Below are 144,179 nucleotides of genomic sequence, written 5' to 3' on the forward strand. Positions count from 1 at the left end.
ACCTTCATCGTAATCGACGATTCGAGCAATCCTTTCGACTTGTCTAGCAAGACGCTCGAATCTCGATTCATGATCAGCCATCATAGGATTCAAAATTGTAGTCATTTGCTGAGTCAATAAGTTGACCAAGTCATGATGACTTTCCTCCACTTGTTGTCGATATACTGTCGTCGAATTTGCAATATTCAAAGTGGAGCCCACATGATAATTACGAGAATACTCGGAGTGTTGTGGGTTTAGCACATTATTCGTTCCATTTATATTCCCAAAACGGACAAGCGGCATGAAACCACCCACCGGTGGGGTATAACCAGGGGGAAGACCATAAAGGGGCCAACCAGCAGTTAATGGAGGTTGATATGGTGGCACCGGACCACGTGGACGAGTATTACGTCCAACATTTCCAGTTTGAATAGTCGTAACAACTATACTTTCAGTCCCAATTGTAGCTTCCGAACGTGAAGATACGTCGGCTTGTTGTATGGACATTGGTATGCTATTATTGGTGGATGAACCACCATTCACATTCGATAATTCATCAGCCATGTGAATGATTTTCCCACTTCGTAATCACATACACTTAAAATTACTAGAAAAATATTTATTTGACACACTTTGATTTAAAACTGTCCCACTGGGCGTGCCAATTTGTTTTGTCGATTTTTAGCAAATCGATGGTGGTTCGATATCTAGTGATCTGGGAGCGAAACCTACTCCTCTGTGCGAGTACCAGTTTTCTAGAAGTGCATTAAAGCGTCTTCGATTAGACCAAATTTGAAAATTAAAATAAAGTAAATCTGTAAATTAATAAAAAGGACTTAGAAATTAAAGTTTTGAAAACTAAATAAATAATAAATGGAAAGATTTGCAATGAAATTAAAAGAAGACAATAAAATGCCTTTGATTGGATCAAAGGACTTCAACATGAAAGATTCAAATGCAGAAGGATAAATTGAACAAATGAAGGTAAAGAACACTTGGTAAATAAAATTAATTGAAATGTTACAAAAAAATAAATTGAAGGAAAGAAGAAAATGGAAGGAACCCTACAGAAAATGTAACTCGATCGCAAACTCAGGAATTCGCTGGGATGTGAGAATGCTAGAGTATTTTTCTGAGTAAAAGTTCTAACCCCTCTTCACTAAGATTTCTTAATATTTATAGGCTAATTTTACATAACTGACGATTAATTAGTAATTAATTAAAATTAAATATAACATTTCAAATTTGAAGTGCAGTCTCTCTTGATAACTGTTCCCGCCGTATGATTGTAGATATTCCCCATGATCTCCTCGTGCAATAAAAGCTATTAACTTTCCACTTTCACAACTATTCGACCGACTCTTTCAAAGGCCTTACTCAATTTTTCGAATTGAGTCTTCTCCTTGATTTGGCTCACTCGATCAACAAAACAATCGAAAACCAAATCAGCACCGACTACCTCCAACTTTATACTTACGCGCGTGTCTTCTCGAAAAACCATACTTGACTCGTTTCAATTCCATTTACTTTTATCAAAAATATTTTTTGATCAACAGTATGTGTATATAAATATATGTAAATAAAGTGTGAGAATATATATTATATTATAAGCAAAGAATAGTAAAAAAATGTAAGTTCTAGAAATTTAGAGTTTATAATATTTGAATTCTTGATTGATTGGCTTTGTTCATTGTTTGATAGTGAATTTTAATTCTGTTATTGGCTTGTTTTTAGTTGATTAACTATGTTATTGACTTACTTGATGATTAATTGATACTCTCATTCTTGTTTATTCTTAGTTGATTAACTATTTTTGAAAGTGAAATTATGGAAATGATTACAGAAATTGTGTTTTTGTTGAAATTTTTGATAAAAAATGACTTTACTATGTTATTGCTCTTTTTGTATTTCTAGCTCTATTATTTTTAAATTTTTGTTGATGATTTATTGATTTTATGGTTTTTGTTGATTATTTATTGTTGTTTTTGAATTTTTGTTGATAATTTATTTGATATTTGGTTTTATTGTGCTATTGATATTTTTTATTATGTTGATGAGAGTTGTTGTTTTTACTGTGATGTTGATTTATTGATTTTAGTTATGGATAATTATTTGTTAAATGATTATTTGATTTTTAGCTCCATTGTAGTGCAGCTGCTTTAATTTAATAATAAAATATTTTGTTATATATGCTTTTCGCTCTAGTTTCAGTTGGCATACCTATTTGACAATGAAAAAGTTCAGCTTTATCATCCCTAATTAGGGTCAGTTTGGCTAAATTTTTTAAATAAGTTTTTTTTGAAGAAAGAGCTTAAAATATAAGAACTTTTATTAATAACAAATTTTAAATAAGTTATTTTGTGTTTGAAAAGTTATTATAAAAGTCCTTGTTTTAGAGTTGTGTATTAAGGGTCCGTTTGGATAGTTTCATAAATGACTTTTTTTAACTTTTAACTTATGAAAATGTGTAGTATTAATGTCTGGTACAATTTTCAAAATAAAATTGCAACCTTCTAAAAAGTTATTTTAGTGCTTAAGGGAAGTTAAAAAAAATAACTTCTCTCATAATAAAAAGTTTTTTTTATCATTTTTCTCTTAAAATAAGTACTTTTAGAACTAAAAAACCAAACACAAAATAACTTATTTATAAGCTACTTTTAATATAAGCATTTATTGTTTAAGCTATGATGGTTTTAGTGGCTAAGAGAAGGGGGGTTGAATCTTAGCCCCTTTTTCACTTGACAACACTTGCTGGTCTTTGAAACAACTTCTGGAAACTTTTTGTCTTTTTGTCTCGTAACCAGCCACGAGACTTATTTTTTGTCTCGTCCCCAGCCACGAGACTTTTCTTTTTGTCTCGTCGATCAGCACGAGATATTTTTTCAGTTTTATCTCCTGTGCAGCAGAAACAGAAATAGAGTAGAAGAGAGAGAAAATTACACCCAGATATATCCTGGTTCAGCTGCTAAGTGCAGTGCAGCCTACATCTAGTCTATAACACAATAATGATGAAATTTCACTATAATCATCTTTGATTACAAACACCAATTCTCCCTAGGAACTACCTTTTCTATCCGGGACAAGTCCAGAATCTAAACCCAATCCTGAACTTGACTTGGTTTCTGCCAAGCTTTCACTACAAAGTGTTAACCCAACTTGCAAGGGGATTTCCACAGAATCATGAAACACAACACAGATGTACAAAGGAACTCTAAGGACATCTATGGCTTTTTCTTTTAATTTTGTACTCTCTGCCTTTTTCTGCTCTATGGCTTTTTCTTTACAAACCTCACTGTTTGCCTTCTTCCATGAGACTCAAGATAGACAAAATTAAACAGAAAAATTACAAAATGAAGAACATTGAAGGAGAAGAAATTCTGTTAGCTTAGGTAGCTCTGAGAATCATGTACTTTGCACTTTCACTCCTTGAATTAAACCCTGACTGTTCACCCTTACTTATAGGGAGAAGCCTCCAAGGTTGAAATTAAACAAACCAAGCCAATCTTCTTCTTCTTCAACTTGAACCGGTTCGGCCAGAGAGAGAGAAGAGATAACCCATGTAAAACCCAACATGCAATTACCTCTAGTCCTTCCTTGGTCATCAATCTTCATCAATCCGAGCCCTCCATCCTTGCCTTGTTCTTCAAGATGAACTCCTGGCCCTTGATGCTTCATGATAATGATAGCTTAATCTGCTCTAATCTCTGCCTCTTCCATCACGTAGCCACTGTAGCTACCTCCTGTGGTGGTTGAACAGAATCAGAGACAAGCCATCCCTCCAAGGATCTTCTTCTTTGACCGAAATCTTCTTCAACCATTTTTGGTATAGAGAAGTCAAGATCTCTTCACCAAATCTTACCACAAGTGATGAGAATCTTAGCCACAGCATACTCTTAGTTTTCTTTTTCTTGCCATCATTGTGATGGTCTTGTAGCGTGCATCTCCTTCTCTTCGGTAACTAGCTTTAGCTTCCATGGTTTGCTGCGTAATGACTGAAAAGAGAAGAGAGTTAAGAGAGAAGATAGAGTTTGAAAGAAAAGCAATTAAATGAAATAGAACAAATTAATTAAAATGAGTTGCTTTTTTTACTTCCCTCTATGCTGAGTAGCGTGTAGCATTAATGCAATCAATCATGTCAATCACACTTTCTCTCTCATGGTTCCCAATGTAAGTTAAATTCAAATTAATTGAATTTGAGATCCATCACTTAATGAAAGGTGGGATCCGTTGGAAGCAAAACACTTTGCTTTCTTTCTCAATTAGATTCGGACCAAGCATAGGATCACTTAGTAAGGATTATAATTGGGCTTGTAGCAACAAAATTCAATCTGGCCCAATTTCCTTTTGATTTCGGACCAACTTCAATGGTCTAGTAACAAGTATTTAAATTGGGCTTGTATCACAAATTTTGACCCAAATATCACAACAAACATTCAGCCATAGAATCAATTTAATTTTTGTATCAATGCTGAATGTGTTTTCAATATAATTGGGCTTGCAACATTTTTTTTATTTTCGGCCCAAACATAACTGCATAGCAAAAATTAATTAATCAACTTATATGAATTAATATTTTTGTAATTAATCAAATTAATAATGTTTAGTCATCACAAATATTAGCTTAGAGTTTTTCAAACTCATCAATCTCCCCCTTGATGACAAACATTATTGAAAAATTGAAATGGAAAGAAATCAAAAATTAAAATACTCCCTTTGAAGATTAGACTTCCTTCCTTTCTACTTGTTACATAGCTCCCCCTAAATATGTGCCATTTTTATCAAGGAAACTCTTACGTGTAACAATTTTTATCAAGCCTAAGGCAACAATGTTATTCAACATATTCATTATGTGATGTTGAATGGCTTGATTTATGAGCAAAACTGAATGATAATCAAAACTCTTTTGTTATCAATAATTTGATTTTCTGCTCAATCTCATACACAATCAATTGAATTCATATCAACAGAATTGTTGTTCAAATGATTTTCAAATATTTTTCTGTCAAGATATTAGAGCAAGATAATTATGGTAAGGAAAATATTTGTGAATCATACATAATTATTTCAAAACATGGCAACTATTAGAATATATTTACAGCTTTAAAGGAACTGCCAAAAATAAAATATTCCAAATCCAAGATATAGCAAACATATTCACCAAGGTAAATCAAGTGCTTCCTTAGGATAAAATCAAATGCCTATTTTTAATTCAAAACACAGCAAGCATATCACAGCAGGCATAACACCACATGTATCATCAAGAAAATCACAAATCATCACAACAAGTGATTGAAACAAGGGAGATCATGAATTCTCAAAAGAATTTCATCCCTGTTTTGTTAATTTTAATCTTTTCTGCACCATTTCTCCCCCTTTTGGCATCAAGGAGCACCTGCAAAAAATGAGCTAGAACACAAAATATGCAAAATATACTCAAAATGTTAAAAGTGTATCACCAAGTCATAGGTCCAACAGTATCCAAACAGACAAAATAGAGTATCAAATTGAGCCTAATCATGCCAATATCAAATACTAAAAAATAGATTAATCATCAGATAATTGAAGATCAGATTCCTCAGCCCCTTCTTTACTAGCAGCTCCCAACTCCTCCTCAAGGCTCTCCAGCATCAGACTTACCCTATCCTTGCACTTCATCCAAGCCTTCTCATTTTCATAGGCTAGCTTGCGTGCCGCCTTATGGAATTGTACCATGAGCTCTGACATGTTTAAAAATTCAGTGAGAATTTCTTTGATAGATTCGGTTGCCTTAGAGGACTCAGGCCGACTTTCATAGTCACTATCCGAAGCCACGGATTTCTTCCCCTTGGTTCCCTTAACAGCTCCTCCTCCTTTGATCATAGACACCTTATTTTCTACAGCCTCATTTAGGAGATCAATTTTAAAATATTCAAAAATACTTATTAAAAACATACCATAAGGCAGATTCACCTTTTTGGTGCTTTTAATTGATTCCCACATGTGTCTGATCATAAGGTAGCCAAATGATATAGGAGTAGATATAACAAGAGCAAACATGATGAGAGAGTTAGAGAATGTTACTCTATTATGGGAGCCGCTTTGAGGGGTCAGGATGTGGGTGATGATCCTGTGAAGCAAAGAGTTGGTGGGACCGAGGGCTTTGTGGGTAGGAGTAGTTCCATCTAAGCCAGATAGGTTTTCACAGATATGTTGGAGGACAATCTTATAGGTGACTCCGACTTGGGAGTCCCATTTCTCGGCCATATATGCTCTCGGCCCCTCCTCTTTGTAGCCTAGAGCCGTCCCAATAGTTCCAGTGTCAAGAGATATGTGAACCCTCTTCACATAAGAGTGGACGGTGCCATCAATCAGTCGCATGTTGGCATAGAACTCACGTACCAAACTGGGGTAAACCGGTTTCTGGATGTGGAGCAGTGGTGTCCATTGGAGAAGTTCAAAAAGAGAAGAAACATTTATCCCTTTATTGGTGAGTGAGTCGAGATTAACGAGATAGGTGGCACAGAGATGGCGTTTTTCCAGAACCTCCTTGTGGAATTCATATGAAGCACATGAGTTGAACCTGGCAGGATCATAGTGAGAGTGTGGTTTGCTAAATTTGTTCTTGAAATCCAAGGACTCCAGGTTTGCTGCTTCCTTGGTGTTGTGCAGCGCGAACCCTTTTGTTTTCTGGGTACTCCTTCCAGGTGTGGCCTTCTTTGGTGGTGAGTGCGGCGGTGATGGAATGGGAGAGGTGTGTGATTCTTCTTCTTCTGCCACAGGAACCTTCTCTTTCTTCTTCCTTGAAGAGGTTTTCGTGGCTATGACTTTCCTTCTCATGGTGTCTGTTTGTTTCGAGGGTGGTGAGGGAGAAGATGAAGATGTAGAATGAATATGGATGTGAGTGTGAGTTTGAGGTGTGGACGGTTTTTGAGAGAAGAGAATCCTTTCACTTTTTCTAGGGGTGGTTTTCTTTTTCATGATAATGAAAATGGAGAAGTGGGATATGGAGGGTTGAATAGAAACCGAATTGAGTGAGGGAGGAAGGAGGTTAGGGACACATTAAATGTGGAGTGGAGAGAGACTTGGAGGGAGTTTAATGACCATTAAGGAGCGGTTATTACCCAAAGGAGTTTCTCTTTTATTTGAAATAAACTGAAAAGTAGTTTCCTAGAATCAAGGGATTAGACGAAGAGAAAGATTTGATTTGACAATATCCTCTTCCAACAAGATTTGATGAGGCAACAAAAGAAGATTGTGATTTTCATCGAGAGAAACTAACAAAACGGTCAAAGTGGGGTCAAAGAGATTTGGTGGGACCCATAAGAATTAATTTCGGTGCAGTCTCCCCCTTGATCACAGCCCTTCCAACACACCCTAATTTTTATCTCCTGCTTTTCTATGAGACAAAACTGAGCAGAATCAAAAATTTCACAAGTTATCAATAGAACTTAAATCAATCATTCCCAAGCTTTTTCTCAAAGTGCAGAATCTGTCTTCACAGAGGGGTTTTGTAAAAATGTCATCAAGTTGGTCTTCAGATTTTACAAATTGAATATCAATAGTACCCTTTTGCACATGTTCTCTAATAAAATGATATTTAATTTCAATGTGCTTGGTTCTTGAGTGCAGAACAGGATTTTTTAAAATGTTTATAGCACTCATATTATCACAAAATAAGGGTATACTATTGATCTTTAATTTGTAATCTTCCAACTGCATTTTAAACCAAATTAATTGTGAACAGCATGCAGATGCAGAAATATATTCAGCTTCAGCTGTGGATAGAGCCACTATGGCTTGCTTTTTGCTTGACCACATGTTAAGTGAGCTTCCAAGAAAACAACACATGCCGGAGGTGCTCCTTCTATCCACCCTATCTCCCGCATAATCTGCATCACAAAACTCTACTGCACAAAAGTCATCAAATTTAGGATACCACAAGCCATAATTACTAGTTCCCTTAATGTATCTAATGATGCGCTTAACGGCTGAAAGATGGGATTCTTTTGGGTGAGATTGAAATCTTGAGCATACACCCACACTTTGAACAATATTCGGTCTAGAGGAGGTAAGGTACATGAGTGATCCTATCATTCCTCTATACCTTGTTTCATCCACATCTTTGTCATCATCATCCTTTTCAAGTTTTGTGTTAGGATGCATTGGAGTTCCCATTAGTTTGGAACTTTCTAGGCCAAAATTTTTGATAAGTTCTTTTGCATACTTTCCTTGGTGAATAAAGGTACCACTAGGAGTTTGTTTAATTTGGAGGCCAAGAAAGAAAGTTAAATCTCCCATTAAATTCATCTCAAACTCACTAGTCATGAGTTTTCCAAACTCTTCACACAAGGACACATTGGCCGATCCAAACACAATGTCATCAACATAAACTTGAACCAGGAGGATATCATCATTAGATGCTTTAATAAATAAAGTAGTGTCGGTGGTACCCCTTTGAAATTGATTTTCCAACAAGAAGGAACTAAGCCTTTCATACCAAGCCCTTGGAGCTTGTCTAAGACCATAAAGAGCCTTAGATAGTTTGAAAACATGGTTTGGAAATTCTTTATCTTCAAAACCCGGGGGTTGTGCCACATACGCTTCTATCAATAAAGCCATTAAGGAAAGCACATTTAACATCCATTTGAAACATTTTGAAACTCTTATGGGCAGCATAGGCAAGAAGCAACCTAATTGCTTCCATTCTAGCTACTGGAGCAAAAGACTCATCAAAATCTATACCCTCTTCTTGATCGTAACCTTGAGCCACTAATCTAGCCTTGTTATGAACAACTTTTCCATCCTCACCTAATTTATTTTTAAACACCCACTTAGTACCCGTAACTTTCTTACCATCCGGATGAGGTACTAGTGTCCAAACCTCATTCTTGTCGAATTGAGCAAGCTCTTCTTGCATGGCTTTGACCCATGATGGATCTTCAAGAGCTTGTTTTACATTGTTGGGCTCCAATTGTGACAAGAGGGCAAAGTTGCTTGGTTCGGATTGCCTTTTGGTTGAGGATCTTGTTGTTACACCTTGAGAGGGATCACCAATGATAAAGTCATGAGGATAACCCGTCATAGATTTCCATTCTCTGGGCTTCCAGAGTGGTGTTGAGCTTTGATGAGCTTCTGGGGGTCTCACTGTTTTAGTTTCTCGTGCTGGCTCAGGAGACAAAATGAAAATGTCTCCTCCAATCTGACGAGACAAAACTGGACTGGCAGATTCTTCATTTTGAGCAGATTTGGAATTTTCTTCACTGGTTCCTTTATTGACAACATCTTCACAATCTGTATCATCTTCTATCACAGCACTGGGAATTGAATTAGAATCACAAAAAGAGACATATATGGATTCCTCTATGGTTCTACGTTCTTTGAGATAAATCCTATAGGCCTTGCTAGTGGTGGAGTATCCAACAAACATCCCTCCATAGGATTTTGGATCGAATTTGCCAAGGTTTTCTTTATTGTTAAGTACAAAGCATTTTCATCCAAAAACATGAAAATACTTAAGATTTGGAGGGGTTCCTTTCCATAGCTCATAGGGAGTTTTCTTCAACCCTTTTCTAATAATTGTCCTATTCAAAATGTAACAAGTTGTATTTACAGCTTCAGCCTATAGAAATTTAGGAATCTCATTCTCACAAAGCATAGCTCTAGTCATCTCTTGAAGGCTTCTATTCCTTCTCTCAACCACCCCATTTTGTTGAGGGGTTCTAGGGCATGAGAAGTTATGAGCAATTCCAAAGTCATCACAGAATTTTTCAAAATCTTGGTTTTCAAATTCTCTTCCATGATCACTTCTCAAATGGGCAATTTTTAAATCTTTTTCATTTTGAATTTTCTTGCAAAGCGTTGAAAAAGCATGAAAAGCATAATTTTTATGAGTAAGAAAAAGTACCCAACCAAATCTAGAGTAATCATCTACCACCACAAGGCCATAGTGTTTACCTCCTAAACTTTGAGTTCTTATTAGACCAAAAAGATCAATGTGTAACATCTCTAATGGCCTTTTGGTTGAGATTCCATCTTTTGGTTTAAAAGAAGATTTTACTTGTTTGCCCAATTGGCAAGCATCACAAGTAAGATCCTTATCAAATTTGATATTTGGAATTCCTCTAACCAGATTTTTCTTAACTAGCTTAGAAATTTGGTACATGCTAGCATGACCCAACTTTCTGTGCCATAGCTATTTTTCAGATTCAATGGAAGTAAAAACATGTTACATTTTGTTCTTTCAAGTCCTCAAGATTCAATCCATACACATTATTGCACCTTTTAGCCTCAAATAAAATATCCCTAGATTTTTCACAAACAACCAAACACACAAACTTTTTTAAAAATAACTTCAAAACCTAGATCACACAATTGGCTTACACTAAGTAAATTATGTTTCAAACTATTTACAAGAAGAACATCATTTATACAAGATGAAAAGCTTTTACCAACTTTCCCAACAGCCACTATCTTTCTTTTAGCATCATCACCAAAAGTGACAAATCCTCCATCATATTCATCAAGTTTTATGAAGAAGGTTGTCTTTCCAGTCATATGCCTAGAGCATCCGCTGTCCATATACCACATATTCTCCTTCTGTTTGGATGCTAGGCATACCTACAAAACAAGTTCAAGTGACCTTAGGTATCCAAATTTTCTTGGATCCTTTCACGTTAAACCATCTTTTATGTCCTAAGTCATTATAATCAAAAACAACTTTGTAAACTTTATCACCTATCAACCTCTCACCAAAAAAGCATTGAATGGAAAATTGTCCATTTCGGTTACATAGTCTACAAAACCTTGGAGTTGCTGTTTTGTTAAAGCTTGTTGGGTTTTGAAATCTTGTATCATTAGAAGATGAGGCAATGTTTTCAAAACAAGGTTTCTCAACAGATTTATAGAATCCCAAGCCAGCTTTATCATAAAGAGGTTTTTGACTAGCCAAGATTTGATTTAGATTTTCAAAACTTTGAGTGAACTTGGCTAAGTCATCTTTAAGTCTTTTGACCTCTTTAAGCAACTCTTCATTTTCTTTAAAGCAGTTTACATATGCAACAACTGAATGGTTACTTTCACAACTCCTAAGTTGGCCTTTTAACTGCTTATTTTCTTCAACAAGATCACAAGCAGTTTCGGCCTCCCTTAGTTTTTCTTTGAGAAAACTATTTTCCGCTTTAAGAATGGTGATTTGTTGTTCAAGTTCTTGATTATCCAGCAAAAAGCATATTATTTTTTCAGAAAGATGATCTATCATAAGATGAAGAGATTCAGTGTTAGGTTTAGGAATAATTACCTGTTCAACATGGTCAGCCATGAGACATGGTTGAGACATTGTTTCAGATTCTTCATCTTCTTCTGAGTCATTTTCCAGATCTTCCCATGATGCCATCAATCCCTTTTTCTTTTCTTTCTTCGACTTTTCTTCCTTCTTCAACTTAGGGCAGTCGGATTTGAAGTGTCCCGTTTCCTTACAGTTGTAGCATGTCACCTTGCTGAGATCTTTCTTTTGTTTTCTTGAACTGCCTCCTTTGCCTCTCTCTTTGAGCTTCACCATTTTCCTGAATTTTTTGGCAAACAACACAAATTCATTTTCAGAATCACTGGATTCATCATCCAGGGGATTAGTCATAGATGTAAAAGCAATTCCTTTCTTTTTTGAATCTTTTTTCAAATAAGTGTTTTCAAAAGCAAGAAGGTTTCCTCTCAAGTCATCATATGTCATAGAATCAAGACCACTACTCTCAGAAATTATTAATGCTTTTGTTTCCCACTCCTTGTGAGACATCTCAACACTCCTCTCACAAGCACAGATTCAGGATACTTGATTCTCATAGCATCCAAGCCGACAATGATGATGTTGAAGCGTTCAAACAATTCATCAATAGATTCTCCTTCCTTCATTGAAAACATTTCATACTCTTTGTTTAACATATCTATCCTGGTCTTCTTTACAATGGTGGTTCCTTCATGAGTCACTAGGAGTTTGTCCCAGATTTCCTTTGCCATTGTACATCGTGATACCCGTCGGTATTCCTCGAAGTTGATAGCACAGTTGAGTAAGTTGATGGCCTTGGCGTTGAGCTCAACCTTCTTTCTGTCTTCTTTGGTCCAGCTAGCTTCTGGTTTAGGAGAGACAACTCCTTCGGCACTTGTGACGGTTGGATATTGAGGACCTTCCAGGATAATCTTCCAAAGTCTGTAGTCTACTGCTTGCACAAAGATCTTCATTCTCTCCTTCCAATAGGTATAGTTTTTCCCATTGAAAAGAGGAGGTCTGTTGCTTGATTATCCTTCAGTCAGGTTGTAGGACACCATATTTGAGCCACTGTTTTCTGCCATCAGGATCTTTTCTCCAAGCTGCAAAGCTTGATCTCTTTGAGACCAAGCTCTGATACCAATTGATGGTTTTAGTGGCTAAGAGAAGGGGGGGTTGAATCTTAGCCCCTTTTTCACTTGACAACACTTGCTGGTCTTTGAAACAACTTCTGAAAACTTTTTGTCTTTTTGTCTCGTAACCAGCCATGAGACTTTTTCTTTTGTCTCGTCCCCAGCCACGAGACTTTTCTTTTTGTCTCGTCGATCAGCACGAGATATTTTTTCAGTTTTATCTCCTGTGCAGCAGAAACAAAAATAGAGTAGAAGAGAGAGAAAATTACACCCAGATATATCCTGGTTCAGCTGCTAAGTGCAGTGCAGCCTACATCCAGTCTCCATCACAATAATGATGGAATTTCACTATAATCATCTTTTATTACAAACACCAATTCTCCCTAGGAACTACCCTTCCTATCCGGGACAAGTCCATAATCTAAACCCAATCCTGAACTTGACTTGGTTACTACCAAGCTTTCACTGCAAAGTGCTAACCCAACTTGCAAGGGGATTCCCACAGAATCATGAAACACAACACAGATGTACAAAGGAACTCTAAGGACATCTATGGCTTTTTCTTTTAATTTTGCACTCTCTGCCTTTTTTCGCTCTATGGCTTTTTCTTTACAAACCTCGCTGTTTGCTTTCTTCCATGAGACTCAAGACAGACAAAATTAAATAGAAAAATTACAAAATGAAGAACATTGAAGGAGAAAAAATTCTATTAGTTTAGGTAGCTCTGAGAATCCTGTGCTTTGCACTCTCACTCCTTGAATTAAACCCTGACTGTTCACCCTTACTTATAGGGAGAAGCCTCCAAGGTTAAAATCAAACAAACCAAGTCAATCTTCTTCTTCTTCAACTTGAACCGGTTTGGCCAGAGAGAGAGAAGAGATAACCCATGTAAAACCCAACATGCAATTACCTCTTATCCTTCCTTGGTCATCAATCTTCATCGATCCGAGCCCTCCATCCTTGCCTTGTTCTTCAAGATGAACTCCTGGCCCTTGATGCTTCATGATGATGATAGCTTAATCTGCTCTAATTTCTGCCTCTTCCATCACGTAGCCACTGTAGCTACCTCCTGTGGTGGTTGAGCAGAATCAGAGACAAGCCATCCCTCCAAGGATCTTCTTCTCTGACCGAAATCTTCTTCAACCATTTTTGGTATGGAGAAGCCAAGATCTCTTCACCAAATCTTACCACAAGTTATGAGAATCTTAGCCACAGCATACTTTTAGTTTTCTTTTTCTTGCCACCATTGTGATGGTCTCGTGCATCTCCTTCTCTTCAGTGACTAGCTTTAGCTTCCATGGTTTGCTGTGTAATGACCGAAAAGAGAAGAGAGTTGAGAAAGAAGATAGAGTTTGAAAGAAAAAAAATTAAATGAAATAGAACAAATTAATTAAAATGAGTTGCTTTTTTTACTTCCCTTTATGCTGAGTATCGTGTAGCATTAATGCAATCAATCATGTCAATCACACTTTCTCTCTCATGGTTCCCAATGTAAGTTAAATTCAAATTAATTGAATTTGAGATCCATCATTTAATGAAAGGTGGGATCCGTTGGAAGTAAAACACTTTGCTTTCTTTCTCAATTAGATTCGGACCAAGCATAGGATCACTTAGCAAGGATTATAATTGGACTTGTAGCAACAAAATTCAATCTGGCCCAATTTTCTTTTGATTTCGGACCAACTTCAATGGTCTAGTAACAAGTATTTAAATTGGGCCTGTATCACAAATTCTGACCCAAATACCACAACAAACATTCAGCCATAGAATCAATTTAATTTTTATATCAATGCTGAATATGTTTTCAATATAATTGGGCTTGCAACATTTTTCTTTTATTGTCGGCCCAAACATACCTGCATAGCAAAAATTAATCAATCAACTTATATAAATTAATATTTTTGCAATTAATCAAATTAATAATGTTTAGCCATCACAAATATTAGCTTAGAGTTTTCCAAACTCATCAAGCTATTTCTTCAAAAGTAACTTGATTAAGTTATTTACCTAAACTGGACCTAAATAGGAGTAATAAAATAGCTTTTGAAAATAGGAGAAGTCACATTTTTTAACTTCTTCAAAAAAGCTCTTAAATAATTTTTTAAAAATTTAAAAATTTATTTAAAAAATTGTACCAAACACTATTAATGTAATTTTTTATAAGTCAAAAATTAAAAAAGAAATAACTTTTAGAGTTTCAAACGGACCCTTATATCAATGTATTCAATACACTTGTAACTTGAGTTCTTTAATAAAAGATCTATAGACAAATAAAAAAAAAATTACTGCCATAATAAAAAGAAACAAAGATGATAGAAAAATTGCATAAATGTTCATGTTTGTATGCATATATTAGAGGATATGAAACTGTATTTATGAGTTTTTTTAGCCTATGATATATTTTTTAGTATTAAAGTCAACGATCTTCTGGAATACACTTGGTGTAAAATTTGATAACAAATTTGTAAATTATTAATTTGAAAGATAATATTTTATGTAGTATTTTAAATTTAAAAAATATTTTAAAATTTATATTAGACTATAATTATATTTTAAAATGTTTATTTATAATTTATTTATTATTTTATTTTAAAATAATTTATCCGATTAAGCTACAGTTGAATTTATTGGACCAATAAACTAATAACTAAAGCAGTTTGATGATCAATTTGATTCTCAGAACCTTAATTCATAATGAAAGAAATGAAACTTTACAAAAATTTTGTCATTACATGAGATTAACCTAGATGCAAAATATTGATTGCTCAAATAAATAAATAAATAAAAAGCTTGTGAATTTTATAGGCCTTGAAAAATAAGAAATTTAAATTAAGACACTTTTAATTTTGAAACATATTTCTGAGCACATAAAAATTTTTTCGTTTTGTCTTTTACAATAGCACAAACTTAAAGATGAAAACAAAAAAAAGGAGAGAACATAATATCGCCATATATTTTGATTTAACCTAAAAAAATATAAAAAAGTTTACGTTCAGTTTTTACTACAATTATGATAAAATTTTACTACATCAATCGTCAAGATTAAAACGCAAACACCAATTCAAAGACCAAAATAAAAATAAATAAATCAAGTCAGTTTTACCTCAAGACAAATAAAATTACAATTTCAAATTTCACAAAATAAGATAAACTAAAATGTCAAGACCAAATAAAAATCAATAACAAAGACTCGAGCTTAAACTTAAATTATTTTGGTTCTTCTTCCTAAGTCATGCTTATTCTTTAATAGATTTTTTTAAAATAATCTCTCAAAAAAAATATAAATATTTTTTTTAACCAAAACTCCAAAATCTAAACTAAATATATTGAGACCCAATACAAAAGAATGATAACACTCAAAATGTATGTTGTATTTCTGAATTTTCTTCTTAATTCTTCTTGATACTAGACACTTCTTATAAAAATTGTAGCTTATTATCCTAGCTGAAGCAGTCAATCATTTCTCATTATTGCCATAATTTTGTTTTTTATTATAAAAAATACTCTCTTTCAAATTCTTCTCAAATATTACTTTTATGGTTGATTTTTTTTAAATATAGTTGAATCATCACTTAAATTATATTATTTACTAATCTTAATTGCACAATCAATCAGCATAACACATATTTAGATCAACTTTAGTTAACCCAACTAAATATTTGCCATTACAATTAAAGATAAAGTTTAGCTAACTAAATAATTTTCAAATATTTGTTTAAAATATCATTAGTAAAAGGTTTTAAATTTTTTTTATTTAATAGATATAAACAAATGTATTGGATACTTAAAATTTTTGTATATTCAATAAAAATTTTATCAATTTATAATCTTAATTTATCTGTTTATTTTTTTAGATATGAATAAAATTATGGTGTAATACTCAATTATTGAATTTTATGATATTTTTTAAAATTATGGAAGTGAAACAATACAAGAGAGACGTATTATCAATACGAGAGAAACGTATTGTCCTGCCCATAATTTTAAAAAATACTACACAATCCAATAATTGAGTGTTACACCAAAAATTTTTTAATATTAAAAAAATTAGCCTAACTTATGCTCTTAGGAACATAATAGATAAACCTTTAAAAATAAGATTTTTTAAACTCATCAAAATTTATTACCAATTGAGATTTATTTATTATACATCCAATTGTTACCATCTCAATCACTTTTAGTTTTATACATGAATTATATTATTATCAAGGAAATTTTAAGTGACTAATTGATAAAAAAAAAACTAATGATAAATAAAAAGAAAATGATTGAAATAAAAAAATAAATTAGAATTAAAAATAAAAAAAAATATATGTTAAAATTGAATAAAAAAAAAGAAGAATTACTATATATTTTTTTTAATTTTTTGATACAACAAAAAGAAAATTTATTCAACTTAATTTAGTTTATCTAATTTATTATCCAATTTTTCGATGCAATAAGAGAGATTTACTCAATCTTTTTTGTCCTTATGATTTTATTACGAAATCAAAAAGATTTTTCGCACTTCTAAAATTACTCTACAACAGTTACAATAGGAGGTATTTATTATAATCTTTTATTAAATTAAAATAAAATAATCATAAACCCACTAATACAAATGTTAATCTAGTAACTAAATAAATAAAATTAAAACAAATAAAATTAAATTAAACATTTTAATACTTAAAAATATAAATTAATAACTATTAAATAATATTTGAACTCTTCATATCATTAATATTTAAAGTTTGTATCATTTAAAAAAAAATCATCTTCAAATTTTATAATTAAAAAATAATATATAAAAAGAACAAATATAAGAATAAATGGTCAATTAATCTTTGAAATATCATTTATTCTTCAAATTGATTCTCAAAAAATTTTTTTAATCAAATTCGTCTTTTAAAAATTATAAATTAGTAATGTTAGTCATTTCATTACTTTTTTTATAAATAGTGTCAAAATTTTGTTAATATGGCACGTTAAATCATAAGTGACACCACAACATATCTTCAGAAATTTTAATTGACTATTAACATAATAATTTATAAAATTAAATCAAAACTTAATAAAAAAAATTGAGATATTAAAATTTTTTAATTTAAAGTTTATTTAATGTAATTTCATAAATTAATATTTTTTTATCGAGAGCTGAGCTATAATCTGATGATACAAGATGACGAGTTATCAAAAGACCATAAAAATACTTTATACATACAAAAATACAGTGGAGAAACGATAAAAATTAATTAATAGTAAATTAATGTGGATTTTAAGCTTTTGTTGGTGGATTATATATAAATTTTAATTTTTTAAAATATTTACTATACAAAAATACGATTGCTTTCTATTATAGTAATAGAAAAATGATCAAAATAATATTTAAAAATTTATTTTATTAATAAAAATAATTTTAAAAAAATATGAATAACAAAAAACTCGATGAAACATTTAAAAATGTGGAAAAAAACTATATATTTAATATACATTTTTTAAAAATGATAATTTAATAAAAATATAAAAGAGACTTGACCATTTATTTTTTTATTTTTTTATGATTTTTACGATTGTGCTACATGTTTATCATATAAAGCTCCACTTATTGATCATGCAAACTTTCACTTGTCGATCAACTAAAAAATCTTATATATCCAATATTACAATATTCTATTTCTAGGTAACATTTGAATTTATTTTGAGATACTATACTATTAATATCAAATTGTTTCATGTTATTAATTTAAAAGTATAGGATTTAGTAATTAACGTAAAGTGTTGTTTAAGAATATATATATATTCAAATTAGTTAAATAGATATTAAAATCAATCATTGGGTGAGTTGTTAATTATTGGAGATGCACAGAAAATAATATCATGTATGAATTCTTCCATACGAAGATGAATTGGGATATACATTTAGGAGTGGATCTGATTCCTATCATATGATTAAGACCATTGCATTTGCAGCAGAGAAATTTAATTTACTGAATTTTATTTATGAGAAGTCACATGATTTAATGAATGATTCAATTATTGGTTTGTTTCACTGTTTTGGATTCTTCCAAGATAATAAAATATTATGTATATAGAATGTTGTGTTTCTAATTGAAGAAGTATTACCCTAAGAAAAGAATGTTATGTAAAAGGAGGTGGGTGATCGATGGCTTCACTTGAGATATCTTAAAAGGTAATGAACTAATGATTGCTAAAAGCAAAAGAGGAAGAAATTGGCGTCGCCCGGACTCGAACCGGAGACCTTCAGTGTGTTAGACTGACGTGATAACCAACTACACCACGACACCATTTGATGGTCTTCATAAATACATATGTAATACAAAGAAGTATTATAATGCATCCATGAATATTGAATATACCAATGTGGCTCTGTCCTTTGGAACCCCGAAAAGTGAAAACGGAAAACCCCTAAAATCTTAAAACATCTCATTCTGCCGTCGCACATTGCAGTTGCGGCAACACCCCACGCCACTGCCTCACACAATTAAGCGCTCTCTCTCTCTCTCTCAGTTGGGCTTTAGTGTATCTATAATTTTTGAAGCCATGATTTCTAAGCATATTTTATAGAGTATTTAGTGGGATTGACTATTTGGAAATCATGCTTTTGTAATTTGCTCATTACGAACATGTTTATATTGTCATCGTAATAAACATATTAACCTTTTTTAATAATTTTAAGAGTAATTACCCAAATCAGTCCCCGAAGATTTTAAAATCGGACATTTTAGTCCCTAAGGAAAATTAATACACGGATCAGTCTTCAAGATTTTATTCCGGCAGACAAATTAGTCCCCAATTCATTTTCCGGCAGAGTAATTACCCAGAGGTAATATATATCCTTTATACTTAAACTAAATATTAATTAATCTGTATTGACCACGAATCTCAATGATCAAGCAAGAATTGGAAATTAACATGATAAAGAACTCAAGAATATCTAGTAGTATTAGAAAATCTCTAATTCAATTCCAATTTGAAAATCAAATAAGTCGTATCTTACTCAGACTGATAAAAAGAGCTGAGGTTATGCTAAAAGCCGCTAGTAGAAAACCGAAATAACTAGTTATAGTGGGCATAAATAAACTAAATGAAATAAGTTCTTTTTATACGTATGTTTACAAAGCACTTCCCTAAGTTTCTAAGGAAATACAATCAAATAGGAGAAGAAGAAAAAGATACCATTTGAGAAATACAATTGAGATTTGTGGATTTATCAATCATTATAGACGAACAAAAATAGAGTGACATCGGTAAGAAATCAATTCATCACCTATGACAACTATCCATCCTATGGTTCAAAATCAACAGATTTTTTGAGCAACTCGTAAGTTGAGTAAAATAATCCAAAAAGAATTTCAAATTATTTTTTTATTTCTAGTTTCTAGAATATTTATATTTCTTCTTTCTATTCTAAAATAGAATATTTATTCAGTTCTATTTCGAAATATTTAATAATTTAAAATAAAGAATTAAAAAAAGATATTAATAAAATAATTCAAATTTTAATAATAAAAAAGAACTTTGTTGTTTAACTTAATTCTTGAATTTCTATAGAAAAAAATCGGAAAAATCGGGCCCCCTCTTTTTTATTGTATGTAATTTGTTCGATTTTTTTTATTTAAAACAAAAAACGAGTTACCTTAGAATGCCCTTTCACTTTTTTATCATTAGATTTAGTCGTGGATTCCATTCCTTTACTATACTATAACAGAAGAAAAAGGATATGAGATCCCATCCCTCAAACTCGGGTTCCGCAGTTTTTTTGTCTTTCCATATCTTATTTAAAAATAAAACTCTATCAACCACGAAAGAGTCTTTTTTTTCTGTCATCAAATAGAAAGTATCTATTACTGCTATTTTTTTTACTTGTTACTTTACTGGATAACTAACCAATTCAAATCGATCTTTCTTTTAGTTGTTGAATCTCTCTTTGATTGGTCAATGTGTGATATTCCGAATCCTCATTCCTAATGGAATCCCTGGATTGATCAGAAGATCCTTTCAATTGGCTAGAATCCGTTACTTGAATGAAACTAGATCTCGTGGAATCATATTGAATATTTGATGATACATTCCGTACCTTGCTAAAAAACCGATCCTTGTTTACCAACCACACATTGTCTAACCAAATCCAATTCTCTCTCGATATGCTCCTCAAAAAATCCGATTCGTGCGGATTCTTCCCCCAGGCTTTTTACTAGTTAGTCCAGGTAAAGTCCCCAGACGGCGTATTTTTTTGAAACGAGGCCCTCTGTAGCGTGACATAAAGACTCCTTTTTAATTAAAAAATGAAAAATCGAAATTAAAACTAAACTAAATGACAAATATGATATGAGAAATGAAGCGAAATTCACAAAAGCATTGTAGTACAAAGAAGAATTGTATGAATTCTATCAATATCTGAACCTTATTCTATTTATAGAGAAAAAAGGAGGTTTGTTTCTTGAGTTGTTCTACAGAGATCAAACTTCACCAATTTTGGATTCCTAAAAAAAAGACATTATCCATTTTTTTTAAATAAAACAACAACAAAAAGAGAAAAGCCGGCTATCGGAATCGAACCGATGACCATCGCATTACAAATGCGATGCTCTAACCTCTGAGCTAAGCAGGCTCATATAAAAGAAAATGCGCATGACCTTTTAATTAAAAAAATGAGAGGAAAAAAGAATTTATCTGTAATGTTTTCCGACTCTACTAGAAATCTGATCAAAACTTGTTTGATGTTCTAATAGAATTTATTGAATAGTTTCGTGTTAATATAACAGTTTTAGTGCAGAATCGAATCCCCCTTTGACTCTGTACCAGCGATTTAAATAAATATATATAGTTATTATAGTTTCTAGTATTCTCAGTGATTAGATTAATACCAAAAAAAAACAACAAGAATTAGTGAACAATAGTAAAATAATTCCTTCATAGTGATATTTTTTATAGAGATAGGAGAAAAAATTCACATGGATATAGTAAATCTTGCTTGGGCTGCTTTTATCCAGAGAGGCATTTAGGGAATCGCTCCGATTCTATCTCTGTTCGTTCCGTTTGAAGAAAGGAAGGATCCGAACAAAGAATCGATCTTTCTTTTAGTTGTTGAATCTCTCTTTGATTGGTCAATGTGTGATATTCCGAATCCTCATTCCTAATGGAATCCCTGGATTGATCAGAAGATCCTTTCAATTGGCTAGAATCCGTTACTTGAATGAAACTAGATCTCGTGGAATCATATTGAATATTTGATGATACATTCCGTACCTTGCTAAAAAACCGATCCTTGTTTACCAACCACACATTGTCTAACCAAATCCAATTCTCTCTCGATATGCTCCTCAAAAAATCCGATTCGTCCCAAAAGATTTTAGAAACGGACACTTTAGTCCCTAAGAAAAACTAATGTACAAATCAATCCCCAACTTTTCTCTCTGTTAGACATAATAGTCCCCCGTCTAAAAATAAAATAAAATAAAATAATTATTATTATTAATTACACAATAATATTGTACTATATTTTTTGTATTTTTTAGACAAAAATAATAATAAATTTATTCATTAAATTCTTATAATATATATATATATATAGTCACTCAATAATAATAATAATAATAATAATAATAATAATAATAATAATAATAAAATTATATATGTTTATATTAAAAAATATGTATTTAAACAAAATATTTTAATTTGAATTTATATTAAATACATATTTTTTTAATACAAACATATTTTTTAAAATAGTACATCTTTTGATTATATTAAATACAAAAATATCAAATGATTTTAACCTTGATTTTTTTGTAAAATAATCTCTAATATTTTTATTTATTATTATTATTATTAATTACATAATAATATTATACCATGATTTTTTGTATTTTCTAAGTAAAAATAATGATAAATTTATTCATTAGATTCTTTTATATATATATATATATATATATATATATATATATATATATAGTCACTCAATAATAATAATAATAATAATAATAATAATAATAATAATAATAATAATAATAATCAATGAAATTATTAGAGATTATTTTATAAGAAATTTAAGGTTAAAACCATTTGATATTTTTGTATTTAATATAATCAAAAGATGTACTATTTTAAAAAATATGTTTGTATTAAAAAAATATGTATTTAATATAAATTCAAATTAAAATATTTTATTTTAATACATATTTTTTAATATAAACATATATAATTTTTTTTACATAGGACATCTTTTGATTATATTAAATACAAAAATATCAAATAATTTTAAGGGCCCTAATTTTAACTTTGAATTTCTTGTAAAATAATATCTAATAATTTTATTATTATTATTATTATTATTATTGAGTGACTATATATATATATATTATAAAAGAATTTAATGAATAAATTTATTATTATTTTTGTCTAAAAAATACAAAAAATATAGTATAATATTATTGTGTAATTAATAATAATAATTATTTTATTTTATTTTATTTTTGGACGGGGGACTATTATGTCTAACAGAGAGAAATATTGGGGATTGATTTGTACATTAATTTTTCTTGGGGACTAAAATGTCCGTTTTTAAAATCTTTGGGGACTGATCTGGGTAATTACTCTGCCGGAAAATGAACTGGGGATTGATTTGTCTGCCGGAGTAAAACCTTGGAACTAATCTGTGTATTAATTTTTCTTGGAGACTAAAATGTCCAATTCTAAAATCCTCGGGGACCGATTTAGGTAATTACTCTAATTTTAATTTATGAAAAAAAAAATAAGCAGACAAAAAATACAATAGAAATTACCAGGGTTCTGAAACCGGACCGAACCGGTCCAACCGGAAACCTGAAGGCTTTGCGGTTCGGTCCAGCAAGAGAAGCCGCTAGTTTAAAAATTGCTTAAAATCGTTGAACCGGTCGATCGGATCGAACCGGAACCCGGCCGGTTCTATGAAACGGCATCGTTTTTGCATTTTGTTTAAAAAAAGAGCCAGGTTCTCGTCCTCACTCCTCAGTCACCTGAAGCCCTTGCCTCCCTCTAGAGCCCCATTCCTGATTCCTCAGTGTCGTACATAATCTCATTATTTCTGTCCAAAACACAACCCTAGTCTCATCGCGCCGCCGTTGGTCTCACCGTCGCCGCCTGGTTCGTCGTGGTCGTTCGCCAATCCTCCTGTTTCGTCGTGCTCGAAGGCCCTTCCATTCCGCCAACGCCAGCGTCTCCAGGTCCTGCTCCGCCGTCGTCCCTCTGTCGTGTTCGTCGCTAGCTCCCCGTCGTTCGTCGCCAGCTCGCCAGTGTTCGTCGCCAGCTTCCCGTCGTCTGTGGCTCTCCCTCAAATCTCTGGTCACTGCCTTCGCCGAAGGTAATGCCTCGGATGCTCCGTCAGTGCTCGGTGCTTTTCCTTGGTTGATTGGCCTTGCTCACTGCTTGATAATAAATTTTAACTCTGTTACTGGCTTGTTCTTGTTTGTTCTGGGTTGATTAACTGTTACTGGCTTGTTCTTGTTTGTTCTGGATTGATTTACTGGCTTGTTCTTGTTTGTTCGGGATTGATTATTACTGATTGATGATAAATTGATTCCGATAAATTGTTACTGGTTTTTTCGTGCTTTTATTTTTTTCTGTTGTTAAATTTTGTTAAAGTTTCTTGATGATAAATTTTGTGCTCATTGCCTAAAGGAATACTTGTAATTTAAGTTGGTGCTTAATACTCTTATTGTATCACATAGCTCACTACTAGTGCCTGCTGTTCGTGTTTGTTTTTTAGTTCAGAAATTATCAAATTATATTGATTATTGAATGGCTCTGTTCACTACTGCTATGCTGTGTTGTACTGTGGTTTGTGTCTTCTTCGCTCCTGTGCTGTGTTTTTTGGCTCTCTGCTGTTCACTGCTGAGCTTTTTTGTGTTTACTTAAGTCAATTAAAATTATGCTTTGGGCCTAATTGTGCTTAGATTGTTAAGTTAGTTAATTCAGCATATGTTCTGCTGTGCTGTTGTTGTGCTGATGTTTTGTGTTTTGTGATTTCTCTGCGTAGTGATGTGCTGCTGAAAACTGAATTGCTGCTGTTTTGTGTGTGTTTGTGTTTGTTTTACTGTTTTGTGATTTAATTATGCTTAGATGGTGACTGTCTTCATGATTATTTATTTCAGTTATGTAGGATTTTGTGATTTGTTTGCATAGTGATGTGCTGCTGGAGATTGAATTGCTGCTGTTTTGTGTTTGTGTTTTACTGTTTTGCGACTTAATTATGCCTAGATGGTGACTGTCTTCATGATTTATTGATTTCAGTTATGTAGGATTTTGTGTTTTTTTGCATAGTGATGTGCTGCTGGAAATTGAATTGCTGCTGTTTTGTTTGTGTTTCAATTTTGAGTTTGTACTTAAATAAGTTCATAAGACTTTGGTTGATGACATTTGTGTAGTGTTTAGAAGACATCTTAAGATTTATATTAGACTAGAATTATGTTTTAGGATATTTATTTATAATTTATTATTATTTTATTATAACGGTTTTTTCAGTTAGAGCACAAATAAACCGGTTGGACCAGTAAATCAGTGACTAGAGCGGTTCGATGACCGGTTCAGTTTTCAGAACCTTGAAAATTACCGTTTGCCTCTGTGTTTGATGGAAACAGAATCAAATTCATGATATTCCCCGCAAAACACTCAGATTTGATGTGATATCTTGTGGAACTCATTATCTATTGTACATTGATTTCATAGGAAATTATTGTATTTAAAGGTATTATGTTGCTGCTGTATCAAATTTCCAAAGTGTGCTTCTTGAGTTAGGGTAGTCTTTGAGGGAAAGAAAGGATCTGAAGATAAAATAGACTTTACCAAATGTGTGCATTATTAATTATTTCACCTTTCAATCATATAATTACAATCTTCTTTTTGGATTATCATTCACATGGTAGGTGTAAAAAATAGTTGTTTTTTATTGACGTGACGAGATATAATTAAATGCAAGTGTGAATCTGTTTTATATTTCATTAAAATCAAATTCTTATTTTTAATTGTTGAAGAGGAGGGGAAAAAAACTGAAGTAAATGGTTTCGTTGTGTTTAGAGTAAGGAATGGGGGACAAGAAGAAGAAGGCTCAAATGTTTGTAAAACTAGTGTCTGCTGCTGGGACTGGATTTTTCTATGTGAAGAGGAAGCCAAGGCAGTTCACAGAGAAGCTCGAGTTTCGCAAGTACGATCCAAGGGTTAACCGCCATGTTCTCTTTACAGAGGCTAAGATGAAGTGATACACCACCTTTCAGTTTCATTTCCATGATCAGGGCTCCATTCTTGTAGCTGGAACAATTTAGTACTGTTTTCTTTGAAACAGTGAGTTTGAATCATGCCAATCTGTGTGTTTTACTTCTCTGCCTTGTGTACATTTTCCTTAACTTTTTGAAGGTCTAGATTTGGTATTATCTTCTAGTTTGATGTTTGAATCTTGTTCAATGGTGATGGATTTATTCTCCCATTTTCTTTAAGACAAACATGTAAAATCAGAGAATCTAGTTCTTGTGGATTTTGAACACAAATAGCACTGAGTATACTGTGCAAAGAAAATGAATGATTTGCTTACCGGAATAGTTAAATTTTCTTACTGAATCCGTTAATAACTGTAACGGTGTACTTAATAGTTAACACTTACCTATCAGTATATTCAAGTTGACTATGTCTGCTTTACATTTGTTTTAGTGGTACTTTGTGCCAAAATTGTTTCTTTGTCCTTGATAGTCCAATATTGTGATTGCAAATTTCAATTTAGTGTTGACGCTAATCACTATTGTGTTAAAAAGTGATGTCGTTCCGAAGTATCTAAACATGATTAAAATGTGTAATTTTCATTTAAAAAAAACTAGTAGGGGTGCCTAGTATTGAATTGAGTTAGAGTAATAGAATGGAATTTTTAGTCAAATTTGTGTTTCACAAATTTTAATTATCAAATTACTTCTATTTTTTATTTGTTAGACAAATTAATTTTTACGTCAAGTTTTTTTTTTATTACATGTTCATACATTTAATCAAATTCTCCTCTAAACAAGTAAGTTGTCAACTTGTAACAGAAGACTTAGAACAAGAAAATTGATTTGTTTAATAAAATAAATAGTGATGCCTTATTTGGTAATTAAAATTTATAGAAAATTAAAATGTCCAAACAAAAATTCATTAAAGAGTGATTTGGCGTATTACTCGAGTTTATTTATCTAAGTACTAGATTAATAAGATGAGTGTTAATTGGTAAACAATAAATAAAGTGCAATGTTGTGCATAAACAGACAAAATATAACACATTAATAATCGTTACCTTTGGCATGATAAATAATTGACTTGGTGTATCCATTCTTCATCTTATCTGTCAGTATCCAATATTTTCTTTTTATTTTCCCCACAAATAATACGATCACAAGAAACGAATACATAACCTTTTAAAAACATGTACAATTGTACATACATGATAGATGGTTGAGGACGGAAGAAAAATAAACTAAAAAACAATTGAATAGATATTTATAAAAAACAAATCGAGAAACCAATAACAAAAGGTCAGGATGGCCGAGTGGTCTAAGGCGCCAGACTCAAGTTCTGGTCTTCGAAAGAGGGCGTGGGTTCAAATCCCACTTCTGACATATTTTAACAACACGTCAAATTTTTTTCCTTTCGGGTTTTTTCGTTTTTTGGACATCCCTTTTGGGTCGTTAACACCTCCTCAATTTTAACTGTATGGTCTACGGATATATTGGGCTTACACTTATCTTTTTTTTTAATTTAATATTACTCTACGATCTGTTGAATTGGACTTAATTTTAGCCCAGATTTTAACAGTATGCTCGCATCATTCTCATTTTCCGTTCTTGTTGACATTATGCTATCAATCTGTAACCAGCAGGAGAAGAAGAGTTGTAGAAAGTCAATATTGTTTGAAGTAGGGGGAAAAAATATTAGCAACAAAATATGCAACAATCTTTTTTCTCCTAGCATAAAACAGCCATCGAATGAGACTATAAGTATAATTTTGGACAATCAATCATAATGAGACTATAATTTTGTATTTTTTCTTGAATGTCAAAATGGATTTCTTATCTTGGGACATTTTACTTCCATGATACGTGTATGATTAATAAGAATTAATATTTTAAATTTTGGCATTTATTTTAAAAAACACGAGTTTGTCTCTAAATGTATATATATCTTTAAAAAAAATATTTGCACTTAACCTCTATAATAAAATAGAACAATTATATTAATCATTACGTTAATATAAAATATAATATTTGACTATTTTTAAATTTAATTTAAATACAAACATTTTCAAATATAGATTGATGTATTTCATTGCAACTCTTTTTAAAAAAATTCTGAGTCTCGCGCTCAAACACTATGAAAGAGACAACATCAGTCTCATCAACAACTTAAGGTGTATTTTGCACCTATATAAATGTATATATAGGTTAAAGAAATTCAATAATGTCCAAATCAGGAAATACATCTTGAAATGATACTTGATGGATGTGGTGCATTGTAAACAATTATGGCAAAAAATAATCGCATTGTAATAAAATTAGACAAAAAAAAAAATTTGAGTAACAATAAACATCAAATTATTAAAAGAAAGAAAAGTATATGGAACCAAGAGGTTACCAGCTAAAAATTAAACAAAACCACATTTATTTATATTAATAATTAATTAATTTTAAATTTTTTAAATTCAAAATTTAAAAAATTTAAAATTGGTAATCCTAATTAAAACCTATAAAAACCTTTCTCTTCTCTCTCACATTAACCTACCCACCTCCAACAATTACATACACAGACTCCTCTCTCTCACCGTCAGGCTCTCTCCGCCTCCCCATCAGATTCGCCACGAGTGGTGTTGTCTTTGAGCTCAGAACGCCAAGGATCTATTTCCTAATCTTCCTCCGCAATCCTCCACTTCAGTTCTTCATGGTGGAAGGAGTTGCTCGTCGCTTTTCCTACCTAACAACTTTCCTAATGCCTCTGTTTCGTGCCACTCCTCTCTAGTCATTGCACCAATTTGTTCTCCATATTTTTTATTTTTTTGTCTCTGCGCAAGAACCTGATTATTATTTCTATTAGCTTAGTGCGCCTTATACTCACCGCCACTCTTCAAAAACTCCCATCCTCAATTCTGAGTATTTTGAGTCGCAGTTCATCACGATGTTGTTCTCTGCGTTTTGAGATATTAGGTGCTGTTTTGATGATTAAAGAGACTGCAAACTACACACTTGATCTTAGTCAAAAAGATTCTTTGAACAATTACAGAAATATAAAAAAAAACATTCATTTAATATGAAAAAAACATCCTAATACTTAACAAAAGAAATATCCAGTTATATTTTAGCAAAAATAATTAAATATCTATAAAATTTTAAAAAATTATGAAATTCTGAAAGAAATAGAGACATTCACATTTGTAATACAAAAAAATTCGAAAAATACATAAAAGAACATCTATTTAATATGAAAAAGAAACATTCTAATACTTAGCAGAAGAAACATCCATATATATTAACTCGTAGAAATTTTGGATTCACCTAAAGATATTTGACTGGTTTTTGGCTAATACCCTTTTGGTTCCCTAGCATTACTCAAGAATAATCATGGAATAACTACATAAAAAAATTATACAAAATTATAACTTGTACCTTAAAAGATCAACTTCGATAAAAAACAAAAAATACATTCTTATTCTATGAAATAGCCAAAAAAAAATAATGAATTAAAAAAAAAAAACGCTTTAGCTTTAGTTCTGAAATTTAGACTCATGAACCACACAAAAGAAACACTATATATAACCATTAGTGGCATAAAATTAATTATTGAATTATTAATTTCAATATCAATTTACTACTATTAACATTAGTATTATATTTATAGAAATTAGAATTACAAATTTATGTTTAATCTTTCATTATTGATATCAATATCAATTTCCCACTATTAACATTAGTATTGTATATATTTATGGCAATTAGAATTATTATTGAGATATCAATATCAATTTATTATTATTAACGAATATATTATATTTATGACAATTAGACTATAAATTTATGTCTAATTTTTTATATATATATCGATATCAATTTGCCACTAATTATATTTGATTTAAAATTATATTGTAATAATTGAAAATTAGAATTAGTAATAATTAATATAATTAGAATGATTAAAAATATTAATAGTTGAAATTAATATAATTATGCATTAAATGTTAATTTTTATATAATTATAAAAAAAATATTTTTTCAAATTAAATTGAGAAGAGAGAGATATTAGATTAGAATGCGCCACGTCAATATTTTTGGTGACAGAATGCTATCTGTTGTAAAATATTATAACGATGATAATAATTATGAAACAAAATGGACCAGTCTAATAGTTAGTTCACTAATACACTTAAAAAAGTGTTGCGAGTTTAAATTTTGTCTTATGTATACAACAATCTATTGACCAGTGACAAATCCTTAGATAGAACTTCGATCCGCAATAAATTAATCCTTGACCTATCAAGTTGAGAGATGCCATAGAAAAAAAGTTATCATAAATTATATATATATAATCATACATACAATATCTAAAAAAATACATTATTAGAATAAATGATAAAGATAATAACATTTTTAAGTTTTAAATACAATAATAATATATTGAAAAAAAAAAATTTTTTACAATAATGCTATATGACTAAGCTATTTTAGTAACAAAATTTAATTAAATTAGTCTAATAATTTATTAGGATAATAAAACTAAGATGAAGAAGGACTGAAGGAGGAGATACAGAAAAAAGAAAAAAAAAAGACCAAGTTAAATTTAGTTACAAAAATAATTTTTTCACCCAATATTTTTATTTTTCTTAATTAATATCTTTAAGGTCCTTGTGGTTGGAAAAAGGAAAATAAATATAAGTGATGGTAAACCACCGACGATTTTTGAAGATGATATAAAAGGATCTTTCACTTTGATAATGATAGAAATTTTTTTAAAATATTAAAAAATATGATAAAAATAAGAAAAAATATTAATTTTTTTAATTGGGTTACACATCCATATAATTTTTCATCTAAGTCTATCCAAGCTAGTCCAACACCAAAAAAATCCAATCCCATTAAATGAACATGTATTTATGCATCCAAATTCTGGAAACGTTTAACATTCATTCATGCTTTTATTATGAAATAACGTTCTTTTTTCAACCTCGAAATCGCCACTAGAAAAGTTCAAATCTCTCTCAAAATCTCTCAAACCTCCATTGTGTTTTCTGCAGAAACTGCTCCTACTCCAGAATTGTGTCAAACTTTCAAAAGAAAGAAGAAAAAACAAACAAAAACAAGAAAAGAGACTCCGCAAGGTATGAGAAAAATTGTTGTTATTATGTTCATTTAATTTCTCTCAAAACTCGCGTTTCTCCTAGTTCGATTTAAGGTTTAGTAGATTGAGTTGCTTCATTTAGTAGATCGGCTTATTCTGAATCCATTTTTATTGTGTAACTAGGACATACGAATAGAAAATGTGCTATTATTTTCTTTCTGTGATATATTGATCGGGTCATTGGTGTTGGTCATTTTGATTCACTTGATTGTTAGTCTGTTCAGTTGAGTCCTTGTACCTGCAGAAATATTTTTCTTGATGATTAAATATTTATCACGTTTTATTCAGCACATGAATATTTTTCGATTCAGTGGAGTTGCTTATTTTGATTCACTTGATTGTTAGTTTGTTCATTTGAATCATTGTGCATGCAGAAATATTTTTCTTGATGATTGAATGTTTATCACGTTTTATTCAGCACATGAATGTTGTTCGGTTCAGTGGAGTTGCTCATTTTGATTCACTTGATTGTTAGTGTGTTCAATTGAGTCCTTGTGCATGCAGTAATATTTTTCTTGATGATTAAATGTTTATCACGTTTTATTCAGCACATGAATGTTGTTCGATTCAGTGGAGTTACTAATTTTGATTCACTTGATTAAAAAGTGTATGCTTGTGCTTGTCAGTGTATTAAGTGAATTATTGACCAAATTTTTTTTGTCCTTACAGCAAAAATGAAGAAGACAATGGTGACAAAGAAGGAGAAGCCGCGCTATAACGTATGCATATGTATAGAATGAGAGACCAAGTGATTCGGGCATTTGAAGCAATAAGACTCCCGAAGCCATTTGCTGTTCTCCAGCCCTTAGTGTAAATTCACATTTGGAGATTTAAATAGTAAATAGGATATACTTTGTTTGATTGGTTGTAATTAACACTATTTTGTTTAACTTGTTTAAAAAATAAACACTGCTTCTTTGAATGTATATATGTGAATATTAATGTAAATGTTATTGAAAATCTAATGTTAATGTATATATTTGATTTAAGATGGATTAATTCTTGTCCTGTCAGTCTGAGATACTAATGTATATATCTGTTAGAATTGTCTGGCTGTTGTTTTGTTCCAAGTTCACAGTGAATAGAATCAGGATATTTATCAAACATGAATAGCCCTAAAAACTTAAATGAACTGAAATTAATACATTGGATGGACCGAAAAAGTGCATATATCACTATTACAAAAATATTTCTATCAGTATTCAGTTTCAAAATAGCTTTCTACGTAATAAACCGAACACGTTATTAAGATGAATCAATTGTGTAATACTAAATAAACGGAACATTATTTATTATATAAAATCAAATTTAAAACAGCTTTATGTATAACAATCCAAAATTTTAAAAATTAAATAATTAACTATTTATGAGTTAAAATATTATATTAAGATATAATTTTTAAAAAAACTATTTTTAATAAAAAATAATTAAATAAAATTTTATAATTATTAATGTTTAATTTAATTATTATTTATTCTGTTAAATTATTATTATTATTATTATTATTATTATTATTATTATTATTATTATTATTATTATTATTAACCTTCTTTTTACTCTTAGAAACCGAACCTTTGAAGAAAAGAAAAGAATACAAGTAACCGAGAGTGTGAGTGACGAAAAATCATGGAACCTTAACTCTTTCGATCTCGATTTTTTAAAATCTGTAACTCCAATAAAAAAATCTAATCCGATAAAAATATTGGTATTTTTTTTCTTTATATATTGGTATCATTTTTGTTTGGTGAAAGCTGACGGTAACATAGTTTCCCTTCTCTTTGAGTTCGGTCAATTGGAGGTCTAGGAGGTACAAGTGATTTCTGACGTTTTCTTTTTCAGCAACTCGGTCAAAAAAAATTTTCGAAATTTTCGTTGTTGTGATTTTTGTATGGAGGTAGGATTTGGTAACTTTATAATAATTAAATATGAATTTGATAAGTGAATGTTGATTTGGTTGATTATTATTTGAGTTTGAATAAGTTTATGTTGAATTATTGTTGTTGCTTGTGATTTGTTGGTTTGGCTATGAGGAACAGCTCAGCTGTGGTTGTTTTAATAGTTTTGCGACTGTTTAATGTGGCATTTTGAGAAAATTGATTAGATTTAGTAGTTGATTAAATTAACAGTTGAAAAAAATCGGTAACCGAAAGACTCAAAAAGGATTAAAATACAAGTAATATTTTTTTAAGGAAAGGGCTAAGGGTTTCGATTTTGGGTATAAGAGGAAGATTAATATTAAAACTTTATTTTTAAAGGATAATATTGTATTTGTATATAAAAATCGAGGTACAATTTGTAATTATATAAGTTTTTAGGTATTTTGGATATTTTATAAAAATTTAGGGTTATTTTTATAAGTATAAAAATAAGTGAGGGTTCAAATATAATTGTATAAAATATTAAGATTAAAAATAAAATATAAAAAAATTCGTAATTTAAAAAGTAATTAATAAAAGTTTAAAAATAAGATTTTATGAATGGAGTTTTAAAAAAAAGATATATATATATATTATTTATTTACTATTTAAAATATTTTATTTAAATTATTGTTATTATTTTTTTATTAAAAATATTATCTAGTAAAGATATTATTAATATTATTATAAGTTAGAGAAGAGCAAATAGAGTGATTTTAAAAGTTTTAGATAACGCAGACTCATTTAAATTACTTTATAATTCTTTTTCATAAGGCACTTAGGGAGAGGCGAGGGAATAATGCGAAGATAAATTTTATTATGAAATTATAGGAAAGAAAAGAAGAAGAAAGAAAAGAAAAGAAAAGAAAAATATTAAAGAACCTCTGCCACAGAAGAGTAGAGAGCAAATATTAAAAGAATCTAAAGAACCTCTGCTACAGAAGAGTAGAGAGCAAATATTAAAAGAATCTAACAAATCTCTGCTACAGGAGAGCAGAGAATATAAGAGAAAGGAATGTATTAATAATTAAAGGAATATTGCCACAGGAGAGCAGAGAACAAAGATTAAAAGAACCTAACAAATTTGGGCCACAGGAGAGCAGAGCACAGAAAAAAAAAAAAGAATGTATTAACTAAAGGGATATCTACCACAGGAGAGTAGAGGGCAAAGATAAAGCTTTAAAAGACTATCTGCCACAGGAGAGCAGATGCAACCTTGTTTGGGCCTTAGAGCCAAATGTATAGTGGGAACGCCCACACACTGATAAATGTTTTCCAAATGTAAGCACATTGAAAGTCACATTGTATGCGGCTTAGCCGTAAGACTTATAAGCACACAGTATACATCTGGAAAAGCCATATCTGGGACTGGTGCCCGGGTACGTAATGTCGGGAGCGGGTAGGCAACCGACACATGAGCTCATGGCCTGCGATAGAACTAGACATGCATCATCCTTGTTTGCGTATATTTGTTTGTAATTGTGTTTTCTATGATTGTGTGTGCTTATGATTGGACTCTATGTTCTGTAATTGCTGAGTTGGATTGTACTTTGTTGACTGTTGTTATTTGCTAAAAACATAATAAAACAAACTTAACTAACTACCGTAACCCTACTAAGAACTCCCTAATTTTTACCCCCTATCTCTACCCCCTTTCAGCTACTGGTGCAAAGGTTTAGTATGAAGTTATAGGAGTATAGAAGATTATTTTCACAAGTTGAGTTGTTAGAATTTATTTTCCCTTTGTCATTTATTATTTTGATTTTTAGAGGGGTAGGACTTGTAATTGAGGCTCTTTGAAATATGTCTATGTATATAAAGTTATGTGGATATATATACTTCTGTGATTAAGTGGTTTAAAATAAAATCTCCTTTCGTTTTCCTAGTAAGAGTTCTATTCGTATTCACGAAAACTCAATATTAAATAACTATAGTATGAAATTGAAGGTTTAGAGGTAAGTGACGCCTGGGATTTTAGTACGATCATGAGGTGCTAAAAGTTAAGGTGTTACATTATACATAATGAACCGAACACCTTATTAAGGTGAATCAACTGTATAGTACTAAATGAACAGAACATTATCTATTATATAAAATCAAATTCAAAATAGCTTTCTGCATAATGAACCGAAGACATTATTAAGTTGAATCAACTGTATAGTACTAAATAAACGTAACATTATCCATTATATAAAATCAAATTCAAAACACCTGTGTCTACAATTTAGAGATTATCAATTCAATTCAATTCAGAACACCTGCGTACATTCAATTCAATTCAATTTAGCAATTGTATTCCATTCAATTTGATTCAAAAAATAATCCAAACCTCTTCCGCTTGATTCGTTTCAGAAAAATAACCCAAATCGCTCTCCTTCAACTGATTTGAAGTTGAATCGTTCATTATTTTGATAGAATATTGAAATCTGAAAACGAAAAAGATTAATCCACAAATCGAAGAAGAAAACGAAGAAGAATAGGAAGAAGAAGGACGAGCAACAGAGAAGAACAACGAGCAAAAGAAAAGAAAAAAGAAGAAGGACGAACAACCGAGATTGCAGATCCGAAAATTACAATGCAAATCGTTAATGTTAAAGAATGTTTACGTTGAAGAAGAAGTTTACGTTAATAGGAGGGAGAGGAGGGCGGGTAACTTGGGGGAGGAGAGAGGCACGTTAACAAAAAAGTGTTTGGATGACTTGGTTAAGTTTTTTATATAGATGTGGAGTATTATTGTAATTTTTGAGTGGCAATGACTTTATATCTAATAAATTACTTCTGTACTTTATCCAAAATTTTGTAGAAATATTTGAATAATAATTATTTAAATATACATAATAAAAAATAAAAAATTTGAACTTTTTTTTTAATTTTTTTTTTGCCATTAACGAAAAAAATGAAAAAAAAATGTAAAATCACTAAAGTTTACAGATGAAAATATCTTTTTTTTTTAATTATGTTTGTAAAAAATCACATAAAAATTCAATATCTAAAATTTTTTGAAAATATATGTTTAATATTAAATATTTTTGTCATATTTTAAAATATTTTAAAAATATTTTCGTTTTTATTAAAAATAAAAAATATTTTTGTTAGTATATTTAAAATTGGAGACGATTTTAGTAGTTTATCCTGGATAAGCGAAAGAATAAAAAATTAAACCATATATATCATTAAAGACTGACTTCATCTTCTTTTATTTTCCATCAATATAATTTTTATTCTATTCCTCCTCTTTCAATATTTTATTTTAAAAAGCAACACACAAACCATATATATAAAATGTTCATAAATTATTATTCTGGTATAGTAACTATGCTAGGAGGAGGTCCCTTGCAAATTGCAATAACAAGCATAGCAGAATTTCCTTTCGCAACATATTTTGCAATCTATTGGCCTGGAGCCCCCAGCAGCTTAACTCGTCCTATTCCACCAGAACCTTCTACTTCATTACCATTTGATTTGGATATTTTTTCTGTAAATTAATTAAATAGAAATGAACTTTTTAGTTCTTAAAAATTATTAAGGTACTAATATTTAGCAAGTAAACAATATACATAATAACCACCCCTAGAAGAAAATATTTTTAGTGACAATTTATTTTATTTTTAGAAACAATAATAATAATAATAATAATGGGTTTTTTATTTAAATAAAAAATAATTATTTACCAATTTAAATATAGATACAAAAATATACCATTTTGTATATTTAGTTATATTTTGCAGTCAAGAAAAACGAAAATATATAGAAGACTGTATTTTTGTACCCAAATTACGAAAACGAGATAAAATTATCAATTATTTTTGTTCACCTAAGCTGCAAAAATAAAAAAGTTTTTTTTTTTTTTTTTTTATGTATTTTAGGACTCTATGCCTACGAAAAACAAGTTGCTTTTAGATTTTGGCATTTCATTATGTCTTCTCATCATTAATATGTATAAACTATAGAATAATAACATCTTTTTCACTCAAAGCATCTCATCAAGGTGACTCTCCCAATTTTTTTTTTGTAATTTATTTGTTTATATCATAACTATAAGAAAAGAGAGCCATTTTAACATTTTGTTTTTTAACACCATAATTAAATATCAAAATTAATATATATTTTTAACAAATATCATAAATGTCAACTTTTTTATATTTTCTTGATGAATAATTTGACCGTAGAAAATTACTTCTCAATTTTGACACTCATTTATTTTCAATTTACTCCATTATTTCTCTTCTTCACTGGGTTCTGTTAATTTTGATATCACACTGCTCGCAGTTTGAGATCATACTACTCATTCTTTATCTTCAAAATCTCAATTTATTCTTCAGTTTCAATATTTATATTATATCATAACCAATAGTGAATGAATGTGATTTTTATGATTAGAACAACCATTAATTTAATATAATAATTCAAAGTGTGTAAGCATATATATACTAATAATATTGAAAGCAAAGGTAACACTAATCACCTGCTTTAAGAGTTAGAAGAAATTTCAGGATAATTTCTACAAGCAGCTACTTTTGAAGGATTGAGAACAACCATAGCTAATAATAAGAGTCCTAAAATGTGTATTGTATTTTTGGCCATTTTTCTTGAGTAAGGAACTAAGATCAGATTCAAAAGTTATCAAGTGAATTGAATTTGATATATATTTTGTACATATATAAAGAGAGACAGAGAAAAAAAATACACGTACCATATATATACATTGAGAGATCGATAATATTACAGAGATAATATTTAAATTTATTTTATATAATATAATATCTATAATTTTATATGCGTAACATTTATAATTATATATTTATTATATTTAAATTAATTTTTTTCTCAAACATTATTGATGAGAGATAATATACGTAACATTTATAATGTTACATATTTATTACATTTAAATTATTTTTTTTTCTCAAACATTATTTACGAGAGATATATAATATGAACACATCAGATTGACTACAACATTTATTGTAAGATAATAAACTGATGAAGCATGGTTATTGCTATTCAGCCATGCTATTTAATAATTGTATGAGTGTGAATTAACGCGGCATATCCAGCAAAAATTTGGTATGTAGCATCATATCAACTTAAAATTATAAGAAAACTACAAAATATTTACTAACAAAAAAAATTAAACAAAAAATATATATAATAATTATTACTATAAATATTTTATAAAATTATAAATAAAATTAAATTTAAAAATTTTTTAATATTAAAAATAATTAATATTTGTCTTAACTAATTTAAATTAGATTAACAGTTATTTTATCCGTACGCTTAATAAACAAGTATTAGAGATTTAAATCATGCCTTGTGTATGTAATAATTTATTGACTAACGATAGATTCTTAATAAATAGAACATCAATACGTGCTGAATTAGTTTTTGACCTGTCTAGTTAAAAAGCGGTAGATCCTTAATAAATAGAACATTTACGTGATGGATTAGTTCTCGGCCTATCCAGTTAAGAAATATTTTTAAAGTAGAACAATTTTTCGTTGATAACAATATTTATAGAGATTTGTTTTTGTTAAAATTTACTTGGGACAGTTTTATTTATTGGTATCATATTCATTCTTGAAGTCAAAACACTATGATTAATATTGTTTTTGGTTAAAACTTTATATTTTATGACATGATTTTCAAGTTTTTAAACTTATAAATTTATGCCATTACAAATTAAAAGCTATTAGATTGGCTAATAATATCTTTAACATTACTAAAATACTATTGTTGAGTTTAGTTTGTAGGAAAAGAAACCAATATAACAACTTTTGTTATTCAATATATAATATATTCAATTAGAAAATGTACTGGAAGTCTCCGGTACGGGTTGAGAGGTGGATCGGAAACTTGCGGATCGAGGCAGATGCTGGATCACCTGACTGGAGCAATGGGGGGAGGTACCTGCAAAGACACTCCGACGCTCAAGTCAGAATGGATCTAAGAGGTAGAAAGTGTGAGGAATGAATGAATACCTGGGAGGACTTGGGTCCTTTATTTATAGACGGTGGTGGTTATCTTATCTTATCTTGTTTGGGTAAGATAAGGGGGACGTTCGAATTCGAAAGTCGGTTGGGAGTTTCTAGAGGGCCGATTTCGGGCCTTCCAGAAGAGTGAGGTGGGTTTGGACCTGGGAAACCGGGACTGGGTTTGATCCTGGGTTCGGGATCCGTGGGTAGGATCCGTAATAGTTGCCCCCCGCAGCGGGAGGGCAAGTAAGATCGGCCTGTCGCTGGGAGGTGTGGTTTCGACCGTGGGTTAGGTCGGTTTGTCGTTAGAGGATGTGGTTTCGACCGTGGGTTAGGTCGGTTTGTCGCTAGAGGATGTAGCCTCGGCCGCGAGTTAGGTCGGTTTGTCGCTAGAGGATGTAGCCTCGGCCGCGAGTTTAGGTCGGCTTGTCGTGTCGGCCTGATCTTTTTTGGGGTCGTGGCGAGGTTTTGCTTGGCCGTTTTACGCGACTCTTCTGTACCCAACGTGCCCGTTGCGTTTTTCGAGGCGTACTTTATTGGTTTCTTTTTCCAAGGGGCATTTATTACGAGGGGACGTTTTTTGGGCGTTTTTCCTCTATTGCCCCTGTGTGCTATTTTATTGTTCAGGGTTATTTGCGTCTTTTCTGCCCCCTTTTCGAAACCGTTTTTTGGCTTTCCGCTTCTCTTCCCTCTATTACTTCACTTCCCTTTATTACTTCATTTTCTTTTGTTTTCTCTCTTGGAAAAATTCTTCTTCCTTCTGTGGATTCCTCTTGGTGATGCTACTGTTTCTTCTTCTCAAGCTCTTTCCAGGCTCACTTTCTGCATTATCAGGTTGGCCCTTTTCGCTTTTTCTTGCTATTTTGTTTTATGGTGTATCTGTTTGTTCCATTTCTGCCATGCATTGTTCTGCCTGTTCCCCTTTTTTGTTTTTGGACTGTGTTTTGTGTTTTGGGAGGTGGTTTTCGACTTTTGAAGGGGCTGAGCACCGCCGTGTGGGTTGGTAGTGGTGGTAGGTTCTGTCTTGCTTTTGTATAGGGTTAGTAGGCTGATGGTGGTGCTCCTCCCTGTTTTAGGTATGCACCGGCGGAGAAATGAGGGTGTGGGTGCCCCGATAGCCCCTTCCAGGGGCGTCCCCGCTCGCTACACTTGGGTGACTAGCGATGTGTGGGGCGTTCCGTCATGGATGATGGAGGACGATCTTCAACGGCTCTGTGATCAGGGGGCGATTTGTGGTGGTGGTGATGAGGAGGGGCGGTACGAGCTCGTCCTCCCGGATGCCGACGAGCGCGTCTGTTACCTGAACCTTCATTCGCCCACTGTTCCGGACTGGATGTGGGTTTACGAGTCGATGTTCACTCGGCTCGGCGTGCGGTTTCCTTTCTCGCCATTTGTTCAGGATCTGCTGAGTCGGTGTTCCGTAGCGCCGTCTCAGCTTCACCCGAACAGTTGGGCTGCCGTGCGGTCTTTCGAGTTGGTGTGCCGGTATCTCGATCTTCCGGCTTCTGTTCCTATTTTCCTTTTTCTTTTCTTATGCACTCTTCCAACTAAGGAAGGGAAGCATAAGAAAGGATATATGTCATTTCGTGCTCAGCCTCATCGCCGAATTTTTGGGTTGTTTGAGAATTCCTTTTACGGTTTCAAGAGGGAGTATTTTAAGGTGCACCACATCCAGGGGCATCATCCGTTTTGGCTGACGCCAGAGGGTGAGCGCCGGTTTCCGACGTATTGGAACTTCCGTGCCGGCCCGTCGGTTTTGACTAAGGTCACCTATGACGGTTTATCTTAGGAGGATAAGGACGTTGCCAGCGTTTTGTGGCATTTGTTTGGCGAGCGTCCGTTAAATCCTCAAGATGTCATGGGGGATCCCGAGGCTTGTCGGACGTATATCGGTGTGTGCCTTGTCCCTTTCTTGGTTTTTTATGTTTTGTTTTCCCGACTTTGTAACTTGATTTTTCTTTGGTTTCTTTCAGTTGAGATGGCTGGTGGTCTGACTTCTTTGGTAAGGTTGAAGGCAGCGATGGGTCGGGAGGAAGGGTCTTCGTCTCCCTCTACCCTTGTCTCCAATCCTGCCGTGGATTCTCAGCCGGTTTCTCAGGAGGTGGTCTCTTCGGGGGTGCAGGCTAGTGTTTAGGCTTCGCCTGGTCCCGCGAACTCACTTGAAGTCGTCGTGGTCACGGCTGCCGAGGCTTCTCGGAAGAGGAAGAGGCCCGAGGAGCCTAGCAGTGAGACTTTTGAGGAGGAGGGTGTTGTGCCCAGTGTAATGGATCGGCGTTTTGATGCTTCTGGGTTTATTGATCAGCACTTGATGCCTAGGACGGAGCCGTTTTTCGATGATTGTGATGTTTCGTTCCAGGCTAAGTCGGTGTATTGTGCCCTCCTCCGATCTGCTGTTGTTGTTCGGAAGGCCGAACCCGTGATGGCTCAGGTTGGTCTGTTGGACAAAAAACTTCGTCATTCGCACGCTGAGGTGGCTAAATTGAAGGAGCAGCTCGAGGCTGCCGAGGTCGCGAGGGAGAAAGCAGTGAAGTCTTCCGAGGAGGCTGGGGCGGAGATCCTCCGTCTTTCCGAGGTAGAGTCTTCACTTCTTTCCCAACTGAGTGCGGAGCGGCAACGGGCTTCCGACGCGGATTCTCAAGCTGCCGTGTTTCTTAGCGAGCTGGAGGTTTTGAAGGCTGAAGTTGCAGCTCTGAAGAGGGAGAAGTCGGAGTTGTTGGCTGATGCTAAGGATGCGATTGCCGCTACTGAGGAGACGATGAAAGCTCAGGCCTTGGTGTTGGCCCCGGGTGTGGATGTGTCCGTGATGGGGGCTTTCAAGACCGTTCGTGATGGCCGAATTGTTGACTTAGAATAGTTTTATATGCTGTAATTTTGAATTTGCTTCGAACTTTGGTCTTTGGATATTTGGTTGGCCGTGGGCCGGGTAACCGTGAACTTTCGTAACTTTGAACTTCGTTTAATGATTTTTGGGCCGTCCGGGCCTTTGTATATTCCATTTTAAGATGTTCCTATTTTTTGTTTTTATTTATTCCCGTTGTTTGGGATAAGCTGACCGACGCGAGGTCGGTTTTTGTGGATATCCGTATTTCGGGCCTGGGGGGTGATCGGTCCCCCAGTGGCGGCCGTGTTTTTTGTTCAGTACTTGGGACATTTAGGGAGGAGAGATGTAGCTTAATGGGATATTTATTGATGGTTGGGCCTCGTTAAAACCCTCCGTCTTTGGCGGGAAAGAGTACCCGAGATTAACACTTAAGCAAAAATTTGAAATGTAAAATTTGTAAGATGCAAAATGCGAAATTGTGAAAAGGGAAAATAAGTAAAGAGAAGGCACAAAAGTACAAAGGGGCGACCTAGGGAGGTTGGTCTAAGTGTAGTATCGCCATAAGTTGGTGGTGTTCCATGTTCTCGGGATTTCGTCGCCGTTAAGTCGTTCGAGCTTGTATGCTCCCTTTCCAATTGCAGCCTTGATTCTGTATGGTCCCTCCCAGTTGGGGGTGAGTTTCCCCTCTCCTGGGGTTGGGGGACCGATGTCATTTCGTCGTAGGACAAGGTCGGCAGTCGCGAATTCTCGCCGAATGACTCCGTGGTTGTATCTTAGGCTGATTCTCTGTTTTAGGGCTAGCTCTTTGAGATGGGCTATGTTTCTTACTTCGTCGGTGAGGTCTCGTTCTGCTTCTTCGTCGTTACCCCCGATCGTTCTCCGTGGATTTGGGTCTCCGATCTCTACTGGGATAACAGCCTCCGTGCCGTATGTTAATCGGAAGGGGGTTTCCTCGGTAGCTGTTTGGGGGGTCGTGCGGTACGACCATAAGACCGATCCAAGCTCGTCCGCCCATAGCCCTTTGGCTTCGTCGAGTCGTTTCTTAAGACCTTTGACTATTATTATGTTTGCTGATTCCACCTGTCCGTTTGTTTGGGGGTGTTCTACAGAGCTAAAACAGTGGGATATGCATAGTCCATTTAGGAATTCTCTTAACTTTTTGTCCATGAATTGGGTTTCGTTGTCCGAGATAACGATCTCAGGGATCCCGAATCGGGTGATGATCTGCCGCCAGAGGAATTTTCGACATTGGGTTGCGTGATAGAGGCCAGGGGCTCGGCCTCAATCCACTTAGTATAATAGTCTATGGCGACGATGAGATATCGGAGTTGGCCGGGTGCCGTGGGAAAAGGTCCGACAAGGTCGATCCCCCAGGTGCCGAATGGCCGTTCTGCCGATATAATGCTGAGCTGGTGTGGGGCAGCTTGGCGGATGTTGGCGTGCCTTTGGCATTTGTCGCAGTTTTTTACTAGTTACATGGAATCCCGGATAACCGAGGGCCAGAAGTAACTGGCGCGGATGACTTTTTGGGCAAGGGTTTTGCCTCCGACGTGGTGGCCGCAACAACCTTCATGGATTTCGCGGAGTATGTACTCTGTGTCCCCGTGCTCGACGCATTTGAGCAGGGGTTGCGAGAAGCCGCGTTTGTATTGTTGTCCTGCGACGACCGTATAGTTGGCGGCTTCCCTCTTTGTTCGTTTTTCCTCTTTGGGGTCTTCGGGCAGTGTTCCGTTGAGGAGATATTGTAGGATGGGGTAGGTCCATGATCCACGGTGGGAGAGTGTCAGATAGGCGTTAGCCATTGTGGATATGGATGGTGATTTGATGACTTCCTGAATTAGCGATTTGTTGCCGTGTCCTGGTTTAGTGCTGGCTAGTTTAGAGAGGAGGTCGGCCCTGGTATTTCGTTCCCTGGGGACGTGCCGTATGGTTACCTGGTGGAATTCTTCCTTTAGTTTGTTGACTTTGGCAAGGTATTGTTGTAGCAGGGGATCTCGCGTTTGGTAGTCTCCGTTAATTTGAGAACTAACTACTTGCGAATCCATATTTATTTCCAGGACCTTTGCTCTGACTTCTTTGGCTAGGGCTAAACCTGCCAGGAGGGCCTCATATTCTGCTTGGTTATTTGAGAATGGGAATTCGTATTGTACCGACTGTTCGATCACGACTCCGTTTTGACTTTCGAGAATGACTCCGGCACCTCCGGAAGTGACGTTCGAGGAGCCGTCAACGTGTAGTTTCCACGACTCGAGGGTGGAGTTTCCCGGCGTCATCTCGGCGATGAAGTCGGCCATGGCTTGTGCTTTGATTGCGTATCGGGGTTCGAACTTGATGTCGAATTGGGACAGTTCGATGGACCATGCTAGCATTCTACCCGCTAGGTCAGATTTTTGTAGTACTTGTTTAACTGCTTGGTTGGTTCGAATTGTCACGGGGTGGGCCTGAAAATATTGCCGCAAACATCGGGAAGCAGTGAGGAGGGCGAAGGCTAGTTTTTCTAGGCGCGAGTAGTGGGTTTCCGTGTCTTGTAGGACTTTGCTTATGAAATATATGGGTTTTTTCTCTTTCTTCTCGTTTTCTCGGATGAGTGCCACCGCGAGTGCTTCTTCCGTTATGGAGAGGTATAAGTAGAGGGTCTCCCCTGTTTGGGGTTTGGCGAGGACTGGTGGTTCCGCTAGGACTTTCTTGAAATGTTGGAACGCTTCTTCGCATTTTGCCTCCCATTTGAAGGGGGCTCCTTTCTTCATCAGTCTGAAGAAGGGGATTGCTTTTTGAGCCGATGCTCCGAGAAAGCGAGATAGTGCAGTTAGTTGGCCGGTGAGCTTCTGGATGTCGTTTATATTTTTTGGGCTTGTCATCTCAAGGACGGCGCGGCATTTCTCTGGGTTGGCTTCAACTCCGCGTTGTGTGATCATGAAGTCGAGGAACTTCCCTGCCTCCATTCCGAAAGCGCATTTTGTCGGGTTGAGTCGCATTTGGTGCTTTCGTAGGGTGCTCATTATGACCTTGAGGTCGCTGATAAGTTGTTTGCCGGAGTCGGTTTTGGCGAGCATGTCGTCTATGTAGACTTCTAGTTTTATTTCGGATAGGTTCTGGAATATTTTGTTGACGAGCCATTGGTAGGCGGCTCCGGCGTTCTTCAAGCCGAAAGGCATGACGGTGTAGCAGTACGTTCCGTCGGGGGTGATGAACACCCTTTTTTCCTCGTTGGGTCGATGCATGGGTATTTGATTATAGCCGGAGTATGCGTCCATGAAGCTGAGGTATCTGTGTCCGGATGCGGCGTCCACCAATCCGTCGATGTTTGGGAGGGGAAAAGCGTCTTTTGGATAGGCTTTTGTTGAGGTCCGTGTAGTCGATGCACATTCGCCACTTCCCGTTGGACTTTTTTACCAGTACGACATTTGCTAACCATGTCGTGTAGGGTAGTTCTCGGATGAAGTTTGCCTCGAGTAGGGCTTGTACTTGTCTCCTGGCCTCGGACGCTCGGTCTGATGACATTTTTCGTCTCCTTTGTGCCACAGGTTTAGCCCTGGGGTCTACGGCTAGCCGATGGGACATTAAGTCGGGGTCTATTCCTGGCATGTCAGCTGGCGTAAAGGCGAACAAGTCTTTGTTTTGTTTCAAAAATTGGGAAAGGTCTTCTTTAAGGTCATATGGGAGGTTCCTGTTGATGAAGGTGTATTCGTCCTTGGTTTGCCCTACTTGTAGTTTTTCCATGTCGCCTTCGGGTTCTGGCCTAGGTTGGCCGTCTTGTCGGGCGTCCAGGTCAGCTAGGAATATCCCAGCCGCGTCGCGGGATTTTTTCCGTAAAGCCAGGCTGGTGTTGTCGCATTCTGTAGCGATTTCCCGGTCTCCGTGGATGGTCCCGACGGAGCCGTCCTCCATTATGAATTTCATAAGGAGATATTTGGTGAAGATAATGGCCGAGAAGTCGTTGATTGTTTTTCTCCCGAGGATGACGTTGTAGGCTGTGGAGTCTTTAAGGACTACGAATTCGGATATGATTGTCATCCTTTGGTTACCTGTTCCTATGGTGAGGGGGAGGGTGATGGAACCTTCTGGTTTGAGAAAGTTGTCCCCGAGTCCCATGACGCCGTTGCGGTGTATTTGGAGATTTTCATTACGGAGTCTGAGCTTGTCGTAGGCTCCTCGGAAAAAGGATATTGGAGTCTGCGCCGGTGTCTACTAGTATTCTCCGGACTAGTCCCGTTCTGATTCTTGCTGAGATGACGAAAGGGGCGTCTTCAGCCGAGGTGCCGTGCTGGCAGTCCTCGGGTAGGAAGGTTATCGTTTTGAGGGTAGCGGTGGTAGGAACTTGATCCCTGATGGCCAGGATTTTGAGGTCCTTTTTTAGTGTTGTTTTTTATTTTCCTGATATGTCCTTGCCCGTGATGACGTTTACTATTATGGTCGGGTCATCCTCTGGGCTTTCCCTGGGGGTCTGTTTTTGTGTTCTCGGGTTGCGCCCTTTTATTTCTGGCGATCTATCTCTTTCCGCACATTTTGGTTCTTTGATGATTTTGGCGAACTCTGGGAGTTTGCCGTCTCTAATGGCTTGCTCGAGGGCGTCCTTAAGGTCGAAACAGTCTTGTGTCCTGTGCCCGTATCCTCGGTGGTAGTCGCAATAAAAGGTTTTGCTGTTGCCCGTTCTTTCTTTCAGTTGCCGAGCTTTTGGAATGATACCCCTGTCCGCTATTTGGTGGTATATCTCGGTGATTGGGGCTATCAAGGGTGTGTAATTAGGAAACTTGCCGATTCTGGGCGGTCGGTTGGCGTTTGTTGGCTTGGGGTGGTCCCTCTAATTTTCTCTGGGTGGTGGGTTATGTCGAGGCGCCGAGCTGCCGTGCTGGGTGTTGCCGTGTTGCCGTCTATTGGCGGCGACGACCTGGCTGACTTCCTCGTCATTGATGTAATCTCTGGCGACATTCTGGATATCGTGCATGGTCCATACTGGTTTGGTGGTGAGGTGTTTGCGGAAATCTTCATTCATGAGCCCATTGGTTAGGCAGAGGCTTGCGACGGAATCCGTGAGTCCGTCGACCGTTAGGCATTCGTCGTTGAAGCGGTCGAGGTACTTCCTTGTGGATTCGTCTTGTTTCTGGGTGACCCCTAGTAGGCTGATGTGATGTTTGGCTTTGGTGATTCTAGTTGTGAATTGGGCCATGAATTTCTGCGAGATGTCGTGGAAGCTGGTTATGGATCCGTTTGGGAGGGCGTTGAACCACTTGATTTCTGGCCCCGCTAAGGTTACTGGGAAGGCCCTACATCGGACCGCGTCAACCGCTCCTTCTAGGTTCATCCTGACCTCGAAGGCCGTTAGATGTTCTTGGGGATCCTTGGTTCCGTCGTACTTCATGTCGGTGGATTTGTCGAAACCTTTAGGGGGTTTTGCTCTTAAGATCCTTTATGTGAAAGGAGTAGCTCCCATTATTGTGTGGTCGTTTCTGGTGCGTTTAGTATCTCGGTGGCGCCGATCTTCGTCTGAGTCGTGCTGACGACTCGGGTCTCGGAAAGTGCTGCGGTTTTGTCTTTTGCTGTATCGCCGTTCTGGTGATTTTTCTCTCCCGTGGGTGCGCGAGGTGCTGCGACCGTCTCTTCTATCGTGTCGCCGAGTCAGCGATCTGTCGTGGCGAGACTTTGACCTGGAAGTTGCGTAGCTTCCGTGTTCATTGTTGTGTCTTTCCTTGGTGGCCAATTTGCCTTCGAGTTCCTGGACCCGAAGGCAGAGATCTTGGATGATTTGTGCCGCTTTATCCCCCGTTTTCTCGGGGCGTCGCGGTTCTGTGATGATATGATCGTTTGTATGGTGGACAATACTTGCTATCCTTCCCTGGTTTGTGACCTCTTGGTGCTCTGGGGTCGAATTCTTTGGTTGGGAGTCCTCTCGGCTTGAGGAGGCTTCTTCCAGTACGTCCCCCATTCCGGCTTAGTCGACGCAAGTTTCCCACAGACGGCACCAATGTACTGGAAGTCTCCGGTACGGGTTGAGAGATAGATCGAAAACTTGCGGGTCGAGGTAGATGCTGGATCACCTGACTGGAGCAATGGGGGGAGGTACCTGCAAAGACACTCCGACGCTCAAGTCAGAATGGATCTAAGAGGTAGAAAGTGTGAGGAATGAATGAATACCTGGGAGGACTTGGGTCCTTTATTTATAGGCGGTGGTGGTTATCTTATTTTATCTTGTTTGGGTAAGATAAGGGGGACGTTCGAATTCGAAAGTCGGTTGGGAGTTTCTAGAGGGCCGGTTTCGGGCCTTCCAGAAGAGTGAGGCGGGTTTGGACCCAGGAAACCGGGACTGGGTTTGATCCTGGGTTCGGGATCCGTGGGTCGGATCCGTAACAGAAAATAATATATCATTCATTGGATTGATAAATATATTTTTTTAATATCTTATACCATTTAGTTTGGCAATATTTATCATTAAAGAATAATAAATGGCCATATTATCTTACACAATATAATGTACAAAGTATTTTTTATTTTGAAATTAATTCTAGTTAATGAGATAAATTTAAAATATTTTTTTATTTTTTATTCAAATTTAAATTTAAATTTAAAATTGATTAAAAATTCATGATTTTTTTTAATTTTAATAACAAAAATAAAATTAGTTAGGCACAATGTAACACCCTACCACACTAAGCTTTACGCTTAAGTCGTAAAACAGAGGTGGTGTGGTATTACGACCTCTAAAATAAAATGAGTACATATAATAGTAGAAGAATTATAATATGCTAGGAGCCTTGAAGAATAGAGGAAATAAAAATCGCGGAATAAAAGCGCAACGCTCAAGGAACGAGTTAACTTGCGTGCTAAGAAAACCATAACTACTAAACATAAGATGACAGAAGTAGGAATAGAGTGCCAAAGATACAAAATAACAAGCTCCTAACTCAGCCTGCGAAGTCAAGACTGGCCGGAGAATATTTACACATATATACATACATATCCAAAACCCAAAAGTACATATACACAATCCTGCCTCTCCATAAACCTCTAAGAGGATAAAAAAGAATAAGTCATGCGGAGAGAAAGCTAAGTACATATATATACATCATAGTATAACAAAATATCCCAGTAACCACTCCGCTTCAAGAGTCCAGACGCCTAACGAGATGCCTCTCGACCTGCATCTGAAAAATAACAACATAGTATGGAATGAGAACCAGAGGTTCTCAGTATGGTAAAGGTGCCACACACATAATATATAAGGTCCTGGGAATGCCAGAGGCAATCCTAGAACGCCGACACTCAGATTATAGAGCTTAAAGTATTAAACAGAAGCCATAAAAGGTGGTTTCCTAAAAATATTTAATCCTAACTTAACTTAACCTTAAATCTAAGTCCTATACTGCCATTCCTCCATACCTCCAACTCCATCATGCATTTTCACAGACAAATAGACAGATAAAGGCAAACACAAGAAGGTTACAACTACTGCAGGTAACAAATACACATTTAGCATGGCAAATACAGATAGGCACTCCCAATTAGAGCACAAGCAAGTAATTCAAGTAATATGCATATGATGCATGCCTGTCCTATGGCTGATGAGGCTCATCTGTCGGTTATCCAGCCAACCCGACAAGTCTGAATTGTACTTAGACTGTCCCCCGACGTGCATCCCCAAGAGTCTATGCATAGTTTTTTCTCAAATAATCAATAATACTCAATGGGGGTAACATTCCCGGGAATTTATATAGTGCCCGGTCACACACTTACGTCATAGGGTCAACAGAGTATCGAGTTTTCAACCTGGTACACGTGGTGGCAAGCCACGGCACTTAATCCAGGGAATCTCGTATCTCAGATTATTCAAATTCATAAGCCATATAAATAATTCAATTGTAATTCATCAACATCAACATCATTCTCAATCGCATTTCATTCATCATCATACATCAATCATATTCAATCCTTATCCTTCATTATCACACCTCCCATTCCGTCCATCAATAGTTCCAATTCAAAACATAACTCATTCTTTTCTAAATGAATCAAACTTAAAACATGCTCATTTTCTTAATAACTCTAAATCAAACCATATAACCTTTGAATCTAAATCTTTTTAAATAATCATATAAACAAAATCTCTAATCTCTAATTTTTTATAAAATTTCGGCAGCATCTCCTCTAAAACTCAGACTTTGCCACCCTGTTCGGGTCCAAACCTGCATTCTTTTCAATTCAACATTCCCTTCCTCATTATCATAACAATCTACACAAAAAATCTACCTCAGATCAACAATTAAACTCATACAATATTCAAATCCAACAACCAAAATTCAACTAAGAGTCATAGTTCACAAATCCTAGGCTTTTAACACAAAATACCTCAAATCAATAATTCACCGAATCATTAATTAATCAACAAGCACCAAACCAACCATGTTCATCAACAATAACATTCAACTATAATTCTCTCCAAATTAACATAACAACATTCACCATCCAAAATTAATAACTAATTATCCAATAAACTTCAACCAATTATATTCATCGACAAATTACTAAATATTAAACATACACCTGCATTCCAACTTATCCTATGGTCATCTAGCCTAAGTTTTCACAGAACATTATATATTAAATGCAAGAAACCTAAACCATACCTTAGCCGATTCCCAAGTATTATTCCAAGAAAATTTTCCTAAAAGAACACAGCCCTCAAAACCTCAACTAATCCGCTTCCTCCAAGTTCCAGTATTCACAATTTCAAGATCCAATTATTTATTTTCAACCTAATACACATTCATAACACATATATACCCAATTTAATACTCAAAGCTCAAATTTAATGAAATTTAAATAAAATTATGTATCCTCACCTTACCCAAGCTTTACATAAGCAAGAGTGAACGTTTTTCTCAAGCTAATTGGATCCTAAAACATCAAAAATCAAAGAAACTCAACCTTCCAATTCAAAAATCCGAAAATTGGGGGAAAAGAGGGCTGAGAGTGATTAAACAAGTTACCAGTGAAATTGTTCCAGTAGAAATGTAGAGCTCGACGCGGTGGACGCGTGGCCGCAAACGGTGCGGCAATCGGAGCTCGGACGGAGAAGTTACGGGGGTTGGAAGGTTACCGTAAGGGTTCGGGAGTATTTTCTTCTCCCTGTGGCTTTTCACGCTGCAGCTGGTGAAATGAAGAAGAAGGGGCTTTTGGGCTCATTTAAAGTGTGGGTCCGGTTGGACCGACAGCCCGGTTCGGGCCCGGTTCAACCGGTTCGGCCCGTTCGGTCCAATTTTGAACCGTTTTCTTCGAAATTGGTGTCAAAATTCTCGTTTCGATGAGCTCTATCCTAATTTAATATAATATTCACATTTCTAATCCTCCTTATTAAAAACTAATTTATTAACTAATTATCTACTAATTTAACCGGGGTTTACATCCTACCCACCTAATAAAGAATTTTGCCCTCAAAATTCAAATTTAGTTACCTGAAAAGTGATGTGGATAGTTCTTTCGCATATCTGATTTGAGTTTCCAAGTGTGTTCCTCGATACCAGCTCGACTCCAAGCTACTTTTACCAATGGTGCTTCCTTTTCGCGTAACAGTTTAACACTGGTGTCATCAATCCTCACCGGAATTACTGGGAGTGTTAGATCTTCTCTCACTTGGATTGGTTCTGGTTCTAGAACATGACTTGCATCAGGGGTATACTTTCGAAGCTGTGATACATGAAATACATCGTGCAAATTCGAAAGGTACAGCGGTAAGGCAATTCTATAAGCCACTGGTCCAATTCTCTTCAGAATCTCAAACGATCCAATATAACGGGGATTCAGTTTCTTGGTCTTAATAGCTCTTCCCACGCCAGTGGTTGGTGTAACTTTTAGAAAGACATGTTCTCCTTCTTCGAACTCCCAAGGCTTTCGCCTCTGATCAGCATAGCTCTTTTGGCAGCTTTGGGCTATAAGCATTTGACTACGAATCTTCTTTATCTATTCAGTGGTTCCGGCTATCATCTCAGGTCCTAACAAACTTCTTTCTCCAGTTTCATACCAACATAGTAGAGATTGACATTTTCTGCCATACAAAGCTTCATATGGAGCCATTCCGATGCTCGCATGGTAGCTATTATTATAAGAAAATTCCACTAATGGCATATACCGGTCTCAACTCGCCGGCTGGTCCAAAACACAATCCCTTAGCATATCCTCTAAGGTCTGAATAGTTCTCTCTGACTGACCAGCTGTCTAAGGGTGATACGCAGTATTCAAACTTAACTGAGTCCCAAATGCACGCTGAAAAGCTCCCCAGAACCTTGATGTAAAACGAGAATCGCTGTCAGATATAATGGTAGAAGGCACGCCATGTAACCTGACAATCTCTTTAATATACATTCGAGCTAATTCTTCCATTGTACAACTTATTTGGATAGGAAGAAAGTGAGCTGATTTTGTCAGTCGATCCACAACTACCCAAATAGCGTCACAACCAGATCGGGTTCTAGGCAAACCTATCACAAAATCCATTACGATACTCTCCCATTTCCATTGTGGAATCTCCAAAGACTGAAGGGACCCTGATGGTCTCTAATGTTCAATCTTAACTTTCTGACACGTTAAACATTTAGATATGTGTAATGCCACATCATTCTTCATCCCTAGCCACTAGAATATTGCCTTCAGATCCTGGTACATTTTAGTGCTCCCTGGATGAAGTGAAAACTCGCTCTTATGAGCTTCCTTCAAAATACTCTGTCGCATGTCTCCGATAGCTGGCACAATAATCCGGTTCTTGAACCTCCATAAACCATCCTGACCTTCTGACACTCTTCACTGTTTTCCTTGTTCAACTGCTGGTAATATCTTATGTAATGCTTCACTATCTCGATGAGCCTTCAGAAGTTCTGATTTAAAATCACTTGAAATCTGCAACTGACTCAAACACAGGATTCCAGATTCTTCTCTAATTCCCAAATTCAAACCTTGAAATGCTTTTAGTAATTCTTCTTCCCGTAGCATCATCCAAGCTGCATATAAAGATTTTCGACTCAAGGCGTCCGCCACAACGTTCGCTTTTCCTGGATGGTAATTCAATTCAAAATCATAATCTTTCAGAAGCTCCATCCATCTCCTCTGACGCATATTCAATTCTTTCTGCTCAAAAAGATACTTCAAACTCTTATGGTCTGAGAAAACATGAAACTTAACACCATAGAGATAGTGCCTCCAAATCTTTAAAGCAAACACAACAGCAGCAAGTTCCAAATCAGGTGTCGGATAGTTCATTTCATGCGGCCTTAATTGCCGTGAGGCATATGCTACAACATTCTGGTGCTGCATCAGAACGCACCCCAAACCTTTCAGAGATGCATCACAATACACTTCAAACGGTTCACTTGGTTCAGGTAATACCAATACAGGTGCAGTAGTCAACTTGTGCTTCAATGCCTGGAAACTCTCTTCACATTCCGGAGTCCAGATAAAAGGCATATCCTTCCTAGTCAATTTAGTTAAAGGTAAGGCGAGCTGTGAAAATCCCTTAATGAATCTGCGATAATACCCCGCCAAACCTAAGAAACTCCTGATCTCTGTCACTGAAGTTGGTCGCTCCCAATTCATCACTGCTTCCACCTTAGCAGGATCCACAGCTATTCCCTGCTTACTCATCACGTGGCCGAGAAACTTCACTTCACTCTTCCAGAACTCACATTTAGATAACTTAACATATAACTTCCTGTCTCTCAGAATTTGAAGCACAGTTCGCAAGTGATCAGCATGCTCCTCTTCAGTCTTAGAATAAACAAGAATGTCATCAATGAAGACAATAATAAACTTGTCCAGTTACGGTCGGAAAATCATGTTCATATAATCCATAAATACTGCCGGGGCATTAGTTAACCCAAAAGATATTACTGTATACTCATAATGATCATAACGCGTCCTGAAAGTAGTTTTCAGAATATCCTCGTCTCTAACCCTTATCTGATGATACCCGGATCGCAGATCAATCTTAAAAAACACATCGGCACCCTTTAACTGATCTATTAGATCGTCGATTCTAGGTAACTGACATTTATTCTTCACAGTGATCTTGTTCAACTGCCGATAGTGGACACACAACCGCATACTCCCATCCTTCTTCTTTACCAATAACACTGGCGCTCCCCACGGAAAAATACTTTGTTGGATAAAATGCTTACACAACAGATCCTCCAGCTGAGCTTTCAATTCAGCCATTTCTAAAGGTGACATCCTGTAAGGAGTAATCGAAATTGGACCGGCTCCAGGCACCAACTCAATTACAAATTCAACTTTCCGGTTAGGTGGAAATTCATTAATATCATCCGGAAACATATCTGGAAATTCACATACAATCATAATCTTCTCTAAACTCTGATCATCACCTAATACTTCCGCAATTAATAACATAATACCCTGACATTCAGTTCCAGAACAGTTTACTATCATAGAGTTCAAATAGTAACTATTCACCACAACTGGTGCTTCTGACCCTTCTGGCATAAACTGTACTAACTTTTTAGATCAATCAAGCAAAACATGATTCTTAGATAATCAACCTCCCGGTTATCCCAGCATCATCTATCTGCAAGATATGTCGTATTCCCTACTACCAATGCTGAGCCTCGCTTTGCAGCTGATAAGTTCCAAACTCAACCCAATGCTCCTCAGGAACCTGCGACGCCATTTCCATAGCCTGGATCCAATTATCTGCATCAGTGGAATTTGAGGTTCCCCTAAAAGTCGGAGGGCGAACTTTCAAAAACGTAGTAAGTGTCATAGGACCATCCTCATCATTATTATTCCCATGATTACCCTGATTTATCTGGTTACCCAGCACCTCAGCTGTTGCCTGCATAGCTGCAGCCATATTTCCCAGGGCAGCCATAAAGTCTACTGGATCATTCTCTACCGAGCTAGGAGTAACGGTGCCTATCCTACCTCTATCTCACCTGCGACCGCATCCGCGAGTCGACATCTGGTTCTTATACACACTAAACAAATGATATTAAGTTGATCAGTCTCAATATCGCAGGTCTAATGCTTTAAGTTCCAAATGCATGCTCACAAATGTTTATGCCATATATATCAATCAGATATCCTAATAGCACATAAACACATATACAGAGAATGCACAGAAGCACAATCAGTCCGTCTTTCAGGCTCTATAAGAACGAACTGCTCTGATACCATAATGTAACACCCTACCACACTAAGCTTTACGCTTAAGTCGTAAAACAGAGGTGGTGTGGTATTACGACCTCTAAAATAAAATGAGTACATATAATAGTAGAAGAATTATAATATGCTAGGAGCCTTGAAGAATAGAGGAAATAAAAATCGCGGAATAAAAGCGCAATGCTCAAGGAACGAGTTAACTTGCGTGCTAAGAAAACCATAACTACTAAACATAAGATGACAGAAGTAGGAATAGAGTGCCAAAGATACAAAATAACAAGCTCCTAACTCAGCCTGCGAAGTCAAGACTGGTCGGAGAATATTTACACATATATACATACATATCCAAAATCCAAAAGTACATATACACAATCCTGCCTCTCCATAAACCTCTAAGAGGATCAAAAAGAATAAGTCATGCGGAGAGAAAGCTAAGTACATATATATACATCATAGTATAACAAAATATCTCAGTAACCACTCCGCTTCAAGAGTCCAGACGCCTAACGAGATGCCTCTCGACCTGCATCTGAAAAATAACAACATAGTATGGAATGAGAACCGGAGGTTCTCAGTATGGTAAAGGTGCCACACACATAATATATAAGGTCCTGGGAATGCCAGAGGCAATCCTAGAACGCCGACACTCAGATTATAGAGCTTAAAGTATTAAACAGAAGCCATAAAAGGTGGTTTCCTAAAAATATTTAATCCTAACTTAACTTAACCTTAAATCTAAGTCCTATATTGCCATTCCTCCATACCTCCAACTCCATCATGCATTTTCACAGACAAATAGACAGATAAAGGCAAACACAAGAAGGTTACAACTACTGCAGGTAACAAATACACATTTAGCATGGCAAATACAGATAGGCACTCCCAATTAGAGCACAAGCAAGTAATTCAAGTAATATGCATATGATGCATGCCTGTCCTATGGCTGATGAGGCTCATCTGTCGGTTATCCAGCCAACCCGACAAGTCTGAATTGTACTTAGACTGTCCCCCGACGTGCATTCCCAAGAGTCTATGCATAGTTTTTTCTCAAATAATCAATAATACTCAATGGGGGTAACATTCCCGGGAATTTATATAGTGCCCGGTCACACACTTACGTCGTAGGGTCAACAGAGTATCGAGTTTTCAACCTGGTACACGTGGTGGCAAGCCACGACACTTAATCCAGGGAATCTCGTATCTCAGATTATTCAAATTCATAAGCCATATAAATAATTCAATTGTAATTCATCAACATCAACATCATTCTCAATCGCATTTCATTCATCATCATACATCAATCATATTCAATCCTTATCCTTCATTATCACACCGCCCATTTCGTCCATCAATAGTTCCAATTCAAAACATAACTCATTCTTTTCTAAATGAATCAAACTTAAAACATGCTCATTTTCTTAATAACTCTAAATCAAACCATATAACCTTTGAATCTAAATCTTTTTAAATAATCATATAAACAAAATCTCTAATCTCTAATTTTTTATAAAATTTCAGCAGCATCTCCTCTAAAACTCAGACTTTGCCACCCTGTTCGGGTCCAAACCTGCATTCTTTTCAATTCAACATTCCCTTCCTCATTATCATAACAATCTCCACAAAAAATCTACCTCAGATCAACAATTAAACTCATACAATATTCAAATCCAACAACCAAAATTCAACTAAGAGTCATAGTTCACAAATCCTAGGCTTTTAACACAAAATACCTCAAATCAATAATTCACCGAATCATTAATTAATCAACAAGCACCAAACCAACCATGTTCATCAACAATAACATTCAACTATAATTCTCTCCAAATTAACATAACAACATTCACCATCCAAAATTAATAACTAATTATCCAATAAACTTCAACTAATTATATTCATCGACAAATTACTAAATATTAAACATACACCTGCATTCCAACTTATCCTATGGTAATCTAGCCTAAGTTTTCACAGAACATTATATATTAAATGCAAGAAACCTAAACCATACCTTAGCCGATTCCCAAGTATTATTCCAAGAAAATTTTTCTAAAAGAACACAGCCCTCAAAACCTCAACTAATCCGCTTCCTCCAAGTTCCAGTATTCACAATTTCAAGATCCAATTATTTATTTTCAACCTAATACACATTCATAACACATATATACCCAATTTAATACTCAAAGCTCAAATTTAATGAAATTTAAATAAAATTATGTATCCTCACCTTACCCAAGCTTTACATAAGCAAGAGTGAACGTTTTTCTCAAGCTAATTGGATCCTAAAACATCAAAAATTAAAGAAACTCAACCTTCCAATTCAAAAATCCGAAAATTGGGGGAAAAGAGGGCTGAGAGTGATTAAACAAGTTACCAGTGAAATTGTTCCGGTAGAAATGTAGAGCTCGACGCGGTGGACGCGTGGCCGCAAACGGTGCGGCAATCGGAACTCGGACGGAGAAGTTACGGGGGTTGGAAGGTTACCGTAAGGGTTCGGGAGTATTTTCTTCTCCCTGTGGCTTTTCACGCTGCAGCTGGTGAAATGAAGAAGAAGGGGCTTTTGGGCTCATTTAAAGTGTGGGTCCGGTTGGACCGACAGCCCGGTTCGGGCCCGGTTCAACCGGTTCGGCCCGTTCGGTCTAATTTTGGACCGTTTTCTTCGAAATTGGTGTCAAAATTCTCGTTTCGATGAGCTCTATCCTAATTTAATATAATATTCACATTTCTAATCCTCCTTATTAAAAACTAATTTATTAACTAATTATTTACTAATTTAACCGGGGTTTACACACAAAATATTCAATATTTAATAATTTTAATTATTTAAATTTTAATTATAAAAAAATAGATTAAAAATTAATTATAACTTAATAATTAATAATATATATTAGTACATAAATAATAATATCTAATTATAATTGTTAATTTTTTTAAAGAACTAATGCTAATTTATTGACGGTTGATTTATTATCTCATTTTTTATTATTATTTAAAAAATTATTTATAATTTTTTAATATGTAATTAACTTAATTAATCATTATTATATTATTATTTTTTACTAAAAAAATATTAGTATATACTATTTATATATATTTTTTAATACTAATAAGTAAGTAGGTATTTATACTATTATATTTATGGTTTAACTATTCTATTGGTCCTTATAGTTTTACCAAATTTTTAATTAGGTCCCTATATTTTTTTTCCTTTCAATTAAGTCCCTACACTGCTTTAATTTTGTAATTAAGAATTTCCTAGTGTAAAAAATATTGGACTTAACTGAATATTTTTTTGCAAATTGAAGGTATTTATAATTAAAAACTTAATTAAATCTTTGATCGCATGTATTTTGGTAAAAATATTATGTTAATTTTAACATTTTTAACATAAAAATGACCTAATTACAAAATTAAAAGCAGTGTAAGAACCTAATTAAAAGAAAAAAAAAGTATAGGGACTTAATTAAAAATTTGGTGAAACTATAGGAATCAATAAAATAATTAAACCTATATTTATTATCCTACATGATGACTTAAGTTACTTATTTTATATGTTAAACAATATAAATGTCTTGTATCTTAAATTCATTATATATCTTGGGCCCAGTAAGACTTTAAAGTAAGCAAGATTAATCTAGGCCGTCTCAAATCCAACTTAGGTTTATTACTTTAAAGTTCAACAAAGATAAAGTCCATGTATCTCCTCTCAAATCGGCTCAAATTAAATTTTTGTTGTTAGTTAAGTATGGTAATGGATACTTGAGAAAACGTGATGGGCCCTTTTTCCGTCCCTTACTTCCATTTACAAAAAATGTCCATCTTTGTAATTCCTATTTAATAATTATCTCAGAAAACCTAGATCTTCTAGGATATGTTAGGTACCAGACAAATGACACAGCAAAATATAAAGATGAAAAATTAGAAATTTGTATAAAATATGGAAACAATTGAATAACTTTTTTTGAGAATTACAACTTCTCTCTATCACAAGGAAACTACAAAACACTCTCTCTTGACAAAAGGAGAACATACTTCTCTCTATATATATATAGGAGAAAACTACTCAAAGAAATATTATGTTATTCTATCTGGATGACTTGATTGAAATGAATTAAAGAAAAACTCAATTTATAGGTGAGTCTCTTCAATATGAACCATCCGTCAATTAGAGGTATATAATTCTTCTCTTTTTCAACCACTAAAATTCTAAGGTTATAAACTAAGATTGTTTATTACCTCTCATTTTATTTAGTTATTATTTATTTATATATTTTCTAAAATTATCTTTACTAATTTTCACAATCTCCCACTTAAAGCTAATTTTGATAAATTTTCAAAATTCATGTTGCTCATGTATTCCATAGGCCGTATGAGGATCTACACCATTCAAACTTTTCTGTGTTGATTGGTTTTGTCATGGCATCTGCTAGGTTATCTTTAGTGTGAATCTTCTGCATATCAACACTTCCTTCTTCTACTACTTCCCGAACAAAGTGATATTGTACTCCAATGTGTTTTGTTCTTGAATGAAAGGCAGGATTCCTTGCAATGTGCAAGGCACTCTGACTATCACAATACACAGAAATCTTCTGTTGTTTGTGCCCGAGTTCTTCTATCAACCTTTGGATCCAAATAGCTTCCTTGCATGCTTGTGTAGCTGCCATATATTCAGCTTCTGTAGTAGATAAAGCTACAACAGTCTGTAATTTAGATAGCCAGCTCACAGCTCCTCCTGCAAGTGTAAACACATAGCCTGTAGTAGATTTTCGTTTATCAAGATCACCTGCAAAGTCTGAGTCGATATATCCATTGACAATGAATTCTGATCCTCCAAAACATAATGCAACATTTGAGGTTCTTTTAATGTATCTCAAGATCCTCTTAACAACATTCCAATGCTCTTTACCTGGATCTGCCATAAATCGACTTACCACCGCAACTGCTTGAGCAATATCTGGCCTTGTACAGATCATGGCATACATAAGGCTTCCCACCGCTGATGCATACGGTACTCGAGACATTTCCATCCTCTCTGCTTCACTACTAGGGCACATACTTGAGGATAATTTGAAATTCATAGGAAGTGGGGTTGAAATTGGCTTACATTCTTGCATATTGAAGCGTTGCAATATTTTCTTCAAATAATTCTTTTGCGATAGCCAAATCTTCCTATCTTTTTTGTCTCGGTGAATTTGCATCCCTAAAATCTTGTTTGCTGGTCCCAAGTCTTTCATATCAAACTCCCTAGCCAACTGTGCCTTCAATTCTTGGATTTGATCTTTGTTGGGACCTACCACCAACATGTCATCTACATACAACAGTAGAATGATGAAATCATTATCACCAGACCTCTTGTAATAAGTACAATGATATGAACTAAGTCTGTTGTATCCAAGGCTAATAATGAAAGAATCAAATCTCTTGTACCAACACCTTGGCGCCTGCTTTAGACCGTACAGAGATTTAGTTAACCTGCAAACCAAGTTTTCTTTTCCTTGTTCTTCAAAACCTTCTGGTTGGAGCATATATATCTCTTCTTCAAGTTCTCCATGAAGAAAAGTAGTCTTTACATCTAATTGCTCTAGATGTAAATCAAATGCAGCACACATAGCCAAAACTACTCTAATAGTAGTTAGTCTCACCACCGGAGAAAATATTTCATTGAAGTAAATACCTTCTTTCTGAGCATATCCCTTGACAACCAATCTTGCACGATATCGTTCCACCTTATCATTACTATCTCGTTTGATCTTGTAAACCCATTTGTTACCAATAGCTTTCCGACCTGCTGGAAGTTCAACAAGTTTCCAGGTATGGTTCCTATGTAATGCCTCAATTTCTTCTTGTATTGCTATCATCCACATAGAAGCGCCTGGATTGCGCATAGCCTCCATAAAAGTTGTTGGCTCTCCATCTTCTGTCAAAAGACAATATGCATCATGGTTTGTCAAAACATAATTTGAGTGCCATGATGGTGTTCTTCTTTGTCGAGTGGATCGACGAACTTCTATGTCATTAGCCTCTGCTTCTTGTTCTTCGTGCTGTGGTTCTGCTTCAGAAAGATCACCTTCTCTGCATTTTTCATCTATTTGAACAGTGGTTATCTCTTTAATAGTGCTGTCATTTTCTTGTTCTTTTTGCAATTCATCTTCTGCAAATATCACATCTCTACTGACAACTACCTTGTGGGCAGTGGGATCCCACAGGCGATACCCCTTAACACCGTCAGCATAACTCAAGAATATACATTTTCTAGACTTTGGGTCTAGCTTTGTTCTTTCTTGGGAATTATACATCATGTACACAGGACAACCAAATATATGTAAAGAAGAATAATTAGGTGGCTTACCTTGCCACATCTCCATTGGTGTCTTTAACCCAATTGCAGTTGATGGTGACCGATTTATCACATAACAGGCGGTTTTAACAACTTCTGCCCAAAAAGACTTGGCTAAACCTGCAGTTTGCAACATAGCTCGTGCTCTTTCTAGGAGAGTCCTATTCATTCGCTCTACTACACCATTTTGCTGAGGCGTATATGCAACTGTGAATTGTCGTTGAATACCTGCTTGCTTGCAAAATGTTAGAAAATCACCATCAACATATTCTCCTCCATTATCTGTCCTTAAACACTTGATCTTCTTTCCAGATTCAAGTTCTAACTTTGCTTTGAACTCTTTGAACATCGCAAACACGTCTGACTTCTTCTTGATCGGGTACACCCATAGCCTCCTAGAGTAATCATCAATAAATGATACAAGATATTTTGCTCCTCCTAGGGACATCTCCGGCGATTCCCACACATCAGAATGAATCAACTCCAATATGTGCTTGCTCCGAGCAGTTGATCTACCAAACGTCAATCTATGTTGTTTGCTTGTAACGCAGTGCTTACAAAATGGTAAGTTTACCGATTTGAGCCCGGGAATGAGATTACGTTCTACAAGAATCTTCAAGCCTCGTTCTGACATGTGGCCTAATTTGCAATGCCATATCATCGTCATTTCTTCTTGGCTTGTTGAAGCAACTGATGCCTCTGCCTCTTGCAAAGTATCTCCCATAAGCATGTATAGATTTGCTGCAATCTTTTCTGCTTTTATTACCACAAGAGCTCCTTTAACAACTTTTAAGATCCCACCTTCAATATGGGTCTTACAACCAAGTTTATCTAATTGCCCAATCGACAACAAATTCTTCTTCAAGTCTTTCATGTGTCTTACCCCTTGAAGTGAACGAATAGAACCATCAAACATTTTTATTTTGACAGTACCCATTCCAACAATTTCTAAGGCATGATCGTTTCCCATAAATACAGATCCTTCCAAGACAGGTTCATATGTACAAAACCAATCACGATGAGGAGTCATGTGCCATGTTGCTCCTGAATCAACAATCCAAACATCAGTGAGCTGTTTACTGCCTTTAGAACCAATTGTTGCTTCGCCATACAGGATTTCTCCATCATCAGAGGTACTTGCAACACATCCTTGAGAACTTGATCCTTCTGGAACCTTCTCTATACTCTTCTTATTCCAACAATCTTTCTTGAAGTGCCCTCTCTTACCACAATTGTAGCATTTGACCTGCTTCTTACTTTGTGACTTTGGTCTACTTTGACTCCCACTGAAACCACGCTCTATTGATCTCCCTCTTGTCATCAACAAAGCCTCTGCTTGTTTTGAGCTTTCTAATCTATCTTCCTTATTCTTGCGTCTAGATTCTTCTTTAAGAACCGCAGCAGCCATGTCATCAAAAGAAAGATAATCAGTCAAAACATTATTAGTTAAGTTAATGATAAGTTGATCATATGAATCTGGTAGACTTTGAAGTAAGAGCTCTGCATGTTTGTTTTCTGCTATGGTATATTCCAACGATGAGAGTTGGGAAAATAGCGTATTTAGATTGTTGATGTGATCCGTTGCCGATGTGGATTCACTCATTCGAAGAGTATAAAGTCTTCTCTTCAAGAATATCTTGTTGTGAAGTGACTTGACTTCATATAATTTGGTGAGAGCATCCCAAATTTCCTTTGCTGTCTTTTTCTCTGCTACACTTGATAAAACTGAATCAGCTAGTGCCAAGTGTAAGTTTGCAACAGCATTGTTGTCCATCTCCTTCCATTTTTCATCTGTAATTCCAGTGGGTCTACCTTTAATTGCTGTCACGCAATTGTCTTTTCTCATAATGGCTTTTATCTTCAATTTCCATATGAAAAAATTACTCCCACTGAATTTCGGAATTTCATACTTTGCTGCCATTTTTTTTAGACGGTAACTCGCAGCGGAAAAAAATATATTAATCAGCAACCTTTGGCTCTGATACCACTGTTAGGTACCAGACAAATGACACAGCAAAATATAGAGATGAAAAATTAGAAATTTGTATAAAATATGGAAACAATTGAATAACTTTCTTTGAGAATTACAACTTCTCTCTATCACAAGGAGACTACAAAACATTCTCTCTTGACAAAAGGAGAACACACTTCTCTCTATATATATAGGAGAAAACTACTCAAAGAAATATTATGTTATTCTATATGGATGACTTGATTAAAATGAATTAAAGAAAAACTCAATTTATAGGTGAGTCTCTTCAATATGAACTATCCGTCAATTAGAGGTATATAATTCTTCTCTTTTTCAACCACTAAAATTCTAAGGTTATAAACTAAGATTGTTTATTACCTCTCATTTTATTTAGTTATTATTTATTTATATATTTTCTAAAATTAGCTTTACTAATTTTCACAGGATATCTATGAATATTCTTAAAAAAATTTTTGAAAAAAAAATAACAAAAAAAGACAATATAATAATCATAAAATAATCAATTCAATATAATTCAATATAATGTATAACATTTATTATGAAAAATAACATTTCAAAAAAATTATAAAAATATATTCCAGTATAATAACATAACATAACATATTTTTTTGGGTGAAATTGAGCGACGTAGTGACCGACTTGAGAGGTAGAAAAAGTGAGTTAGAAAGGGAGAGAGAGAGAGACAGACACACATACAAAATCGAGACTGAAAATGGGTTTGAAAGAAAAAAGAAGGATTTGAATTGGAGACAGGAATTAAAATTACTAAATTTAATAAATAAAGTTATGTATATATAAATTAGGACAAATCAGTAATTTTATTATATTCACGTGGATTTAACAAGTTTCATAAAGCGGTTACTTATGTCTCAGTCTTCGTACATTTTCACGTGGGTATGTCATTGAAATTTCACGAGTTCCCTCTAATCCCAAATCGTGAGTAATCCTCATGAATATCTGTTTTGGCTGGTTTTTTTATTATTTCTATTACTAGTATTCATTAGTTTGTGACATGGAGCTATCCCAACCACTCAATAAATTCTCAAATAACCAAAGTTTAGACTATATTATTCTCATAAAGTCACATGTATCATTGTTATAATAATATTAATTGAAAATAAATGGTTAAATACTAATTAAATGAGTCACATTTTTTATATATATAACAATAACAAATATCGTATATTATAACTTGTGAAATCATAATATTTTGAGAAGTGATATATAGACAATTTAAATGTTGATAAGTCTAAAAAATAAAAAATAAAACTAAAAAAATTATATTTTATCCATAAGATTTTATTTTTAAAAATTTATGTATAGCCTATGATTAATAACTTTAGAATTACATATATATTATTTATCTTTTATATATATATATATATATATTATTTTATTTTATTGAGACTTATAATTTTTTTTAATCGACGACGATATTAGTGACTATAGAAAGACTTTAATTTTACCTTTAAATAAAATTACAAAAAAAATTAAAAGCAAAATTGGTAGATATTTTTTTTATAATTGATTCAGCTTTTAATTTAACTTAAAATTAAATTATATATTTAATTTATTTTTTTATTTATCTTAATAATTATATGTAATAGATAATATATTTAAGCATGCTTTGAAAAAACTATTTAATTTTATACAATTATAAGATAATTATAAGATTGAGATTAAAATGAAGTAAAATATAATAAATATATGAGGTGTAAAAGTAAAATAAACAACTAAAAATAAGATAAAAAAATAATTAAAAGAAGTAAAAAAATAGAAAAAATAATGTGTATAATCGATAAAAAATACACTGTAAGAAAAATTTAGTATAATCAATGAATATAAAAAATAAAAAATAAAATCAAGATATGTTTTTATTAAAAAAATTTTAAGAAAAACATTATAAAAAAAATCTGTTAAATAAAAAAGTTTTACGAAAATATTATAGAAAATTTAAAGTATTAGTAAATAAAATAATAATTCCATTAAGAATTATTAATCAAAATACATAAAAGTCACTCTATAATATATATATATATATATATATATATATATATAATAAAAGAATAATTTTTAAATTAAATTTATTCATTTAATTTTTTATAAATTAAATAATTAATATAATTGATTAGTCATAATTAATATTGTTCATCCTAGTAGAATAACTGAAACATATTGAAACGTCAATAATAATAAAGGTGGTGGTAAAAGGTAATTTTATCCGTAAAAAGTGAAAAGGACGATTTTAATATAAAATAAAACGTTTGAGACGATTTTAAATATAAAATAACATTGGAGATGAATTTAATTTTTATTTTAAACTTTAAGGACTAAAACAACACTTATCCCATACATAATAATAAAATTAAAACTAAATATTACGAATAAAATTAAAATAAAATAGTATTTGTTATCTTATAAATTTTTTTAAACAAAAATCATATTTATATACTTTTATAATGCATCCGTTTAGTAATAAAAGACCTAAAATGAGTATTGCATTCTTGGCCATTTTTCTTTTCAGTAGGAAACTAAGATCAGGTTCGAAAGAGATATCAAGTGAGATGTGAATTTGATACATATTTTATAAAAATACTATTCTTATACTAAAATTAACTATCGATATTTTATATATATATATATATATATATATTTGTATATAAATATAAATACATATATTTATAAATATATATAATTTAATTTATTTTTAATATATATTTATATTTTAATATATATTTTATATTAGTAATTAATTTTAATATTTAATTTTAATGTATACGTAATATATATAGTCAATAATTTATATATAAAAAAACAAAAAAAAAATACATGTATCATAGACACGTTAAGAGATCAATAACACTAAAAAGATAATATTTAAATTTATTTTATATAACATAATATTTATAATTTTATATATAAAATATCTATAATTATATATTTATTATATTTAAATTATAATAATTAATAAATATTAAATAAGATAATTTTATACTATTTAAATTAATTTTTTTTTCTCAAACATTATTGATGAGAGATAATAGAATACAGATTGACTACAACATTTATTGTAAGATAATAAACTGATGAAGCATGATTATTGCCATTCAACCATGCTATTTAATAATTGTATGAGCATGAATTGGCTCCGGCATATCCGGCAAAAATTTGGTATATAGCACCAAAGTCATCAACTTAAAATTAAAAAAAAAAAAATTCTTCTCTCTTGTGAACTTTTTTTTCTCTATTTTTAAAATATATTTTTTCTATAATAATTAAATACCATAAATTTTAATTTATTTGACTGAAATATTCTTTAATAATTATTATAATTATATATATTAGTAATAATAATATAACATATATATTTATTATAAATATAATTAATTTAATTTAATTTTAATATTTTAACTTGTTACAAAATATTTAATTTATATTTTTATATATTTTTTCATTAATGACAAAATATTAAAAATATAAAACTTATTACATTAAAAATAAATTTATTATTATTATTATTAGACTAAAGTAATAATTAGATCTTAAGAATTTTGTCTTCATACTAATTAATCATTGAAGAAAAAAATATCAATTAAGTCCTCCCGGATTTTGTCTTCATACTAATTAATCATTGAAGAAAAAAATATCAATTAAGTCCTCCCGGATAATAAATAATAGACATGTATGTTCTTCCGAGGATTTTTGAATTAAATATTTTTGTAATAAGTTAAAATATTAAAAATACACTACAAGAAACATCGTTAAAATCGACGGCAAAATCAACGGCAGAAATTGTCAGTTTTTAATGTATCGATTTTTCAAAATTCTAATAAAATCGATGGCTTGCTGGACCATCGATAAGTTTTCAATAAAATTAACACCATTTTCACCTATAATATGAGTTTAAGATTTTTACCTATTCAGTAAAATCGACAAAGTTGACGTCGATAATATTATATAAAATTAACAGCACGTCTGTCGATATTTGATACATTAAAATTGACAAAGTGACCGTCGATTTAATTATTTAGACATTGACAAGCATGTCGTCGATTTTTTTATTTTCTTTTGACTATTTTAAATTTAAAAAGCGACAAGAGTGTCGTCGATTTTAATAGTCATATTTTTTTATTTTTTTATTTGAAAAATAGTAGACATTTAATGCAAATAAACTTTTATATATAGAACCGCCATGGGTTTGTCTACGCTCTGCTAGGGTTTCACTACACCGCCTCCATGGTTACACCTTTCTTTGTCTTTTCTTCGTCAAAGTCTTTTCCAGCTTCTTCTACTTTCTTCTCTTAATTTCTTTTTTGTTTCTAATTCACCCTACTTGGTTCCCTAATTTTCGTTTCCTCTCCCAATTCATTCCTACGTTGGATTTCTCTTTTAATTTACTTTGTTTTTCTAACTCACTCATTCCATATATCATCAAATACTAATTTTGATTTTCTCTGCACTATGAGCAACAAATCAAAGACTCAAAATTTCCATATAATTGACAGTGATCAGGAGCATGATTTGATCGTTTTAGCTTATGAAAATATTTTTGAAGGAATTCAAGCCTGTACACAGAGCCTATCTGAAAGGTTTTTCTCAGATCGAATCTTTTCTATAGGTACCATGGAAAGAGCTCTCTATGCAATATGGAATAAACCAGAAGGATTCAGAGTAGTCAAAAAATTCAGGAACTAGTTTCAATTTTTCGTTGAGAATGACTCTGATGTGACTCGAATTGGGAGGAGTCCGCCTTGGTTATTCAAGAGTTTTGTTCTTCACGTTATGGAAGCAGTCAATAAACATGGAGGATAATCACATCTCTTCTTTTCTTGTATGGGCACAATTTTGGGGATTGCCTGAACAATACAAAACGCTTGAGGTTGGCCAAAAATTAGGTGGAAAACTTGGTCAAATTGAAGATGTTGCTCTGTTTGAAGTTAGAGGCAAAGATACACACATAATGAAGGCTAAAGTGGAACTGAACGGTGATAAAAGAGTGAGAGATATATTGAAATTTCTTGATCCTAATCAGAAAATGCTGAAAATTGGAGTACGCTATGAACGCATAGGTGTGTTCTGTACTTATTGTGCAAAATTGGGGCATGAATCTAAGAATTGCCAATTTTTTTTATTGATGATTCTGCCCAAAACAATATCAAGGAATACAGAGTTGGTGAATGGTTTAAGGCAGATTAAGTCGGTAGGCGTTTAACTGAAAAGAGAGCTTCCTTCAATCCTAATCAACCTCGAGATGGTTCTATTCCAGCTCAACTAAAGAAAAAATATCCACCTGCTTAGATTTTTGATAGTTTCTCAAAATTGAATGTGCAAGATGATCAGAAAAAATAGAATAATGAAAAAATTGCTGCCAATTCAGGTTCTAGAGCAGAAAATGATGGTGAATCAAAAAACACTGGTACGGCTACTGATACTAATTCTTCTTCTAATGCTTTATTGGAGAAATCCTATCCCACGAATAATGTCTAACGCAATAACAACGTCATGTCCAAGCTTAAAAAGGAGAACAAAAAGTCAAACCTAAAACAACTTGCCAGAAAATATGTGATAGGTTTCAAACGGAGGAGTGGAGGTAACGTTACTGAAGATATTTCAAAGAAAATTTGTCTCAATGATATTGTCTTTGATGCTATGACGGTGGAGGGTGCCAGCCTTAAAGTGGTACCCAAAGAAGTATGAAACTGCTCTCGTGGAATTGTCGGGGTTTGGGGAGACCCCTGACAATCCACAATCTTAAAGAGATTTGAAAATCCTACTCCCCCGAGGTTGGTTTTATCTGTGAAATAAAAAATCAATCTCGAAAAGTTGAAGAAAAACTAAGATCTTGTGGTTTCAAGAAATGTTTTATTGTAGATCCAGATGGATTATCAGGGGGTTTGGCAATGGCATGGAGGGATGGTTGCACTGTTCAAATTTTACAGCATGGTAGATTCTTCATTGCGGCATCAGTTCTGACAGCTGGTTTTAATGATCCCTATGGTATTCTAGGTGTTTATCTCAGTTCAAATGATCAACATAGAATGGCTCAGTTTGCTGAATTAACTTTAGTCACTCAACAATTCGATGGTTAGGTTGTGTTAATGGGTGATTTTAATGCTATTTCTAATCAATTGGAGAAAGCAGGTAGGGGTGTTAAATCTCCTTCTTCTATTGAAAATTTTAACAGTTATATTGATGATAATTCTCTGATTGATATTGGTATGGTCGAATAGGCAGAGCAGTGATGAGTTGATACAGGAAAGACTGGACCGATTCCTGGTAGGAGTTGATTGGTAGCAACTCTATCCCAATGCAATAATTCTTAGAATGTCAGAATCAGGGTTGAATCACTACCCTCTTCTCTTAGACTCTAATCTGAGAACTGAGAGATCTAAACGACGATTCAAATTCCAAGAAAGATGGTGTTCCAATGATGAAATAAGGTAAATTGTTAGAGAGGTTTGGTACAAACAGATTGATGGTTTAGCCATGTATATTTTAGCTCAAAAAATAAAGCGTTGTCGGCATAAGATTGTCAGATGGCAGCAAGAACACAGATCTAATTCGATGGTGGAGATTGATTTACTACATTCTGAATTAGAGGAACTTCGTTTATCAGGAATTCATGGAGGCGACATCATTTCAGAAATAGAGGAAAAACTTGAAAAAGCATTGCAAAATGAGGAATCTTATTGGAAAGATAAGTCTAGGGTCAAATGGCTCAAATCTGGTGATTAGAATACAGCTTTCTTCCATTAGAAATTTAGAAATCGAACCTGAAGAAATAAAATTTGGCAACTAACTGGCAGTGATGGTGAAGTGGCTACTTCAAATGCTGGTATTGCTTTTGTGACTGAATCTTATTTCAAGGACATCTTCTCCTCCACTTGTCATGAGAACCTTGAACCTTTGTTTACTTATTTTGAACCTAAGGTTACAGCTCACATAAACCGTAGGCTTCAAAGACCAGTGACTATGGAAGAAGTGAAACGTGCAACATTTAGCATTCATCCTCAAAGTTCTCCAGGAGATGATGGTATGACAGCAAAATTTTTTCAAAGCTTCTGGAACATACTTAGTGGTGATGTGTTTTGAGCAGTTAAGAGCTTCTTTTCAGGGGGCAGAATTTTGAAGGGTTTTAACCACACTCAGATCTGTCTTATTCCCAAGATTTCTGATACTAAAGATATGACTCAGGTAAGACCAATAAGCATATCCACAGTCTTTTACAAGATTATCTCTAAAGTACTTGTACATAGACTTCAGGGTATGATGAATAGACTAATTAGCCCTACGCAGATACTTTTATTAAAGGCAGATTAATTTCTGATAATATCCTAATTGCTCATGAGTGTATACATTACTTGAAGAATAAAAAAAGAGGACTCGAAAATGAAATGACGATAAAATTAGATATAAGTAAGGCATATAATAGGGTGGAATGACACTTTCTTTGGTTTATATTGGAGAAGTTTGGTTTTGACTCCCGGTGGATCATGTAGATTTGAGAATTAGTGACAACTGTTTCTTATTCTGCCATTGTAGAAGGACAACCCTATGATTTCTTCAAACCAAATAGAGGTATTCGACAAGGAGATCCTCTATCTTCCTATCTTTTTCTTTTCTGTGCAGAAGGTTTCTTCTTCTTGCTACACAAGGCAGAACAAAACAGAATAATTCAAGGTCTTCAGATACATAAGCGATGTCCCAAGGTCAACCACCTCCTCTTTGCTAATGATTCCATCTTATTATATAAGGCTAATACTGAAGCATGTTCAAACATCCTGCATTTATTGAATTCTTATAAAAGCATCAGTGGCCAGAGGGTAAATCTTAATAAATCTGCTGTATTCTTTAGCCACAATACTCCCTCCACTACTCGTACACTACTGATGGCTAACTTTATGAATATTAATTATATTAGGGCTCAGGATAGATACCTTGGTTTGCCTTCTACAGTCTCTAAATCGAAAAAGGCTTCTTTTAGTATGATCAAAGAGAAGGTTCGAAAAAGAATCCAACGGTGGAAGTAAAATCTTCTATCGTCAGGTGGTAGACAGGTGCACAAAATTGTGATCACACTTTTCACAACTCCACACAACTAACCAGCAAGGGCACTGGGTCGTCCAAGTAATACCTTACGTGAGTAAGGGTCGATCCCACGGAGATTATCGGCTTGAAGCAAGCTATGGTCATCCTGTAAATCTTAGTCAGGCGGATTCAATTGGTTATGAGTTTTGATAAATAAAAGATAAATAAAACATAAAATAAAATAAAGATACTTATGTAATTCATTAGTGGGAATTTCAGATAAGCGTTTGGAAATGTTTTGTTGCTTCTGAACCTCTGCTTTCCTATTGTCTTCTTCCAATCATGCATGCTCCCTTCCATGGCAAGCTGTATGATCCTCTCGGATGAAAAATACCATGTACGGTTTCTGCACGGCTAATCAACTGTCGGATTTCTCGTCTTGGATGAAAAATATCAGGTACAGCTACCGCACGACTAATCATCTGTCGGTTCTCACTAGCATTGGAATAGGATCTCTCTATCCTTTTGCACACTGTCACTGCGCCCAACATTCGTGAGTTTGAAGCTCGTCACAGTCATCCCTTCCCAGATCCTACTCGGAATACCACAGACAAGGTTTAGACTTTTTAGATCTCAAGAATGCTGCCAATTGGTTCTAGCCTATACCACGAAGGTTCTAATCTCATGGATTCGGATGCTCTGTTGTCAGGAGAGGCGATGCAAATCATGGATTAGAGACCCAAGAGAATATACTATGGCTATTGTCCAATGACTACGTTGAACATCATGTCGACCGCTTGTGGTTGTCAGGCACGCGGATCTTGGCTAAGCGAGTAACGAAGATAGTGGGTGATTGTCACGGGTCACCCCTTCATTCTGACTTAACTGAATTAAGTATGAGAGTATATCTTGGAGAAGAAGTAGGGATGAATTGAAAGAGAAACAATAGTACTTGCATTAATTCATGGGAACAGCAGAGCTCCGCACCTTAATCTATGAGGTGTAGAAACTCCACCATAAAAAATACATAAGAGAAAATAACCTAGGCATGGCCAAATGGCCAGCCTCCAAGTCCAAAGATAGTATATCAGATCCGAAATACAATAGTGAAAAGTGCTATTTATACTAAACTAGTTACTAGGGATTACAGAAAATAAGTAACTAAGTGCAGATAGTGCAGAAATCCACTTCTGGGGCCCACTTGGTGTGTGCTTGGGCTGAGCATTGAGCTTTATATGTGCATAGGCCATTTTTAGAGTTAAACACCAGCTTGGATGCCAGTTTAGGCGTTTAACTCCAGTTCTGGTGCCAGTTCTGGCGTTTTACGCCAGAAAAGGGTCTTTAGTGGGCGTTTGAATGCCAATTTGAGCCATCAAATCTCGAGCAAAGTATGGACTATTATATATTGCTAGAAAGCCCAAGATGTCTACTTTCTAACGCAATTAAGAGCGTGCCAATTGGGCTTCTGTAGCTCCGGAAAATCCACTTCGAGTTCAGGAGGGTCAGAATCCAACAGTATCTGTAGTCCTTTCTCAGCCTCTGAATCAGACTTTTGCTCAGATCCCTCAATTTTAGCCAGAAAATATCTGAAATCACAGAAAAACACACAAACTCATAGTAAAGTCCAAAAATGTGATTTTTGAATAAAAAATAATAAAAATATAATAAAAAGTAACTAAAACATACTAAACTATGTAAAAACAATGCCAAAAAGGGTATAAATTATCCGCTCATCACAACACTAAACTTAAATTGTTGCTTGTCCCCAAGCAACTAAAAGTAAAATAGGATAAAAAGAAGAGAAAATATAATAAATTCCAAAATTATCAATGAAGATTAGTTTTAATTAGATGAGCGGGGCTAGTAGCTTTTTGCTTCTGAACAGTTTTGGCATCTCACTTTATCCTTTGAAGTTCAGAATGATTGGCATCCATAGGAACTCAGAATTTAGATAGTGTTATTGATTCTCCTAGTTCAGTATGTTGATTCTTGAACACATCTACTTTATGAGTCTTGGCCGTGACCCTAAGCATTTTGTTTTCCAATATTACCACCGGATACATAAATGCCACAGACACATAATTGGGTGAACCTTTTCAGATTGTGACTCAGCTTTGCTAGAGTCTCCAGTTAGAGGTGTCCAGAGCTCTTAAGCACACTCTTTTTGCCTTGGACCACGACTTTAATCGCTTAGTCTCAAATTTTTCACTTGACAGCTTCACGCCACAAGCACATGGCTAGGGACATCTTGATTTAGCCGCTTAGGCCAGGATTTTATTCCTTTGGGCCCTCCTATCTATTAATGCTCAAAGCCTTGGATCCTTTTTATCCTTGCCTTATAGTTTAAAGGGTTACTGGCTTTTTCTGCTTGCTTTTTCTTTTTCTTTCTTTTTTTTCTTTATATTTTTCTTCGCCATTTTTTTTCTTCGCAAGCTTTGTGTTTTTCACTGTTTTTTCTTGCTTCAAGAATCAATTTTATGATTTTTTAGATTATCAATAACATTTCTCCTTTTTCATTATTCTTTCAAGAGATAACAATTTTAACATTCAAAAACTTCACTATAAAAAATATGCACTGTTCAAGCATTCATTCAGAAAAACAAAAAGTATTGCCACCACATCAAAATAATTAAACTAATTCAAAGATAGAATTCGAAATTCATGTACTTCTTTTTCTTTTTCAGAAAATATTTTTCATTTAAGAAAGGTGAAAGATTCATGGAATCATTCATAGCTTTAAGACATAGACTCTAAACACTAATGATCATGTAATAAAGACATAAACATAGACAAAACATAGAGCATAGAAATCGAAAAACAGAAAAATAAGAACAAGGAAATTAAAGAACGTGTCTACCTTAGTGACAGCGGCTAGTTCTTCCTCTTGAAGATCCTATGGAGTGCTTTAGCTCCTCTATGTCTCTTCCTTGCCTTTGTTGCTCCTCTCTCATGGCCTTTTGGTCCTCTCTGATTTCATTGAGGATAATGGAGTGCTCTTGGTGCTCCATCCTTAGTTGCTCCATGTTAGAACTCAAATCTCCTAAAGAGGTATTGAGTTTCTCCCAATAGTTTTGTGGAGAAAAGTGTATCCCTTGAGGCATCTCAGGGATTTCTTGATGAGGAATTTCCTCATGCTCTTGTTGAGGTCCATGAGCAGGCTCTCTTGTTTGCTCCATCCTCTTCTTAGTGATGGGCTTGTCCCCTTCAATGAGGATGTCTTCCTCTATGACAATTCCTGCTGAATTGCATAGGTTACAGATGAGATGAGGAAAGGCTAACCTTGCTAAAGTGGAGGGCTTGTCAGCCACCTTGTATAGTTCTAGAGGTATGATCTCATGAACTTCTACTTCCTCTCCCTTCATGATACTATGGATCATGATAGCCCGATCCATAGTTACTTCGGACCAGTTGCTAGTAGGAATGATAGAGCGTTGGATGAACTCCAACCATCCCCTAGCCACGGATTTGAGGTCAGGCCTTCTCAATTGAACTAGCTTGCCTTTTGAGTCTCTCTTCCTTTATGCTCCTTCCACACAAATGTCCGTGAGGATTTGGTCCAACCTTTGATCAAAGTTGACTCTTCTAGTGAAAGGATGAGAATCTCCTATCATTATTGGTAATTTGAATGCCAACCTCACAATTTCCAGACTGAAATCCAAGTATTTTCCCCGAACCATTGTGAGCCAATTCTTTGGGTTCGGGTTCACACTTTGATCATGGTTCTTAGTGATCCATGCATTAGCATAGAACTCTTGAACCATTAAGATTCTGACTTGTTGGATGGGGTTGGTGAGAGCTTCCCAATCTCTTCTTCGAGCCTCATGTCAGATCTCTGGATATTCACTCTTTTTGAGCATGAAGGGGACCACGGGGATCACCCTTTCTTGGCCACAACTTCATAGAAGTGGTCTTGATGGACCTTTGAGATGAATCTCTCCATCTCCCATGACTCCTGACGTGTCAAGGAATTCTGATCCCTGCACCTTTCTGGCATTTAAACGCCCTCTGTGTGCCATTTCTGGCGTTTAACGCCATCTCTGCTACCTTTTCTGGCGTTAAACGCCAGGCTGATGCCTTTTTCTGGTGTTTAACGCCAACCAGACACCCTTTTTTGGCGTTAAACGCCAGTTTGTCTGCCAATTTTGGCTTTAACGCCAGCCAGACAGTCAGACACCCTTTTCTGGCGTTTAACGCCCAGACTGCTGCCAGACTGGGCGTTAAATGCCAATTCTGCTATCCTTACTGGCGTTTAAACGCCAGTAAGCCTGTCCTCCAGGGTGTGCTATTTTTGATGCTGTTTTTTATTTCGCTTTAATTCTGCAGCTATTTTTATGATTCCACATGATCATCAACCTAAAGAAAACATAACATGGCAATGGAAAACAAATGTCTATAATAAATATAATTAAATAATATTAGGTTGCCTCCTAATAAGCGCTTCTTTAATGTCAATAGCTTGACAGTTAGCTCTTAGAGAGCTTCACAGAGTCTCAGAGCTTAATGGTGGCCTCCCAAAGCCAAACTTAGAAGTTGAGTGTGGGGGCTCTGTTTGACTCTGTATTGAGAGAAGCTTTGCATGCTTTCTCTCCATGGTTACAAAAGAAGATCCTTGAGCCTTAAATACAAGGTAGTCCTCATTCAATTGAAGGACTAGCTCTCCTCTGCCCACATCAATCACAGCTCTTGCTGTGGGTAGGAAGGGTCTTCCAAGGATAATAGATTCATCCTTATCCTTCCCAGTGTCTAGGATTATGAAATCAGCAGGGATATACAGGACTTCAACCTTCACTAGGACATCCTCTACAAGTCTATAAGCCTGTTTCATTGATTTGTCTGCCATCTCTAGTGAGATTCTTGCAGCTTGTACCTCAAAGATCCCTAGTTTCTCCATTCTTGGCTTGACTAACAAGAAACAACTAAATTTTAAAATTTTTTGACTAAGTCAACCCAAAATTTCGAAATTTATGAGTAAAATAAGGGAAAGATATTATTTTTTATTTTTTTGAATTAATGAAGAAAGAGAAAAACAACAAAAAGTCACAAGACATAAGAATTTAAGATCAAAACAAATAATGCATGCAAGAATACTTTGAATGTCAAGATGAACACCAAGAACACTTTGAAGATCAAGATGAACATCAAGAACATGTTTTTGAAAATTTTTTAGAAAAGAAGGGCATGCAAGACACCAAACTTAGAAATTTTTAATGTTCAGACACTATGAATTCGAAAATGCATATGAAAAACAAGAAAAGACACAAAACAAGAAAAATTAAAGATCAAACAAGGAAAATCATCAAAAACAACTTGAAGATTAAGGAAGAACACAATGCATGGATTTTCAAAAATTTTAAGAAAATTAAAAAAATGCAATTGACACCAAACTTAAAATTTAATACTAGATTCAAACAAGAAACACAAAATTTTTTTGGTTTTTATGATTTTATTAATTTTTTTGTATATTTTTCGAAATTATTTTGGAAAAAGAAAATAAAGAGATACAAAATTTTTAATAAGAACTCCAGGATTCATGCAATGTTAGTCTAAAGTTTCGGTCCAAAAGAATTAGACATTGCCAAATGGCCAGCCAAGCTTTAGCATAACAAATACAAACATGTCCTTTCTACAATAGAAAGTGGAAACCTCGGTCCAAAGGATTAAACATGGCTTAACAGCCAGCCAGGTTTCAACATATCTCATGAAACTCTAGAATTCATTCTTAAAAATTCTGAAGAACAATTTTTTTTTTGTTTTTTTTTCAAAAATAAAAATAATAAAAACTTAAACATAAAATAAAATTACCCAATCTAAGCAACAAGATGAATCGTCAGTTGTCCAAACTCGAACAATCCCCGACAACGGCGCCAAAAACTTGGTGCACGAAATTGTGATCACACTTTTCACAACTCCGCACAACTAACCAGCAAGTGCACTGGGTCGTCCAAGTAATACCTTACGTGAGTAAGGGTCGATCCCACGGCGATTGTCGGCTTGAAGCAAGCTATGGTCATCCTGTAAATCTTAGTCAGACGGATTCAATTGGTTATGAGTTTTGATAAATAAAAGATAAATAAAACATAAAATAAAATAAAGATACTTATGTAATTCATTGGTGAGAATTTCAGATAAGCGTTTGGAGATGCTTTGTTGCTTCTGAACCTCTGCTTTCCTAGTGGCTTATTCTAATCATGCGTGCTCCCTTCCATGGCAAGCTGTATGATCCTCTCGGATGAAAAATACCAGGTACGGTTTCTGCACGGCTAATCAACTGTCGGATTTCTCGTCTCGGATGAAAAATACCAGGAACAGCTACCGCACGGCTAATCATTTGTCAGTTCTCACTAGCGTCGGAATAGGATCTCTCTATCCTTTTGCACACTGTCACTGCGCCCAACATTCGCGAGTTTGAAGCTCGTCACAGTCATCCCTTTCTCAGCCTTTGAATCAGACTTTTGCTCAGATCCCTCAATTTCAGCCAGAAAATACCTGAAATCACAAAAAAACACACAAACTCATAGTAAAGTCCAGAAATATGATTTTTGAATAAAAACTAATAAAAATATAATAAAAAGTAACTAAAACATACTAAAAACTATGTAAAAACAATGCCAAAAAGGGTATAAATTATCTACTCATCATAGACAGATATTGCTTAAGGTAGTGGGAGATGCTATTTCTATTTATACATTGTCTTGCTTCAAGTTGCCTGATGGTTTAATTTCAGAAATTCATTTTATACTTTCTCAGTTCTAGTGGGGACAAAAAGGTTCTGAAAGGCGGATGTCTTGGATTAGCTGAGACACTATGACTCGCCCACGAAGAGAAGGAGGCATTGGATTTAAAGATCTCAGAATCCGAAATCTGGCGCTTTTAGGCAAACAGTTTTGGCGACTCGTAACACAGCCTATTCCTTATTATCCAAAATCCTAAGAGGTAAATACTTTAGCAATGGTAATGCTATAACGCCAGAAATTGGAGTCTTACCTTCTTGGGGATGGAGGAGCATACTGGAAGGCTAAAAGATTGTTGAAAAGGGTCTTAACTGGGCTCTAAGTACTGGAGAGAATATCCAGGATCCTTAGCTGCCTCCTCCATATCCTTTAATGATTTCTGACATGCCAAACAGACAGGCTATTTCTGAGTTGGTTTTAAGAGTTAAAGATCTAATTACTGAAGATAGGAATTAGAATCAGAATCTCGTTTAAGAATTATTTCCCCAAGACGTTGTAGACAGGATTTTTTCAGTTAAAATTTAGCAGAGTAGGGATAAATTGCAATAAAATTTGAACAAATCCAAGTAATATGATACAACTTCAGGTTACAGAATTGGCTATTTATTTCACCATCTGCCTCTGGAGATTTGCCTTAATTATATACAGCAAAAAAAGCCGTGGATTGATCTATGAAAGTTGAACTTGCTTCACAAAATTAAGCTATTTATCTGGAAAGCTCTCCATGGCCGGCTTTCGGTGCTTGCTCAGATTCATCATCGCATCCATCTATATCGCTAATATGCCTTTGCTGTCATGAAGCAACAGAAACAGTCACTCATTGTTTGATCGATTGCTCTAGAATTAAAGAAGTATGGTCTCAGAGTTATCTTCGTAACTGTCTTCCCCTCAAAGTCCTAACGACTTTTGGACATGGTGGGTTGCATCAACAGAGATGCTTAACCCTTTGAAGAATGCTGACCGTAATCCTCAATTGCTTGCCATCATTTGCTGGAACTACTTGAAAGCTCGCAACCAGTTAATTTTTGAAAGTTTTACTTTAATGTCGTCTGCTTCTAGCAAGTTCTGTCAAGTTGTTCCGTGAAATCCAAAGAACTCCCAGTTTAAAATATCATCTCTATGAGGCAAACTCTTAGTTTCATTCAATTTGATTTATCATTCTTTCTTCTTTAAGATTTTTCTTCGTTTTTCGACCATACACCGTTGGATGAATACATTCAGTGTATTATTTTGGGATATCCCCACTTTTTTATTATACTGTCCTGTTTTTAGACATATTTATATTTTATTTTTCAATAATTAATAAAATATAACCTACTATTTTTTGAAAAAAAAACTTTTAAATATAGAAATAAAGTTTATACTAAATATTAGATAATGAAATAACTAAACTTTTAAATATAAAAATAAAATTTATACTAAATATTAGATAATGAATCTGCAAACTTATCAAAATAATAAATAATTTTTTAAAATAAGAATTTAAGACAATATAAATAACTAAATTCAAACTTATATTCTTCTAAATTGCAATTCATTAATAATACAAAATATTTAAAATAAAGTAAATAACCCTACTCATACAGTGGTACTCGTTTAAATAGTTTTTATTTGAATCATCAAAATACTCAAAATTATCCTCAATCTAAGAACCCCATAGCTATCCGGTAGCTGCAAGGTAGGTGAGAGATATGTGTGATGATTGATCATTCGCTATACACAGATATGCATGTACCGTTGAACCAAATTAATATAGCATAAAAATGAGTTTTTATGGTATTTCCTTTCTAAAATTTTATGGAGTTTCAAATCTCCAAACAACAAGAGATAATTGTAACCACCACAGTTGTAATTTACTAATGATAAACACAATTTTAATTTTGAATTCCTGAATCCACTTCCCTCCCACGTTCCATGACTTAGTTTCATGATCCATTTATTATGTTATGCTTTATATTAAATTAAATTAAACTTCTTTATTTGAAAACTCACCAGCGTTTTCTTCATTGACATTTGACAATCACATCCTCACACAACACAAAACGCAATATCTGCCCTCAAATCGCCATCGATCTCCGCCGATGGCGCCGCCCATCGCAGCCTACCTCGCGGTCTTTTTTGCTTTGACCACCGCCGTCTACGCTGCAGCATCATCCAGCGGATACCACAACCACACGGTGGGCGGCGCATCCGGGTGGTTGTTCAACTCCACTACGAGCACAGCCGCCACCAACTACTCCTCTTGGGCTTCAACTCAAACATTCAACCTCGGCGATTTTCTCAGTAAGCTCAATCACACTCTCCCTTTTCTTTTCTCTCTCTTTTAACGTTGCTATGTATGAATACTGCTTCGTTTTTGAAAAAAACAAAAGGGAAAAAGAAAATTAAATTGATTGTTGAAAGTTAAAACTCGATGAAGTAATTATAATTAGTTAATTGCACATTTCTATCTGATTTGTCTTAAGTTCCAACCAAACGCAACAATAAATCTGATTCAATTCTTATTTTCCAATTTTATCAGTTTTCAAAACGAACACGAATCAAACGGTGGTTCAGACCTACAATGAGACCTCTTACCTGAGCTGCAACGCCGACGACTTCGACAACGGCACCTTCGTATACGATAGCGGAAGCAGTAATTTCAGCCAGGCGTTGACCATTTCCGTTCCGTTGACCGTCGTCGGACGCAACTACTTCTTCTCCGACGCCGCCGACGGCCTCCAGTGCCGTCGCGGCCTCGCCTTCGAGATCAATGTCAACCGCGGCCAAGGCCTGCCACCCAGCCTCAACCAGCCGCCGCCGCCGCCCTACATTGAGCCGCCGGGTCCTGACGCCGCCGAACAGTCTCCACCGTCCACGGTGACGCTGGCCCCTACTGGAGGCGCGTCACCTCTGCGCGTTAATGCGCTCGTGGCGGTTTGTGGCTTCGCAGCGGAGATCTTGATACTGTTACGGTGAGGAGTAGTTGGATTACGGTGGGTGCGCAGCATTTTATCACTTTTCTTTTCTTTTATTTAGTTTCTAAGTTTTACACTGTTACTACTTACTAGTTACTATACGGACATTCTGGATTTTCATTCACTACCTTATTTAAAGGTTTAGATTGCAACGGTGAACAACCACTCAACTTCATTGCAAGCTCTACACCAAATTATCAACCATTACCGCTAAATAATGTAATTACATTCTGCCATTTCTATCGTAGATTCAAACTATCTATGGTGGTTGAAGCTTGTGTTTAGTTTTCCGCGGGAACCAAACAAAACCGAATTTGAAGCATTGATACATTGGATTTGTATTACAATCCATTTAGGAAACCAATTTTCGTTGTTTTTCTTTTTAGATTGTCTTTTTATCTTTTATTATTTTTGTCCAATACTTATAGTTATTAATCTAATTTCTTTAATTTAATAATTTAATAACATATTTTTAGTTTACATTTTAAACATTATTGATTAACTAATAAAAAATAATAAATTTTACTAATCTTCTAACATTTCTCTTATCCCCTTATACATCTTTTTATTTGTTATAAATAGAGATTGAAAAAAATGTGTTTGTGAATTCTTAAATATTATACAAGTATACATATATACACTCATAATATAATTACAACTATTTTAATCACTCAGCAACTCTACTAATCTCCACTAATCATTTACTTATTGCGCTAACCTTCACCTAATCCACTAATCATATATTAGTCTAGCATTGCTTCTCATATATTTTTATTTATTTATTTCTTCAAATTCCAAACCTTAAACTTTTATTATATATATTGTTAATCTAAGTAAAAAAAAAACAATAATACTACAAAATCAATAAATTTTATCATTTTGAATCATCAGTCGTCAACGTTAGTAATTTTGCATATAAATTTAAACAAAGTCTAAATGCAACATAATCTTAAAAACTAAATACAGACTAAATATTGGTTAGAATTTGTTGAAATCTACCGCATTGAGACCTTCCCAAAAAAATATACTTGTTTGGTAATTATTTATGTATGGTAAATATAATTGATAAGAGATTGGCAGATGATGAAGATTATCCATGGAAGTACTCGTCATGTTTTGTGGCGCAATGATGGAGCATTTAAGTTCTGAAGCAGGCGATAAGAAAATGAGGAAGGTGAAAATCATGGACTTTGGCTGGTTGAGATATGTGCTTAACTGGGCTGTCAACCAAGATATGATGGTGGCCTTAGTATCATCATATATTCGAGGCAAAAAGTCATTGATTATCGACACACAAAAAAAAAATCTCGATTACGGTTGAATTCATTGCGCGGTGTTTCGATCTACTGAATCATGGTAAGTAAGCCTCCTAAGAAAATAGAAAATAGAAAAAGAAGAAAAAAAAAGAAAATTTAATTTTTTTAGTTACTCATTTTTCTGTTTGGCAAGGGCAAGTTTCTAGAAACCAAAAACACTAGACGAGCACCAAATTTTTTATAGCTTGAAGGGAGAGACACATGGCCAATTGAAAAAGGACGTTACTAAAGTGAAAATATGAGAGAGAAATAGGGTGAGTGATCACACTTTATCTTCTAAAGTGAAAATTCAAAATTTAGAGAATCCAAATTCCATTTTTTAAGAGTGTTAATAACTATGAAATATATGTTTACGTGATCACCTCTTTTATGCTCCAATGAAATAGGGCTTAAATATTGTTCACTACAGAGTCTTCTAGAATTCATGGGGATGAAGACTGCTCTATCAAAAAAGCACAATTGTGTATCCAAGAAAAGATGTATTAGGAGGAAATAAAGGTGTAAGCAAAAGACATATAAAAGGCATGTTAATGGTATTCTAGCATTAATACCAATCACGATAGCTAATATTCTTCTTTTTGATTCGCCATTATTGGTTTGCTAATAAATTGATTCTAATTTTTCATATTTGTGTTCAAAATCAGCTTCTTGTATTTATGATTTTTGTAATTTGGATATTATGTGTATTTAACAAAGAATGTTATATGTATGACCTTATAGATGTTAAACTCATAAAACTGCCAGTGTTATTTTTTCTCTTTTACTTTATTCTGCACTAAAATAATTTGGAAAAACTTTTGAATTCAAACTGTAAATAGATTTAAGAGTACTAACTTTACTTGATCAGGTTAGATTTGTGTTAGTTCCTTTATTTTTATCTCTCGCTTATACTCACCCTCAAATTTATTTAAATAGAAAGTGCATTTGTGTATCAAGGAAGGGATGCGTGGGAAGGAATTCCAACTATAAGAAGAAGACTTGTAAGAGAATGCCCATGAAGGATGAGTTTATGCTTCACACACAGCTGGAAAGGTAGCAGATGATAAATTTGATGAATGTCCTTCATATAAAAGACAAGTTAATTGTATTCTAGCACTAATACGAATTAAAATAGATAATATTCTTCTTTTTGATTCACCATTATTGCTTTGATAATGAATTGATATTGATTTTTGATATTTTTGTTCAGAATCAGAGTTTTGTATTTATGACTTTTAATTCGGATGATATATATATGACTTTATGGATGTTAAACTCATGAAACTGCAAGTGTTATTCTTCTTCTTTTACTTTATTCTGCACTAAAATAGTTTGAGAAAACTTTCGAATTCAAACCCTAAATAGATTTGAGAGTACTAGCTTTACTTGATCACGTTAGATTTGTGTTAGTTCCTTTATTTTTATCTCCTTCTTTTACTCAACCTCAAATTTATTTAAATAGAAAGTGTAGTTGCATATCAAGGAAGGGATGCGTTAGGAGGAATCCCAGTTGTAAGAAGAAGACTTGTAAGAGAATGCCTGACACAACGGCTGGAAAGGTAGTAGATGGTAAATTTGATGAATGTCCTTTAGAGAAAAGGCAAGTTAATTTCATTTAGCTTTAATACAAATCCAATAACTAATATTCTTGCTCTTGATTTGCCTTTAAGTAAAATGATTTGATAATGAATTGATACGAAACATTGATAGTTATAGTCAAAATCAGTATTTGTTACTTCTGATTTTTTTTAATTCGGATGTTATGTATATTTTACATAGGATGTTATTCGTATAACATTATGGATATTAAACGTATGAAAATATTGGTATTGCTCTTCCATTTTTACTTTAGTCTACACTAAAAACACTTTGACAAAGACATTCTTGCCTAATAAAGGTTTAATTACTTTGTTGGTCCCTATAGTTTTGCAAAATTTTCAATTAGGTCCCTGCACCAATTTTTTTTTAGTTGGGTCCTTATAAAATTAAGCCGATTACTACTAAGAGGGACCTAATTGAAAAAAAATTGGTGTAGGGACCCAATTAAAAAGAAAAAAATATAGGGACCTAATTGAAAATTTTGCGAAACTATAGGGACCAATAGAGTAATTAAACCCCTAATAAATAAAGTATAAAAGACTTGTGTGAGAATTTGCAATAGGAACTAACTTAAATTGACTTAAGTGCTAATTTACGTGCATGGATTTGGGAGAACTTGACACTGTATTGAATGTTACGCCAAAAGATCTAATTTTGGTAGACTTTTCAATCCCATCATTCTCACTTGGCATCACTCAGATGCACCTACCAGACTCACCATCCAAATCTTTGGTAATAAACCGGCCAAATGTGATGCCGGAACCCAGAACACCAAAAAATATAAGGAAATCGAAAGATGTGGCGAAAACACCAATGCCATCAGGGAGTGTTGCAAGGTCTACAGGTAATGACATAAACAATATATACAAGTGGGTGACAGATCGCAGGACAACACAACATACTATTCGGAATGGTGATGATGTTGAGTTACAGCGAGTGGACTTGAAAACATTAGGCTGGCAGAGAAGAGTAAGCGATACGGTACGACGACACAAAATGGCATCAAAATTTGATGAATATGTATTGTTTTATAGAGCTATAAAATGCATTATTCTATTATATTCAGGTGGTTGATTACTGTTGTGCCATATTCAATGCTTTGAGCATCGCAAGGTTTTGCAAGAATTTTTACCGTCTTTTGCCGAGATTGATGGTTAGTGTAAAGTGTCCTTAACCAACTAAATCTTTAATTATGACTTTTAGGTATGATAAGGATGTTATTTAGATATCTTGATGATATTTGATTGTTACTTACTAATTTGATTGTTACTTACTAAGTGGTAAATTGTAATTAGTTAGATAACATAATAACTCTAACCAAGTGTTCAAATAATAAAAAAGTGGGTTTGCAGGGGTTAATATTGACTGATGAAAATATTGAATGATGTGTGAGCGCGAAAAAGGGATTCATTCCTGTTCTTAGTCGGATCACAGGTTGTAGACAGCACTGGTTTGATGAGGAAAATGCAAAAGAAATGGACTATATAATTACTTGCTTAACAACTATATACAAAATCTTCTTTTCTTTATAAGCATTTGATAATAAAAAAACTATATGTTAACATGCTTTTTCAACCATAAAGCAGTTTGTTCCAGTATGTCAAAATGATCGTTGGTGGCTATATGTGCTCCACCGGCATACCGATAACCTATGGGTGTTAGACTCCATACACAATGAACCAGACTTCGAGCGGCGGAAGAGAATAGATAAATATGTTGTAAGTGAAATAGAAATGATGTTGATTATACCATAAGTGATACTTGATACTTTTACTGTTTGTTTTTTTATTTTATTTTCTTTCCTTCTTTTCTATTTGGCTTGTCATAGGAAATTCTTCTCCAGGAATTGGCTGTGGCTATAGACGAGAGTGTAGTATTCATAAGGGAGGGTTTCGAGTCTTGCTATGAAACAGTGATCCCAAACACAACCAGATGGGTAAGTGGACTACAGAGAAAAATATATTAAAAAAAACAGAAGCAAAATTTTAATATATTGACACAGCTCTCTGTTGTTTGTGTTGGATAGGTGAGACTATGGCATATATATTATAAAATAGATGGAAATGTGGGATCCAAAAACCATGGCAGATGAGGAATCAAATATGCCTATTTGGATGATGGTTAGTATAATTCAAAACATATGTTGATACTTATTTGCTTATTTATTATCTAATTCTTTTTGGATGTATTTTATTTATAATGGCTGAATTTATATTTATTTTGAAATGTATTTTATACCACACAAATATACGTTTATTTATTATCACAGGTCCAACTGCAACAAATTCAAAAGGAACTGATAATCGACATACTATTTTGCAAGGACAACGTCTCTAGGAGCGTGGTAGAGGATGTATTTAATGTGTCGCATTGCCATGTGGATGATAGGGGCAGGAAAAAGAAGATTGAAGACCCTTGGAAGAATCCGAGGACGAAATCGCTGATTCGAGGGGCGGAAAGGGAATAAAAAACTAAACAGAACTATAAACAATAACTTAGAATATGTGTTGGTGTGTGGATTTACTGTTAATTTGATTTCAGAATTTTATGGATGTTATTAAAGAATACTTATGGGTGTTTAACGGATAAAAAAAAAGAGTACACATTTTTTATAAGTTAGCTATACTTAACCCTTAAACATTCTTGCTATTTTTATAATTATAATTTCTATAATGTGTATATATATATTTATATATGAGAGTAAGAAATTCCTAAGAGTATATGCATATGCGAGTAAGAAATTTCTAAGAGTATCATATGCTACAATTTAACTCTTTTTTTAAGTCGCAAACTCTACAAACCATTTTAAGACCTTTTGTTTTGAAAGAGTCTGATGCATGTAAAAGGTAAAAATATGGGGTTAATAATCAAATTAGTCCTTGAAAGATAAGACATTCTTCAAATTCATCCCTCAAAGATTTTTTCTATTAAATTGGTCCTTCAAAAATTTCGAACTAATCATATTTGTCCTTCAATTACTCCATTCACAATTTTCATCAATTTATTGATGATGTAAAATGTTAACTGATAGTACACATGACACATAACATGTTCAATTAGATGTTGACTAAATATGTTTACGAAAATCTATCAATTTAGTCACTAGGTTATATTAGGAATAGAATTTTTGTAATTGGAGAAATGACTAAATTAATAAATTTTCATAAACATATTTAGTCCATATCCAATTAGACATATCAAGTATTATATATGTTATCAATTAACGTTTTACAACATCAATCTTTGAAAAAAAATTGTTAATAGAGTGATTGTAGGACAAATATGATTAATTTGCAATCTTTGAAGGATCAATTTGATTGAAAAAATTTTTCAGGAATGAATTTAAAGAATGTTTTATCTTTCAAGGACTAATTTGACTATTAATCCGTAAAAATATGATATTAGTTTTAAAAGTTTGAATCAATAGTAGATATTTTTTTTATTACAGATGTTATGTTGCTAAGATTATGCACGTTATAAATATATAAAAGTGAACATTATATATAATAAATTATAGATTTTTTTGTGTACGAGCCAATTTTTTACTTCAACTTTAAACTTTAGTTAATGCACTAATTTATCGTCATGACCAAATATCAATTGAACATTTTCTATTCAATGTTAACTATATTCTGATTTATTTTTAATAACAATGATTAACAAACACTTTAACAAGTAAAACAAAAAAAATAAAGGTACAAAAGAATAAAATAAATAAAAAAGTTTTATTTTATTCGACCAAATCTTTTATTATGTTTTATTTAATAATGTTACATAAAATTATAATAAGGGAGTATATAAAATATATAAAACTAACTCACTAAACTACCAATACTATAGAGATATTAAAATCGAATGTCATACTCTATGAGCTAAGTATGACAACTCACATAAATACGAAAATGACCAAATTATAAAGTAATAAGTTACTAAAATCTAAAACTTATTTATGTAGTGCTATTAATCTTTAAGTCTACCAAAGATGCTTCCTGTAAATAAAGAAGGTCACTAATGTGTGTAAGAAAAAAAAAATAAACAGACATGACATTAACGCTATAAAAAATAACAAATACCAAGAGAAAATCATACACGATTATTTAGCGTTACAAAATGAATTCAATAGTGATGTGAAAGAACTAAAGTACACAACTAAATTGTTCGTAATTCATGAACAAGGTGACTGTGTATCTTTGATGGAAGATGCCACATTGATAGAAAATGGTTGTTCAGTACCATTAGGTACTTGAGCACATAAATTAAAGTGAAAATGAAATCCTAAATTATCATCTAGTCAACACATTAAAAAAGACAAATCACACGAAAAGGGTATAGTTCATAAATTTATCTCGTTGTGATGGTGAGTGTTCTTACATTTGTGAGCCCTCTTTTCAATAGATTTATCCAGAGCTGTCCTATGTTTGATGGTCACCGGACGACCTTGAGTAGAAGCACAACTACTACAAGAAATTCACTGAATACCGTTGGATTTAGCGGTTGAATAAATTCAATAGTATAAATCTCGCCGGTAACTATTTACTGGCAGATTTTTTCGTCTGCCGCTAATTACTGGCAGATATAAACTTTTAATTTGCGAAATTCTGAAACTTGTTACTGTCAAATTTTTTCCCAATAAATCTAAAGGTAATATATTATTTATTAAATTAATAGTTACCGAAAGATTTAACCAACGGTAAATTCGTCGCTAAACTTAAATCTTAAATATTTAAATTTAATAATTTTAAACTAACAAAATTCAAATTTTTGTAATTTCTTATAATAATTTATCTATAATTTTTAGTTAAATATTCACAAACAAGTTCAAATATCAAAGCTTATTATTAAAACTAAAAAAAATAAGATAATTCAATTAAGCAGGAAAAATCATATTTGAAATACGCCAAACCTTCAATTACAAAAATTAAACAAAATTAAATAAAAAATCAAAAGAGCAATACTGATGAGCATTAGAGATAGGCTATACTATTGCTACTACATTAAATAAAGAATCAACCATACCAAACTATTTATGATACTTACAAGTTGCAAGACTACCCAGAAATTAAATTCTCAAGAATCACTAGCACAACATTTCAGCATTGAGAATTGACAAAACAAAAATGCACTCACTATAGCCATATAACGTCTACCATCTCCTCTGAATTTTATTGTAATAGTATCATCTGATTCCAAATCAATGAAGCTGCCAAAATGTAAATTTACAATAAACCAAGAGCAAACGATTTACTTAACATTTAAAAACACATATTTATGTAGCCAATCTAAGATTTGAATCCATGACTCTCCAGTTCATGTCACAATGCTGCATACCAGTGCATCAAATAAATTTCATCGAGCAGATTTTGTGCCAGTAAAATTAAAATAAATTTTAAAGCAAACAAAATTTAAAACTTCCAACAAAACAATCCGCTACATAATTTAAAACTTCCAACAAAATAATCCACCACATAATAAAAAATTAAAAATCACAAGAAACATTATCAGTTCTAAATTATTTAATAAAAATAAGAAAAACATAATCCTCCATCATAATACAAAAACAATCTATAATAATATAAAATTAATACCAGAATACCAAATTAACTCCAATATTTTTTATAATTAAATACTCCAAGAATATCCAAACAATAAGATGTTTAAACACTTACATGAAAAAACAACAAACACGACATACAACAGATTAATCAGAACAAAAACAATAACAAATGTATCCTCATCCTATTCAATTCATTAAGCAAAGGAGGCAAAGAATATCTAACAATTAAACAAAAAATTGAACAAACCCTAAAACCCGAACAAAAAATTAAGCAATAATTGCACAAATAATTGAACAAATAGATATACAAAATAAGACGATTAACAATTTTAAAAAAGTTTCAAACAATTGAACAAACCCTAAAATCCTAAATGTTGAAAAAAAAATTCAAAAGAAACTAGTCAAAGAAAGAGGCTTAGTACATAAGGTGGTGACAAATGAGAGGTGGCGACGACAGAAGGAAGGAATGACGAGGCGGCATGACGAAGCTGCAGGAGGCAGCGACAATGAGTGGCAAAGATGCTGTTGGAGAAATGAAGGGGAAGGGTTTAAAAATTCGAATTTAGGTCAATTTTACCAATGGATTTATTGTCGGAAAAATCCGCCAGTAACTCACAGCCTGTGACCAAAATGACACGTTTCATTTAGTTATCTTACCGTCGGTAATGATCGCGCAAATATTTCTTTTTTCTCTTCAATTATTACCATCACAAAACTGAATCCGACGATAATTTTTTTACTCGATGAATTTATTGTCAAATCCGCCGCTAACCTCCGACACTAAATTCGATGGTAAATTCGACAGTATTCAACATCTTTCTTGTAGTGGACGTGACCCTAGTAGCTTATCTATGCCAATAGGGCACTCATCATGCCTGTGCAAGTTAATTACACTTGTTATAGGTGCAGCTTAACGCTTGGATTCTTTGTATTCTTTGAGCTTGTACCAGGCACTGTCAATGACATCACGCAATATAATAGCATCCCCTGCAGAAGTCACGAAATCCTGAACGACATTGTAAAAATGAGAACACAATTTCCTAAAAATGATAATGCTGTCGTCAAAACGGTCCATGTCGTGGCTACTCCTGATGTGTGTGTGTTTGCAACTGACATTCTTATTCCATTGGAATAGAATGTACTATGAGGACACCGTTATTACATGAAAATGCAAAAGAACAAGAAGAATGTGGCAACATAGAATACTATCCAATTGGAACAAGTAGCAATCACATTGAACTTCTGATGAGTGCGAGCTATAGACAACTTGGTATCAACTATCCATTGACATGTTAGACACCATCTTTTGTTGATCAACTTCACACACTGTACTTGTGCCATGATGGTTGATTAAGGAGAGAATGTAATCCGCCTTCTTTTTAAATTGATCATGAACGTTCTAAAACATAGAGTTAGTGTATTCTCTCTGAAATTGCTTCTCTATTGGGAGTTGGAAGCACAAGGGATAATCGCTCTTAAATTAGCAGCGTCACACTCAAACTCCTTTTGCTCATTGTCTATAAGATAGTTTTAGTATTGCGAACAAACTACAATAGGGAGCTCTTACTGTTTAAATATTTATCAAAAATCACATTCATGCTCTCATTACGTTGTGTGCTCCTCATGTCATCCCAAAATTCATCCTTGAAAAATATTGGCACCCCCATGTGTCAGTCGACAAACATATCTGCTAATGAATAAAGAAAACAAAAATGCAATAGTGCATGTTAACTCTTAAGTGCAACATCCATGTCTACTAGAAAGTAACATCCATAACCATGTTAGACACACGCTGCTATATAGCCACATAGAATTGTGGAGGTTATACTCTTGAATAAAATTCTACCAATCTCTCTCAAATGAATCTTTAGATCTGGATTCCCACAAATCCTCTTCATGCACGTGCTGAGCTCATCGAAACGATGAAAACCTAACAACTCATGTGATATCTTCTTTAAAATATGGCATATGCACCATCTATAGCATGTGTTTGGCAAGGTGACCTCTAATGAAGAACGCATCTAAAGGCACTGGTTTGTTATGACACAAGCGGGAGACTTTCCCATGCACTTTATCAAAGTCTGAAAAAGCCATTGAAATGTACTAGTCTCTTCATTCCGCAATAATCCACATTCAAGAAGCGTAGACAAAAACATGTAAGTGTTAAATCCAATGTCTTACTTGAAAAACCTAATTAAATCGAAAAAAAAACTTGGTACCTATTAGTCTTGTAAATAGTGTCAAACGTTACGACATCACTAAAATATTTCCATGCAGCTCTATACCGAGCATCGACCCAAAGCACATTTCTAAGTTTGTGGTTTTCGTTTACATCTATCTCAAAGAAAAAGTTTGGGTTTAGCTCCTTCATTCGTGAGAAGTATTTAAGCAACTCCTTTGAATCCGTCTCATCCCCAACGATGTGTAAGTTACGACTGATGTAATTTTTAACATCCTTCTCTGTAAAAGTAAGGTTGGCAAGGTGACTCGCGGCATTGGCTAGTGCCAGGTATTTCTTGCTCGGTCTACGTCCAGCTTAGTTGTTTTGTTGTATCAGGTCCTTCACATGCATACTTAGCTGTCGGTTTACTGGGAACATGCTTAGATAGCTTTGGATGAAGCGGATGTGTGTGGGATAATTCTAAACGAGAGATCCTCTATTGCTCAATCATCTTGTCTAATGCTACAAAACATGAACTTTGCAGTTTGTAGAGGATAATGTTTTTCTTCTCTTAGATGCTTTTACATGGGATGTGCAGTAGCCATATTTGTTATAATGCAAAGCTTGATTAACAAACACTTTTTGACCATTTTTTGTCTATCAGCTAGTTGTTCCTTTTTTAACAACAAAACCAATCCTTGCTGCATATCGGTATAATATATGCGCACATCTTCTAATGTGCCGAAGCACATCCCCTCCTCAAGCTCTATCTCCTCGATACCAATGATTTGATTTGTGACCTGAAAAAAAAAACTAAACAATCACAATCGAAACTCAACCTGATAGTTACTTATACAGTAAGGGTAATTTTAATGTCGAATATAATAACTAAAATACCTTACTGTAATTCTAGATACTAGTTTCATGTAATTATGGATGTTATGTATCTTTAACTTTGGATGTAATGTGTAAGAAATTATGGATGACATAAGCATGAACTTACGAATGTTATGCATATAAATAAATGTTATAATTCTATGGAAACTTAAAAACTTTGCCCATGCCACTTGTATCGTTCAATAACATATTCTTGAAAATAAAAAATTGCGAAAAAATTTATAGTACATTTGTTTTTACAATATAATTGTAACTACATATAAACACATAAAAAGATAAATCATTTTAATACCAATATACAATAACTCATCATAGTTAGTGTAATTTTTCATACTTTTAGAAATTAGTTGACTATAAACAATCTCATAGGGTGAATCTATTTGTTGTTCAAATCCTTCAACTCCTTTCGACATATACATTGTGTTAAGGTCGAATTCAAATATTATACTACCAGAAAAAAGAACTACAATTGGTCGTAAATTTCTTTGACCTATCGCACCCGAAATTAGACTCATAAAGCTTCAATTACGGAGACCAAGTAGGATGTCTACATTTGTCCGACAAATGTAACACCCTCCAATCCAAAATTCATTTCTCTGCCTCTCCAAGAAGTGATGCATCAAGCTTCTTGATTGTGCTTCCAATTGCTTTAGCCGCAATAGTAACTCCGTCTTCTCCAAGTAAATCTCTTATTCTCAATGATACCCTTTCAAATCCAACACAATTACCCAAATATGAATTGAGAACTTGAAAATCCAACTTTATTATGCCACCAGTGATGAACTCAAAATTGTGATTTTTTTTTATTGAGCTCGGCACCCTTTGCAATTACTTTAACTCCCTCCAATGTTATTGCGGTGAATCAGTGAATTAGTGGTTAAAAAAATAAATTAAAATTAATGTCAATTAAAGCATATTATTATTATTAGTCTTTTTTTCAATAGTATATATGAAAATCAAATTATAAAAAATAGGGTTAAGTACGATTTTGGTCTCTAATGTAGAGGCTGAAAATTTATTTCGTTCTCGGCCTTTTTTTCGCTATAAAATGGTTCCAAAGGTTTAACTTATTTTTAAAATCGTCCTTCGGATGAAAATACCCTTCCCCCTTCTTCTCCAAAATTCACCGGAAGCAGAACCACCACCACCACCACCACCCTTACTCCCATCAAATCCCAATAATCAGATTCAAGATTATTCAAATACAGAAATTAACAACATCAAATTCAACATCAAATTCAACAACAAAATTAACACACAACAACAATGAAATCAGAAAAATAACAAATCAAAATCAGAATAAAAAACAAAATCAGAAGTTGAAGCAAAACAGAAACAAAGTAGAAGCAAAAACAGATGCAGAAGCAGAAGAAGAAGCAGATGCAGATATAGAAGAAGAAGCAGATCTAGATCCAGATGTAGAAGCAAAAGCAGAAGCCGAAGCTGAAGCTGAAGCAGAAATGGCGAAACGGGGAGCGGAGCAGTGGCAGATCACAGGCAGCAGGGCGGCGTTGTGGCGGTGCGGCTTCCCTCCCCCCTTCTTCCCTCACCTCTCCCCTGTTTCTCATGCCCCCCTTTCTTTCTCCCCCCGATTCTCTTTCTGCGAAACGGCGAGCGGAGCAATGGCAGATCACAGGCGGCAGGATGGTGGTGCGACGGTGCGGCTCCCCCCCGGTTTCTCACACCCCCGGATTCTCTTTCTTCCCTCTCATGGCGTTTCTATCTTTTTATTTTATTTTATTTTATAATTTTTTTAATGAGGAGTAATTTGGTAATAAAAAAATAAAATTAGTAAAAAGGACGACTTTAAAATAAATTAAAACCTTTAGAATCATTTTATAGCGAAAAAAAGGCCGCAAACGAAATAAATTTTTATCCTTTATGTTAGGGACCAAAATTGTACTTAACCTTAAAAAATATCATTAGTATGTTATATAGTTGCATCCTAATAATTAATAATATTATTATGATTAATATATGAGGGTTGTATAATTTGTGATATGTTGTGTGATAAGTAAATTTGATAAAATTCAATAAAATAGATTATATAAATGAAGTCAAATATAGAAATTTTTGACTTATAATGGCTGAATTATTTGGATTCTCAAATACTTTCTGAAAGGAAGATGGTGGCAGCACAAGACCAAGGTGAAGTGTGGGATTGGTCAATCATAGCCATGGTTCCGTATGTGCTAGCCTACTTGGTTGCACTTTTTTTTTTTTTTATATTGATTGATGATGGTGTTTTTTTTTAATTATAGATTATTAGGGTGTTATTCTTAAATGTGGCATTAATTAATTTGAGATGTTAAGATTTTTTTTATTCTTTTTACTATAAATTTTTTATCTTTCAAAATTATAAATTCTAAATAATTTATAAGTGTATATTTCTTAGTCTTTGAACTAAGGCTATTTTTTTTAGGTGTGGAAGTAAAAGTAGTGATACATTCAAACATTATAATTTTTAGTGTTTTTTAAAATTGTGAAAGATATACAAATCGAAAAGTTTGATTTCTGTACATCAAATCTTTAAATTTTTTTAACACAAATTGGACAATCTATTTCTGTACTGTGTATAAATCGGACGGTCTGATTTATTTACCTCTACAAATCGGACAATTTGATTTCTGTACATCTAATAAATCGGACGGTCCGATTTCTACATCTCTAATTAAACGGTTCTACATTTAAAAATAACAACCAAACAACCCACATTTTAAAAAAAGCACTATTGTACATAGTTATAAAAACCGGACCGGATCGGTCGGTTCGACCGGAAAACCAATGAACCGGACCCTATACCGGTCCGGTACAGTGTTTGAACCGCACAAGGAATTGAATCGGTCAAATTCGGTGTGAACCGGTGCAAACCGGTGAGGTGGTCTGACCGAACCGCTTGAAAAAAAATATTTCCAAAATGCTTGAGGTAGGATTCAAACCCCTATCCTCAAGGAAACCAGAAAGTTTCACAACCACCAAACCACTGTGTTTTCTATTAAAATTTATGCAAATTATAATACATATAGATATCTTTTATCAAATAGTTTATTTTTATTTAATTTATTTTAATTTTAATTATAAACTCACTCATTCTTAAATTAATTATATTTTTATTTAACAATAATGATAAACTCACTTATTTTTTTATAATTATATAATATCTATTAATATTATTTTTTAATAAATACTTGTAGTATATAATAGTATAAAAGATATAAACTAATTAATAAATTATTAAAATTTAAAAATAATAGTTATTTTAATATAAAAACAAAATAAAAATATTTATGATAGAGTAAAAATAATAAAATATTTATTGTTCATGTTCCATATTATTTTAAAATAACTTGATATTTTAAAATATTAGTAAAAATATGTATTTTAAATTTTAATTTTAAACTTTTGACTATTTTTTATTTTTTATTTACATAGGACCGAGTCAACCGGTTCAACCAGTAACTCAGCGGTTGAACCAATAATCCAGTGACCCAGTGACCTGACCGGTTCGATTACCGGTTCGGTTCTGACAACTATGCTATTGTAACTCCAATATAAAAAGTAAAAAAATTCTTGAACTAACTTTTAAAATTGAGTTAGATTTATTTAATTTTAATATCTTTTCGTTTAAATTTAATATTCCCCCCTTTTTTTTTTGACAATTTAATATTCCCTTACCAGAAAAGAAAGAAATGATGTTTTTACTAGTATTGGAAAAAGCATGAACTAATGTGTGCAGAATCAATTCTCTCAAAAAGTTAGAAATGATTTTTCCAAACAAAAGGTGTATACAGCCAAACATTTGCATATTTCGACAACCACCACGCATGCGTTTTTCCTTCCAAAGACAATTCTTTTTGAGTTTTCTTCCAGGCAGCATATTTTTGCCAAATGTGCATTATATTGTGTGCCCTTTGAAAATTGTTAACTATTTTCAGGATCTAATTTTCATACACGATTTAAAAAAAAGCCACTTTAGACAAACTTAATTATATATTGTTGTATTAATAAAAGTAATTATTTTTTAAATTTATAATAAAAAATATCATTTAAATATATGAATCTAATTAAAAATTATTATATCAAAATTAAACTCTTATTTTAATTCACAAAACTCAAAAATAGGAAATAGAACATATATGATTTTTTTTTGGTGATTTAGAACATATATAATTGTAAGTCAATGAATATATTGATGTACATTTAGTTCGATATTTTCTATTGGTAAAAGAATATTTTTAATTATATCGTGTTAGTATATTTGAATAGCTCTTTTTGGCAGAAGTAGAATCACCGAAAAAAAAAAAGAAATATAATTATGAAGTCATAATTATATTTTTATCATATTTACAAAAATTTAAAATTTATTTAAACCTATTGAAAAAATCAAAATATTTCCAGCCAAAAATATCATCAAAAAGTTCTGTTTATGAATTCATAGCTAATGTAATAAGAATAGACCATCACATTAAATTTACAATAATACCATATTATCAATAAATATTATTAATTTTTTATCAGCATTTAATTAACAATAATTTATATTCATATTTATAAATATTTTATACAAAAAATATATAATTTATACTTATATTTACTAATTTTGTGTATATATAAATTAATACAGTTTACATTCACGTTTTTTAAAATTTATACATATAAATTAATAAAATTTATTAGTTAAAAATAATTTAATATTTATACGAGCCAAATAATAACTAAAAATATTAAAAATTATTGGTCCAAATAGTTTCTCTTATATTTATACTAATGTACATCAAACGTATAATTTTTAGGATAAATTACACTCATGTTTTTAAAATTCGATGAAATTGTATACTAATAACCAATAAAAACATAGGAAAATAAGTAATTTTCCGTAGCGGACAATTATTTAGCTTGATTTAATACGTTATTGTATTTTCTATTCTAAGAGGTTGCAGGTTCGAGTCTTAATATCTTTGGTTAAAAAAAAAAAAAATTATAACACACAGAAATTAAATTTTTAGCAAGGAAGAAGAAAATAAAAAGTACATATATAATAAGAAAATGGATTCCCACAAGAGGGAAGAGAGAGAAAGAGAGGGTCCCATAACTTGTAACAGAAAATCATAGCTTGTTTCGTTTCAGTTGCACTCTTGCACGGTTAGCTTCGTCCATTCCTAAATCATAATAATATCATCACTCCAATTTGAAGGTTACATCTTCGCACGTTCAATTCAACCCTTTCTGATCCCTCTTCTCACATTTAACGGTAAGTTTCCAATTCTTTTGATCATTGTGTTTGTAGTGATTTGCACGTTCATTTCGTTGAATATATGTTTTCTTTATTAAATTATTATTTCTATTTTTGATTTTTATATTTTTCGTTGATTTAATTTTATTCTTTTATGTTGAAGAAGGATTTGGTGTTATTTGGAATCTGGGAAAATGGGTTTGATTTCTGGGATGTTTCTTGGGATGGTATTTGGCATAGCATTGATGGCAGGGTGGCATCGCATGATGAGATACCGAAGCGCCAAAAGGACTGCAAAGGTGTCATGATTTCGTTATTTTAATCTTTTCTTCTTTCTTTTTGGATTTAATAATCTTTAGAAACCAATAATGTTCTTGTGCTGTTTATATTAAAAATTGTTGTTGATCAGTGTTTTAGAGATGGTGTTGAAGCTAGGAAAGTTGATGAATTTGAGATATGTTCAGCTAGTGAGTTTTGAATATGTAAAACACAGAAAAGACTTGGAGATCATTCATAATAAAGGATGTTATATATAATAATGTAGACTATATGTTATGACTTTTGAATTATTGCTTCTGGAAAAATGGAAAATTATATGCAGAAATAATATATGTTATCATTTTTACAGCTCATAGGAAATTGGTTAATATAAAGTTCTTCTTCTTGTTATTAAGCAATCGGAATGGTAATGAAGTGTAAGGAGATACTTCACTAATTGATAGATATGGATTCGATTAACCAACCTGGATTGTTCGAGTGGTCAGCTTGCTCGTCACTTAAATAAGTGTTGGGTGTACGAATATCACTTGTATATTAGGTAACTCATTGGCGAAGGGCATATTCTTGTATAGAGCTCCAATTCACGACGAATTGGTCATTAACCTGCCTAGTTGGGAGCTATTGTGAGAACCAAAAAAACAAAGATATGGATTTGATTTCCTCTGATAAATTAAAGGCAGAAAGCTGACAGATTTCAAGCTTAGCAGTTCATTTATCTGATTGTCATAAGACTCTTATTGTAATTTTACAGCTTTTTTAAGAACTTCAACTTTGCTCGGGGTAGTGGAGTATGTCTTGATTTAACTGCAGAATGAAAAAGGGGAGGCTTGGGGACTGAGAATGGTGTGTTTTAATCTGTTGATATCACTTATCTTGATATCATTTATGTTACTGCAGGCAGTTGATGTTAAACTCCTTGGATCCCTAAACAGAGATGATGTGAAGAGACTTTGTGGTGATAACTTTCCTGAATGGATATCTTTTCCTGTATATGAGCAGGTTGGATTCTCATCACTTGTTGAAACTGTGATTACTACATTTATGTTTCTTGTTGCATATGCATTGCTGTGTATGATGCTTCCCTTCATTGACTCTTACAGGTGAAATGGCTAAACAAGCAGTTGTCTAAACTTTGGCCATTTGTGGCAGATGTGAGTATGCTTGCATGCACTTTATTTGTTTTCATCATGATCTGCAATAGTTTCTGTACTTTATTTGTTCATTTTACAGAATACATTTTAATTTTTTAGTTTATAATCAAATATTAAGGTTAATTTATGATATAACATTATATAGCTTCTCACTTGTTTGTTGAGTTTAAATGAGAAAAAGAGCATATTGAATGAATCTTGTCTAGATAGACCAAGACATGGCTTTGGTTTGTCAGTAATCTTGATTTAACTCTTAAAATCTTTTGATATTACGATTCTGAATGAAGCAATTGATTGTACCAAATTTCTACTAGGTCAGACAATTTTATGATTTAGATTTTATTACGATTTCATAATTTATTCGTTCAATTTATATAAATCTTGATTTTCTCTCCCTTGCTGATAGTTGTGCTTGATTTGAATTATATTTTCGTTTAGGCAGCATCAATGGTCATAAGAGAATCTGTTGAACCAATATTGGAACAGTATAGACCGCCGGGTATTAGTTCATTGAAGTTCAGTAAATTGTCCCTTGGAAGTGTCGCTCCAAAGATTGAAGGTATCTACTAACAAAATTTTGAAACCTTTTGAAGCAGGTTATGTAAGATTTTTTTTTTTTTTTATGTCTCTTTATGTTATTTAATGAGATTTCATTTCTTTATTATCCGTTATCCAACCAATTTGATCTGCCATCACTTGGCAACATCCATTAAAATCTAAAACCATGCAAAAATTAGGAGATTCAATTTATATGCGATCCTTGTGTTATCTACCTTTGTTAATTTCCCTATTGGGTCAATTTTGTATATCAAGAATTAATGCATGAATAGTTTCTTGACCCATGCAGGTATTCGTGTTCAGCGTCTCAAGAAAGGCCAAATAACAATGGACATTGATTTCCGTTGGGGTGGTGATCCCAATATTGTTTTGGCTGTTGATGCAACAATTGCATCCATCCCAATTCAGGTTAAACTTAGCAGTATTTTATATTGAATTTCTTGTTGATTTATGAAATGCTCAAAATACTGAGTTTTATTTCTTCAGTTGAAGGATCTCCAAGTTTTCACCGTTATCCGTGTCATATTCCAACTTTGTGAAGACATGCCATGCATTTCTGCTGTTGTTGTTGCTCTACTTGCTGAGGTAAAAAGCCGAACAAATCTTGATAATTGATCACCTAGTGGGAAAAAAACCTAGATGTTTGTGGTTTAGTAGTTTGACTAATTTATCATAGTGCGATCAACGTAATCAAACTTGAAAATTCAGTTAAATTTCAGAAGTTACTTGGATTGTAAAACTTAAGTCATAGGGGTCTGATGCCTTTTTCTTTTTCAAGTTACTGACTCAATATATAACACAGATCCGATGAATTCTATATAACCACTTCTAAGACATAGCTAAGATTCGAATCGACGCACTCTTCAGCAAGGCATACATAGATACCACTAGTCCACTATACCAGTAGAATAAGCCTAGCAGTGCACTACAGCTGCGTTTGGTTTGTGTATCTCGAGCTTAGACACTAAAACAGAGACAAAATAGGATAGAAGTTTTAATTTGTTTGGTAACTAAACACATCCACACACTCCTCACACACTTACCACACGTGACCAATCCTCTGTTGACAATCTCCTGGTTCCAATGTTTCTTGGACCAATTGTTCCACTGCTGCCTCCCAGTCCACTGGTTTCCGAATTTGAGCCAGAATTTGGGCTTGTGATGGATCGGGTCCCTTGGGTGTTGGTTCCTCCTCCGGGTCGGGTTCACCCTCCTTGGAATATCCCTGCCTGGCGCCAGGCGTCGTTGCGGTGCTCTATGGCCACCGCGCGATCCATCAGTTCTAGGAGGCTCTCAAAGTCAGAAACAGCCATCTCGGCCCGAATCTCCTTCTTCAGCCCACTCAAGAAGATACACATTAGCGTCTCATGCCCAAGATTCTTCTGCGTCCACACCTCTAGTTCGAACTCGCGCCGATACTCCGCCACCGTGTTTGTGTGTTTCAATTCCAGAAGCGGTCCCATTGGATTCGCTGCCGCGCCGGGATGAAACCTCTTCAGTAGGTCTTGCTTGAACCTATCCCAGGACAAGAGTGGAGTCTGCTCCTCCCACCACTCTAACCATGTGAGGGCCTCGCCACCGAAACCCAGGGTTGCGTAGTTCAGTTTTTCTTCGGATGCGATCTGTTTCAATCGGAAGTAGCTTTCGATTCTCACCAACCATCCACGTACGTCTTCTCCATCAAAATGCGGAAGCTCCACTCTGCGGTTCACCTCTACCCGTGCCGCCGGCGTCTCCGCCGCTCCAGCGTTAGAGTGGTGCCTCTCTCTGCCACTTAGCTCCTCCAGCATCTTCATGATCAACTCCATGTTTCTAGTCTGTTCTTCCATCTGTCGCTCCAATCTATCCATTCTCGCTTCCATGGTGGCAATAACAGAAACAGAAAAAGGAAATAACAATGAATCGAGTCTAATTCCTCACACTCAATTCACACCTATAATATTCTCTCTCCAAATCATGTGAGATCACACCTCTGCACCCCTAGGCTCACGCCCCTCACCCTCTGTGCCAGGTGGACAGTTAGTTTGTTACGTGAATATTCCTATTGTTGCTTTTTTTCCCTTTTTACCCTCATCTCTAATATTTCTGCTATAGTGAAAGAGCAGTGGGGAAATTAGAATTAGAAGCTTCTATGATCTTAGGGTCAGGGTGTGTTACAGTCTTACAGATGCTACTATTGATTTTAGCCTTGCAATTTCTGACTTTTCCATTAATGTTTATTCAGCCGAAGCCTAGAATTGATTACATTCTGAAGGCTGTTGGTGGAAGTTTGACAGCACTGCCTGGAGTTTCAGATATGATTGATGTTAGTTCTATCCATTTCATGAAAGTTTCCCTTTTTCCCTTTTGAGTTATATATAATACATTAACCTTTTTACTGAACATTTCACAGGATACTGTGAACTCAATTGTTACTGATATGCTACAATGGCCTCATAGGATTGTTGTTCCACTTGGCGGTGTACCTGTTGATACAAGGTAATATGAACATCATAGAACTTTTTATTTTGTTTGTTGTATTTCTTTCTGGATTCAAGAACTATGGTGTTCTTTTTGGGAAATGTGAATCCTCAAGTATGTTATTATCACACTATTGGAGCATCTTTGTTGTTTGCAGTGAACTGGAGCTTAAACCCTGTGGAAGGGTTACAGTAACGGTGGTTCAAGCAAATGATTTAAAGAACATGGAAATGATTGGGAAATCTGATCCTTATGTAGCTCTGCATATTCGACCAATATTTAAGGTTAAAACCAAGGTTGTTGATAACAACCTGAATCCTGTTTGGGATGAGAAATTTGACCTGATTGCAGAAGACCTGGAGACTCAGTCCATTATTTTTGAGGTTTTACGCCATTATACTTTGCCTTCATTTGTGTTAGATGCTTTCTTTCTTGGTCTATTCAAGTGCTTTGATTTGACTAGCAGTCTACTTTTCAAACTCACCATTCATAATATTATCACTTAATTGTGATGAATAGGATTTAGTTTATGCAATGTTTTTTGTTAAAGAGCAGACAATTTTTCCCACAAGTATTGTACAACTATGAATAACCATCAAATATTGAGGACCTAATTGTATATTTTTTGAAATTAGTCAGTGTGTAAAGTAAGCAAATTAGTGGTTAAAATCTCCCTTGGATCATTAAGTAGGGTCCACCAAAAAAAAAAGGATCTTAATTCGAGTGTGGTTAAACTTGCTTTCTTACTCTGTCACTTTACACATTATCTAACATTAGAGTATCAAAATCCTCAACTATAATTGTGGTGTGTGGACAACCATAATTTGAATTGTGATTATTTCACAATAAATTATGCAAACTTTGTTCAACATTTAGTTTGTAATAATTATTTATTTTAAGAATTAGTTAAGTGCTCCCCCAAGATAAAAAATATTGAACAAATGCAAGCTGATCTAAATATCTATTGACGGTATTACTTCAAGATTATATGAATGCTATATTTCTCCTACTTATAAAATTTGTTGCTCCAACATTGACACTAGTGTTATTTCTACACTCTGGTACATATGAGAATATTTTCTTGCTGAAATAGGCACATAACAGCTTTCTTATCCAATGAAGTCTTAAAATAACAGAGCATTCATTTGTATTTACCCAGCTAGACATTTTAATAATTCAATCTTCCATCTTTCTCCCTCTTTGCAAATAGGTTTTCGATGAAGACATTGGGCAAGATAAGCGATTAGGAGTAGCCAAATTTCCACTTAGTGAATTGGAGGAAGAAACTGAAAAGGAGCAGGAGTTGAGGTTGCTAGCGTCACTTGATACAAAGGTTAAAGACAAGAAGGATCGAGGAACCTTGACAGTAAAGGTATAAATTAACCGTATCTTGTTTCTTTTTTGGCATTGTAATCATTGCAAAATCACAAGTGCTATTTGGAAAACTATTAAAAGTTTCTTAAACTGAACAAATTTTAGTTGGTAACTGGTACAAATAATTTGTAATTTCTTGAAAGTAGGAAGAAAAATAAATTTGAGAGAGAGAATGAGTAGGAATCAAACTTTAATTCTTCTCAAAAACAATTTGTTGGACTACTTTTGTTGGTCTAATTGTACACAATTTTGGGGTTGGTCCCTTTCTTTTTGTTACATGTTGTTATTTGATCATGTTCACTTCACCTAATGGAATAAAGCTTTGTTGCTGTTATTATTTGGTCATGCTATCTTTGACATATTATAGCTCCTTTCTCTATTTTGTTCTCTTTACGTGTGGTTAAGTTACAATGACATTGAAATTTTCAGGTCTTTTATCATCATTTTAACAAGGAAGAGCAATTGGCTGCATTAGAAGAAGAGAAAAAGGCAATAGAAGAAATGCAGAAACGTAGAGATGAGGGAGTTGTAGGGACTACAAAGCAGACACTAGATAGAGCAGCATCAGTAGCTGGAACCGGTGTTGGAATGGTTGGTAGTGGTGTCGCCACTGGCGTTGGAGTTGTCGGCAGTGGCGTCAGTGCTGGAGCAGGGCTTGTCGGCATTGGAGGTGGCAGTGGATCCGGACAAGGCAGCGGTGCTAGTCCCGGCAGCAGCGGCTCTGGCATTGCTGGTGGTTTCATTGGCAATGTTGGTAGTGGACTAAGCAAGGCAGGAAAGTTTGTAGGCAGAACATTTGCAGGGCCAAGTGGAAGAAAAAGTGGTTCAACTACGCCTATCAGCAATTATGAGGAGAGTGGGGGTGGTGCAAAGCCTAGGCCTGTGTGATTCTTGCATGGACACTTCATGAGTAATGAAATTCATCTTGGAACTCTAGTAGAGCTTTGACAATAGTTCATATATACATATAAAATCTGAATGGAAATACATATATATATATATATATATATATATAGTTTGGTAACAGATAGCAAAAATGTTCATTTAGTCTTAGTTGTATGATCTTCTCTGTATTTTTTGTTTAGCATGAATGTGTAATAAAATTTAACAATTTGTAAAAAAAAAATTCCACTTATTTACTGAAATCAAAGTTATTCCAAACGAATCAATGATACAAATTTTTTGTTGTAGAATTTGACATTTTGTTGTCTAATAGAATATTATGGTTATTCAACGTTGTATTGTTGCATATGATCTTTTTAATAACATTACTAATAATTTTGGAAAGAAAAATAATGGATAGCATTATCTTTTTAACTATTTTTTGAAAAAAAATTAATCTTTTATATAAATTTTAATTTTTATTTTAGAGGATAAAGCATGATCTTTTACTCTTGAATAGTTTCTCTCTCATATCTTCTCTTAGTCTTACCTATAAAATAAATGGTGAAAGTTCACACTTTATCCTCTAGAGTAAAATTTAAAATTTAGAGTATCCAAATATGGCTATGTGGATCAAACTTTGCACAATTTTTTATAATAAATTTCTTCATTAGTAACTTTAGCTAAACTCTTTGGAAAATTATGTTTCACACTCCAGACAATAACTGAGAACACGTCTGAAAGCAATTTATTAGAGACTCGTCTTTATATAATAAAGGCACGTTTTACATGAAAAGTTATAGTGGATATAAAGGTTCTTCCCACTAATTGTAATAATGAAGCTCCTTTTCATATAAAGCCAAGACACTGCTCAATGGTCAATAGTCAACACTTATTAATTGCAATTTGCAATAATGAAACTCCCTTTTCATATCAATAGTCAATAATAATTGGAAGTTTGGAACACTATGCACAGCAATTCATCTCAAGTCTCTGAACACTGAAGTGATTTCTCATTATCGTCACAGTCACCGCACTTCGCTGTTGAGTCCTGACGCCGCCGCTTCTGCTTCCGGTGTCTTGCTTGATCTCTAATCTGAGTAAGATTTCTCTCTGTTTTTTCAGCTCAGAAGAAAGTTCTTTTTTCTTCTTTCGTCTTATTTTTACTTTATTCTTAATGATTTCTATATGTGGTTGCAACTTGCAAGAGGTTTTACTCTTTTACTGATTCTGTCCTTTCGTTTTGAATTTCAAAATGTGACGTTCTGTTTGTCCTGCAAAGAAACAAAGAAAGGATTTCAAAGGAAAAAAAGAGTACCTAGGGTATACTATGTAGTGTTTGAAAAAGTATAGTAACTAAAAAGCAGTGAACATTGGTCAATTTTGTTTTCTTTATTGTAAAGTTATTTTTATTAACTTTTATTTTTGGAGAATTTAAGATATAGAATTTAAGATTTGGGGTTTAGAGTTCAAAATTTAGGATTTAGAATTTAGAATAAAAAAATTGGTTAATGTTCATAATGTTTATGGTATATGTTGAGTTACCAAGAAAATTTAAGTTTAATGTTTGTTTGGATTAACTTATTTAAAAAATGTAAAAGTTGTTTTCCATTTGAATGTAATTTTTTTTAATTTAAATTTGAATGAATTAAAAGATTTTATTTTACTTTTGAATATCTTTTCTATTTTATAAAGTGATCCTTTCTAGAATGAAAATTCTAACTTTTTTAACAGTGATTTTTTTTCTACTTTTACTACAAATATTTTCCATATATATATATATAGAGTTATGCTACGTGTACACCAAAATTAGCTACCAAAGTCAACCACCAGTATAAAATACATGCTAGAATACAAATATACATTGAAAATAAATTAAACCACACATGTATTTATACACAAATACATTAGTGGCTGATTTTAGTGTACAAATAATATTTTTGATATATATATATATATATCAGAAAATCTAAAGAGATATTTTTAACAAAATAATTGCATCCACACAAATTCTAAGTAAATGTTTTATCAGACGGACTAACTAGATTAATAGATTTACAGTACAACTTTAAATACCAACTTGATTAGTTTTAAAACTTAGGGACCAGTTGATTATCAAGTGAAAACAAAACCATTTGTTGTACTTGTTTACATATTAAAAGTGATGGAAATATAAAAGTTTAAAACTTACATAAATATTAGTTATTACATTATAGTTTTATTCATATTTATTTTTTTCCAATTTTTATATGTACCAAAATATACAATAAAGATTTTGAAATAAATAAAAATTATAAAAAAACACACAAATTTTAAAGAACAAAATATTTGTTATGTTTACAAAATTTGATACAAATTATCTTCACAATAGGTGATTCTAATTCAATAGTTGGATTGATAAAATTAACTTTTAGACGGCTTAACTTTGCCGAAGATGATATATGTGTGGTGTTATTTGATCCTAACTCAAGAATATATTGTGAAATGTTTATTTGCTTTTTGATTGGGTTAAAAATAATGTATGATTCAGTACTTAATCAGCCTGAAGCACTATGGGAGACTCCTAACAGACAATATATATGCTTATATGCTTCAAAGTCAAGTAAGGTTACTGTTTTTCTGAGATCTGAATATCATATCATGGGATGAAAAGGAAGTGAGGAAACACAGGATTGCCTTTGCACCGACGGTCGAGGTTGAATATCATGATACTACAACTTCTGTGGTTTTTGGAGTCTGCTCAGTCAATTAAAATATCTCAGTGTTCTAGTATTACAATTCTCAAGGCACTGCATTTCTACCGGGCACCATGATATCTTCATAGAAAGGCTTAACAATGATTGCAGGTACTTTTAGTAGTTGTGCCTGCGTGGTTTGTTATGTCAGCTCCAAAAGGATAAGTTGCTTTATTGGCATTGCATAATTAATAAATTGTGTGATCAACTAACTTTAGTATGTTCTTTTTAACTACCTTTTGAACATTTCTGTTGGTTTGGTGCTTATTATTTTTCTATTCCTTGTCAAGTTATTCTGTTCATGCTTATATTCTACTTAATTTTCTTTGTTTTTGCCCCTTCAAACTTAGGGAAAGGTTATAATCAAAATTAAGAGGAAGTATGGAGTTTGTAGCTCTTGCTGTTGATAAAACTTTGGGTTTTGTGGCCCAACCAGTTTTTCGGCAGCTGGGTTACATTTTCTTTTACAACTCTAATGTCAAGAATCTAGTTCAAGGAGTTGAGGAACTTGAAGCTGAAAGGATAGCAGTGCAACATCAAGTTGATGAAGCTTTAAGGAAGGGGGATGAAATTGAACAGAGAGTTGAAAATTGGTTAAAACAAGCAAGTGATATCATCTCTAAAACAGAGGAGTTTCAACAAGATGGAGGACATAAAGGGACGCGCTCTTGGTTGTTTCCAAATAGCATGCGGTTAAGGTATCGACTGGGCAAACAGGCAAAGAAGATGAAAATCGATGTTGATGGACTACTACCAAAAGCTGATTTCAATGGAGCTTCTTATAGGCTGGGACCAAGGTCCATGGATGCTGCTTTATCCAATATTGGTTATGAAAGTTTCAAATCAAGGGATGAAACCATGAAAAGTGTAAAGGCAGCACTTGAAGATCCAACTGTCAGAATGATTGGAATCTATGGACCGGGAGGTGTTGGTAAGACTACTTTAGTCAAAGAAGTTGCTAAGCAGGCTATGGATGAAAATTTGTTCTATCCGGTGATTCTCACAAGTGTAACAAGGAATCCAGACCCCAAGAAAATTCAGGGAGAAATTGCTGATATGTTGGGGTTGAGACTGGAAGAAGAGAGCGAGATTGGGAGAGCAGACCGTATACGGCAGAGGTTGAAGAGAGAGAAGAAGAACACCCTTGTAATACTAGATGATCTTTGGGAAGGAGTCGACTTGAATAAGTTAGGAATTCCATTTGATGATGATGGTTTCAGCCAGATGACTATCAAAGACATACCAGACTTTGACAATAGCATGATGAAGAACGAAAAGGCTACTGGTGAATACAAAGGGTGCAAAATTTTGCTAACTTCCAGAAGCAAAGAAGTATTGTCTACTCAAATGCATGTGAAGAAAACTACAATTTTCTCTGTGGGTATTTTGGACAAAATGGAAGCCGAGAAGTTGTTTAAGAAGGTAGCTGGAGTACAAGGAAAAAATCCCAAGTCTGAACGTTTAACTACTGAAATTGTAAGGAAGTGCGGAGGGTTACCCATGGCAATTGTTGCTGTTGCAAGAGCGCTGACAAGCATGGGCTACTTGGACTGGAACAATAAAATGGACCAACTGAAAAGGCAAGAATTTATGAGACTGCAGAATCCTATGGAATTTTCCGTGAAGTTAAGTTATGATCATTTGGGAAGTGAGAACCTTAAGTCTGTTTTCTTGCTTTGTGCTCAAATGGGTGATCGTGCATTAATTATGGACTTGATGAAGTACTGCATTAGCTTGGGTATATTTCAGGGGGTCCATACAATTAGAGAAGCTCGAAATAGAACAGATACATTACTCCAGAAGCTAAAAGACTCAAGTTTGTTGTTGGATACTGATTCCAATGATCATTTCAATATGCATGATATGATCCGCGATGTTGCCCTGTCAATAGCATCCAAGGAGCAAAATGTATTTTTTCTGAGAAATGGAAAAATAGATGAATGGCCTGACATGGATGAACTTCAAAGGTATACGGCTATTTCCATACACAATAGTGAAATCATTGATGAGCTTCCAGAAGATATAAATTGTCCTCTGCTTAAAGTCTTTCATATTGATAGTGATGATCCGTCATTGAGAATACCGGACAAGATTTTTGAGGGAATGAAAAATCTCAGAATATTGATTTTGACTGGCGTTCATCTACCACACTTACCAAATTCAATTAAATGCCTGAAGAATCTTAAAATGCTTTGTTTGGAGAGGTGCCAACTAGGTGAGAACTTATCCATCATTGGAGAGTTGAAGAAACTACGAATTCTAAGCTTTTCGGGGTCAGAAATTCAGAACTTACCAAATGAGTTGGGCAATTTGGGTAAGTTACAATTCTTTGACATCAGTAATTGCACCAAACTCAAGGGCATTCCTCCTAATATCATATCAAGGCAGAGTAATTTGGAAGAGTTATATATGAGAAATAGCTTGTCTCAGTGGGAAACTGAAGGACAAACAAGCCAAACTCAAAGTGCTATCCTTGGTGAATTAAGGCATATGCATCAATTAACAACTCTTGACATATGCATCTCTAATGCTGAACTTTTGCCAACGAATCTATTTTTTGACAAGTTGATAAATTACAAGATTGTGATTGGAGACTCCAATATGCTTTCTCTTGGAGATTTCAAGATGCCCCATAAGTATGAAGTGTCAAGAACTTTGGCATTACAGTTGAAAGAACCTACTGATATTCACTCTCAAAAAGGGATTAAAATGTTGTTCAAAAGAGTTGAAAATCTGCTGTTGTCAGATATTTATGGTGTTCAGAATATTTTTGATGAGTTGAATTTGGATGGATTTCCAGAGTTGAAACATTTGTCCATTGTAAGAAACTCTGATATTGAGCACATCATCATCGAGTCAATAGACTTCTCACATCCACATAATGCATTTCCCAAGTTGGAGTCTTTGTGTCTCTACGAATTGAACAAGATGGAGAAATTATGCTCTGCTAAGCTTACAACTAACTGCTTTAGCAATTTGAAATCCATCAAAATTAGTTGTTGTGGACAACTGAAAAGTCTCTTTGCCTTCTGTATGGTTCAGTCTCTTACTAAACTTGAAGCAATTGACGTTGCTGAATGCTGTTCTTTGGAGGAGATAGTTGGTGGGGGAAGAGATGAAAATAATGACAACTCTGCGAAAGTTAATAGGCTGAAGTTACCTGCGCTGCGCTCTTTGACACTACGCTCATTGCCAAGGTTTACTGGTTTCTTGACCAATGATAACATCTATTCTGAACCACAGTTGGTAGAGGAGCAAGTGTCAGATGGTGGTCTCAATGAAATTACTGTGGTAGAGGAATCGGCTTCCCATTATCTCTTAAATGATCAGGTATGCTCACATCTTTTGGTTATACTTTTCATTTCAATTTCTTTTGCCTTTGACATAATCTTGATCGTGTCTATGTAGGGGAAAATAATATGCTTATCACAAGTTATTTGACTTAAGGATTTAGGTTTTGAAAAGTTTGTCCCAAGATCCTGTTTCATGTATTGCTTTTTAGACTGTAGTTAACTTAATGATTCCTAAAAATAATATCATATGGTTGAGAGAGAAATTGATTATTTGTAACTGTATACAGGTGGCAATTCCCAACTTAGAAAGTTTGGAATTATTGTCAATCAACATCCACAAGATATGGAGTGAGCAGTCTCCGTCCCTGCCTTTGACTCATTTCTGCTTTCAGAAATTGATAAAACTGAATGTGAAAGATTGTAATAGAATGGCATATTTATTTACATACTCCATGGCTACAAGCCTGCCAAACCTCAAAGCCCTTTCTGCAAGTGGATGCAAGAGGATGCAGGAAATATTTATCTATGACAATTCTAACAAGGATGAAACAAAGGTGTGAACCTAATGCTTTATGGCTGAAATTTATCCTTGATCTATGAAACAGAAGATAGTGATGTTTAGTTACTAACTCTCTGTTTTCTGTGCACTTTTGCTTCTATAACTAAATACCTTCCCCTTCTGGGGGTTTCAATTTTAGTACCTGATTGTTATTGTTTGACCACAGCAGATTAGCATCTTTCCTAAATTGGAGGAAATCCAATTTAGCGGCATGGAGAGATTGACAAAGATATGGCCCTCCAGAGTCACTTCAAAATCCTTCGGTAGTCTAACTACTGTGGTTATTGAAAAGTGTAAAAATCTTGTCACAGTTTTTCCTGGTCACACTGTGGGAAGATTTCAGAAGCTAATCAGCTTGAAGGTTTTTGATTGCGAGTCTGTGAAAGAGATATTTGACATTAAAAATAGCACTCCACAAGGACTTTCTGGGTATGAAACTTATCTCCAGTTCTTTTATATCAAAGAGCTTCCCAGTCTGAAGATTTTATGGAACAAAGATCCTGAAGGAATTCTTTCCATTAAAAATCTACAAATACTGGAGGTGTATGGATGCCGCAACTTAAAATATCTCTTTCCATTTTCTGTGGCCAAAGATCTTGATAAACTTCAATGCCTCACTGTATTAAATTGCAATGAAATGGAAGAAATTATTCCCATGGAAAAAAAATCTATTGCAAGTAGTACCCTTAAGCTTCCTCAATTATCCTTTTTGCAATTGCAACAACTACCAAAACTAAAGAATTTCTTTGGGGGCGGAGCTATTGGGTTACCAGAATTGAAACAGCTTGCAGTGTGCTATTGTGAAAATCTAGAAGCACAACCAATATTTGGAGATGAAAAGGTAATCTAGAAGCACACCCACTATTGAGTTATATTTAAATTTCGTTTTAAAAGAAAGTTACTGTTCAGGTAAATTGGAATGTATGTTATATTCTTCTTATATCCATGGCAATTGTTTGATTAACTTCACAAAAATTAATACAGTGAAAAATGTGACTTATTGTTCAATCCATTTTCTTTTTTTCTTTTTCAGGTAATCTCCAAGCTAGAGATGTTAACAATGACAATGACCCAGAAGGGATCAGAGTGGCTAAACCAGTGGATAAGCAAATGTCGAATGAACAGTTTAAAGGATCTTCGCTTGGCACTATTGCAGAATATTAAGATTCTGTACGAATTTCTCCACAAAATTCCTAACCTTGAAGACTTGACATTGTACAGTTGTCAGTTCAAGGAAGTGTTGCCTCATGGAAGCCTTGCAGCACCTAAAAAAATAGGGACTGTAGTACAGGTTAAGGGTTTGGTATTATGGGATTTGCCTGATCTTCAGAATATTGGCTTTGAAAGAGATCCAGTTTTTCAGATGATAGAGCGATTAAGGGTACATCGCTGTCCCCGTTTGATTGATATAGTGCCTGCATCAGTATCTTTCACATACTTAACACTTCTGGAAGTGAGTGAGTGTAACAGCTTAATAAACTTAATGGCATTCTCTACAGCAAAAAGCTTGTTTCAACTCACAACAATGAAGATTATTAAATGCAACAAGATGGAGGAAATTGTAAGAAAAGACGGAACTGAAGAAGAAACAGAAGATGTTGTGTTCAGCAAATTGATGACTCTGGAAATTGCATCTCTTGAAAAACTCAAAAGTTTTTGCTGCTCTAGAAATTGTTCCTTTAAGTTTCCGTCACTGGAAAAATTAATACTAAGAGAGTGTCCATCAATGAAAGTCTTCTCTGCGGGAGCTACAAGCACACCAAAACTACTGAAAGTACAGGTTGCAGAAGAGAAAGAAAAATGGCGCTGGGTTGGTGATTTAAATGGAACCATAGGAAATATTTTTACAGAGGCGGTAATTAATCTTTTTCATCACATTCTGAATTTTAAGACTTGATACCTAAATTTTAGAAATGTTACAAGGGCTTTAATGCTGTTGATGAACATGACATACATTGGTTGCTTATCATACATTTTCTATCAAATTGCAATGATTCTTTAGTTATAGAGTTAATTACATCAATCACTCCCTATGTCATATATAAGCATTCATGTATTTTTACCTAATAACTTAAGCTTTTATGAGAGGTGATTTCATGCGATGATATCAAAATTTCTATGACCAAAATGGTCGAGAGTTCAATCCTTGTTATCTCATTCTAAAAAAGCCTCTTGTGTCAGGGGTGTGTTAGATATAGAACAATTTATGTGTCTTTACCTAACAATTTAAGCTTTTAGGAGAGATTGTTTAATGACACCCTAAAGGTTCACCACATTTCCCTAACAGCCTAGCATCACTTAATTCCCTTCTCTTAAATGTGTTTTTGAAAGTTTCAAATTTATGCATGACATGGTGTCCTTTACCCACTTAAGAACCCTAACATCCCAGCACCCAGGAAAATTAGCAAATCAAACCAATGTAACCTGAATGCAAACCACGCATCCTTGGCATGTTGCCATTAGAAATTTAAAATCTACAATGCACCTTGTCCACCAAGAAATAAGAGGAAGGTCAAATGCAACATTGTGTATGGGATATGACATATGAGAACTTTCAAATTGGATCATAGGAAAGCTATCTAGGTCTCCAAAGTATTATCCTTTTGACTTTGTCTTTCATATAGGATCAATTGACAATGAAGAATAACTTTATTTACATGCCTTCATAAAACATGGTGTAGGAGATGAATCAAACTATTCAAGTGTTTCCAGGGTGGCACTAACATGAAACCCTTTTATGTGCAAATAAGAAATCCATTTGATATATTCTCGTTTGCTCCACACCAATGTTTGAGTATGCATGGTAGTTTTATGATATTTAGGCAGATTTATTGGATGTGGGAAGCCGAGCAACAAATAGTTAAGGTCGAAATATTTATTTTATGCATTTTTTTAATTTTTCTGATGTTTAAAATTTAATGTTCAAGGAGGTTATTGTAATATAATTAAAAAAAATTAAGGGAGTTAAGTGTTGATTTGAAATCTAGAGAGTCTAGCGGAGGTGTTGATGTAATTTTCCCTTAACTAATATAAGAATAGTATTATCTGATCTTCCATATTTTGTAGCTTTTAAATAATCATGTACATTCTTATAAAAAACCTTTACGTATGCATTATTTAAAATAAGCAAGTAGTATTAAGTAATAGCTTTGGTTTCTGCCAAGCAAGCATTCATACCATTTAATTTCATACAATAATTGTTTTGCATGTATTTTCACGCAGTTTGCATGTGGAGTAGAGAATTTGAAACTCGGTGATCAGCCTATGCTGGAAGAGATATGGAAGGGTCAAGTAACAGTTCCAAACAAGTGGTTCAATAATTTGAAGTCTTTGGTCATCAATAAATGCAAATTTTTGTCAATCGTAATACCTTCTAATTTACTTCCCTTCCTAAGTAAACTGGAGAAGTTGGAAGTGCAAGACTGTAATTCTGTCAAAGTAATATATGACATGAAAGATGTAACTGAAGAAACAAGAAGCATGAAAAATATGGGACAAGGCTTGCCCTGTCCATTCCCTTTGAAGAAGTTAATTCTAAAGGAGCTTCCAAATTTGGAGCACGTGTGGAACAGGGATCCTCAAGGAATTGTTTGCCTTAAAAATTTGCAGGATGTGCATGTGGAAAGATGTAAAAGTCTTAGAAGTATATTTCCAGAATCTGTTGCCAAAAACCTGGCACAACTTGAAAACATTGTTGTAAGATACTGTGAGGAGATGGCGGAAATGATTGCCAGAGATGGTGAATCGTCCTCGGAAGCAACTAAAGAGTTTGTGTTTCCTTCTTTGTCCTCATTGATTCTATGGCAATTGCCAAAGCTCAAGTGGTTTCCTAGGGAGCTTAAGATAAAGTTTCCTCAGTTGAAAAGTTTAGATGTTCATCACTGTTTATTGACATCTGCATTGGAAATCTATCAAACAGCATGCCTGGAGGATCATGCCTCTACATCAGTTGCAAAGGTTCCATCATTTAACAACTTTGTTTTAAATAGCATCTGAACTATTCCCCCTAAATGCAAAAATGGAAAAAGAAAAAAAGGAGAGACTAACATCTCATTGTAGTATATGTGCCATTGATTACTATACCTAAGTTTCATTTTAATTAATTATTCTTTGTATTTTGTTTAGATAAAGTCATTAATTTTATTAGTTATTCAAATAGGACATGGTAAATGTACTGATTATATTTTGCAGTAGCTCTTTCAGATTGCCTGGTATTGATTGACCTGCATAGATAATGAGTATACTGTATGGTGAACTGTGGGTTAAAGTGTTTGTCTTATTATCTAAATATGTATTGCGATTGTCATTGTCATATCATTACCATTATCATAGTAAGACTTGTTAGATATATAATTATTCATGTACCTCTACCTATTAGCTTAAGTTTTTGGGATAAGAATTTCAACCTAAGTACACCAAAATTATTCATGTACCTTTACCTACTAGCTTAAGTTTTTGGATTATAATTTCAGCATAAGTTACACCGCTGTAACTTGCACAGCTCCACAGAAATTTGCCTCTTTTCTACTAGTCCATTAGATATATAACTATTCATGTATCTCTACCCAATAGCTTAAGTTTTTGGGATAAGTAGTTTTATGGTAAGACTTAATAAACATTCTTCTATTTCTAAATAAGAGGAATATATAAATGCGTTTATTATCTTGAAAATTGAAAATGCACTTAATGTTCTTTTTTATTTAGATATTAGGTAGACATTTTAGGAGGACATATGATTGCTTTTCTAAATATGCAGTGATATATGATTGAATGGTGGTTTGGTGAAGGATCAAAAGTTCATCTCGGAATTATTACTTTAATTTTGGTTCAAATGTCATGGTGTGCTGTTGTGTTTTATTTTGTCATTGTAAGATGCTAGAATACAATCTTCCTTATAAAATGAATCTTAACTCACTGTGCTTATGAAAGAATATATTTTAAGAAGTACCATGATTCATTTACTAAAAATCTGAATTCTTTAATCATGCTCAGGTGTTCAATTTCTGTCTTATATGTCTTTTTCCTCTCCTAGGTTTTTCCCAACTTCGAGAGACTTTCACTCAATAAAGAGGAAACCATGATGATCTGCCATGGACGACAGCTTGAGGTGAACCTCCTACAGAAATTGAAATGCCTTATTTTGCAGTGTTTTCATAGCCGGTGTAGCATGTTTCCTTATGGATTCCTTCAAAAATTTCCCCACATAGAAGAAGTTGAAGTGCGTTGTTGTTACTTCAAGAAGATATTCTCCATGGATAGACCAGATATGAATTATGGAGGAGTCCCCTCAAAGCTGAAGCAGTTAAAGCTGAACACTATGCCCGAGCTCAATTCCATTGGGTTCGAACACTCTTCAGCACACTCCATTCTCAAAAATCTTGAGAAATTGGAAGTATCTGGTTGTCCTCGTTTAGTAAACTTGACTCCATCCACTGTTTTTTTCTCCAAACTGGCAGAATTGAGTGTCTCTCAATGTCATGAACTGGACTACTTATTGACATATTCTACAGCCAAAAGTATGCATATGCTTGAGAAGATTTCTATAAGCCATTGTCAGTCCCTAAAAGTGGTTGTAGCTAGAGAGATTGATGAATTAGATGAGAATGAGCATCATGAGATAATTTTCAAGAAGCTCAAAGCATTGTACCTTGACTCATTGACAAACCTTGCATGTTTCTATGATGGCATTTCCTCTTTGAACTTCCCATTGTTGGAACAAGTGTCTGTATCTGAATGCCCTATGATGGAAAGTTTCTGTCAAGGTAATGCAGTATCACCAAACCTGTCAGGTGTCAAATTTCATGGGCATATGAGTAAGCTTAAGTTGTTTGGAGTTGAATATGAGGACCATGCAGATAGCCACTGGGGAACTGATCTCAAAACTATTATTTCAAAGGCATTTAAGGAAACGGTATGTATTTTATTATTTTTTGTTGCCTTGGGAATAAGGAAGTGGCCATAGCATGTTTTATCTTACAATTCTATATTCCGGATGATTGAAAAGTAGGATTCTGTTAGGACTTGTGTATTATGGGGTGTCTAAAGTCGCACATTAGGTAACATTACATTGTATTTAAGGAGAGTAATTCTTTTCCCTTAATAGCTAACTTTTAAGGTGTAGTTCTTACTTTCCTTAAGTACTTAACAATGATATCAAAGTTTGGTTGTCAGCGCCTTGGAAGGCCTACCTAATTACCTATAGTTTGGATTAAGGTGTATAGTGTATACTGATAGCCAAAGTGACTACTGTTAGGTTAGTGTTGATATAGTGAAACCAGGGGCAGTGTATAAAACTTTATTATAGCATGTGGACTTAATATAATAGTTGGTATACAACTTTATCATACTGTCACCCTAATAATTACCTTCAAAAAAAGGCGATATAAAATGTTAGTGTAAAATGCGTTAGGCTAAAGTATTCACTATTTCCAATTTATCTCCTTGTTAAGCTTTATGGTTACTCAATGGAAATAATAAAGTAACTAGACAGAAGAGAGAAAGATAATATAGTTGGGTATGAATTGTGTATTGTTACAAGAAGACCAACATATATAGAAAGTAATACACGTAGAGCACCTTCTCAATTATTCTTCATAAATGCACCACTTAAACTATTGAACATTATCTAACAACAATATATATCAAGATATTTCAGCTATATTTTGTCTTTGCCCCGATGATTTTTAAAACAGCTCTAATTGTTAAAGTTCTTCGCTTAAGACAATTATATGCAATAAAGCTTCTTCTTTGACTCAAATTAATTATATTATGTAATAAATTAAAAAAGTAATATTTAGCTGAAATGTTCTCTAAAATATGTAAAATTGTGATAAGTGCGAAATGGATGTAAATAAACTGACCAAAAGTTGCGACGGTATTGATTTTGATTCAGAAGATTTTTTTTTTTTTTTGATATTACTTTGCTTCTTTACCATCTTATTGTGCTGAAGGGGAGCCTTGGAGCAACGGTTGAGTTGTCTCCACGTGACCTTAAGGTCACAGGTTCAAGCCGTGGAAACAATCACTGACGTAATTATCTGGTTAGGCTGTGTACATTACACCCTTTGGGTGTGGTCCTTCCCCGGACCCTGCATTAACGCTGGGTGCTTGTGCACCGTGCTGCTATTTTATTTCTTTGTGTTGTTTTCTGCTTCTCTGTCTCTCCTCACTCCCCTTTGGGGTTATAGTAAGTGTTACCTATCAGAGAAATATATAAACAGAACAATCGTAAAATATGTAAATAAAAGCTATTAATGCTAGGCATGCCTAGAAATCATGTCCTTGAATTTGATGTGTTTCTTATTTTGCAAGTACAGGCTGCAGAGTTTCTATCTCATGTAAACCATTTGAAACTGGGAGATCATTCTGAGATAAAACTAAAAGATATATGGTTTGGTGTAGTTCAAGTCCCGGACACATGCTTCAACAATTTGAAGTCTTTGATTCTGGAAAATTGTCGCTTTATATCAAATGTAATACCTTCCAATTTACTGTCTTTTCTAACCTCATTGGAGGAGCTGGAAGTAAGAAATTGCGAATTGGTGAATGTAGTATTTGATGTGAAAGATATTACAGGAGATAAAAGTAATGTGAATATTGGTCAAGCTGCTCCCCTCCAACTAGCCCTAAAGAAATTGAAATTAGAAAATTTACCAAATCTGATGCATGTATGGAGTAAAGATCCTCATGGGCTTTTCAGGCTTCCTGCACTACAAGTAATGCACGTCAACGGATGTAGTAGCATTAAAAGTTTGTTTCCAGTATCAGTTGCTCAAGATCTATTGAATCTTGAAATTATTGATGTAAGCTACTGCGGGTGCCTAGAGGAACTTTTTCAACCAGATATAGGAGCTGAAGAAGGCATAACTATAAAGTTTCTCTTCCCATGTCTGACCGTACTGATACTAGGTAACTTGCAAAATTTCAAGTACATCTACCCAGGAAAATATGAGGTGGAATTTCACATGCTGAAAAGTTTAAAAGTTTACCTTTGTAAAAAGTTCACTCCTATATTTCGAATTGACCATCAGAAGCATCCGGATTATGAACACCACCAAAATCATCCAGATGGTGAATTTCAAGAATTTCAAGATAATCAACAAGCCCTTATCTCGATTGAACAGGTACTATGTTTTTCTATGACTTCATACTATGTTACTGGTCCTTTTTGGAATGCTATGTGGGTAATAGAAATAATTGGCATGCTTCAATATTGTAGAAGGCAGTAACACAATCCTTTTAGACAACTTATCTTGGCATAGTTATAGTCTATCTTTAACATGTTTTAGATCAAATTTTAATCCTCTAAATTTTGGAAGATTCATGGACATTTAGTCATCAAGCAGTGATTTCGATTATCTCTGAACATCAATGCAGTTCTAATAGAACGTTGCTTTTATGCTGCTTCTATCCATCCATTTCTATGATGTAAAAGCTTATACCAATACTGTCACACAATGAGTAGTTGACATTTTGCAATCTTATAGTTTTGCTATATCAGCATTGTTGTATAGGTGTCAATCTTCTGTTCACATTACCATCCAAGCTTGCTTTCAATCATTCACTTTCTAAGTTCATTCTCTAACATCTCTTGCGTGTTTTCAGATTGCCCCAACATTTGTATTTTATTTATTTCTAGGTCGCAACTATTGTTCATCTCTTTCTATTTTATATAGTTTTTTTTTCCTCTGTAACATTATGCATTTTGTAGATGTAAAAATAGAAGAAATCATGAGCATAATGACAGCAGAGAGCGTATGATACATTCCTATTGTTATTATTGCAGAATTTTAAAATAGTTATTAGGGACTATGGCATTATGGGGTGCCCAAAGTCCCACATCGGATAGTATAGTATGCTTGATGATGTATTCAAAGAGAGTGGTCCCCCCCCCCCCAGCTAGCTTTAAGGTGTGATTCCCACTTCTTTTAGGTACTTAACAATGATATCAGAGCCTTGATGGCTGTCGCCATGGAAAGGGCTACCTAGCTGAATTAAGGTGAATACCAAATTTTAATAACCGATAGTGAAGTTGCTGTTGTTGGGTCAGTGTCAATAAAGTAAAGCCACTGTGGATGTTCGCTCTCTAGGGGCGGTGTATTGTTAGGGACTTGGAAAATATGGAGTGCCCAAAGTTTCACATTGGGTAATATGGGATGCTTCATGTTGTATTTAAGGAGACTGGTTTTTTACCCTTAACAACTAGCTTTTAAGGTGTGGTTTCCACTTTCTTTAGATACTTAATACATTAACTGTACATTTCCACAAATTTGAATTCATTGTTGTAACACAAATCACTTACAGGTTTACAAGAGAGAGAGACAGAAATTGGTGGACTTAATTTGACAGACACCAGCATCAGACTTACTACATTTGCTGCACTGTGTGCCTCTGTATAGTCTTTCTCTAAGAGTGCCTTGAAGCAGTGTCTTCTTGGACACCTGACATTTCACATTTCAAATATAAGGCCAGAATTCAAAGAAATTATCTAATGCCAATTTGGCTACACTTACTAGAGTATTAGAGATTGTGGGTACATTTAGTGGATTTTGCAGAGTTAGGGGGGAGGATCCTGCATACAGAACTTAGTAAATTATTAGATAAATTATTGCAGCTCTTTTTAAATTAGCTACAACTGTATTTACAAGTGTTCTTGATCCCTGTATATCTATGTTGCCATTGCCATTATTGCATGCATGATTTGTTTTGTTCTATTTTTATATTGTGGAAATGGGCTCAGGATATCTGTGAGAGATATCTCACTTTTTCTTTTGCATATTAGGTTGCTGCCAGCTTGGAGCAACTGTCACTCAATACAGAAGATATTGTGACGATTGACCAGAGTATATCTCAGTTTGACCTTCTTAATAAATTGAAAGCTCTGGAACTGCAATGCTTTGACTATGAATCTACTTTTCCATTTGGGTTGCTTCAAAAGTTACCCAACACTGAAAAGCTACAAGTGAGTCATAGTTCCTTCAAGATGATATTCCCCCATGAAGCAGGTCCTTGGCTGTCTTCTTGTATTGATGATACATCCTATAACCATGAGGATCACTCTAACTTCCTCTCATTCACTGATCAAATACATTACGTGTTAGCGGCTCTACAACACACCGGGATCCGTCCTATTGATAATGAGCATGATGCAAAAGCATTAGTTCCAAAGCTGAAAGAGTTATGTCTGAATGCTTTGCCTGAGCTCAGAGCGATAGGATTGGAGAACACTTGGGTGGACGTCCTTTCTAGAGGCCTTAAGACCTTGGAAATATGCAGATGTCCTTCTTTAGTAAACTTGGCTCCATCCACTGTGCTTTTCTCCAGCCTGACAAATTTGACTGTAAAAGAATGTGGTGGATTGCAATATTTATTCACATTGTCAACAGCAAAAAGCATGCTTCTACTTGAGAATATGTGCATATGCCAATGTGAGTCAATGACAGAGATAGTGGACAAAGAGAAGGATGAATCAGATCTTCAAGTTGACATAACTCTCGGGCGGCTCAACACGTTGTACCTTGACTCATTGGAAAACCTTGTAAGCTTTTATGCAGGCAATTCTATTTTGAAATTCCCATCCTTGGAACAAGTTTCTGTGTTCGAATGTCCCAAAATGACAGTGTTCTGCCAAAGTGGCGTAGATACTCCAAAGTTGATGGGAGTTGAATTTAGCAACCACATGGATGAACCATGTTGGTTTGGTGATCTTAACATCACGACATGGAAGCAATCTGAACAAATGGTGAGTTTTCTCTATTCTTCATTTTTCTCCTTCCATTTTATAAGTTAGACATAAATCCCCCCATCTGCTTCAAATTGTTAGGTTGAGAATGTATTTGAATACATTTTGTATGCAAGTACATTGTTAAAGATAGCTATAAGTGCATGGAGGGGGCAAAATTATAAAGGAATTTTTTCTATTGAAAATAGGCATGTGCCTTATTGAATTTGTGGCACTTGAATAACATGGAGAAGTCTATTGTGAAGGCTAGGAAAAATTGTAAGTTGCATTGATGTTGATATAGTACATATAACAAAAAATTATCATACTAATCCAGCATTAATTTTTACTACATGAAAATATTTTGATTTTAAATTTAAATATTTTTCAAAGAAACCAAAATAACAGCTATTTAGACCGCATACTTATTATATATTACTATTTTCCTAAAGTGAATAGTTTTCCTTATCTAATTACCACTCTTCAATTATGATTGAATTTTTCATACTCTTTCTAGCTATATATATACATTTATAAGTGAATATTTCTTATGTATGCCTTATGACACAAGCTTCACGGTTTAGGTTTTCTGTCTTTGGATCCATGTTGATTCATGTTAGGCCTGTGACAACCTATATAAAACTTTGTTGCATCCTAATATGTGGCCATGACACAATGACATCTTTGGATCCATGTAGGGTTGTGTTAGGTTTGCAACGGCCAACGTAAAACTTTGTCGCATCTCAATGCATGGACACAATGTAATGATGTCTTGATCCATGTAGCCGACTCCATCTAGTTGGAAAAGGCTTTATTAAGAAGATCATATTGTTTACAGAGAAATTTTAAATCAATTCTTGTATACAACATATTTAAAGTGGTTAACGGTCAAATTAGTCCCTGAAAGATGGGTCGTTCTCTAAATTCGTCCTTGAAAAATTTTATCAATCAAATTAGTTCTTCAAATATTACAAATTAATCATTTTTGTCCTTCTGCCACTCAATTAATAGTTTTCGTCAACAATTGATGATATAGAATGTTAACTGACAACTTACATGATACCTAGCATGTCCAATTGGACACTGAACAAATATGTTTATGAAAATCTATTAATTTAGTCAATTTTTTCAATTATATAAACCCTAATCCTAATATAACCTAATGACAATAAATTGATAGATTCTCATAAATATATTTGTTCAGCGTCTAATGGGATATGCTAGGTGTCATGTATGATGTGAGTCAATGTCCCGTATCATCAATCGTTGATGAAAACTATTAATTGAGTAACTGAAGGACAAAAATGATTAATTTATCTTTGAACTTAAGTCCATCTAATTTTACCTATATCTATGACAAAAACTTACGTGGTTTAAGATATTGTTGCATTAAGAATAAATTGGAGTGTTTCATTGTCTCAATTTTCATACATCATGTAGTTACATTCGTGCAATCTCACAATTGGAATTTTATGAACCAAACACTAGCCTTGTTGGCAAGGAAAGACAAGAATATTTGATAACTAATGCAATGTGTACACTTATTCAATTTGATAATGAATTTAATTTTCATCATGCATTGTTAGTGAAACGCAGAGGCCTTATTATATATTATGACATCAATCAAAGTGTTTGGCTTAATTATATTGTATATTACTTAAAAAATCGTACAGATAGAAGCATGTAACTGGATGACAGTGGAAAACTATTTTACATGGATTACTTATCAAACTTAACCTCTTGATATGTTTTATTGTCTTCCTTATACAGATTACAAAGTTTGCATGTGAAGTACAACATTTGGAGCTTAGTGAACACCCTGAACTACAAATGTTTTGGAACAATGTAGTTTCTGTTCCAGACACATGCTTTGAAAATTTGGAATCATTGGTTGTGGAGAGCTGTGAATGGTCTTCAACTGCAATACCTTCTAATATACATTCTTTGCTGAGCAGCTTGAAAGAATTACAAGTGGGAAACTGTAATTGTGTGAATGCAATATTTGATGCAAGAGACATAAGGGGTGACAGAAGGATGAAAGATTTGGAACCAGCCTTGTTCCTGTCAAGAATGATATTGAATCAGTTACCAAACCTGGAGCATATCTGGAATACAGGGCTTCAAGGAGTTGCTGGACAACAACAATCTGAAGAAGTATATATAGATGGATGTGACAAGCTTAGAAGTCTGTTTCCAGCATCAATTGAAAAATATCTAATGAAGCTTGAAAAACTTGATGTGAAATGCTGTCTGAGGTTAGAGGAAATTGTTGGGAGAGACAAAGTAAGCACAGGAGCAATAATGGAGTGTATATTACCAGCGGTATCTTTCTCAAGTCTAAAAGAACTGTGCTTATCTGATTGTCCTAGACTGATATATGTATTCTCATCCTCAACAGCTAAAAGTTTGGTGCAACTTGAGAAGATGCATATAAACAAGTGTAAATCAATAAAAGAAATTGTGGCCAAGGAAGTAAATGATGCAATTCAACGTCAGATAATCTTTGGGCAGCTCAAAGTGTTGTCTCTGAATTCTTTGCCAAGCCTAGCAAGCTTTTATGAAGGGGATTCCACATTGAAATTCCCTGAACTAGTTGAGGCAATCATTTACGAATGCCCCAACATGAAGATTTTCTCTCCAGGGTTAGAGACACCAAAGTTGGAGGCCATCCAAATTTCTCCAAAGACATCAGACAAGAGGTGGGAGCATGATCTTAACCACAAAATAAAGGCGTTCATTGCATGGAAGGTACTATCACTCTTCTTTCATAGATGTATTATTCATACATATTTTAGTGCTGGACGTGTGAAATTATTTGATTTCAAGATCTGTCATGCTGCCCCGGATACCTTCATTGAGATAGATATGAATATGAATCGCAGCCATCTGAAACAAAGTGAAGAAGACGTATGATTAAGCAGCTAGGAGATTAGTTTGTAATTCACTGATTAGTTTATAAACACTGTCTTTGGGATTCGAATTCTGACACATAGATGTTTGGAAAGGAGTGAAACACTATCATCAACAAAGAAACAAAATAATGAAAATCAAATTAGGCTCAATAGCACAAGGCCCTAAATAACTGAGTGAACAAGAGGGAAAGGGGATCCAATTTAGTTATTGACTCTATATGACAGTTTTCTCTAAAATGTTTAGTAGGCTAAGAAAACTCACAATCGAAAACAAAAAGAGAACCCTAAATTTGGATAAAATTTTAAAAACCCTTGAGGATATCCATGCTGTCAATAATGTTAAACCAGAATGATAGAAGTAGAACAAGCAATCTATTCTGACTCTTAACCTGTTAACTCTAGTATATATAGTCCATTAGATTCTTGACCCTACTATCGCATTTGTATTCCCAAGATCATGAAACAATCAACTAAGGGGAATCAATGAGCACTGCAATTCAAGTTGGTAAGGAGATCAAATGCAATTAGAATAGGAGCTAACATACAGAACAAACTGGTGTTAAATTTAACTTTTCATTTTAAGAAACAGTTGTAAACTTATTTTAGCGGAAGCATTAATTAGGATCTTAAAAGTTATGATTTTTATACCTGGATTGGTTGCTATAACAAGTTCTGATTACGGTAGAGTTGAACTTTAAGACTGATTTTGTTGAGTTTTGGTTACAGTAGAGTTGATCTCCAACACTGGTTTCTCTCCCCTTCCTTTTCTTCAGACGTACATCAGGATGGCAGTTTCACGCTCTTTTCAGTGAGTGAAAACTGTAAAACGTCGTGTGTATTGAGGCAGAGAGAAGACCATTTTTATATGTGATAATCTTTAAATCTAATGCGTCCATCAAACATTAGCATTAACAGATGAGATTAAGTCATTAATAATTTATAAATAATTACAATTAGGCCACAATAGAAGTTTAAATTACAATAAACTTCCAACATTCTCCCACTTGGCCTAAGTGTAATCATATTCTCACACATTACAAAATTGCTTTAATATGGTAAAATATTTTGTGTGAGTTATGACAGTCATGCATTTAATATGAAACACATTTCTTTCCATATACTACAACTACTAGCATCTTACTACACAAGCTACATAAATAACACAATTTTATATCGGTCCCATAAAGTTTCTAGATCATTATGTTATAACTCATACAATAATATTACTTTAACTAGAAACAACAAACTATCAATGTTCAGAAAACACATAAATAAACATAGTGAGCTCAGAGTGTTAGCATCATTCAGAAGAACCAAGACCCATTCTATGTACATGTTCCTTAAATGTCTTTGGTTGCAATCCTTTAGTCAATGGATCAGCAATCATAAGTTCTGTTCTAACATGTTCTATGGACACTCTTTGTTTTCGAACTTCCTCCTTAACGCCAAAGTACTTTATTTCCATATGCTTGACACCTTTAGAATATCTATCATTTTTTGAGAAAAATACTGCTGCAGAATTATCACAATAAATTTTCAATGGCCTAGCAATTGAGTCAACAATGCCAAGTCCTGAAATGAAATTTCGCAGCCATAAAGCTTGATTTGTAGCTTCAAAACATGCTACAAATTCTGCCTCCATAGTAGATGTTGCTACAACGCTTTGTTTGGAACTTTTCCATGATATGGCAGCTTCTCTAAATAAGAATAAGTAGCCAAATGTAGACTTTCTTGTGTCAGCACATCCACCAAAATCTGAATCTGAGTAACCAATTACTTCTAATTGGTTAGACCTTTTGTACATGAGCATATAATTCTTTGTACCTTGAAGATATCTTAAAACCTTCTTTGCAGCTTTCCAATGATCCATTCCAGGATTACTTTGATACCTTCCAAGCATTCCTACTGCAAAGCTAATGTCCGGTCTTGTGCAAGTTTGCACATACATAAGACTTCCCACTACAGAACTATATGGAATTCCTTCCGTTCGCTTCCGTTCTATGTCATTTTTTGGGCATTGCATAAGACTAAATTTGTCCCCTTTTTGAATTGGTGCAATTCCTGCGGAACACTTTTCCATGTTGAACCTCTCTAGAACTTTATTTATATAGGCCTTCTGAGACAATCCTAACAATCCTTGTGAAAAATTTCAATTCCTATCACATAGGATGCCTCTCCCATATCTTTCATTTCAAAGTTTCTAGAAAGATATTCTTTAGTCTCACGCAGCATTCCCAAATTATTTGTTGCAAGCAAAATATCATCAACATATAAGACTAGAAAAATAAACTTACTCCCACTGACCTTTCGGTATATGCATACATCAACAACATTTTCTTCAAAACCGAAAGAAAGAATGGTATTATTAAACTTAATATACCATTGTCGTGAGGCTTGTTTTAGTCCATATATTGATTTCTTAAGTTTACACACCATACGACCTTTTCCTTCAGTTAGAAAACCTTCAGGTTGATCCATATAAACTTCTTCATCAAGATTACCATTCAAAAAGGCAGTTTTTACATCCATTTGATGTAACTCTAAGTTATAATGAGCCACAAGTGCCATAATGATACGCAATGAATCTTTCTTAGAAACAGGTGAAAATGTTTCTTTATAATCAACACTATTCTTTTGAGTAAATCCTTTAGCAACAAGTCTAGCTTTATATTGTTCAACATTGCCCTTTGAGTCTCGCTTAACTTTGAAGACCCATTTACAACCAATACATTTAGCGCCTTCTGGCAATGCAACAATATCCCAAACTTTGTTATCTTCCATGGATTTTAACTCTTCTTTCATGGCATCAATCCATTTTTTTGAATCATCACTATTTATGGCTTGTGTAAATGAAACTGGATCTTTAGATATTCCAATATCTTCTTCTTGTAAATAAGTCTCATAATAGCTTGGAATAGCTGACTTTCTTTCCCTTTGAGATCTCCTCAATGGTATTTCTTGAGACTTATTTCTTTTTGATATTTGTGAGTTAGTTTCTTCATTGGGAGCATTATCATGCAAATCTTGTTCATCACTATTAATGTGTTCAACAATAGTTGGAACAAATCCTTGAGTAGGTGTGGATAAAGGAACATTAACATGTATAGGAACATTAACTTTAATTTCCTTTATTTCTACATTTTGATGATTTTCACTCCCACTAACTTCACCATTTTCAAAGAATTTTGCATTACCAGTTTCTATAATTCTTAGACTATGGTTTGGACAATAAAAAATATACCCTTTAGACTTCTCTGGATAGCCAATAAAATAGCCACTCACTGTTCGAGAATCTAATTTCTTTTCTTGTGGATTAAATATTCTTGCTTCTGCTGAGCAACCCAAACATGTAAATGCCGTAAACTGGGTTTCCTATTAGTCCATAACTCAAAAGGAGTTTTTGGAACAGCTTTACTAGGAATTCTATTTAGCAAATACATGGCAGTCTTTAATGCATACATCCACAAGAATTTGGGTAAAGAAGAATTGCTCATCATACTTCTAACCATATCCATTAACGTTCGATTACGCCTTTCTGCTACACCATTTTGTTGTGGTGTGTATAGCATTGTATATTGTGCACATATGCCATGTCTTTCTAGAAGTTTTGCAAATGGACCTGGACATTGTCTTGTTTCATTATGTTTTCCATAATATTCACCACCTCTATCTGACCTAACAACTTTTATCTTTTTGTCTAATTGCCTTTCAACTTCTTTAATATAAATCTCAATAGCATCAACTGCTTGAGACTTTTCTTTAAGCAAATAGACATATCCATAACGTGAAAAGTCATCAATAAAAGTGATAAAATATTTTTCTCCACTAATAGATGGAGCATCAAAAGGTCCGCATACATCAGTGTGTATAATTTCAAGAAGCTGACTACTTCTTGTGACACCTTTCTTATTTTGTTTGGTTTGTTTTCCCTTAATACAATCCACACATAAACCAAGATCAGTAAAATTTAGATTTTGTAAAATCTCATTCTTTACTAATCTTTCTATTCTTTCCTTGGATATGTGACCCAAGCGTTTATGCCACAAGAATGCAGAACTTTCTCTAGACGTATTTGGCCTAGCTACATCATTCTGGTACTCAATAAGCAAGGATTCAGAAAATTGATCAAGAAGTTTTAATCTATACAAGCCATCAATTAAAACACCATAACCAACAATATTAGAATTTTTAAATAAATTAAAACAACCATGTCCACCATTAAAAGAAAAACCACAATTGTCCAACTTTGAAACAAAAATTAAATTTCTAGACATTGAAGGTACATAAAGAGTCTTAGGTAAATCTAAATGAAAGCTTGTATCCAACACCAAACGATAAGTTCCTATTCCTTCAATTGGCGCTTTCACACGGTTTCCCATGTAGAGGAACATCTTACTTTGGCTTGTGGTTTGGATCGTAAGGAATCCCTGCATTACATTAGATACATGAGTTGTAGCACCAGAATCAAGCCACCAAGAATTATGAGGAATATCAATTAAATTTGATTCATAAGTACATACATATGTTTAAAATATACCTTTCTTTTCGAACCATGCCTTACGTTTAGGACAATTCTTTTGGAAATGTCCTTCCTTCTTACAGAAATGACACTGTTTTGTATTGGCATGTCCTTTCTTCTTAAAATTCTTGGGCTTTGTCTTTAATTTCTTTTCTGATTTGCCAGCTCCTTGAATCAAGTTGACAGAATGACCACCACAATTCTTAAGTCTATTTTCTTCCTGTATGAGCTTTCAAATTAATTCATTAACGTCCCATTTTTCCTTCATGACATTATAATTAATTTGAAAAGCTCCATACTCAGAAGGTAATGAGTTCAGAATGAATTGCATCATAAAGGAGTCATCAACTGTCATACCCAGTAACTTTAATTTTGCAGCAATATTAATCATCTCAATAGTATACTCTTGCATGCTCTTAGACCCATCAAACTTCATGGCCGTGAGCTGTGACATTAATGTACTAGCAAGTGACTTATCAGCAGAAACGGAAGCGGTCTTCCACAAACGCAAGATATTCTTTAGCACTTTCTGTTTGTGGAAGGGTAGTCTTAATATTGCTTGCAGTAGTCATTCGCATAAACATAAGGCTTAATCTATTAGAACGTTCCCATGTCTTAAGTGCATACTTTTCATCCTCATCATTGTCATCAGTGACAATGGGTTTCTCTTCTAAAAGTGACAAGTCAAGATCCAAAAGACCTAAATGGAACTTCACTTGTTCACTCCATTCAGAAAAGTTTAAGCCATTAAACATGGTAACAGATGAAGCTTGCGAATGAATTGAAATACCTGTCATTTAATCATACAATGCTCATATTAATTTTAATTTTATCATCTATTCAGATTACAGAACATAACAAGCATATTACAGTTCACCTTTGGGTAAAATTCTATAATATACTAACATATTAACATACAAATAAATGCCATATTTATCATACTTGAAGATTAAAATTCTCTGCCAAATACATATACCATCTTTGGATAATACATATATCTGACCCAAGAATAATAATTTTTTCTCGTTCAAGTCTATTAATAATAGAAGAGATTTTCTTTGGGTAAATCTAATTCTAAAATTAATTAACACATTATCAAATATACTGGCATTTTACGTTATAACTTGGTCACTTTGGTGTACACAAGCAGTAAATAATCTAAATAAATTTAATACTATAAATAAAATATTTATAAACTTTTCATAAAATTAGAGTACATTACGTACTCAAAATAATTTCATAACTGTCATCAATACTAAACTTAAACTCAAGATTAAATTCATACATGAGTATAATTTATGATCAAATTAAAATATTTCGAAGAAAACATATAGAACATATACAACTACAAATATGCAGTTTTGATGGCATGAAATTTGAAACCCACTTAATTAAAATCCAATTATAAATAATTAATCAGAAATATGAAACACCATGGATATCATAATTAGATCAGAGAAAATCACATACTTTCAAAACACATGCTCTGATACCACATGTAAACTTATTTTAGCGGAAGCATTAATTAGGATATTAAAAGTTATGATTTTCATACCTGGATTGGTTGCCATAACAATTCCTAATTACGGTAGAGTTGAACTTTAAGACTGATTTTGTTGAGTTTTGGTTACAGTAGAGTTGATCTCCAACACTGGTTTCTCTCTCCTTCCTTTCCTTCAGATGTTCATCAGAGGGCAGTTTCACGCTCTTTTCAGTGAGTGGAAACTGTAAAACGTCGTGTGTATTGAGGCAGAGAGAGGACCATTTTTATATGTGTTATAATCTTTAAATCTAATGCGTCCATCAAACATTAGCATTAACGGATGAGATTAAGCCATTAATAATTTATAAATAATTACAATTAGGCCACAATAGAAGTTTAAATTACAATAAACTTCCAACAACAGTGTGTTTTATGTGTTGAGATTATTGTAAGATTTGATGAGATTCCCTCATATATTTGATATGGAGATATCAATTAGGAAGATTGTTTCCTTTTATTAGAGAGTGAATTATGCAGAGTATTTGCCATTTCGTATATATATCTAAAGACCATAGGCTGAGGAGATTTTCCTCAAGCATTCACACAAAATCACACTTTTAATTGTTAGGGTCTTGAATGATAGTTTCTATCATACTAAGGTCAATACTCATATTTACTCTTGTTTGCATCTAGGTTACGAAGTTTGCATGTGAAGTACAGTTTTTGAAACTCATTGATCACCCTGAACTTGAAGATATATTTTGTGGGGTAGCTCTAGCGCCATTCGAGTCATACTTCAGCAATTTGAAAACTTTGGTGGTGGAGGGGTGTGAATTTTTATCAACTGTGATACACTTTAAGTTATTTCCTTTCCTAAATAACTTGGAAGAGTTGCAAGTACGGCACTGTGATTCTGTCAAGGAAATTTTCGATGTGGAAGGTTTAATGAATAATGTGGTACCATCTGCATCCCAAAGCTTTCCACGGATCAAGAAATTGACTTTAGAAAATCTACCAAATCTGCAGCATATTTTGAGAATCACAGATCATCAAGGAATTTTCACATTTCCTGATTTGGAGAAAGTGGAAGTTAGGGAATGTAAAAGCCTTATCAGTTTGTTTCCAGCAAAAATAGCCAAAGGTCTTGTGAAACTTGAAATGCTTCATGTAATACACTGTGCAGGGCTAGTAGAAATTGCTGCCAAGGATGAGGCAGCCACAGAAGCGGAAAATGAGTTGTTCGAATTTCTCAATTTGAAATCGGTCATATTATTGGAACTACCTGAGCTCAGGCACTTTTACCCTGGGCCACACAATAAAGAATGCCCTAAGCTTAAAGAATTAGATGTGTCTTGTTGTTGTAATCCGAAGATCTTTTCCACAGCTCAAGACTTCGGTGAGAACTATCAGCTCTTTTCTTGGGTCAAAAGGTATGTATGATTCAAAAGATTCATATAGTTTCTCGTTATTTGGATCACTAGACATATAGAAATGAAAAGATGTTAAAAAATTCATATCCTTATTTTGTGAGAAGTTACTCATGTGACTTATATCTGATTGCCCTTCTTTTCTTTTGTCTTTGTTTTGCATATTAGGTTAATAGCCTGGGTTAAATGAGTTGTTAGACACATAATCATCAGATGTAGAGAATTTCAGGTGAGCATATCGCACTAGTCTCCGACTCTTTTTGCGTGTGTTTGTCCTTTTTCTGTTTAGTGTTAAATATTTCTCCATATGGGTTGCAATCTGTAAGTATTGTTTCACTAGGATCAGATAACTTTACAGTATCTTAACATAAACCATATTTATATTCAAACCATAAATTCAAATATACAAGATCCAATAAATTGTTGGAAAAATAGTAACAAGCTAATATATTTTTGGTTTGTTGAGCATATGAAATTTAAACCAATCACATTATTTGTACATCAAAAATTGATAACATTTGCAGCAATAACACAAGTGCTTAATTATATGTCTGTAAATGGCTACTCATGCATAAAATACTGGGACTTGTGATTCAGCCAAGGCCATGTCTAGCTCGTTTATCCAAGATCATATATAATAATATATCATCAGTAATCATTTGTTTCAACTCAAATTTTGAACTAGGTGTGAATCTATTTAGCCATTTTGTTTTCTATAGATTTTAGGTATATTGCATGTTAGAAATAGTGGATATTATTGTTCTGTAGGAAGCATTTGTAGTTGTAGTTCATTAAATGTAAGCGGTTATGCTGTAATTAATTCTAAACCCATCCTTCTTGTATGTATAACCTAGTAAGTGTAATGAACAAAAAATAACCTATAGTAATATCTAGGTCTCTACTCAATTCTCTGTTTGTTACTTTAACTGCATGATTTTAAGGGACTTCTCCAATGCTGGTTTTGCAATTGTGAAGATTAGTATAAGGGTAAGATCTTCTGTGATTGGCTTTGCATCCTTCATGAATTATATGTTGCTGTAACATATTGACTTTCCTATCGGTGCTTGATTGGTTTGAGTGAATTGATACTTGTTTTCTTATAAGCAAGATCTCAAATTCAAGCCAAGTATTGTAGATTAAAATAAATAAAACAAAAAGAAAAAGAAAAATTATGTAAACCCTACAAGAAGTTAAATAATAAAAGCCAGTTTGGTTTGTATTTTTATCTTTAGTATTTTCTGTTTTCAGGATGTTCATGAAAAAAAAAAAAAGAGTAAAAACAACAAAATCTTATTTTATATTTCACTTTTAGCTGAGATTGAAGCATACAAGAAATTAACTAATTGTAGAGTTTTCCATGGCATGAGAAATACCATTCTTGACCTTGTCTTTGTTTTCAGACAGATCATCATCCTGTAGCAGTTATTGGGAGGTATCACAATGTGCTAGCTGTGCTTGAATATCAGTTGTGGCTATATCTGTACCCTCCTTGATAATAATTAGGCATTTCTACATTGTTGAGATAGAAATGTCACTTGTAATGTGTTACTTTATGGTATTTAATCCATGTGTGAGATATAATATTGTATAATATTTTGTTAAGAGATTGTAAGTGGAAGTCTCAAGTAGTTTAACCTTCATGTGGGGTTGTCTACAATGCATGCATGGCTATGTTTGTAGGCAAAGTATTTGATGAGGTTCCCAAAGAGAATCTCATTGATGACATTGAGATATTATATTGCTTAGATGCCCTCACTCCATACTTTGCCAAATTACAAAGGAGGTCACTCAAATAAACACGCCTAAAACGTCTTTTTTTAAAGATGTCTTTATGTTGTATTTTAATTGGTTTTGGTATAATTTATTCGGTGTTCCTCATCACATATTATTAAATTCCTCAAAAGATTTTCTTTCCAAAAACAATAAAAAACATTTAATTTGGACTAAATAAAAAAAGGTAATAGATTAACTATTAGATTTTTTTTAAAAGATTATTTACATAAAAAAATATATCACATTCATCAAAATATATATATATATATATATATATATGCGCTCTTAAAAAATTTTATAAATAAAAAATAATTAATTTTTATTCGTATAATATATAAAATAATTACTATATTATTATTATATTATAGATTAAAATTTACTAATTTAAATTTTGTTTTTATTTTTAATATAAGCATTAAAAATAAATAATTTTTTTATAACAAGATATATTGTAATAAAATATATATAATATTAATTAGTTTTTAAAAAATTCTGAAAAGATGGTTTTTTCTAATAAAGTGTTATTAAAAAATTAACATTATAAAAACTAATTTCAACCAATACGATATAATATGATATAATAGGTTATTAAATATATTTAATACAAAATACATTGAATATAAATTTTTATTGAGTTTAAATTTTAAATAATTTTTAATTAAATTTCGAATATTTTTATTTTAAAGAGTTAGAATATTTTAACATCATTTTTTTCGTATCTTTTTAATTGAATCTTTGTTTTTTTAAATTATAAACCTTATTTATAATTAAGAGTAATGTTTTAACACCACCAATTAGTCACACATATAAAAATACAAGAACAATTCTGTTGTCATAATTATAATCTAACTTTATAAGCAATACAATACAATGAAACTATATATAAGTAATATAACTAAATTTTATCTACATCTATAGTCACATTTCATAAATAATATAATTAAATTATATTTATGTTTATAATTAAAATATGAATAAAAATACAAAAAAGTATCAGGATGGTTAATTTTTTTCATTCATAATTTTTTATTATTTTTGTTGTGAAAATTTAATTATTTTAATAATTAATTATTTTTAAAAAAAGATAATTGAATAACACAAAAAAGTCTTATTAAGAGTAATTTATTTATATATGATTAAAAAATAATTGAATAATTATATACGGTAAAAAATTAATATTATTAAAAAATAAAAATAAAATTTATTTTAAAATTAAAAATAAAGTTTATTTAAAAATAAAATTAAAAATCATGGTTTTTTTTTCTTTTTTCCAAAATTTATCTACGAGTAATTCTATAAATATTTTATGATGAATAAAAATATTAAACTCATACTAAAATTTATTCTAATAAAATTTATTTTTATTCTACTAAACGTTAAATAAATTATTGAAAAGAATTTTGTTTCCTTCATTAGAGAAGAATGATAAACTTCCATACTTCTATTATGTTATGGCAATAATTTGGCCTGTTATTTTTTAATGTACATAATAATAATAATAATAATAATAATAATAATAATAATAATAATAATAATAATAATAATAATAATAATAATAATAATAATAATAATAATAATAATAAAACAAGTATATCACAGTAAAAAAGAAAGCACGTCACCAAATAATTTATCATCCGAATTATATATGAATCAAATTGATAATATGAGAGCTAACACTACAAAAATCGACAACAAAGTTAGAGACTTACAAAACCTTTCTTAAGATCATCGAAAAAAAACGTTTATATTTGTGTGATATACAAAGCAATTATCATATTATTATTATTATTATTATTATTATTATTATTATTATTATTATTATTATTATTATTATTATTATTATTATTATTATTATATATATGAGCAAAAAAAGTCCAACTGTATGTTTTAAAGTAAATTTTTTTTTAATATTTGATTAAATGTTCTTGTATTTGGTACTTTTTTTTGCACTTCCTCTTAGTTAAAAATATAATCATTATAATTTTTTAGTTATTATTGCTAGGGGTGTTTACAGATGGGATATGGCTGAAATTTCGATCCAATCCGCACTAAACTCATTAGATCAAATTCGATATTTGCACTTTTTATGTTTGGATCAGATATCAAATATATCCATAAAATAAAAAATATAAAAAAAATTTATTTTTATAAAAAAAAGTCAATAAATTTTTTTGTTTACTTTTTTAAACATATTTACTTCTATCTGATTAGAGTGTGGATCCGATTCGATCCAATCCGATCATCTTACAGATCAGATCATATTCTCAAATTACAGCAAACTGGTCTGCTTGAAAAAAATTTTAAAATGTCTCCACAAGGTCTCGAACACCAAGAACCTTGGAACAAAAGTAACCTCTACTTGCCACTTAGCCATTGCACTTCTAAGTACTATATTTGACAAATACAAATTATATAGTATACATAAATATCTAATTTAATTTAATTTTTGTTTTTTCTATTTTTAAAATTAATTATATTTTAATTATATACCATTATTAATATAAATATAAATTTCACTAAAAATTTATTAATTTACTTGATCTATTTTATTGCTAGTATTGTGATTAAGGTTATTTGTTTTGATGTTAGTGTTAAAATCTACTGATATTATAGTTAGATGATAGGCTTTGTGAATTAATTATTTTTTTATTGTGTCAAAATAAGATACTATTGTAGTATTAAAATTTTATGGTTTTTTTTATATTAGTTATTTTTAGAAGTTGAGACTTGATTCTTCATAAAATGTTAGTGAAGATATGCATTTCAAATTTTAATTTTAAGTTTTTAACTATTTTATATTTTATATTTACGTGAGACCAGTTTTATCGGTTCAACCAGTGATTTATCAGTTGAACCAATAAACCAGTAAACCAGTAGCTTGATCGGTTCGATCACTGGTTCAGTTCTAACAATTATATTTCAATCTAATTTCAAAAATTTCGATTTACTCAATTTAATAGTTATGACTCACAATTGGTTCCTAATCAAGCAACAACAAATTATGTCTCCCAATTGGTTCCTAATCAGTTCTAACAATTATGTCTCCCAACTTAATAGTTATGACTCACATTGGTTCCTAATCTTATTTTTGTCACTGTCTCACAAAATCGTTAACGACATGCTGAAATGGACTAACGACTGCTACATTATACATTCTAGCGACTATTTGATGTGACAATTGAAATTTTTTTACCTTATTTTTTATTTTCAACTAAACACTTAAAACCCTAATATGAGTCACGGATACCTAAGTTAAAAAATCAAACTAAGTAAATTGAAACTTTAAAAATCAGATTAAAGCTCGAATATAACTTCAAAACAGAACTTTAACTTATGTAGTGATTAATTTAAATGAAAATCAAATAAATCAAAATTCAACATAATTTTTATTAATGTTTTTAAATTCGAAATTTCTATACCAAAATTAACTAGGATTTTTCTTTAAATTAAAAATTTAATGAAATAGTGACTTTAATTATCTTAACCAATGTCCTAATTAATTGCTTTTATGTCTTAAAAAACCGTATATGAGAAGAAAATAATTAATTTGTCTACTTTAATAAATAGTTATTTTACTAAAATGAGAAACTATTTTTTTAAAATTTTTAAGAACTAATTAATATTATATATATTTTGTTACACTACATTTAATTATAAAAATTTTATTTATTTCTAATACTTATATTAAAAATAAAAAAATTAAATTAGTAAATCTTAATCTATAATATAATAATAATATAGTAATTATTTTATATATTGTACGAATATAAATTAATTATTTTTTTTATTTATAAAAATTTTTAAACGCTTGAGCTTGTTTTATATATATATATATATATATATATATATATATTTTGATGAATGTGATATATTTTTTTATGTAAATAATCTTTTAAAAAAAAATCTAATAGTTAATCTATTATCTTTTTTGTTTTAGTCCAAATTAAATGTTTTTTATTGTTTTTGGAAAGAAAATCTTTTGAGGAATTTAATAATATGTGATGAGAAACACCGAATAAATTATACCAAAACCAATTAAAACACAACATAAAGACATCTTTAAAAAAAGACGTTTTAGGCGTGTTTATCTGAGTGGCCTCCAATTACAAATAGGTTGCAGTCATGTATAATGTTGGTCATTAAACATTAATCTCAATAAATTTTCTTCTTTCCCATATCCTTCCTTTCTCCTCACTTTATCATCTTGATTAATGGTGGCAATTGAACTATATTATTAACCAAACAAATCATAGTTGAACTACATGTACCTGGAGAAACTATTGTACAGACTTTTCGGTATATTATAGGAACTAGGCGTGTTCAAGATCCACCCCGACCCGGAACCACGGTATATTTTGCCAAGTTCAGATTTGTCATTTTTATCCATTGTTATTTTCGAGTCCGGGTCAGGTTATGCTTTGGGTCACTTGGTCCGGTCCGAAATTTTTTACAATAAAAATATATATTTTAGAGTGAAATTAATAATATCATATTATATTTTTATATTTTAATTAATATTTTTTATATTATGCGATATTATCTGTTTCAAAATAACTTATTTTGAAATAAATATGATATAACATTTGTTAAATTTAATTTTTAAAAGTAAAATTTTATTACTTTAATATATAAACTTTAAAATTTGTATATACTAATTTTATATCGGATCAACTCGGTTTAACCTAATTTATTTCGGGTCACTTTTGGAGTTGGATCAGAATAGATCCGATGGCCTTTTAGGGTAGTCCAGGTCTACTTAAACCTGGCCCGACCTGGCTCATAAACACCTCTAACAGGCACTAAGAGGTTTTGTGTTCAAGTTTTAGAAACAGGGAAAATATTTATATATATCTCATGAAGAATATTTTTTAAAAAAAATGTACACTAAATTCTTTTCAATTTCCACTATATACAGAAGATAATAGATAACCTTTACTAGTTTACTGAATTATAGTTTAGTTATATCTCATTTTCATCCCCTCTCGCTCTCACACACACTGTCTTCAATTCACCTCTTATTTGATGCCTTTTCAAACTCAATAAAATTAACGTTTCAAATCCCCAAGTGAGGAATACTATATTTCTCAAGAGCCAAATGTAATTTAATTTTATAATAAAATCATACTTACATACATGCATAACAAAAGACAAAAAGAACGGTGAGGACTATTAACAATGACTTAAGTAGTGACAATATGAATTCAAAGCATGCACAAAAGCATAATAAAACTATACGTCACTACACTAAAAATAGCTGAAGTAACATTTGGCCTCTATATTTTGGTGTTTCTGCTATCTTTTGGGGGATACCTTAGTTACTACTTCTTTGTTTCTTGTAGCCACATTGAGAAAGCATCAAGGGTTTTTGTGTCAGCCCTATAATGTCTCTGTGTAAATTCAAGAAGACTTGCCCATGTAAAATCTGGATACAGCTTTGGATTTTCCTTGTTAACAAGATCTTTTGGTGAAGTTACCACTTTGTCCATTCTTGGACATAGAAAGAAAGCAAGTGATTTCCTCACAACTTTTCTGTTTACAACTGCTCGGTGCATGCAACTCTTGTAAAGTCCATTTGTTAGAGCCTGAAACCAAAGATTGAGAAAACCACAAATATTATGTCAAGTTTATCAAGCAATTTTACTAATGTTCTATGTGAATAATTTCTAACTTTAAAACTTATGGACCTATTGAATATACAATATATTTATTTATTTTTCTCTTTTACCATTTAAAATCTTATTATCAGATGTTTCACTAAAATATGTCTGTTTTAACATAAGTGTTACTTGATTTTCGGGACCCAGATTCGAGACTATATATATCTAGAGACCTTACTAATACATGCATCAATTGGCAACTAAAAAGTTATAAACTATGATACATACCATAAATGTGTCACCAATGTTAACAACAAAGGTGTCTTGTTTAGGGTTAACTGAGTACCATTTTTCATCCACAAACACTTGTAGGCCTTCAACTTGATCTTGGTGGAGAATAGTTAGTGAGGTAGGGTCACAATGGGGGCCAGTTCCAAGAGCTAAATCAGGTCTTTGGCATGGTGGATAGTAATTTAATCTCATCACAGAGTCATTCCCTTCAAAGAAATCTCTGAAGTACTTGCTTCCAACACCTAAACTCATTCCAAGAATCTCCATGATCCATAAAGAAAGATTGTTCATGGCTTCACAATAATCTTGGTACACAACCCTTAAAAAGGTATGAAACACAAATGAGTAGTCATTTATTACAACAAAAGAAAAGCATGTTTTTTGATAATCAAGAACAGGTTACTAGCCGATTCAGTTTAAAAACCAATTGTTAGTAAATCTGTCAAAACTAGTAAACTAGTTGAATCAATCTCTTCCCCTTTTTTTTACAGAAAATGTTGTTTAAAAGATTAATTTATAAAAATATATTTTTATATCTCGTTCAACAGATTAAGTGAACCTCTATACCTTTGAACCTATAACTTCTTCAGTTCAATAATCTCACGAGTTTTGAAAACTTAGGATAATATTAAACATAAAAATAAATTAAAGAGCAAACTTTTGAGCTTTGATTCAAAGAATTCTTAGTTATGATTAAAAAAGAAATTCGCTTACCCAAATTGTCTAAAATCATCTCCCATAACACTAAGGAAATATTCCTCAACAGTTTTCTTGGATGGATCAGAGGCAGAGTAACGGAAAGAAAGTGTTTCCTTCCAAGGAAGCTTGGAAGGGAACCTTTGAGTGAAGCTACTAGCATAACCACAATATTCTCCAATTTTTCTCTGAGCTCTTTGCTTCTGAGGTAGCTTCAAGCCGAAGAAATCGTCCATGAGCTCATGTGCTCGAGCTATTAGCTTCGCATTGACTCCATGGTTGGCCACAAGAAAGAATCCATGCTTCTTGCATGCCTCATTCACTTGCAAACAAGCGTCCGACACAGCTTCCATGTCGCCGGAGAGAAATCCCTTCAGATCAATGGTTGGAACTTGGAATTCTGGTGGCCTTGTTAGACATGGCTTCTCATGTTCAGGCCAAATGAATTGAGTTGGAATGTTGGATTGGAATTGCATGAAAGATGCATCAAAAATCAAATTTTGCACTTTTTTTTCATTCTCTATTTGATTTTGAGGTGAAAAAAGAACTGCGGAAAGAGGATGAATTTGCATTCTTAGAAATGAAGAATTAAACAAAGTGTTTTCGATTTCTAGAACCTTTTTTTTGTTACAAGCGATTAAAAGTTGCAAATTTTGAAACTTTAGAAGAGTAGTTTTGGTTTGGTAGTTGAGGGAGTGAATTTGTGTTTCTACTTATAGTAGTTTGGTTTCTGTTATTGAAAGAAAAAAAAATAGACCATATTACTTAAATAAAATAATTGAAAACTAAAATTACCAAAATATAATTTTCTAAAATTGCATACTTGTTTATAACTTTTTTTTTATTTGTATAAACCACTATAAGGTATAGCGATTTTGAGTTGCATGTAATCCGTGTTAGGATTTGGTTGAATTAGTCCCACATTGCTTAGGATAGCAAATGGAGTGGGTGGCCTAGGCTATAAATATGAGGCTAAGTTTTTCATGTTTTTTGTACCAGTCGAAAACACTTAAAGCTTGTATCTGACTTTTCTTTTCCTCTATACTCTTTGATTAGAGAGTGTTGTGAAGTGTAGTTAAATATTTGCTTTAAGAGTGTGGGTGTACTGAGGTGCCGTTGTTAGAGAAAAAGAAGTCTATGTGTTGTAACAATTTTCACATAGTGATATTCTCTGGTTGTCATTTGACAACGGCTGTGGTTTTTTTTCTCCGGTAATTGGGGTTTTCCACGTTAAATTCTTGTGTTGTGATTGTGTCTATTTTATTTCTCTGTGAAAGGTATTTTCTCAAGGGAGAATGGTGTATTATTCCCAACATATGGTATTAGAGCTTCGGTTCGGTGGGATTTATTCTTAGTATGCTTTGTGGTTGCAGCCTAGTCTGACCTTCCACATCAGAAAAGAATTTTGTCCTGTGGCTTGAGGTTGATCTTTGGTTGCTGTTGTTGTTGCTAGAAGGCAGTGTGACACTGTGAGAGTGCAGTTTGGAAAGGTTCTGGCTAAGGAAAGACTTGGTATTTAAGTGTGTCCATTGTGACCCACCTCTCTTTCCTGGGGACCCTTCCTAGTGCACGATCTACATTTGAGTTATACTATTCCAGTATACAGTTGCAACAATGTCAGGATATTCAAGTGCTGTGAAGCTTGAAATAGAGAAATTTGATGGAAGAATCAATTTTGGCTTGTGGCAAATACAAGTCAAGGATGTGTTGATACAATTAGGTTTGCACAAGGTGTTGAAGATAAGAAGTATCCTCATGGTATTGCTGCACTGCCATGGATAAGGATAAGTTGTGGCAATCGGGTCCACAATTGCACACGGGCATTGGTTGGCGTTGAGATGCAAGGTGTGTGGCGGAGTTATGTCGATGGCTGAAGAACTTCCAAGAAAAGCCAATTTGGAAGTTGCACCATGAATTTTCAGCAAGATTTCGATCTGTACCAAGGCGAAATGCTTGGAGTGGTCTAATTCCAAGTGAGTATACTTTCATGGTGGAGTATGATAGTTCTCTGAACTATGATTGTCGGTATAGACAATGGCAGCAAAGAATTGTCAGTGTTAACTATGGAAGCTGGAGATGTGTGACTATTTCAATCAAGGTGGAGATTGTTAGGATTTAGTTGAATTAGTCCCAGATTACTTAGGATAGCAAATGGAGTGGGTGGCCTAGGCTATAAATATGAGGCTAAGTTCTCCATGTTTTTTGCACCAGTCGAAAACACTTAAAGCTTGTATCTGACTTTTCTTTTCCTCTATACTCTTTGATTAGAGAGTATTGTGAGGTGTAGTTAAATATTTGCTTTGAGAGTGTGGGTGTACTGGGGTGCCGGTGTTAGAGAGAAAGAAGTCTATGTGTTGTAACAATTTTCACATAGTGATATTCTCTGGTTGTCATTTGACAACGGCCGTGGTTTTTTTTCTCCAGTAATTGGGGTTTTCCACGTTAAATTATTGTGTTGTGATTGTGTCTATTTTATTTCTTTGTGAAAGGTATTTTCTCAAGGGGGAATGGTGTATTATTCCCAACAATCCGTTGAACTGTAAAGTGGATTACGTAGGAAAGCGTACTGACCAAAAATTGTTAGAAGGTATAGCGATTGTGTCATGCATAAATCGTTACTGCTTATAGGGGTTTATAAAAAAATATGTGGACTGTTGTAAACTGCTGTAGGGTGTCGCAGTTTACGTGAAGGATGGCTATACAATCATAATAGCCAGTCGCGGATCCTTCATTTGGTGTGGAAAGAAAAATTGGTTAGAGAGAGAAAATTCTTGAGGGAGAGAAAGAGGAGGAGGCTAGGATTGAATTTGGATTTTTTGGAGCGTGCATATTCAAGTGGAACAATGGCAGATGAAGACCGTTTGTACCAACTCAACGACATTGTCTACGTAAGATATAGGCATTGTCCACTATCCGGTGCCTCCATTGTGCCTGTTAAAGATCACCAGAATACCCTCTTGCGGGATCACATGTTGACGCAGGTTGGTCACGAAAAAATACTAGAACTCTGCATTTTTCTCTTCCACAAGTTCATACGCAATGAGCAAGATATTCGAGTTTCCATCTTGCACGATAGCCAAAAGCAAAGTACCTCCATACTTGCCATATAAGTGAGTACCGTCGATGCTGACTAGTGATTTGCAATGTCAAAATGCCTCAATACAAGGAGGAAATGTATAGAAAAGATGATGAAAATATACAGTAGATTCATCAACCTAATCACCAACTCTATCTGGAGAAGTCTTCAACAGTGCAACGGTTCCCTCCATGGTGGACTACACACCAAATATCCAATGGGGCAACTCGCCATAGGACTCTTTCCAATCTCCATAGATCTGTGCTACTGCCTTCTGTTTCATTATCCAAACCTTCCTGTAACTAGGCCTAAATTCATAGGTTGCTTCACTAGCTTGCTGCAACACCTTTATCATAATCACAGCATCAGCTCTAACCAATGGAAAGATCCTCGCACAAATGACATGATAATCAAGCTGTCAGTGATTATTTGGAATCGGTGTAGCCAAGCAAGTGTGAGATCCGTTGTTCCTTCTAACCTTTCAGGTATTCTTTCATTGTCGAAGTGTGATGCGAATCAACCACATGCAATCTTTACCGAACTCCTTACATCTCTCATGGTACTTAAGATGATCTGACTCTATCACCCTGTACTCAACTCCACGATGGATGCTATAATTCTACACTCAACACACCTTTCTCCTTATTTTGGAAAGATTGGCCAATTTGAAATTCCGTAGTAGCAGTTCCCTCATGGAAATCCTTCAACCCCAAACGTAGGATCTACGTCTGGCTGTTGGCCGATGGCTTCCAAATTCAAGGTTGAGAAATGTGGAGGATGTTGCTGCGTGCCAGAACTCGATGGACCATGATGTGTAGGTGGATTACTCCGAGTATCTTTATCACTGTCCCCAACAATGTCAACGGGCTATTCATTCGAATCATCCTCTCACATCGCATTTTCAACTCAATCCGGTCCACCCTCACCTTCAAAATCAGGAATCAGACGGGATGAACTAGTCATCCCAACTGCAACAAATGGAGGAGCAACCAACAGACAAGCAGGTGAAACCACATGCA

General features: G+C 33.7%; 7 protein-coding genes, 2 long non-coding RNA genes and 3 other non-coding genes across 17 annotated transcripts; 5 read left to right on the top strand and 7 right to left on the bottom strand.

Annotated features, from left to right (window-relative positions):
* Nucleotides 1-18,561: 18,561 nt before the first annotated feature.
* Nucleotides 18,562-18,635, bottom strand: TRNAV-AAC (transfer RNA valine (anticodon AAC)). The gene has a single exon. It is a non-coding gene; the product is annotated as a tRNA-Val (tRNA).
* A 2,254-nt stretch (nt 18,636-20,889) lies between these two features.
* On the bottom strand, nt 20,890-20,962 carry TRNAT-UGU (transfer RNA threonine (anticodon UGU)). Its single transcript has one exon. It is a non-coding gene; the product is annotated as a tRNA-Thr (tRNA).
* Nucleotides 20,963-23,319: 2,357 nt separating this feature from the next.
* On the top strand, nt 23,320-25,922 carry LOC112743958 (uncharacterized). 2 transcript variants are annotated; one of them, XM_072214820.1, is made up of 3 exons: nt 23,320-23,692; nt 24,853-25,075; nt 25,405-25,922. In XM_072214820.1, exon 3 carries the CDS (start codon nt 25,413-25,415, stop codon nt 25,584-25,586), a length of 174 nt encoding a protein of 57 aa, XP_072070921.1. In that variant the 5' UTR covers nt 23,320-23,692; nt 24,853-25,075; nt 25,405-25,412; the 3' UTR covers nt 25,587-25,922. The 2 variants fall into 2 exon arrangements, 1 of the variants encoding a protein (XP_072070921.1); XR_011871232.1 differs by lacking the exon at nt 24,853-25,075 and having other exon boundaries at nt 23,326-23,692.
* A 957-nt stretch (nt 25,923-26,879) lies between these two features.
* Nucleotides 26,880-26,963, top strand: TRNAL-CAA (transfer RNA leucine (anticodon CAA)). Its single transcript has one exon. It is a non-coding gene; the product is annotated as a tRNA-Leu (tRNA).
* Nucleotides 26,964-41,981: 15,018 nt separating this feature from the next.
* LOC112743117 (uncharacterized) lies at nt 41,982-44,659 on the bottom strand. The gene is made up of 2 exons (XM_025792336.1): nt 42,915-44,659; nt 41,982-42,549 (listed from the first exon to the last, which is right to left on the bottom strand). The coding sequence occupies exons 1-2, from the start codon at nt 44,657-44,659 to the stop codon at nt 41,982-41,984; spliced, it is 2,313 nt and encodes a 770-aa protein (XP_025648121.1).
* Nucleotides 44,660-44,669: 10 nt separating this feature from the next.
* Nucleotides 44,670-45,530, bottom strand: LOC140178710 (uncharacterized). Its single transcript, XM_072215940.1, has one exon. It carries the CDS (start codon nt 45,528-45,530, stop codon nt 44,670-44,672), a length of 861 nt encoding a protein of 286 aa, XP_072072041.1.
* Nucleotides 45,531-48,295: 2,765 nt separating this feature from the next.
* On the bottom strand, nt 48,296-50,589 carry LOC140178346 (uncharacterized). Its single transcript, XR_011871235.1, has 4 exons — nt 50,420-50,589; nt 50,273-50,327; nt 50,057-50,185; nt 48,296-48,577 (listed from the first exon to the last, which is right to left on the bottom strand). It is a non-coding gene; the product is annotated as an uncharacterized lncRNA (long non-coding RNA).
* Nucleotides 50,590-54,836: 4,247 nt separating this feature from the next.
* Nucleotides 54,837-57,133, bottom strand: LOC140178344 (uncharacterized). The gene is made up of 4 exons (XR_011871233.1): nt 56,965-57,133; nt 56,818-56,872; nt 56,602-56,730; nt 54,837-55,122 (listed from the first exon to the last, which is right to left on the bottom strand). It is a non-coding gene; the product is annotated as an uncharacterized lncRNA (long non-coding RNA).
* A 22,184-nt stretch (nt 57,134-79,317) lies between these two features.
* Nucleotides 79,318-81,021, top strand: LOC112743959 (early nodulin-like protein 18). The gene is made up of 2 exons (XM_025793401.3): nt 79,318-79,962; nt 80,201-81,021. The coding sequence occupies exons 1-2, from the start codon at nt 79,761-79,763 to the stop codon at nt 80,635-80,637; spliced, it is 639 nt and encodes a 212-aa protein (XP_025649186.1). The 5' UTR covers nt 79,318-79,760; the 3' UTR covers nt 80,638-81,021.
* Nucleotides 81,022-97,244: 16,223 nt separating this feature from the next.
* Nucleotides 97,245-104,375, top strand: LOC112743960 (calcium-dependent lipid-binding protein). Of its 2 annotated transcripts, none has more exons than XM_025793404.3 (12): nt 97,245-97,393; nt 97,542-97,674; nt 98,552-98,653; nt 98,755-98,805; nt 99,244-99,364; nt 99,653-99,771; nt 99,850-99,948; nt 101,588-101,668; nt 101,756-101,841; nt 101,981-102,206; nt 103,034-103,195; nt 103,627-104,375. In XM_025793404.3, exons 2-12 carry the CDS (start codon nt 97,570-97,572, stop codon nt 104,083-104,085), a joined length of 1,611 nt encoding a protein of 536 aa, XP_025649189.1. In that variant the 5' UTR covers nt 97,245-97,393; nt 97,542-97,569; the 3' UTR covers nt 104,086-104,375. The 2 variants fall into 2 exon arrangements, with proteins under 2 accessions (XP_025649189.1, XP_025649187.1); XM_025793402.3 differs by having other exon boundaries at nt 97,253-97,393; nt 97,539-97,674.
* A 542-nt stretch (nt 104,376-104,917) lies between these two features.
* On the top strand, nt 104,918-133,549 carry LOC112743961 (uncharacterized). 4 transcript variants are annotated; one of them, XR_003813729.2, is made up of 15 exons: nt 104,918-105,179; nt 106,610-106,925; nt 107,165-110,144; nt 110,395-110,661; nt 110,833-111,507; nt 111,700-112,521; nt 113,889-114,623; nt 115,699-116,577; nt 117,983-118,789; nt 120,448-121,407; nt 123,157-124,134; nt 130,994-131,730; nt 131,896-131,956; nt 132,669-132,714; nt 133,128-133,549. XR_003813729.2 is itself a non-coding variant. In XM_025793405.3 (14 exons), the coding sequence occupies exons 3-13, from the start codon at nt 107,196-107,198 to the stop codon at nt 131,915-131,917; spliced, it is 9,831 nt and encodes a 3,276-aa protein (XP_025649190.1). In that variant the 5' UTR covers nt 104,918-105,179; nt 106,610-106,925; nt 107,165-107,195; the 3' UTR covers nt 131,918-131,956; nt 133,128-133,549. The 4 variants fall into 4 exon arrangements, 3 of the variants coding, with proteins under 3 accessions (XP_025649190.1, XP_029148097.1, XP_029148098.1); XM_025793405.3 differs by lacking the exon at nt 132,669-132,714; XM_029292264.2 differs by lacking the exon at nt 132,669-132,714 and having other exon boundaries at nt 133,132-133,549.
* Nucleotides 133,550-138,580: 5,031 nt separating this feature from the next.
* LOC112740586 (gibberellin 20 oxidase 1-D-like) lies at nt 138,581-140,763 on the bottom strand. Its single transcript, XM_025789232.3, has 3 exons — nt 140,103-140,763; nt 139,386-139,707; nt 138,581-139,082 (listed from the first exon to the last, which is right to left on the bottom strand). The coding sequence occupies exons 1-3, from the start codon at nt 140,654-140,656 to the stop codon at nt 138,819-138,821; spliced, it is 1,140 nt and encodes a 379-aa protein (XP_025645017.1). The 5' UTR covers nt 140,657-140,763; the 3' UTR covers nt 138,581-138,818.
* Nucleotides 140,764-144,179: the final 3,416 nt, after the last annotated feature.

The sequence above is a fragment of the Arachis hypogaea genome, chromosome 14, assembly GCF_003086295.3.
Source record: "Arachis hypogaea cultivar Tifrunner chromosome 14, arahy.Tifrunner.gnm2.J5K5, whole genome shotgun sequence".
Taxonomy (NCBI): Eukaryota; Viridiplantae; Streptophyta; class Magnoliopsida; order Fabales; family Fabaceae; genus Arachis; species Arachis hypogaea.

What these genes read in the sequence shown, in the direction of transcription:
- LOC112743958 (XM_072214820.1), top strand. Translation starts at nt 25,413, where the DNA reads ATGGGGGACAAGAAGAAGAAGGCTCAAATGTTTGTAAAACTAGTGTCT.
- LOC112743117 (XM_025792336.1), bottom strand. Translation starts at nt 44,659, where the DNA reads ATGCATCGACCCAACGAGGAAAAAAGGGTGTTCATCACCCCCGACGGA. An exon ending in TCGGTTATCCGGGATTCCAT is followed by an intron (nt 42,550 to 42,914) that starts GTAACTAGTAAA and finishes CCACTGTTTTAG; the next exon opens with CTCTGTAGAACACCCCCAAA.
- LOC140178710 (XM_072215940.1), bottom strand. Translation starts at nt 45,530, where the DNA reads ATGGGACTCGGGGACAACTTTCTCAAACCAGAAGGTTCCATCACCCTC.
- LOC112743959 (XM_025793401.3), top strand. Translation starts at nt 79,761, where the DNA reads ATGGCGCCGCCCATCGCAGCCTACCTCGCGGTCTTTTTTGCTTTGACC. An exon ending in CAACCTCGGCGATTTTCTCA is followed by an intron (nt 79,963 to 80,200) that starts GTAAGCTCAATC and finishes CAATTTTATCAG; the next exon opens with TTTTCAAAACGAACACGAAT.
- LOC112743960 (XM_025793404.3), top strand. Translation starts at nt 97,570, where the DNA reads ATGGGTTTGATTTCTGGGATGTTTCTTGGGATGGTATTTGGCATAGCA. An exon ending in TTGCATCCATCCCAATTCAG is followed by an intron (nt 99,772 to 99,849) that starts GTTAAACTTAGC and finishes TTATTTCTTCAG; the next exon opens with TTGAAGGATCTCCAAGTTTT. An exon ending in TTGTTGCTCTACTTGCTGAG is followed by an intron (nt 99,949 to 101,587) that starts GTAAAAAGCCGA and finishes ATGTTTATTCAG; the next exon opens with CCGAAGCCTAGAATTGATTA.
- LOC112743961 (XM_025793405.3), top strand. Translation starts at nt 107,196, where the DNA reads ATGGAGTTTGTAGCTCTTGCTGTTGATAAAACTTTGGGTTTTGTGGCC. An exon ending in CCTCTACATCAGTTGCAAAG is followed by an intron (nt 114,624 to 115,698) that starts GTTCCATCATTT and finishes TTCCTCTCCTAG; the next exon opens with GTTTTTCCCAACTTCGAGAG. An exon ending in CAAAGGCATTTAAGGAAACG is followed by an intron (nt 116,578 to 117,982) that starts GTATGTATTTTA and finishes TTGCAAGTACAG; the next exon opens with GCTGCAGAGTTTCTATCTCA.
- LOC112740586 (XM_025789232.3), bottom strand. Translation starts at nt 140,656, where the DNA reads ATGCAAATTCATCCTCTTTCCGCAGTTCTTTTTTCACCTCAAAATCAA. An exon ending in GATGATTTTAGACAATTTGG is followed by an intron (nt 139,708 to 140,102) that starts GTAAGCGAATTT and finishes TACCTTTTTAAG; the next exon opens with GGTTGTGTACCAAGATTATT. An exon ending in ACATTGGTGACACATTTATG is followed by an intron (nt 139,083 to 139,385) that starts GTATGTATCATA and finishes CTTTGGTTTCAG; the next exon opens with GCTCTAACAAATGGACTTTA.